Consider the following 144,179-nt stretch of genomic DNA (forward strand, 5'->3'; position numbering starts at 1 on the left):
AAATAAGATGGTGAATAATGGGAGGTAAGTGGAAATTCTATATAATGCTTTATTTAAATGATTTAAATATCAATGCATGACTTTAATAATATTTTATGGCCAGATGAAGATAGAAATTTGTGACTTGGAAGATAGATCAGTAAAAAAATCAGACAATAAAAAATGTGGAAAGTACAAAAAATAAATAAAATATAAATGGAAATGAGAAATAAATGTAATATATACATAATTGAAATTTAAGGAAAGATGGAAAAAGAGTCAGAAATCAAGAACATTTCAAAACTGGCAAAAGATATATCAAGACAAAATGTAAGCAGTGAAATTTAAGTAGGATAAATGTAGAGATAATAACATTTAGGTATATAATAGTAAATCTTCTGAAAACCAAATACAGGAAAGAAAATCATAAAGAAGCCAGAGAGGAAAACTTCCATCAAAAACAGAGCAAAAATTTACAAATGATTTATTTAAAAAAAGGAAAATAAAAAGACAATGGAATAGTATCTTTAATATCTAAAAGAAAATACCTAACAAACTGTAACTGCTTTCTTGATAAATATAGCATTTAAAAAATGAAGGCAATATAAAAGATATTTTTCTGACAAGAAATAATTTATTACCAAAAGAGCGTTCTAAAGGAAATGGCAATGGATTTAATAAATCATTGTGAAAAGGATGGATTAGTCAATAAATGGTCTGATTTTCTATTCATATAAAAATAATGGGAATATCTCTACTACAAACTCTACACCGAAATAAATTTCAGATGTCTAAAGACCTGTAGAAAAAAAGAAAATTATTTTTAGGAGGAATATGTGGTAGAATATCTCTATGACTACATGACAGGGAAAGATATCTTAAGATTCTTTAAAAACTGATAAGTATAATGAGAATAATATTAAAATTTCTCTAAATAGACATCCCTTATGAACAAGTGAGACTATGGTAACCCTTATACTGGAAGAAAATATTTATATGACATACAATTGATTAAAGGTCATTTTTCAGAACATATGAAAATAATATCTAAAAACTAATAAAGAGACAGACTTCCCAAAAGAAAAACCATAATTGAAAACCTAATTAGTTGAAGCAAATAAAAGGAATAGAGTAAAAGATGTCCAACTCTATGAGAAATTAAGAAAATTTACTTAAAACTGATGAGATACCAAAGTCTGCCTGCTTCTAGACAAGATGGAATAATAAGAACTGGATTTATACTTCCCCATAAAACAACCAAAAGAAAAAAAAAGACAAAATACATAAAATCATGGCGTTCAAGACACTGAACATAAGCTAAGACAGAGCTCTGAATCCTGAGACATGAGAGACAAAAGGAATAGTCCTCCATTTATTTTAGTTGCTAGATACTCTATATTTTAAAAATAGAAACAATAACAAAGGATCATCCGTTCATTCATCATACAGCACAAAAGATTAAAAATTTAAAATGGACCATTGTTTTGGCTTGGATGGGAGGTGATCCCTGAAAGCTCATATGTGAGACAATGCAAGAAGGCTTTGAGGTAAAACAATCAGGCCATAAGAGCTTTAATCCAATCAGTAGACCATCCCTCTGATAGAAAGGGATGGGATTAACTGAATGGTAACTGAAGATGGTAGGGTATGGCTGGAAGAGGTGGGTCAATCTAAATCTTTGAGGTTTAGATTTTGTCTCTGGCAAGTGGGGTCTCTCTCTGATTTTTGATCTTCGTGTGAGTTGTTTTCCTCTACCACACTCTTCTGCCATGATGGTCTGCCTCATCTGGAGTCCCCAGATGAGTAAAAGTTAAAAGTTCCTTAAATGAACTTTTCCTCCTTAAATTTTTTCTTGTCAGGTCTTTTGGTTGTAGCAACAACAACAACAAAAAAGCTGACTAAAACAATCACCAAACTAGTTAAGAAACATCAAACCATGAAATTTCTAGAAGAAAATATGTGAGAAAATTTTTGTTAGAATATTTTTAACCATGATACAAAAAGCTGTTCCATAAAAATACAAACTAAGGAATTTGAGTTCATCAAAATTAAAAACTTCTGTTCTCTGCAAATCACTGTTAAATAAGAAAAGCCAAGGCAAAATCTAGGAAAAGATACCTACCACTTGTGTTTTTGATAAAACTTACTTTCAAGTTGTAAAGTGGTGAAAACCTCTTTGGAAAACAAAATTAAATATAATTTACCTCATGATCAAGCCATTTCATTCCTACAAGTTTTCTCAAGAAAAAGTTAACGTGTATGTCCATACAAAAATTTGTATGAATGTATATAGCAATTTTAGTGTTAATAGCCCTATTTCAGACAGCTTTTTCACTACTGCAACCAAAAGACCTGACAAACAATAATAGGAGGAAAAAATTTATTTGGGGGCTCACAGTTTCAGAGGTCTCAGTCCACAGATGGTTGACTCTATTCCTTGGGGCAAGAGGTGAGGCAGAACATCATGGCCAAAGAGTATGGTAGATAAAAGTTGTCCAAGAAATCACATCAGGAAACAGAGAGAGAGCTCCACTCTTCAGGTACAAAATATATAATGCAAAGTCATACCCCCAATGACCCACCTCCTCCAGCTTCACCCTACTTGCCTATAGTCACCATCCAGTTAATCCATTTCAGGGGATTAACACTGAGTAGGTCAAGACTATCATAACCCAGTCATTTCACCTGTAAGCTTTCTTGCTTTGCCTTACACATGAGCTTTTGGAGGACATCTTTATCTAGACCATAACAAGCCCCAGGCTGAAAATAACCCAAATGCCTATCAATAGATGAATAGATTGTGAAATATAGGAAAATTATTATGATTGATTAAAAAATAACTTTTACTGGCTGGGGCTGTGACTCAGGTTCCTCACTTGCCTGGCATATGTGAGGCACTAGGTTTGATTCTCAGCACTGCATATAAATAAATAAAATAAAGGTCTATCAACAACTGAAAAAAAAAACTTTAAAAATTGCATTTCAAAATAGAGTTGAGAGGCTATTAGGGGACCAGAGCCTTTGCACATAAAAGTAAAGTTCCCTTTTTAACTGTACATGAGAAAGTAACAAGGGATGCTAACTTTGACCCTTCAAAACCATTAACACCTTTTATGAATGGTTACAGCTCAGATGTTGTCACAGTGACCAACTTTACCCCTGCAGATACTCCTGGTTATCAATCATGACTAGTCCATTGATGTACAGCTTGGTGTTAGGCTAATTTCTCTGTACCAGTCTCTTTTCTGCTTATGCAGCTTGTAAAATTTCCTTTATCTTCAGTTTCTCCTTCTCTTTAAAATATTATAACCTTGTGAATATGTAACAGATGTGATTCTGCAATCTATATTTGGGGTGAAAATGGGAGTTCAAAACAGAATTTGAGTCTAATGTATGAAAGATGATATATCATGAGCTATGTAATGCTTTAAATAATCAATAAAAAATAAAAATAAAAAAAAAATAAAATATTATAACTTTTCAGAGTCTTCAGAGCACTTATTCAGAAATGTCTCAATCTGTTTTTTCCTAATTTACAATTCTCAGGTCCCAAATAAAGTTGTTGTTTTTTGTTTGTTTACAATTTCTGATTTGACATTGACAGGATAAAGCAACTATCCACTCAACAGTATAACTTTCAATGATAAAAAGTACTGAACTCTTCAAACAGGTTACAACATAGATGAATCTCTAAATAAATAGACTGACCAAAATAAATAAGGGGAAAACAAGAGGATGCATGCAGTATGACATCCACTTATTTCAAATTTTAAGAAGTTCCAACTAATTTATAGTAAAATAAAACATCAGTATTTGGGACAGTGGTAGAGGACAGGGATATAAGGAGGGAAGGCTTACTTAGGAGCCCAAGGAAATGTTTGGAGGTGATGAATGTATTCTTTATCATGATTGTGGTTATTGTTTTACAAATCTGTGTGTGCATTTGTGTTTTATTTGCACACAGAATATCAAAATATCAAGTTGTTCACTTTGAATATGTGCAGTTTATTATAGATGATTAATGTCAATAAATCTGTTAAAAATCTTAAAAACAAAACCACAAATATTGAAGTCTCATATTTTAATCCAAACCAAGTGTTGGTGAGCATGTAGAACAATGAAAGCGCCATGCTTTTTTAGTGGGAGTGTAAATTGTTACAACAAACTGAAGATGAAAGTCATGTGTCTCCCCTCCCTCAACAGTTCTTCTCATGTTATTCCTTCACAAACTCTTGTACGTATTCAAAGGGAGACATGTTGTACAAAATTGCTTACTTCCATATTATAATAATGAAACTTTGTGAAAAATGTAAATACCCATCAAAAAATGTTAAGATAAATAATCCATGACATGAAAAACAAACAATATGTTGTTTATGAATCCATACACATGTAGTAAAATTAAACACATACACAAGAATTATCTGAACAAAGTGTAGTTTAATGTGATTAAGGAGGATTATATATAAATCCCAATTAATAAATGAAAGGGCAAGTGATTGGGGAGGATTATATAGAAGCTTCAAGTTTTGTTTTTGTTCCTCAGAGCATGGTAAGTTAGTATTTATATTATGCTCTGTACGTAGGCATTTTTTGAAACACCTCTAACATATATGGGAGTCATTCTCCATACTTATAGATTTGGTAATTTAGATGAGAAAGGTTCTGAGATTTACCAAGGTCACATAACTAGTGAGTTGAAAATTTAATCTAGAATCTAAACCTTCCTTCTCCTAGTCCAGTGCTCACTCATTCACATCACTGTTTCTATCTTAATATTAACAAGTCAGAAAAGCTAAGAAATTACTTGGTCTGAGATCACAGAATGATGGTAGTTTAAATTTTCTTATCACCATAAGCTATTAAAATAATTACTTAGAAACAAATGTGAAAAAGAAACTCTGGTGCCTCAATATTGTAAGAAAAATGAAACAATTAAATCTGTGGAAATCTGAGCTAACAGGAGCTTGTGGGAGCAGGGAGAGGGAATACCAGGACACATAGGTAATTATAAAGATGTTTGATTTTTTTAATGAGTAAAAAACATGATCAAGCAAAGGAGATTGCTATGTCATTTTATACAGTTTTTAAAGGAATACATAAACAAAAATTCTTGTTAAAAACATTCTGTATTGGTTGGGGATGTGGCTCAAGTGGTAGCGCGCTTGCCTGGCATACATGAGGCACTGGGTTCAATACTCAGCACCACATAAAAATAAAGATATTGTGTCCACCTAAAAAAAAAAACACCAAAAAGTAAATATTATTTAAAAAACCCCATTTATATTGGAAACATAGTCTTATCCCCAAACTCATCAATATGTATACATTAATTATGTTCAACTCTCTACATATTTCTCATACTTAGATAAAGTAGTTTAAAAAAAAGAAAAATAGTCCCTTTGTTATCCTGAAAAATATTATATAATTTCTTAATCACACTTTAAAAGTTTTGGTAAATTTGTTAAAATGTACTTTTGTGTTACCCTTAGAAACTTAACTTTTCCATATGGAAATTGAAACATATTTGTGTATTTGTGCATAGGCATAATTATTTGTATATGTATAACATGAATTAGTACTATATGCCTAACAATATCACATAATGATATGTATAATTTAGTTAAGTATTATTTAAATTGAATGAATTTAGATTTTGACACTTTTTTAACAAAAGAGGTAATATTTGATAACATTTTAACTTTAAATCTTGAACACAAATATATTCATTTCAGGATGAAAGTCATAGAGGAAATGCTCTGTAATGCTGACCTCAACTGTCACTGGTCTGTTTATCCTTCTTTATAGATAAATTATCAGAGAAGATTTATTCAAGACACAGTCCTAGTAAGTAAATATATATTAGCATAGGTAGTCATCAGGTTCTCTCCAAGCATTGGTGTATAGAGAATCCCTGCACTGATGAAAAATATTAAATAAATTATCCAAAATACTCTTATGCACGCTTTAACAGGACTATCTTTAAAATGCTTCTGAGAAAAGAGAGGAAGTTAGCCCACCATAATTGGCAAAGCCTTCACAGATGTCATTATAAATAAATGGGATGATGTCTGGGAAAGTATTTTTCAAACAGTAAATATTTATTGCATTTAAGAAATTATTGTTGTTATTATAAATTCTTCCATCTCCATTTCAGTAAATAGGACATTTCACAGCATGATATAACTTTGCACATGCAAAGCATTCAAAATATTGCATGGACTGCTAAGGCCTATCATCCCATTATCTTTTCAAATATTTCTTCCATCTATTCATAATACCTCAACCATAAGAAAAAGTAATGTACAGTTAATATTTTACTGAGACTATCTTCTGCACAATTCATTGTCCCACCAACATATCTTATTCTTCTTCTTAAAAAAAAATGTATTATCTGGTAGGCAGAAAAATTACCTGCCACAGATATCTCTACTGTAAACCCTGGAACCTGTGCGTATGTGAGATTACATGGCAAAGAAGAATTGAGGTTGCGGGCGGGTTTGAGATTGTTATGTACTTGACTTTGAGGTGGGTAGATTATTTTGTATTACCTGGGTGGGCTCAATGTAATCACAAGACCTCTTAAATGCAGAGGATGCAGGTGGTAGAGTCAGTGTCAGAATGATGCATTTGGGAGAGACTTGCAAAAGTGTTGCTGGTTTTAAAGATGAAAGACGGGGTGAGGGGCCAGTGGCTGCAGGTGGATTCTAGAATCTGAAAAAGGCCAAGAGTAGAGTCTTCCCTGGAATTCACAAAGGAATGAATGTAGCTCTGCCTGATTTAGCTCAGTTAGAGCCATTTTTTGATTTTTGACCTTCTGGACTGTTAATATAAATTCTTACTGTTTTAAGCCTTTAAGCTTTTGATTGTTACAACAAGAAACTATTACAATTAGTCCCTATTCCATTTTCATAAAAACCAGTTCCACAAATGCTGTATTGAAAGTTTTAGCCACTGCTATTGGATTTTTTTTTATTACTGCAATTTACTGCAAATATCTTAGCTCATGACATCTATTTTTATTTTACAGTTCTATAGGTCAGAAGCTCAGGTGTACTCTATTGGGTTCTATGCATGAAATCTCACAGAAATCAAAGTGTTGGCCAGAAATCTCACAGAAATCAAGGTGTTGGCCAGCATGGGCCCTTATCTGAAGGCTCTGTGATCTGCTTCCAGTCCTATCCACTTGTGAGTTCATTCATTTCCTGGAAGCTGCAGGCAAGGTCTCCATTCTTTTATGACTATTAATCAGAGACATTTCTCAGGCCCTATGGCTGCTTGAATTTCTTCTCATGTGGTGCTCATAAAGCCAAAAATACTTCAGCCATTTCTTCTCCCACTTGAAATCTCTGACTTCTCTTTAGTCATCACTTGGAAAAATGCTCTACATGTAGGTCCTTATGTTATTATGTCAGACCCACCTGGATGATATCCCCATGTAAAGCCACATCACATAATTACAGGAGTGACATCTCACCATATTCACTGATTAAGCTGATCAAATAGGACATATTTGGGGGTATTTTAAAAATTATAATAATTCAATTGCCTTTACATTTTTAATATATTCAAATCATTGATAAATTTATTTCTAAAGATTGCTTCTGTACTGCCCTGTCTTCTGATGTACTTCTTTTACAGAGAGAAATTTCCACTAATGGATAAGAAACTCCTCAGCACAGATATAGTATTCACTCATTAACTGGCATTATGTTAGAAGCTAAAGAGACAGAGACAAATAACACTCCGAGGAAAGAGCCTAATGCAACAATATTCAGAAGAACTAGAAGAAGTATGGACAAATTTGAAGAATGTTTAAAAAAATACAAAGAGAAATCTCATGATTTGGATAAGACTTGGATGATTTAAAGACTGTGTGACCATGAATAAGAACTCTTAGCATCAAATCATAGTTAGTCATTTCTGAATGCATTCAAAATTTATTCAGTGAGCCTTTAGTCTTCATTTTAAGAGAGAGAAAAACTATTAGCCTATCTACCAAAAGAGGTTTTGGGGGGTTAAATGAAATAAACTGGATCAAAATTTTTATAAAACCATAAAATGCTATTTAAATATGAATTATTGAAATTATTAGTAGAGGTTCTTGTTTGTTGTCTCCTACATTTACCTTGTCCAGTGGAGAATAATTCATATTATGGATGTTCAATGAAAATACTGAACATCTTCATTATTTGTAAATAAATATATATAACACATTTCATTTCTCTTTTTAAACTATCAACATCTCCTATAAGAGGTCAAATTTATGCCCTGTGTTGCTTCTTTATTCATCTTTCTTGTACCTAGTTTACCCTTAGGCTTCAGAAGGCTTTAATTTTACATTTGCTTAAATTCTTTCTGATGCAGGAAAACTGCCACAGGTAACGTGATTCCAGATGGGACAAGTTGGCAGATGCCAATAGCACTTTTGATAAGAAATGGCTGCGCTTGGGCTGGGGATATAACTCAATGTAGAGTACTTGCGTAGCATGCTGTAGTCTGTGGTGAGTTCAATCCCTATCACTACAAAAAGAACACAAAAGAAAGAAAAGGAGAAGGAGGAGAAGAAACAGTTAATTGCTGATTTTGTCAGAATCAGCTAAGGAAATTCCCCATAACAGCTAAAAATCAATTAAAAATAGATGAAAGTCTAAGTTAAGGTCTAAAAACCTATAAATCCCAGGAGAAAACAGGGGAAAAAGCTACTTGATGTTGATTTTTTTGGATGTGATACAAAAAGCACAAGCAACAAAAACAAAAAATAAAGAAAACAATATCAAACCAAAAGTCTTCTGCTCAGTAAAGAAAATACTTGACAAAATCAAAAGACAAGCGACAGAGTAGGAGAAAATAGTTTTAGACTATATCATTAACTATGGTAAGGGGTTAATATCCAAAATATATAAGTGATTCCTATAACTCCATATCATTGAAAAAAGAAAACCTGATAGAAAATGGGCAGAGAAGTCCAAAAGACACTTTTTCAAAGAAATACAGTCATCCAATAGGCATATGAAAGATGCTCAGCATCACTAATCATATTACTAATCATCAGGGAAATGCAAATCAAAGCCACAATGAGATATCACCGCAAACCTGTTAGATCAGCTAGCACACACACACAAAAAAGAAATTGGGGAGGACATGTGAAAAAAAGGAAACCCTATACACAATTGGTAGGTTATAAACTGGTGTAGTTTATGGATATCAGTATGGATATTTTTTTTTTAATTTAAAAATAGAGCTATTATATGATATAGCAGTCAATTTCTGAGGCTATATCCAAAGGAAGGAACATCACTATATTTGCATTCCAAGTTCATTGCATTATTCATAATTGCAAAGATACACAAACAATGTGCCATCATTGAATGAATGGATGGATATCAAAAGAAATTATGGTGTAGATTAACAATAGAATATTATTCAGTGTTTTTTAAAAAAAGGGCATTATGTCACTTGTGAAAACATGGATGAAAATTCAGGAAATTATTCCTAGTAAAATAAGCCAGAAGCAAAAAGACGAATATTGTGTGAACTTACTTTTGTGTGGAATCTAAAAAACCTCAAATTCATAGAAGCAGAATATAATGGTATTACCAGGGGCATTGATAGAAAATGGGAATTTACTGGTGAAGGGATACAAAGATGTTTCAGTCATATAGAATGGATGATTCCAGATGTCTATTGTGTAGCATGGAAATGATAGCTAATGATACTATATTGCATATATAAAATTTTCTAGGAAAGGATATATTGTTGCCACAATAGGATTGGTAACAATGAAAAAAGCCAATGGAGAATGGCAGATGCCAACACCACTGCTGAAAGATAATTGTGCTTGGCAGAATCAGCTCAGGAAGTTCACTATTGTCATATGTAAATAGGAAAAACTTAAAATGCTGCTCAAAAAAAAAAAAAATGCCTGCCATACTCAAAGGACCAGCATAAAAACTCAGAAGCAATCCCAAATGTATTATTTAATAAACTCATTAATGAAGTGCTGGAAGATGGCATTCACTGAAAGCAATCATCAAAGTGGGTCTCTAATTTACAGCACACATAATTATTTAGGGGTGATCATTATAAATACACACTCCAGAGTTAGAACCAGATTAATTCTAGTTAAGTAGGTCTAGGGTAGGGGAGACATAATGAAACTCAAGAAACTAATAAAATACTCCAGGGAATCTGGAATATGATGATGTACCAAAGTATTTATATTATGCTTCTTAAATCATATGATCAACAATAATTTGCTAAAAAAGAAAAAAGGAACTTGAGGTCATAATCTATGTAAGATTGTCTGAATAGGAATGTCAGCATCTAATTTGCTATGTGACTTCAACTAGGTATTAAAGCTTTCCACATCTCAAAAAAAACCTCATGTGTAAGATCGTAATAACAAATAGGAATAGGATGGAATTTTCATGTTAGCCATTTTCATTATTATTATCATCCTCCCTGAAAACCTCACAATGGGGTCTTTAAATGCTAGGCACCAGGGGCACAGCACACTCTTTTTGAGTATGTCTAAACTCAGTGATTAGAGGACTCTTTCTGGATCCGTATGGTGCACTCATAACAACAATGCCCTTTTTATATTGTAATAACATGCAGAATAGAAGCATAAGGAACAATGCACTGGTACAGGAATAGACCTCAACCGAAGTTATATGGTGGAGCAATAGCATCTGTGGAAGAGTCTCAATCATCACCACTAGCATGATGAGGATCCTGGGAATATGCTGTGAGGGTGGCTTCAGAGAATAAGAAATTTCAATTAAAAAGGCACAATAGGATTCTATGTCATTGTTTTTCAGGTAGGGACACACAGAGAAAAACTTACAAATCTTTCATAGTCACAAACTCTGCTATTTTTTTTTCTCCAAAATATACGTCACAGGGAGAGGTTTTATATTTCTTATGGTATTAAATTCCTTACATACATTAGGCCATTTTTGTTGGGAAGAAAATAAAAAGCCATACATTAATGAATCCTTAAAATATGACACCTGTATCATATCAGAAGAGATGGCACATAGAGTTTGAGTCAGAGGTGGGGCCTTCAGGACAGTCTTGCCCTGTCCCTGCAGGAGCAGATCTCTAAAGGGAATACCCCTGCTGTTGACCTTGATGCTGCCCTTGAGGAAGGGTTTTTTTTTTTTCTATGACCATTATATACTTCTGAAATGATTCTTCTACTGTGACTGAGGGTAATGAGATTTGCTGTCTTTCCCCAAGAGCTTAACACTTTTGTTTTTGGGGTAAGACAGGTCAGGAGTCTCCTGGCATCTTCCTGCCTTGTCCACAGTGACAGCTGCTGCTCCTTCTCAGGCCTTGACTTTGGTTTCTGGCCCTGCCCTCAGTCTTCCTTGTGGACACCTCTTAAAGTCTCTGGAGAAGAGCTTGCATGTGGGTGACAATTTCCTCTTTATCTCCAGCCTACCGTCATTCCATGGTCTCATTCTAGAACATGCTTGGCTTTCAGCAATTTACTGAAAATGTTATCTGATTGTTTTCCAGTCTGCCTGATACTCCAATCTCCACCTCAGGTAAGAAAACACTTACTTACATCCACCTCACCGGGATGGGCTTTCTTTCACCCTCAGATACATAGCCATCTTCCCCACTCAGCCTCTGACTTCCCTTTTCATAGAACATTTATTCCAAAGCACTTGTAATTGTAAATTCTTTTTTGTCTCTTTGAGTGTAAATCTTTTTAAAAGCCTCTTGCCAGTTTTTACAACCTAAGAATATCTTTCTCAAGGACGTTGGAGGTCTCCCTTTAAAATATAGCCATCAAAGAAGACAGTACCCCTGCCTCCCAGTCCTTCGGGAAAGGTAGGGACTAACTTCAGTGGATGCTTTGCTCAACTTGCAAAACTCCCTCCTGTCATAACAATTTGAGAAGTTAATTTTTCCATTAGATCAAGTCAATAGAAAATACAAATAACCTGTGACTCTCTGGGAATGTCCTTCAGTATTTTCCATAGCATTCTCTATTTCAGAGGAGTTGGGTCCAGGCTGAGTTCTGGACTCTCTTCAATTGCAACAGCCTTGAATGCAGTCCTCCCTGCCTGTTTAACTTTTTCTGAGGTAACATTTGCTTTGATACATCTTTCCTTAGAGGGTCTTATCCTTCCATAGATTTTCAGCCTACTTGATTGCCTAGTAATCTCAGCTCTCTGATAAAGTACAATGAATGTCATTATTCAGCAGAATTCCCTGATATTTGTTGTTGTAATGGTGGAAATGATACTTTTTACAGCTCCCAACACACCTTAAGTGGAAATTAGAACTTAATAATTTTATCACATCCTTTGTTCATTTCTAGTTTATGTTCTACAATGCAGACAATACTTCAGCCACTAGAACATATGGCATCTATAAAGAAATATGCTTAAATTGGGGATATGCACTCAGTTACTAAAAATGAAGCATAACCAAAACTGATGGAAAATATATTAGGGAAGCCACACTTTGAGAAATTTATTAGCAAAACTACTTTCATTGTCTTGTGAAGACACTTGCATCAAATATAAATGAAAAAATGGAAGTTAAGTATAAAATAATTTCTTTCAGACATTGTAAAAGAGGAAATCTGAGAGGAACAAAGTAAACAACATGAGCCTCATAATTGCCTTGGGTTTCTTCCCAGATGCATTTACTAAAACTCCATACAGAGAAGAGAAAGTCAGGTTTACTGTGGATCTGAGATGAGAAAAAATATTAAAGTTAAGGGATAATGAAAATAGGCATATCTGACATTTAATTTAGAAAACAAGAAAATATAAATAATGAAAAAAATTAAGATGGTTTTTAAAAGAAGTAGAAATGGAAAACAAAAAGGAAATACTTTGCATATTAATATAGTTCATATATAAATAAAATAATAGACCAGAGAGGATATTTTAAATTCTGATCCAAACCACAAATAAAGACCTAAATAGGAACATAGAAAAGTCTCACAAAGTATCTGGCAAAATTAAGCCAGATTTATTATTCTGAAACAAATTCTAATAAAGATTTTATAGTTCAAATTCAAAGGTAAGATCCTCAAAATATCCAGAAAAATGCATAATAAAGGCAAAAGAATTAACATGAGAATTTTCAAAACCAGCATATAAAGCAAAGCAACCATGGAACAGAATTGCTTAAGATATTTTTAACAGCTTTATTGAGATCTATGTTAGTCAGCTTTTTCCCTGCTGTGAACAAAAGGCCTGATAACAATTAGAGAAGAAAAAGTTTATTTGGAGGCTCACAGTTTCAGAGGTCTCAGTCCATACCTGGCTGGGTCCATTCCTTAGGGCCTGAGGGCAACACAGAACAAAATGGTGGAAGAGTGAGATGGAGGAAAGTGGCTCAGAACGTGGCCACCAGGAATGAGAGAGAGAGAGAGAGAGAGAGAGAGAGAGAGAGAGAGAGATACCCTCACCACATATAAAATATAAACCCCAAAGGCCTGCCCACAACGACTCACCTCCATGAGCCACAACTTACCTGCTTATAGTTACCAACCAAGTGAATCCAGATCAGGGGGGTTAATGTACTGATTAAGTTAAAATTCTCAGAACTCAATCACTTCACCTCTAAACTCTGTTGCATTGTTCCACATATTAGCTTTTGGGGAACATCTTCTATCTAAACCATAACAAGATCTAATTGATGTAAAAAGCATAAATTCAAAGTATACAGTTTGATGATATTTTTTGTTATCCATGTATACATTCATGAAATCATTAACATAATGTAGATAATAAACAAATTGACCACAGCCCAAAACAACATCTTTGCCATAATATTGCATCCTCAAGCCCTTCTCTCAAATTGGCAAGGAATTTTGATGTGCTTCATGTCACTATGTTTGCACTTTATAGAATTTTATACAAATGGAGTCATTTTCTGTATGATTTTATTCATTCTTCTTGGTTGCTGGATTCATTACAGATTGTCACAGTCCGGCTGCAGCAAAATAACCGGTATGTGTGTGTGTGGGGGGGAGGTGACGAGCAACTTGTGTACATTGATACAGCAGGAGTGGGAGCTGTTTATTGTATGACAGGAGGGGTATATATACATTCCACACAGCTTATCTTAATTAACATAAACTAGATACAGCAGTCAACCAATAAGGAATCACCACACTTAATAGCTCGCTGGCGTTTCTTCACAAACCACTCCCTCTGGCAAAATGCCAGGTGCCATCTTGACTTGTTTACAGACCCTAACAACAGATATATCACCAAGGGCCTTCTCTGGATAAACCCTGTAGATGTTTCTCCTTTTTGACAATTACAAATGAAGTTGCTCTGACCATTCCTACAAATCATTATATGAATATGAGCATTATTTCTCAAAAGATACTTAGTTGGAGAATGGCTGAAGTGTACGGTAGTGCATTTTTAATTTTTTGTTATGGTTTTCATGTGAAGTGTTCCTCAAAAGCTCATGTGTGAGACAATGCAAGAAGGATAAGAGGAGAAATGATTGGGTTATAAGAGCCTTAACCCAATCAGTGATATCCCCTGAAGCCATTAAATGAGTGGTAACTAAAGGCAGGTAGGGTGTGGCTGGAAGGGGGGGGGTCATTGGGGGCATGACTTTGGGGTGAACATTCTTTATCTGGTGAGTGGAGGCTCCCTGCTTTCTAATCATCATGTGAGCTGCTTCCCTCCACCATAGTCTTCTGCCATGATGTTCAGCCTCACCTCCAGCCCAGAGGAACAGAGCTGGCTGTCAATGAACTGAGACCTCTGAAACTATTGTTCTTGTCAGGTATTTTTAATTACAGCAAAGTGACAGCTTACCATAATAATTGTTCCACATCCTCTCAACACTTGATGTAGCCAGTATTTTCTTTTTTGCCCGTTTAAAAATCATACTGTATGGGGCTGGGGATATGGCTCAAGCGGTAGCGCACTCGCCTGGCATGTGTGCGGCCCGGGTTCGATCCTCAGCACCACATACAAACAAAGATGTTGTGTCCGCCGAAAACTAAAAAATAAATATTAAAAATCCTCTCTCAAAAAAAAAAATTCAAAACTTTAAAAAAAAAAAAAAAAAAAAAAAAAAAAAAAAATAAAAATCATACTGTACAACTAAGTTTTGTAGGGGTCCAGCTTTATGTCTTTTATGAAATAAAAAGCTATTTTTGTAGCTTACAGTTGTAAGTCATACTACATAGACATCAACTACTAATGGTTACGGAGTTTCTTTTTATGTGATGATAATGTTCTAGAATTGATAGCAGTGATAATTGAACAATTCTGATCATACTAAGAACTACTGGATTGTACAATTTAAGGGGTATATTGTATGATGTGTGCATTAAATTTCAATAAAGCTGTTTTAAAAATAAAACAAAATGGATGGTAAATTAGGGTGTTTAGAACCAGCAACCCAGGAAGAAAAGAAACTTGTCGGATAAAGAATCATTTCCCTTATTATTGGAGAACTGTATTTCCCTTGTAATGTCCCCATTTGAGGGAAGATTAGTCAGTTAATGGAATAGCAGTAGCTCTCAGGTTTTGCAATCTTCATAAACACTGTATTCAAATACAATCCTTCTCTAGCAGCACAGTATGCTTATTTGAAGATGTGGTAATTCTGGGTTATTTTGCTATAGACTTTAAGAAACTTTTTAAGGCAAAACCCATTGAGATTACTTGAACTATACAATAAAAATGAAAAATAAAATGATAAGGGTGTTATGAAACACTGCCCTTTAGGTGGAACTAAATTACTCTTTCATAGCTCAGATGAAGGTGATTGTTTGAGTTTCCAGGACTCTATTTCAATACTAATTTTGAACTGAATGCTTTAGATAATTCCAAATACTGTTTGAGCATCACTAGAAAGATATAATTGCAAATGCTAACATAGAGCATGCTCTTTATTTTATGGTTTTAAAAAAGCTTAGATTGATGATGTCTTTATCATGTTAATTTGTCTGCCAAGTGTGCCTTTTCAGGTGGCTGTTAAAGTTTCCTCTGCATCATAAATGTGCTACTTCCTGGAATATTCTTTATTACCACATCTTTGTCGGAAAGTAGCTTCCTTAAAATTTCTTTTGCATATGTCTGTTTTCCCCTTTGTATTTACAGTTCCTTTTGGTCCAGCCTTTGTTTGATTCATCTCTGTAGTTCAGCAATGTCTAGAACACAGTAGGTACCCAAACATGCTTGCTGTATTCTATCTGCTATCAACACATCTCAATGAAACATAAACTACAATAGGATGACCCTTGAGCCTTTCTAATGAGAGATCCTGAACAAAGTGTTCCTTAACTTTTTCTAAGAGATTCACAGGGCACTCACTGACTCATATAAATTCACATCTATTCTTTCAGGCTCCTTAATCTCATCACTCTCATGGCATACATGTGAACATCTACTCTTATAGATGTTCTTAATGAGATCAGGTGTCTACCACTGGCTGATATGGATATTACTGCTGTAGCCATGGGGAAGAGTTTAATGATCAAAACTCCTTCCCCAAGTACCCAATGAACAATTAAGGAAAGAGTTTTATGGCTCTTAGTCAACTTTATTGTGGTGTAATTTACATAAACCAAATGCCCTGTTAAGTGCATAATTAGATACATTTTGACACATACACACTTACTCTTGCAGCCACAAATGCAATCAACATTTACATCAACTCAGAGAATTTCCTCCTGCTCTTTGTAGATAAATCCTCCAACCTTTGTTTCATGCAAATCCTGGTCCTCTTTTTGTCATTGTGCCTTAGTTTTGCCTGATCTAGAGTTTAAAAAATGGAACCAAGCAATATAGGTTCTTTTTGGTTTGGTTGTTTTCTTCCAATATAAAGAAATAAATTTTACCAATCCTAACCAAAATTGTTGAAAAAGATTGAGTGTAGGGCTGGGGTTGTGGCTCAGTGGTAGTGTTCTCATCTAGCATGCGTGAGGCACTGAGCTCAATCCTTAGCACCACATAAAAATAAAATAAAGATATTGTGTCCACCTACACCAAAAAAATAAATATTAAGAAAAAGATTGGGTATATAGGTAAAAAGATTTTCCCTTACAATTTTTCTTAATTTGACAATTTTTGGAAATATGATGCCTTAATCCAAAAGAACAAATCTTAAATCACTTTGAAAGACCAATGAATACATTTTATTAATACATTTAGCAATACATTTTATTAATACCTTTGAAACCAGGGCAACAACTATACCTAATTCTATAGTTTGTGAGGTATAATGAAATAAAAATACTTAAATTTTTTTATGTTCACTGTTATTCACTTATAGTTATCCTCATGTAGATCATAACATATAACTTTACTAGGCCAAGACATCCAATTCTAAGTTACTTAGTATCTAGTAAAATTGAATTGTAGTTTAAATAAAAAAATAAATTTAAAATAAAATTTTCCATATTAATTTTAAAAATTGTGCTGGATTTTGTTTGGAATTTTAGAGAACTGATTGATAGAGTTTGGAATAATAATAATCATAGTCATAGTCAATCTTCCTCCATCAGTAAACAGAGTATTCTGTCCCCATTAATTTAAGCCTTCTTGATTTCTTCTTGGTAATATTTTTAAATCTAATGTATGTTTCTTGCCCAAACTTGGCTAAGTATATTTCTATGTATTGATACTTTAAAAATTCTTTTAATATTTCACTTTAAACTTATTTTGGATTCATAAAATTTGAAAAAATAAGATATGAAATTTATTTAGGCCTCTCAAGCAACTTTCCTCAATGATATTTGCTCTGTGAAGTAGAGAATTACACAGAAAGAAAACTCTGGAGATTGACAGAGGCTCTCCTTCCCTCTTGCAGATTTAGTAGATGCCTAATGAAGACATCATTAAGTCTCTAAGGACATGGAAAGAATCACCTGAAAGAACCCAAGAAAACATTCCTGGAAGGATGCAAAGAACTAGGAATATTGACTTCCATCCAGAGGAAAAAAATCCTTATTATACACAGGAGATGTGATAGAAAACTCAGAGAAATCTATCCGGAGAAAAGGGATAATGAAACTTAGACCAAATGCTGCTCTGATGTCACTTAACAAAATATAAAAGCAAGACTCTGTAAGATCAAACACTTTTTTTTTAAATTGGGTGCTTTAGAATGCAAGTCATGCACATTTATAAGGATATGAAAATATCTAGCATCAACATATATGATTTACCATATCTAAAAATCCAATAAAATTATTAAGAATGGAAAGAAGCAGGAAAGTGCTACCCATTATAAGGAGAAAGATCAAGGAAAACTGACCCCAAAATGACACAAATGATAGAATTAGGGGCCAAATATACTAAAGAGCTTTTATGACTCTATTTCTTATGCTCAAGAAAAAAAAAACAGAAAATGTTCTAGAGATACATATATTCAAAAAATACCTGGATCAAACTTCTACAGATAATAAGTTCAATGTCTCTAAATTTAAAACTAAGTAAGATTAATGGCTTGTGGGTCAAGGACTGAAGCCCTGCTTGGTTGATTATAAAATACTTAGTTCTCACATAATTCCATTAATTTTTTAAAATTCTACTCAGGACTTCTGCTTCTGGAAAGACTGAGTTGACATGGGTTTTTTTCTATCCTTCTTACTAAGTTCAACCAAAAACCCTGAACAAAAAAGGAAAAAATCACTAGTGAACTTGCAAACCTAGGAATGACAAGGTGTGAGTTTCCTGAGATCACCAACATGTTGGTTTAAACAATATATTATAATAAGGTTAAAATCACTGCATTAATAAATATCAATGAGAAACAAACAAGTAATAGTTAATACACACAAACATATATATAGACACAAAAAATTCACTTAAAGAAACAATCATCAAAAATAACCATAATAAGCACTTCTGTGGCCAAGAAAATAATATATATCAAAGGAATCATTTTTTAAATAATTGCATTTGATTCTAAGGAAAAAAATTAATAATAAAATGAGAATTCATGCAGAGTATATTTTCTAATTAAAATTGAATAAAATTGATAGTAATTGAACTTGAGTAATTAAAAAAATTCCAACTGCTTAGATATTAAAAAGTATTCTCTTACATAAATATTCAGTCAAGGTGGGATTCCAGTACACCATACGTCAATATTTAAGAAGACAGAAAAATAATAATTGAATTTGAACAAAGATAAGTTTACAAAGCTTAATATTTTCCTTCCTTGAAAGTATTGAGAAAATAAATTAGCTAAACTGAATAAACAAAGAGTAGAGAGTAAAAGAAATAAATTAAGCTCAAGAACTGCATATTGAAAAATATAGTTTATGCTTTTTTTCAAGTAACCAATATCAAAAATATCTAGAAAATTCAGTCAAAAATACAGAAGTGAGCTTTCCCATGTAAAGGAAAGGGGCTTATACATTGGGCATTTTAGCAAACATTATACCTTCATAAATAATTTAATCTTAATGATAATTTTTAAAAATTTTAATAACTTTAAAAATATAAATTATTAAACAAAAATAAACATTATCATAGTGAGTTTAGTTTAAAATAATTAAAAATGACAATGAAAACTTTGCCAATCAATGTAGAGAGGATCCCTATTAGTTAATAAAATATGTAAGCTAGGATTTATCGAAAGCAGTGTTACCTTGCTGTGACGCCAGTTTAAAATTGGGGAATAATTTGGGGCCTTCTAAAATGTTTATTGAGACTACATGATGGCATTAAAATGCTTAGGATATAGAGGCAAATTAAAAAAAAATTGAAGAAAACATCTGAAAACTTTACTTACTCTCAATGTAAAATTCAAAATTTTATCATAAAAACTTTAGACCAAAAATAATGTCCAAATGTTCATATTGTGGTTGCATTATAGATATATTGAAAAAATAGATATATTGACTTGGGGGGGTTATACCTTTGAAGTATTTTCTGAAAATTTTTGGTCATATTTCATTACAAGCTTTAGTCTAGGTCAAATGCACACATCATGAAAAACAAACCCTAAAGTGAAATAAAGCCTCACCTTCTGGGGGCATTTGTTTCCATAAGGATGATTAAATGTGTGTGTGTGTGTGTGTGTGTGTGTGTGTGTGTGTCTTGAGGTACTGACTAGTGCTGTGATAAAACATTGGTGGAGATACAGAGTAAAGTAAAGGCACCATGATAGACAAATTTTCTTTGAGTATTTGACATTTAAGTAGATAACTTGAATAAGGAAAGGAATTGAGCTATATGAATATTTGGGTAGGTTCATTCACCTGAGAAGATACAGGAATGTGTTAGGAATGTGTTCAGAGGTTCTTTGAAATATAAGAAGGCTTTGGAGGGTTGAGTGGATTGAGCGAGAGGAATTGATGAATGTGGATTTGAGATGACACAGACCTTCAAAATCATGTAAATTACTTTGGATTTTATTCTGCTTATGGTGCAAATTCTTTGAATGGTTTTGAGAATGATGTTATATGATGTAATTTATGGTTTAAAGTTATTACTTTTTTGGTTGCTAACTGAACACAGTGCAAGTTGTATTAGTGAACAAAGACAAGGAACAATTAAGAGGAAGCTACTAGCTTAACACAAGCAAAAGATAATGGTGGTTTTGGTTGTGTTTAATTGAATATGTACCAACCTAACAACTAAAGCATATAATCCAGCAATAAAAAACTGGGAAAATTACTTGTTGAAAATATAAATGACTAAGGTTATTATATCAGTCATAAAACCTCATACAAATTGATGATATTAATACTAAAACCTCTATAATTAAGTGATTAAAAACTTGTTCACTCAGAGATGAATTAAACAAACTGAAAATAGTGATAAAAAATAATAATAATGTAGCAATCCCAATAATGTACTACTTTAACATACTTTATTTTGGAATAACCATATACAAATTTAATTAAATGCAGGAACAAAGCATTTATATACATTGTTATTTTAGTGCATATGATTAGTTCTAAATTTGTTTATATACTTGATCTAGAAAATGTGCCTCATAAACATATCTATGAAAATGTTTAGTTAAAACTGATTTATAAAAAAAATTCTTCCAGCAGAATTCACAAAAATAAAAAAATCAGGTGGAAAATTAATTTAAATAATAGGGAAAAGTCAAATAAACTAGATGAAATATTATAAATTTTTTAAAAGTGGTTACTTCAAGGGAAAAACCACTTGATATATTTCTAAATGACAAAGGTAAGTGACAGTATTGTACACACTAGGTAGTGATAACCATGTATTCATAAGTGTTGTTGGTTTTGAAACATTCTAGAAGAAAATACAACAAAGTACTAACATTAGTGATATTTGGTTCAGGCAAATATATACTTTTTGGGTTTTTTTTTCTTAATTTTCAAATTATCTTAATGAAAATACATTACTTATTTAAATATAGATTATTTGGGATTTTCTTAAATTCATTGATCTCATTACTTAGTAGTAATTACTAAAGTGTGCCCTTAAACAACACAGAAAACTGTATTATAAACAGGATTGTAACTAGTTGATGTGGCAAATGGAGTATGGCTCATAAGGACAAAGTCTGAATGGATAGATGACTCAGAAGTCAGAATTTGGAGTTGCTAGAATGGCTGTGAAATTGAGAGGGAAATCTTGGGAAACCCCTCTACAAAGTGAGAACATTAAAATATGCATAAAGTATTTAAGTCCTTTGCCAAGTCCTGAAGTACACATTTGTTACCCAAAGTCCCAAGGAAACCCTGAAACAGCCAGGGGGAAATATGAGCAACAGTGTGCTTCTATGGAAACAAGAGATGTAAATTCAAGTTTTGTCCAGTGTGCAGCAGAACAATTTTAGAGGAAATGTTTATTTGGGGGACTCACAGTTTCAGAAGTCCCAGTCCATAGGCAGCGGGTCTCATTCCTCCAGGCTTCTTCTGTAAGGCAGAACATCATGGTGGAAGAGTGTGGTAGAGGAAAGCAGGTTTGGACAAAGCCACCAAGAAGCAAAAAAATAGACTAAGCTCAGATCGCCAATATATATGCCCCAAAGGCATGCCCCCCCCCAGGGACACACCTCCTTTATCCACACCCTACCAGCCTACAGTTACCACTCATTTATTCTGTCAGGGGATTAATTCACTGATTGGATTAAGGCCCAATTATCCCACTGATTGGGTTTAACACCACACATTATTACATTAGTACAAATGTGAACTCATATTTAAAACAGAATGATGTTTAATTTTTAAACATAATTTCCAAGAGAGTTCTTGATTGCTCTATTTTGCATCTTCATGCTTAATATCATTATTAGTTTCTGCTACTCTAGTCCTTGGAAAGTGTTTTGTTCTTAAGAAACTTTAAAAAAAATTTTCTATTATTTGTAAAATTGGTGATTATTCATATAAAATTGTGATGATTAATTCTTCTGACTACCTCTCTAACTCAAACAACTATTCAGAATTAGGTATTTCAACTAAAGTAAAAATTTGGCACTTTAAAGATAGAACATGCATTTTAACTAGTTCTCATTAAGATAGGAAGAAATGAAAAGGCCATTACTGACCCAGCAAATTCTAAAGTAGATCAAATAACTTTCTATCTATCTATTTTGTTACTTGAAAAAGAAAAGACTTATTAAAAGACAAAAATCAGTTTTGAAATCACTCATCTTTAAAAGTGGACTACTAGCCCCCTTATCTATGGGGCATATATTTGAGCTCCTCAGTGGATACCTGAAACTACGGATGGCACTGAGCTTTTTATATGCTGTGTTTTTCTGATACATAACTACACAAATATAGTATATGCCTTTGCCCTCTTAAGTAGGCATTTATCATGCTCTGTGGCTGTACCTTTGACAGATTGAGGTGCAACAGCAAAACTAACACAGTAATTTTTCCTTCTTCACAATTTCACACAGAGATTTTCTCTTACCATAGATTTTTAGCAGCTTCAGCATGCAGTTTTCTTTGAATCAAGAACTTTCATTTTTTCACTTGGAAGGAAACACTTTATAGCTTCTGTTCAAATGAATGGCCAGGATCACTATGCTTGCACTTTGGGGCCATAACTAGGTAAAATTAAGGTTACTTGACCAGAAGCATTGAGATGTTGTGATGGTGGATGTGATAATCAGCTACTATATAACTGGGGGAGGCGTAGCTTAGTATACATAGCACAGCTATGCTGGACATAGGGATGATTCACATTTCAGAAAGAGTGGAACAGGATAGCATGAGATTTCAGCACACTACTCAGAATGGTCTTAACAATTAATATAGCAAGAATTGTTTATGCCTGAAATATGCCACTTAATAGATTCAAACCATGGTTGGCTATACACACATAATTAAATCTGTGGAAAGCGAATTGATGGATAAAGGAGGACACTATGTAAGTAGTCACCACAAACTCCATATGTGACACTATATGACATACCTAGTGCCAGCTCTGAAGTATACATCTATCAAGAATGTTGAACTTAGATTAAACAATCAAATCTCTAACTTCTGATTCATTGGAAACCAGACAGATAGAAAAACAATTTAAAATATACCACAAGGAGGCAAAAAGCTAGATCCTAAACATCTCTAGGAGACAAATGATATTGTGTCTTTAACAAGTCAATGGCAGAATAAAAGGAGGGAACCAATGAACAAGATTAAGACGTGTTTTGAAATTTGATTCAAACCAAATATAAAAATTTACCTGGAGGACAATCAGGAAAAATTTGAAAATAGTTTTGATATTAGAAAATGTTAATGTGCATTAATTTTAATGGTGTGACAATTGTGTCTTGGTTATGTAAAAAAATACTTAAAATTTTTTTGGTGAAATGGAAGTAAGTATTTCAGGTTAACAAGTAGTAAAACTACTGAAGTGCTTATACAGACATTTCACAATAATAAAAAGGTTAAAAAGGATAAAGCATTATAATGAAATGATGATTATTATATCTAGGGGCTCAATACTGAATGTTCATTATTCTGTTCTCTGATCTTAGTATTATGAAGTCTTAGATGCTAACCAATGTACCACTAAAGACAAAAATGAGCCACAGATGAAACTACGACACATCATCAGTTATGAATATATTCCATCCTCAGAGCCATTAACAACTAAGAGATAAAGTGTACCTTAGAATCACTAAAATTTGGTATATTTATAATTTTTATAAAAAGGAGGGTTTTTTAGAAGTAAATGAATATGTAAGATATGGAGATGGGGTGGTGATAGGGATCAGAAAAACTAATGGCCCATTTTTTCCAAAAGAGACCCCATCTGATAAAAGAAATAGCTGTGCCCCTATCTGATGGAGAAGGCAGGTTCATCCATCTAGCATTCTGATTTGTATATTTATCAGGGAAACCAAGATAAAGTTTATTGTGGCTCATGGCAAATTATGATGCTCAGGAGGCACTTAGAAATTACTATCCTGCTATGAAATAGTCCAGAGAACCCTGGCCCCTATACTCCTGAGGAGGAAAATCTCCAAGATAGAAAGTAACTTTTCTCTGAAAGGATAGAAAATTTTAATGGAGGAGGAAATGTAACAAGGTCACTGAAAACATAAATATAGGTTTTCCTCTGTATATTCCCTTCTTTTCTTTCTTTTTCATATCTCTAAGAGGTTTCTCTTTTCTTTTTGTCATTTAAAGCAAAAACAAAGCTTCAAATCTTCAAGGAACCAAATTTCAAATTTCTCTCCCCCACTCCATGTAAACAAGCGCGCGCGCGCGCGCGCACACACACACACACACACACACACACAAATGCACCTGGCCAAGAGGAGAGGGAATCTGAGTATGATTTTTTTTGGTGTGTGTGTGTGTGTGTGTGTGTGTGTGTGTGTGTGTGCACGTGCACATGCCCGCTTTTCTTCCTAAGTATTTCAAATCTTTTCGAAACAAGGTTCTTGGGACCTCTAGATTCAAGTATGCTCCTGGACTTGGTCCACTATTGCAAGAGTCTCAGGGAGCCTTGTATATATATATATATGTTATTCATTTACCAACATTAAGCCTCAGGACAGGAGATGTAACAAAGCAGGACTTCTTTCTCCATGGCATGTGTTGATTTCAGAGGCAGAGGTGGTCAATGTAGAAAACTATGGAATTTTCCTTAGAACTGGGCTCTGATGAGAGAAGCCTGCCATGATCATAACCTACTGTCCCTTTCCCAATCCCTCCTGTCCAGTTTCTTTAGGCTGAAAATAACCTTCTCTGAATTCAGGTACTTGATAACAATTCCACCAAACAAAAACACATGCTTCCAACGCACTGCTTTCTGATATTCTGGGTGGAGTTCAGCGGGCAGATGAGTTGATTGATGCCTTCCCCCTGAGAGCCAGGTAAACCCATCTCCTTGAGGAAGCCCACTCTATTTTTGGTAGCATGATGGGCTACAGAGAGGCGGAAAGGGCAGAAGAATCTAGAGACCTGGATATACTTCCCAAGGAAGGCAACTTCATGAATGAGGTCTTCCTGATGAATGACATCAAACCTTCCCAGGTTCTCCTTAATCTCTGGTGTTGTCTGTCAGGGGGATTGTTTTATTCTTGACCTTTGTTTGTCCACATTTCAAGATGAGTTCCCCAACAGACTTCAGATTTGGAAACCCCAAGTCACATAAGGTTCTACTATTCATAGCGTATTTAAGCTTTGGGGGGTGACTTTTAACAAAGACACCACTAAATATTTTCTTCAGACCAAGTCTTGAATTGATCCTCTGCATCAGTAAACTTACCCCATCAATCTTTTGGATGTTACAAAAGAAAAAAAAAAAGCCAAATAACGTTTATCAGGCATTTCCAAAGCAGTTTCACTTCTAGTCATTTGAGGCATATATGGTCATATTTCTGCCAACAAGAATTATGTACGAATGATTCCAGTTGCTTAAATCTGAACTCTTTTCCTTTTCTTTCCTTCTTTACCAAAGGCGCCTGCTTTGCTTGGGTAGCTTTGAGGGCCTGATAAGCATTCCTCTTTTTCAGGAGATTTTCTGGAACCAAAGAGATCTTTATTGCTCTTCTGCCACCAACTTTCCAATGTTGCAATTACTGCGTGTGTGCTTGTGTGGGAAGATAGAGCCCGCTCTGTGTTTAATCGATCATAGAGACACCTATTCTAGCTCACACTGGAGGGCCCAGGCCTCCAAAGCCCACTTTAGCAGCCAGGAACGGAGGTCTTGCTAACCCTGATTACTGCCAAAAGTTGTAGGAAGCTTTCTGGATCCTCAACATTACCCACTTCTTTCCCAAAAGTGCCTGCTTTGCCTGGGTAACTTTGAGGGCCTGATAAACCTCTTTTTCAGGAATTTTTCTAGAATCAAAGGGATCTTTGTTAGCCTGTTAACATAACTATGAGTTAATTTAGAAAGATGGGTATGGCGGTGAGTGCCTGTAATACCTGAACAGCAGCAACTTGGGAGACAAAGGAGGAGGAGGATCATAAGTTTGAGGCTAGCCTGAGCAATGTAGCAAGATCCTATATCAAAAACAAAACAAAAACCAACAAATAAAACACAGGCAAGGAGGTGGGACTAAGGATCTAGCTTAGTGGTAGCACACTCTGGGGCTCCATCGCCAGTATGGCCAAATAGGAAAGTGGTGGTGGTGGTGGTGGACAGGAACAGGGACACTAGTAGAGGGACTGTTGCATAAGTCTGAAACAAGGCAGAAACAGAAACTGGAGTGAATGGCAATGGAGGGCAGGGAAAGAAAGAGGAAGACACTGAGGTGAAGATATTCAGGATTCAGATTTAGTTACTGGCTGAATTTTGATAGTGAGAGATAAAGGAGAGAAGTCTAGGATGATACACATATTCCCAGTTTGCAAAGTTAGTAGATGGTGATGACACTCAATGAAACACAGACTATTAGAGAGTTATAGATTTTGGTGAAGACAGAAAAAGCTACATTACTGATTTTTTGAATTTGACTTGTCTAAAGTGTTTGTGACACTTGTATTTCTTTGGGTATGGGGAAGATATACTTATGACAGATTTATCTTGGAAGCTCAAATTGGGAATTTTAAATAATTGAAACCATAGCAATAGATAACTCACTTTGAAAGTATAAAGTGATAGGAGAAAGAGAGTCTCAGAATTATTAGGAGACAAATGATTAAGGGAAGGGCAAAGAAATTTTGTTAAAACGAACAAGAGAAATTATCAGAAAGAAATTTTTTTCCTGGTGGCTTGAAAAAGCTTCATTCCAGATTTCTGCCTCCTACAAAATCTAATTCTTGACTTACTCTCTAACTTCAAGAAAGTATGTCTTCAACTCCTCCATAAAGAATGCAAGTCATAAAATCAGCATACTAGAATAATGCGGTCACATCAATGTTTACAGCAGCTCAATTCACAATTGCTAAGCTATGGAACCAACCTAGGTGCCCTTCAACAGAAGAATGGATAAAGAAAAAGTGGTGTATGTACACAATGGAATATTACTTAGACATAAAGAAGAATGAAATTATGGCATTTGCCAGAAAATGAGTGGGACTAGAGAATATCATGCTAAGTTAAATAAGCCAGTCCCCAAACCCCAAAGGCCAACGTCTCTCTGATGTGCAGATGCTAAACACAATAGGCAGGTAGGAGGGAAAAATAGTTAATTTGATTAGACAAAGTGTAATGAAGGGAAGGGAGGGGATGATAAAACTATGGTTATTGGTGAGGAGTCCTGCTTCCTCACGTGTTGAAATTTGAACATTAGAGAAACACGCTGAGGCAAGCATATAAAGCAGGGTTTATTTAAAAAGGGGTAACATAGACTTCTCGCTCAAAGGAGAAGGGGGCCCTAGCTGGCATCCTGGCATCTCCAGAAGCTTGGTGTTCTGCCCTTTTTATATGTCCTAGGATTCTATTGTTCTCCTGCCCTCTTCCCCTTATCTTTCTCCTTCCTGCCTAGGCATTTGAGTAGGCCTAGGAAATGCTCAGTGGGATGGCTAAAAGGTGGGAAACCCATGGGCTAAAGGGGAAAGGGCAAGATAGAGCAGCCAAGGACACATTAATTAACATTTTATAGCTTCCTGTAGGGAGGAGCAGTTCAGGACAGGTTATTTTAGCAACAGGTTAGAGCAGGGAGAGGTTCTTGATAAGGGTGGAGAAAGGGCTCTGAAGGAATTAGCATTTCAATCCCTCAGGGAACATCCTCCAACTTGCCAGACTCATTCTAAATTGGCCTCCTAGATCTGACCTGACTAGATTTACCTATCTATATTGACTGCCTGTCCAATTCTGGCTTCAGGAGGATAGGAATAAGAGAGACAGCAGAATGAATCAGACAGAACTTTTCTGTGTTCATATATGAATACACAGCCAGTATAACTCCACATCACATTCAACAACAAAAATGGGAAGTTATACTCCATACATGTGTAATATGTCAAAATGCATTCCACTGTTATGTATAATTAAAAAGAACAAAAAAGAAAGAAAGAAAAAAGAATGTAGGTCAACCAAAATTGTAACTGCTATGTGTTTTACTTGGTCTTTTCTCTGATTAATTTATTATACACCTCCTCCCACGTCCTCTAGAGAGCAGAGGCTATGTCTTAATCATCATAGCCAGACCTACCGTCTCTTGCGGGTTAGAGTTTATACAGTGAGACAGCATCACTTTCTAACCCACCATTCCCAAACACACGGGAGACAGTCAGGACAGTGACTAAAATTGTGTCAAGCAATATGTTTATTTAAGATTATCTTAGGAAATACTGTCTTAAGGCTACTGTGGATGCAGTCAGCACTTTCCAATCCTAGGATAAAGGATATGAGGATACAATTAACTTCAGTTTATATAGATGAGAAAATTTGTTTTGAAAAAGGAGAAATGATTCATCCAAACTCATATAGCTAGTGAGGGGAGAAACTGCTGATAAGCTGGATTTTGCTAGCCCCATATCATTTTTATTTACACCAAAGTGCAAAGTTCCTCCATCTTTACATTCTCTGAACTCCACCAGCACTTCTGAGCATTTAAAATGTGTTTATTTATTTAAATTTATGCAATTTCCTGAAAGTGAAATAAAACTTAAAGGTATTCTGTAAACTATGAACCTCCCCTTTTCTACTCTCTCTGAGTTAATGATACATAAGCACAGTTTGTAGGAAATTATGCCACATAGATTCTATATTTTTCTATTACTGATAAGGTAATGCATCTACATTTTTTTTAAAAGTACTTGAATTCTGCTGTATTGGAGTAAATGGATAGGACAACACTATTATTAGAAAAAGTATGTATTAGAAAAGATGAGCTAGAACTTAAACCTCACAGGAGCAAAACTTATAGCCGGTGCTAGTGGTCCTTGGATTCATATTCCTAGTCTCAGAATTTATATATTATTAAAAATTTTATTTAGCATATGACAGGATTATTCCATGAGAAATCAAATCTTTGAGGTAAATTTTACTTGAATTACAGATACAAACCCCTCAGAATCTTAGAATTGAAACCAAATTGTTTGTCATTTTATCCAAATTTCCTTGGCATACATGAAGTTGTAAATACCTATAGAATACCAAACAAAGCAATAATCTAGTGGAATAGGAACAAATATATAGCCTTCTATCATTTAGTCCAAATTTATCCCCATATTTGTTTATTCCCCTTTTTTCACATATGTGTTTTTGTAATCATTTTTCTGTCTCTTTCTCAAATATACAAGCAAAATTAAATATTAAGGAGTTCAGGAAATATGATCCAAATTGTTTTCGAATCCTTAAACAACTCTTGAATGAATATAAATGTCTTTATCTTATGGATTGAAAGTATAGTTATAAGAGCCTAAAAATATAACACAATGGAATAGACATAAACGTTTGTACTCCATGAACTCTTGGTGAATTAGGCATTGCCCATGCTAATTTGACCAGATAATACTGTTATTATTTCTTTATTTTTTATTTGTTTGTTTGGCATTTGTTTGCTTTTTGTAAGATGAAAGATAACACATCATTCAAAGTACATTTTCCTTGCTCTATATTCTAAATCTCAGCAGAGTAGCTACAGAAAGGAATAAAGAATATTTCTCAATAGATGACTAAAGCTCAATAAAAAATTATCTGGAAGGCTCATGAGTTCAAATTGTATCTGTGCTTAGGATGTTAAGAAGAAAAAAAAAATCCTGCCAGGGGATGTCCCTCTCATTGTAACAGTAAAAAAAAGCTAATTATCTAAAAATGTATTATTTTCTTGAGCCTGTCAGAAAGCTCAGATCATGGGTTAACCACATGAACAGAATTCCAAAAAAGCCAAAAAACCCTCTGCAAAGAGAAATGATCATGAGCACTTTCACCATGACAGAAATGCTAAGAAAATGTAGACAGAATAAAGAAATTTGTAAGGAAATAATAAAAGGAGACACAGAGACAAGGCACAGAGGCAGGAAGGTGGCCCCTTGTCCAAGTGGCCACATGTATTTATACCAATAGGTTACATTAGGTCATTAGTACCATAACCACATTATTGTTTAGAGTATCAGTAAGGCTGCTTATTCTGCAGTTACATTTCACAGTTACAATATGCAATGTCAGGAGCTTTGTGCAGCTCTCAAGAAAGTCCATTGTCTAAAATTACTCCAGAAGCACTGGAGCTTAGTGAAACATTGTAGTTATCTAGCAAGTTCCTTTATTCCCAGAAGTTATGTGCCTAAGATCAAGGTGGAAACTGATAAAACTCTTAACACAGAGCTTCCTTTTGAAGAATATTGCTACAGCAGCCAGGCATCCTATGTCTTTTACAAGGGAGTTTCCCAGCAGCCAGACATTCTATACCTTTGTACACAAACTTCTAGCCACCAAGCATGCCACAATCACGAAGTTTATCACAGAACCCAGTCCCAAACACAGAACTCCTACAGAAATTGACTACATTTTTAATAACTCACAATGCCTGGATGTGGAAGTCCTGGAAACAAAGCTCTTTTCCATAAGGTCCTATTGGGTGCTTGCAAGAGGCTGTTCAGGACACTGGAGCAAGCTCTGTCCACATCCCAGACAGCAGTGGGCACAGAATAATTTCTTCACATGAAGTAAAAAACAAGCAAACTTAAAACGTAAGGGAGATAATCCAATATTCTGCAGAAAAGTTGGGAATCCTCCCATACACCACCAGGAGCTAGACAAAAATCCGGTGCTTCTTGAGGGATTTGTCAAAATGAAACCTCCTACTCTGGAGAGGAACAGAAAAAACAATTGGTAGCAGGATAATGAAATAATTAAGTAGAGATCTGATGCTACTGATGAAAGAAGAGAAACTCTCCAGCTCAGGTCCTGTGAGATAGAAGGCATAGATTTGCTGTAATAGATAGTAGGAATAGGAGTCCCAAGGGTATCCCCAAGACTCAGACACACGGATTCTGCCTAAGAGTGAGGAGAGGTCCAGAGAAATGACAATTGCCATAGTTCCCTCCATTAGCCCAACACTGAATTATAATCAGCAATAATATACTGTCATTCAGAGTGTGGATATCAGGTGTTTTTTTTAAGCATCTTTTTAATTGTAGTTGGACACAATACCTTTATTTATTTTTATGTAGTACTGAGGATTGAACCCAGTGCCTCATACATGCCAGGTGAGCATTCTACCACTGAGCTACAGCCACAGCTCAGGTGAGTTTTTGGCACCCAAATTTAAAGAATGAAATCCATGGACAAATGGAGGGTAGAGAGATTTATTTAGAGCAATGAGGAGGCTCCCACAGCATAGAAAGGGTCCCAATGCTGACTATCTTCTATACAGTGGTTTTTATGGGCTTAATTTGTCCCAATAGTTGATTAGTTGGATGACATATAAAAATAAGATCCAGAAAAAGGCCAATCAACTCTCCTTTTTTGCTTTCTTCAACAAACCTGGAGAAAAGTGACTTCTAAGCCTTAATCAGCACAAAGGTGGGGGCGAGGGCTTGTAAACAGAAGTGCTTTTTCGGTAAAATTTTTTTGTTGGCCATATCTAGGAACTAATAAGGGACTGTCCTTGTGGTTAGGACCAGCTGGGGCTAGAAGCTTGATTTTCTTCTCTTCTCTTCTCTTCTCCCTTTTCTGAAACCCTTTTCCTGGCTACCTAAGGATGGTTTATCTTTCTGTCTCAGTACCACTAAGGGAAGAAACAAACATGGAAAGAACCCCTTTCTCTGCCTCAGATCAGCAGAGATTTCTGAAAGCTGAGGATAGTATAAGAACAACAACAACAAAATATGCCAGAATCCCAGTTCCCAAACAAACCACAGGTAATGGGAGGCCTCTACTATAGATGTTCAAAGCCTGGAACAATGAAACCTAACCTTACTCTACTACTAGTTAGACAGACTCAATCCCTGACACTACCAGCCAGAAAAAGGAGGTAGGTCCATTTCTGGGCATAAATATTATTTACTCTAATTCCTCTGGCCCTTCTTCATACAATATCTGGCATTTGATCACTAATCATGTGACTTCACAAAAAAGCAAGAGATGAAAAACATATCTACTGTTAAGAGATAAAGCAATTAAGTTCTGACTCAGAGATGAACTAAATATTGGAACTATTAAACAAGAACTTTGATTAATATTTTGTTATTATCATTATTATTTTGATAATTTAAATGTTATACATATTGTCTGTCTAGTGTAACAGACAGACAACATGCGTAAAAGATAGGGAATTTCAGCCAAGTGATAGAAGTTATAAAATATAGCAAAATATAAATACTAGATTTAAAAGCCATGATATCAGAGAGAGAGAGAGAGAGAGAGAGAGACTTCCACAAATGGAAGTAGTGAATGTCAAAAAAAAAATAAATAAATTATCTACAATGAAAGTGAAAGAAAAAAGGACAAGTAGAAGATAAATGGAGTATCCATGAGCTGTTAAACACCACACAGTTTAACACATTTGTAATATAACTTCCAGAAAAAAATAATGAAGACTGAAAACATTCAAACAAATAATGTGAAGAGTTTTCTGGAATTAATTACATGTAATAAAATATAGATTTAAAAAACTCTGAGAACTACAAGCTGGATATATTTAATAGGGAAAAAAATGACATGCACACATCATGCTCAAATTATTAAAAACCAAATAAAAATTTAAAGGCAGTAAGAGGAAAAGAATTTTATAAACAAAAAACATAAAAATTACAATAGACATCTCCTCAGGAGCTATGAAATTCAGAAGGCGATGTTTCAATATCTTCAAAGTTGAAAGAAAAAAATTCAACCCAATTCAATATGTAAGAAAAGTATTTTTCAGAAGTAGCAAAACAGAGAAAACTCAGTCAAACAAAACTGATTATTCATTACCAGAGTCTTTTGAAATAGGAAACATTTGCTTCACTGAGAAGTATGATAGGAATGGACATTTGGATCCATACAAAAGGAGAATAGCAGAAATAGTTAAAATTGTACTTAATTGTTAAGAGATCATAGCCCCTAAGACAAAATTTTCATAATGAGCTCATCAACATTCCTCTTCTGCGTGTAGTATAGGTAGAAATGGAAGAGTATAAGAGTAATCACACAAGTATTGAAGAAATGAGATGCTCATGTTCCTTGAGAAGTTCTTACACTACACAAAAACCCAAAAGATACTGTTTGAATTTCAAGTTTGATAAGTGGAATAAAACTATTATAATCCCTGGAGCACCACTAAAGAAATTTTTTAAAAGTGTAATCAGTTAATAGTGGAGATAAAATGTAATCATTATAAAACTCAGTGAAATAGTCAGGAAGAGATTATTAAAAAGTAGGAAGAACCGATGAGACAAAGAGAAAACAACTAGAATGACAGTAAATTCAAATCTAATGTGTTCAATGATATTCATTCTATCTAAATGATCCAAGCACTTCAGTTAGAAGGAGGTTGTCAGATTGTATAACCCAGCAAGGTGCAATTCTATACTGCATGCCACTTTAAATATGAATGTATTAATTTGAAAAGAGTTGGAAAATGTGACCAATGTAAGCACTTACACCAGGAAGGCTGAAGTGATAATATTAATGTCAGATAAAATGGGATTTCACTACGATAAAAGGGTCAATTCATCAAGAAGACATTGTAATCCTTTTGTATTCATCTAACCACATCCCTTCCAAGAAAGAACATTGTTAGAAAGGAAAAATAGACAAACCCACCAGGATAATTGAGCTCATCAACATTCCTCAGTACTTGATAGAAAAAGTAGACAGAAAATCTGTAAGAATATCAGTGACCTGAAAAACACAACCAAAAAATGCAATTAATTGTCATATACAAGATGAACTCTATCTATGCGAAGTACGCCCAAGATACTCAAGAGAGATGACATTCTGTATCACAAAACCACAGCAAATTTAAAATATTTGAAAAAAATATAAATTGTCTTTTCTCATCACAATGAAATTAAGTTAGACATTAATAATAAAGTCTTTTGAAGTAGGAAACATTTGCTTCACTTAAGGTAAGCATAAGAACATGTAAAAAACAGACATCTTGAAAATATACAAATATTTGAAAACACAGAATAAAACCAACTTTACACAAACTTTTCATGAAACTAGGAGATGAAGGAATATTTCACAATCAATTTTATGCTATCAACATTACCCTAATTCCAAAACTAGTCAGAGACATTAAAAGGTAGGAAACTATAGACCAATATCCCTCAAAAACATGGAAAAATAAGCTTGAATATTAATAAATCAAACAGAGACATATATTAAAAGACTAATCCTTCCTGAACAATTAGAGTTATATAAGTAAAAATTCAGTATAGCTTTAAACAAATGGAATTCACATTAAGTGACAAAAAGTGAAAAAAACTTTTATCTTTTCAATAAACACAGGAGAAAAATGTGTTAATATCCACCCCCTCATTCATGTTAAAAAAAGTTTCACTAAGCTAGCAACAGAATGGAAATTCTTCCACGAGAAGACCACATCCAATATTGTACACAATGGGGAAAGAATTTTTTACTAAGATTGGAGAAAGTATAAGAGGGTATCATCTTGTTACTCCCAATATTTGACTTCAGAGTCCCACCCAGTGCAATCAGGTAAATAAACAAAAGGCACTCCCACACATATATCATATAACATACATATTGATCAGTATGAAAAACAAAACTATCTTTATTCACACATGATATGACTGTCTGTCTAAAAACTCAAAGGAATCTACAGACTACTAAATCCAAAAAGTGAGCTAAGAAGTGAATACAATAAAAATATGCTAAATTGAGTTGTCTTTCTAATTACTAACAATAAAAAATTAGATTAAATTTTAAAATATCATTAAAAATAGTTTTAAAACCACAAATACTTAAGGTAAACCTAAGAACACGTATAAAAAGTGTGTGTACTTAGAACTACAAAGCATTGATGAGAGAAATTTCAATTTCCAAAACATATAAATTATTGCAGAGACATACCATAATCAAAGATTAAAAAGTTCATTATTATTTGATGAGTTCTTCCCAAATTGAACCATTATAATCCCCATGATAATCCTGACTCTTTTACTTTTGATAGAAATTGGAAAGTTTGTCATAAAATTTATTGGGAAAAGCTAATGTTCTTGAATAGCCAAAATAAAATTGAAAGAAAAAACAACAGAAATTCTACTAACTGATGGCCAAATTAGATTTACAGAAAGCTATATTTGAGACTGTGATATTACTCTGAAAATATACATCAATGGTTAAGAACAGAGTATAAAAACAGAATCATACATACATGAAAAAAATGACAAAGATACAAAGTAATTCAATGAAAAAAAGGTAATCTTCCAATAAAAGTTGATAGCAGAACTTGACATATTTAAAAAATAAAATATACTATTGAACAATTTCTCTCACCCTACTAACATACAATTTGAATTAAAGCGATGACAGTAGGCATCTTTATCATGTTCCAGGTCATAGAAATCTTTCATATTTTCCCTATTCAATATTGTTCTAGTTGTGAGCTTATAATTGTCCTTTATTAGTTCCTGATGTGGTTAATTTGTATCAGCACTTTTATCATGAATGGGTGTTGAATTTTATCAAATGCCTTTCTGCATCAATTGAGATAGCAATAATATGGTTTTTGTCCTTCATTCTATTGATGCAGTTTATTGCTTTATTGATTTGTATGTATTGAACCATCCTTGCATCCCTGGCATAAATCTCACTTGAATATGGTGAATAATCTTTTAATGTGCTAGTGGATTCCATTTCTACAATTATATGGAGGATTTTTCATCTAGGTTCATCAAGGATATTAGCCTGTAGTATTCTTTTTGGTTGTGTCCTTATCTGGTTGTGGATAAAATTATCTTAGTTTACTACACTATTCTGAATAGTGCTGGCCTTGTAGAATGTGTTTAGAAGAATTCCTCTCTCTTCTATTTTCTGTAGTAAACTAAGATAATTTTTATTCTTTTAGTGTTTGATAGAATACAACAGTAAAGCAGTCTGGTCCTGGGATTTCTTTGGAAGCTTTTTATTACTGATTCAAGTCAATACTTGTTATTTGTCTGTTAAGGATTCCCATCTCTTCATTGTTTAGTCTGAAAAGCTGTATGTCTAGGAATTTGTTCACTTTTTTTAGATTATAAAATTGGTTGTCATATAAATGTTCATAATAATCCCTAATGATATTTTGTATTTTTGTGGTATCCGTTGTTTTCCCTTTTTAGCTATGATTTTATGTATTAAAATATTTTCTCTCCTTTTCTCAGCTAAAATTTTATATTTTGTTTATTATTTCAAAGAATGAGCTCCTTTTTGTGTTGATCTTTTATATTGATTTTAGACTCATTTAATTTATTTATGATTTGCTTTTTATTGTTTCCTTCCTTCTACTATTTTGTGGTTTGTTATGTTTTGTTTTGTTAATTCCTTGAGATGCATTTTCTTATGAGAAAAATGTGTAATTGGCAGCTGTTGGATGAATGTTCTGTAGGTGTCTGTTAGGTCCATTCAGCCAATGTAAAAGTTAATTCTGCTATTTCTTTGTTGATTTTGTCTGCATGATTTGTCCATTGCTGAAAGTGGGGTGTTAAAGTCCCCAACTATTTTTATACTGGGATAAATCTCTCCCTTTATGTCTATCATACTTGCTTTATATATTTGGGTTCTCTGATATTTGGTACATACATATTTAGAAATGTTATTTTCTCTTGCTAAATTGCTACCTTTTTCATTACATAATGACCTCCCTTGTCTGTCTTTACTGCTCTTGACTTAAAGTATATTTTATCTGATTCTAGTATCCTTCTGCTTTCTTTCGGCAACCATTTGCATAGAGTGCCTTATTTTATTCCTTTCAGTTTATGTGTGATCATTTAGAGACAATGTGAATTTTTTGAAAGCAATATATAGTTAGGTCTTTTAAAAGTCTATTTAGTTAGTCAATGTCTTTTAATTGTCATTTACATTCAAGATAATTATTAATAAGTGCCATATTACTATACCCATTATGTAACTTATTTTCTAATTGGAATTTGTTTTGTTTTGTTTTTACAGTTCCTTTCTTTCTTTCTTCCTCTCTTACAATATTCCTTGATGGTTAAGTAAATTACTCTTGGTATATTTTGATTCCTCCCTTATTATTTCTGGTTTGTCTATATAGACTTTCATTTTGTGGTGACTGAGGCTTTCAAAATTACCTTTTGATTGCAACAAGCTATTTTAATATGATGCAGTAACTTAACATGATCTTATGGATAATAAGATATAAGAAAAAGAAAAAAAGTACTCATTAAATAAAACTCTCCACTTGTATTTCATTCCTCCCACCATTTTGAATTTTGATAGTCAATTTTACATCTTTACACAATTTTACATACTACAACTGGGCATATGCAATGCTAACTGGAATACAAGGCCAATAAATTGGGGCCATGTGTCGTTCTCTGGCTCTGGAGGTGTTCTAGAAGTTCCATTCACATGCATCCCTAGGGATGAGGGTGATTAGGATATATCCAGTATTCGGTTTTATCAGCTCAGTACTAAATTCTAGGGCAAGGTTATATGTACTACCTTGTTTTACTCCCAAGGAATGGGGTCCTGCACCATGCTATACTGCCTGAGGCTGGGGTAGTATTGATGTAAATAGATCCTTGGTTACATGGACAGGTGCTAACTAAGCAGGGACATGACTGAGTCTCACAACTATGGGGGCCTAAACAGTATTGGGGTGGGTGATACCCAGGTCTACTCCAGGACTGGAACTGATGCAAGTGAAACTTGGGTCTGTTCCACAGTCATACAGGTCTCCACCTACACTAGTACAGGTCTAGGGTCTCTGTCTAGGAGCTTTGGCCTATCAAAGGGGACTTCCATTTCTACAAGGTGTTTGGTCTCTCACCATGACTAACGTGGAACTGGTTTTGAGCCTTATGATAGCTTTCATGCTTTGCTCCCCAGTAAGTAAAGTCTTGCTTCCAGCTCTGCCACTTGAGGTGTGAGGCAGTCAGTGGCCTGGCCTAATGCAATTCCAGTGGCTCAGTCCTCAGATGGTAAAGGTCATGGGACTTTACCTAGTATGGCATTTCATCAGAGTGGACCTGATAGTGGATTTCACACATAAAAGGCTGGACTTAATTCTCTCTGTTCTAAGTGGAAGATACCTCTTTCCAAACTAAGCAGCTTGGAACTGAAGGAGAAGGTTTGACACTGGCAAATCTTTATTCCTGCCTTCTTCAATGCATCTTTTCATTTTGTTATGCTAAAATCAGACACTGTGGTCTCTCACTTCCTTTTCTTAGCTCTAGTGCTGATAGTTTCGTATATAAATAGCTGTTTAGTTGTGTCTGTGGGGAGACATATCTGAAGGATATTGCTCCAGTGCTATCTTGCTATAAGCCCAACTAAAATTAGATACTTAATATAAAGACTGAGTTTACAAAGTGCTGAAAAAAATCCAATTCCATTTTTCAGCCCTTTCCAAAGCCCATGGCCCATGGCTGCAGGCACATGTGCAAAACAATTTGGCTATTATTTATAAAGTTAAATTCTAGGGCACAGCATTCCTACTCAGTATGTTTATACCCAGGAGATTTGAAAACATATGTCTGCATAAAGGGCTACACAGAATATTTATAGCAGCTTTATTCAAAATAACCAAAAGCAACTATAAAAAGAAACCAAATAACCAAAAGTAAATAAATAAAAATCAATTGGTGGGTAAATAAATTAACTATAGTGCCTTTTTAAAGTAAAAGTTTAGTCATCATCTAAAAGGACTGAACTACTGATAGGTACAACACATACATTAAAATAAATATAATTGTGCAAATGAAAGAACCCAAACACCATGTAATATATTATTTCACTTCCATGGCTTTCTAGAAAGGTAAACCAGTAGGCAAGGAGATACAATCAGGTTGCCAAGAGGCAAGATGGAATACTGATTAAAAAGCATCCATAATGAAACTCCATAGTGATGTAAACATTGGATATCTTGGTTGAGTGTTAGTTACATGACTGTACATACTTGTCAGAACTCTGAACTAACCACTGACCTAAAAAGAATAAATTTAATGTATTTAAGTTGTATCTCAATACACACAATTTATTAAAAACAATGGAACATGGGTTCAAGTTATTTTCTTTTTCCTAGCCATCAGACTTGAGGAAATACATTACTTTAAAAATGTATCTGAGTCTTAGATTCCTTACAAGTAAAATAAAATGTTTAAGCTATTACATAATCCTAAATGTTCCCTTCAACTAATTGATAATGCCTAATGCATTTACTCTTAGTGAATAAGCCACATTAATTTTATACACCTTGCAGCTTTTTAACTCCTTACTTGAAGGTTTTCATCCAAAATTTCCACAGCTCCCTTATATATTTTAGAGACAATTTGAAACAGAAACATCTTGGGGTTACATTCCCCATTGCTCAATTATTGGGAACAACTAGAATTTGAAAAACTCATATCTCAAGGCCCAGATCCAAAAACAAACTAGCTTTTCTATACAGATGTATTGTTCCAGAGATTGAATCAGCCTTATCATGAATAGAAAGTGCCCAGAGCTTGGCTAAATCTATGCTTTATAGTTTTGGATTGTTCCACAAAAATATAGCATGCGAGTAAGAAATTGTAGATAAAGAAAATACACAAATCAGTCTTACTTTGGTTACTAGTGGCAATGAATTCTATTGACACATGAAATTATATTCAGGTCATGTAAATGATTCAAAAAACTGATTGTCTGAAAATACAAAAGTAATAAAAAAAGTAACTACTGCTCAGTTATCAGTAGGTTACATACTGATAACTGAGTACTGCTCATGTTTAGAGTTTTATACAGAAAGTGCTACTTAATTTTGATTAAGGTTAAATAGTTTCTAAAAATTAAATACCTTCTTAATTGCTTAAACAATTTGACACTCTGCCATGACTTCAAAGTGCTCCTAAGGTAATTGTCTTGATTTCTGGGGGTTACATACTGATAACTGAACAGTAGCAGATTTTTTTCTGAGGATACATTTATATTTTAGTGTTACTGTTGAGTTATGACAGCATATTCTGGGGGGATTATAGTGACCCATAAAGGATATTTTTAATGTAAAAAATATGTCACAATTCTTCTTTAAACTAGAACAACTATTTGTGATCAGGGATTGTATATTTCTCCTCTGCTATTTCAGTTCAGTACAGTGTGTATAATACAAAGTTCACATTCAAATTATATATGAATGTTTTTATAATAATAACACTAGGAAGTATGGAATTTAATAATCATTCATCATTTATTAACTTCATATTCACATATCTTAAATATAAGGCAGAACTTATATTTAAGGGCTTATGACAGCAATAAATAACATTTGTAGAAATATTTTAAAGCATGTTTAGAGTTTTATACAGAATGTGAAGCTTAATTTTGATGAAGATAATAGTTTCTAAAAATTAACTACCTTCTTAATTGCCTAAATGATTTGACACTCTGCCATGATTTCAAAGTACTCCTAAGGTAATTGTCTTGATTTTGGGGGTATTAAATCTCTTTCACCTGGATTTGATACTATTTTCTAAATCTTGTATTAAAATTGGAGTCAGGCAGACAATTTAGCAGTCATTCATTCGTTCTCCCAGGTGTCAATGTAAGACTTATCTGTGTACCCTTCATTTCCTAACAATCATGTAATGGTGATTGTATTATCTAAATATTTTCTCAAATCTGTTCTTGCTCTCAGTTTCTATCATCATTCTCATAATTTTTCACATGACTGCAAAAGTTCTGATGGAATTCCAGTCTTGCTCATTTCAAAACTACTAATTCCATATTCTTTCCATAATTATCTGTCTAGAATTCAAAATCTGCCTCTTGACTCTCTCCCTGAGTACATATCAGTGGCTGGCTCTAAATTGCCTACACACTTAAAGAAAACGTCTTAATAGGCTTTGTAGGCTCTTGCTGATCTGATCCTATCCATTGATAGGCTTATTTCCAGCTGGTCTATACCATGACTAAACTCAATCTCATGTAATCATACACAACTCTGCACAAACTATACTGTTTTGTGCCTCTCTTCCATTGCTCACACTGTTCTTCCTGGAACACTTTGTCCTTTAAACTACAATCTAACTTGGAGTTACTGTTCAACACTTTTCAAGAATTACCTTTTCCAGAATTTCCTTCATATCTGTGATCTCCACGTTTAGCTTCGTTTATTTGACCTCTATATTGCCATGATACACTGAGCTTGTCTGTGTCACTATGCTTTCTATATTTTAGTACAAGTGTCCTTTTATTATTATTTCTTTTATCTTCTTTGTTTGGGTGGAAACTCAAGATCAAAGACTTGTCTGACTTCCCTTATGTCCACAGTGCCTAGAATGTGTTCATACCTTAAGCTACTAAATAAATGCTTGTTAGAGGAAGAAAGGAGGAAACACATACTTAAAGTGTCTGTTGCTTGGGAAATAATTTTTTTTACATCTTGCTTTATGAATTCTTCATACCTAGAATACATTTAAAAAGGAACATTTTGATATCTGAATCAATCCTATTGAATACACTAAACTCTATTTCCTATAGTAGCCTCTTAAGACAAGGATAGGCAGCTATTTTAGTCTGCTTTTTCTCTGCTGCTGACTAAAGGACACAACCAGAGCAACTTTAGAGGAAGAAAAGTCATTAGAGGGCTCACAGTTTCAGAGGCCTTAGTCCACAGAAGGCCAGCTCCATTCCTTGGAACTTAAGGTGAAGCAGGACATCATGGCTGAACAGTGTGGCCAAAGAGAAATAGCACACATGAGGAAAAAAAAAACTCCACTCTCCAGATACAAAATATATACCCCATACTTTTCCTTCCCCATGAAACACTTCCTCCAGCCAAACTCCACCTGCTCACAGCAACCACTCAGTTAATCCCATCAGGAATTAATTCACTGATTAAGTTAAAGCTATAACCCTACCATTTCTCCTCCAAACCTTCTTACATTGTCTCACACATTAACTTTTGGGGGACACCTTCCATCCAAACCATAACAGCAACAATTATATTTAAGTACATGTGACAAACTAGAATGAGAACAATAACCTACATTTGCACATTTTTCCAGTACACTGGAACCTCAATCAGAATTATATTTTTCACTTTAAAAAATTTTCAATTTCTTATATATGACAGCAGTATACATTACAATTCATATTACACACATAGAGCATGATTTTTCATCTCTCTAGTTGTACACAAAATAGAGTCACACCATTAATGTCTTCATACATGTACTTAGGTTAATGATATCCATCTCATTCCACCATCTTTGCTACTTCCATGCTCCCTCCCTTCCCCTAACTCCCCTTTTCCCCTTTGTCCTATCTAAGGTGCATTTAATCACCCCCCCACAGCATATTATGAATCAGCATCCTTAAATCAGAGAAATCATTTGGCCTTTGTTTTTTTGGGATTGGCCAACTTCATTTTGCATTATATTCTCCAACTCGATCCATTTACCTGCAAATGCCATGATTCTCTTTTAATGCTGTGTAATGTTCCATTGTGTATATATACCAAAATTTCCCTATCTATTAATCTACTGAAGGGTATCTGGGTTAGTTCCACAATTTAGCTGTTGTGAATTGTGTTGTTATAAATATTGATATGGCTGTGTTCCTATAATATGCTGTTTTAAAGTCTTTGGGTTATAAGCCAAGGGGTGGGATAGCTGGGTTAAATGGCGGTTCCATTCCCAGTTGTCCAAGGATTCTCCATCTGCTTTCCATATTGGCTGCACCAATTTGCAATCCCACCAGTTATGTATGAGTGTGGCTTTTCTCCCACATCCTCGTCAACACTTATTATTGTTTGTATTCTTAATAGCTGCCATTCTGACTGGAGGGTGATGAAATCTTAGAGTAGTTTTGATTTACATTTCTCTAATTGCTAGAGATTTTGAACATTATTTTAATATATTTGTTGATTGATTGTATATCTTCTTCTGAGAAGTGTCTGTTCAGTTTGTTGACCCATTTGTTGATTGGGTTATTTGTTTTTGTGGTGTTAAGATTTTTGAGTTCTTTATATACCCCATATATTACTGGTTTATCTGACATGCATGTGGTAAAAATTTGTTCCCAAATTGTAGGCTCTCTATTCACCTCACTGATTGTTTCTTTTGCCGAGAAGAAGCTTTTTAGTTTGAATCCATCCCATTTATTGATTCTTGATATTATTCTTGCAGTATAGCAGTCTTTTTTTTAAAGAGAGAGAGAATTTTTTAATATTTATATTTTAGTTTTCAGTGGACACAATATCTTTATTTTATTTTTACATGGTGCTGAGGATCAAACCCAGCGCCCCGCACATGCCAGGTGAGCGCGCTACTGCTTGAGCTACATCCCTAGCCCTATAGCAGTCTTTTTAAGAAAGTTGGGGCCTAATCCCACGTGATGGAGATTTGGGCCTACTTTTTCTTCTAACAGATGCAGTGTTTCTTTTTTAATTCCTAGGTCCTTGATCCACTTTGAGTTGATTTTTGTGCATTGTGAGACATAGGTGTTTAATTTCATTTTGTTGCATATGGATTTCCAATTTTCCCAGTGCCATTTGTTAAAGAGGCTGTCTTTCCTCCAATACATATTTTTGGTGCCTTTGTGTAATACAAAATAACTTTAATTATATGGGTTAGTCTCTGTGTCCTCTATTCTGTACCATTGGTCTACCAGTCTGTTTTGGTGCCAATACCATGTGTTTTTGTTACCAATGCTCTGTAGTATAGCTTAACATCTGGTGATGGCGCCTGCTTTATTCTTCTTGCTAAGGATTGCTTTAGCTATTCTGGGTGTCTTATTTTTCCAGATTAATTTCATGATTGCTTTTTGTATTTCTATGAGGAATGTCATTGGGATTTTGATTGGAATTGCATTAAATATGGATAGTGCTTTTGGTAGTGTGGTCATTTTGACAATATTAATTCTGCCTAGCCAAGAACAAGATAGATCTTTCCATATTCTAAGTTCTTCTTTAATTTCTTTCTTTAGTGTTTTGTAGTTTTCATTGTAGAGGTCTTTCACCTCTTTCCTTAAGTTAGTTCCCAAGTTTTTTGTTTGTTTGTTTGTTTGTTTTTTAGTCTATTGTAAATGGGGTAGTTTTTCCCCATTTCCCTTTTAGAGAATTTATCACTGATATCCAGAAATGCCTTTAATTTATGGGTATTGATTTTACATCCTGCTACTTTGATGAATTTATTTCCTAGTTCTAGAAGTTTTCTGGTGAAATTTTTGGGTCTTCTAGATATAGAATCATATTGTTAGCAAAATGTGCTAGTTTGAGTTCTTCTTTACCTATCTGTATTCTTTTGTTTCATCTGTCTAATTGCTTTGGCCAGTGTTTCAAGAATTATGTTAAATAGAAGCAGTGAAAGAGGGCATTATGTTTGGCAATTTTCTGATACTATCTCATTGAAGAGATTTGTGCATTCCTTTGGTTTGTAACTCTGTGCCTTCTCTATCCAATAACTCTTAATTTTGATCTTTTGATGCTATCTCATAGTTCTTTGATGTTCTGCTCATGGTTCTTTACTATCTTCATTGTGTGATCAACTTTATTTTCCAGATTGTATACTTTGTCTTCAGTATCTGACTTACTGTCTTCCAAGTGATCTAGTCTGTTGTTTATGCTTTCTATTGAGTTTTTTAATTTGGTTTATTGTTTTCTTCATCTCAAGGATTTCTGAGTATTTTTTCAGAATCTTTATCTCTTTCTTGAAGTAATCTTTTGCTACCTGTATTTGCTCCCTTATCTCTTTGTTGATGTGATCAATGGATTCCTATATTTGCTTCTTTATCTGTTTATTGGTGTCATCAATCGTTGCCTGTATTTGCTCTCTTATCTCCGTGTTAGAGTGATTAATTTTTGCCTGTATTTGCTCATTTGGGTCATTCTCTAATTCATAGATCATTTTAATTATGAACATTCTGAACTCCTCTGACATTTCATCAACTGCGCTGTCCATGGGTTCTGTTATTATAGTGTCCTGGTTTGTTTGGGACACTTTCCTTCCCATACCCCCCCCCCCTTTTTCATGTTGTCTATCTGATTTTCTTACTTGCACTGTGGATCTCAGGTATTACAGTTTCTACCCTATACTCTTATAGTATCTGTGCAGATTATCTGGATCTTATCTTGGTGTTGGGCTTCCAGACCCTGGCAGTGTCCCAGGAGGGATGCAACTGCAACTATAGGTGGTGATGGCAATAGCAGGAGGTAACTCCAGATAGCAGTGGAGGTGCCTCAAGATGGATGAAACATCTTTCAGAGATAGATAGGGCTAAAAGGGTGGGCCTTACACTGGCTTTGAGATGCCTGTTCCAAGATGCAGCTGCTTTTAGGCTCTGTGTGTTGTCCCAAGGTAAAGGCTACTGCATGGGGAAGGCTATGGGGATGGTTGCACTGTCTCAAGATAGAAGTGGGTTAGACCTGGGCTCCCAGGTAGTGGTGGTGGTGGTTGGGGGACCCAAGCTTACCCTGGGCCCTGGCTCCTGCACAGGTCAGTGAGGTGGGTCAGGGCCGGGCCTGAGCTCTAGTGGGGCTCTGCCAGTGGCTGGGTGGACCTGGGCCTACCCTGGGCCCTGGCTCCCATACAGGTCAGCAAGGCAGTCCTGGGCCAAGCCTGACTCCAGTGGGTATCTCCCTCAATCAGAATTGTGATGCTTAATTTGGGTAAAAGTTAAGTTAATTGATTTAAACAAACTAACTGCTTAAATATCTAAAAAGATCTGAAACTTTTCCTTGACTCTATATTGTAATTGTCTTGATTTCCGAAAGTAGTTCTTTTGTAGAGCAAAGAAAACAAATACAGAAGAAATTTGTAGAGAAATCTAAGATTAAGTGTGCCAGAAGTTTTTTGCCACCTCCTGAAAATTGTGTTATTCAAGGTCAAATTATTTATAAAGAAGAAAACTACTGCAAGCAATTTTTAAAGGTACAAATTACTTATAACATGTGCTGTGTTAATTACATCTAAAAATATTCCAAACATTTTTCCTTTCGCACTTAAACATCTGTTGGTATATGCAAAGATTCTATTGGATTCCACAATAAATTAAATGATGTTTTCTGTGAAAAAGGGCCTAAAATTTAACAAATGCATATATTAAGATATGTTAAGATCAATCAGTGAAATGCTTTGAAATTGACCAATGTTTCATAACTTTTTTTCCCTCTTGGCATCAAAATGCATTTTTAAAAGATTTATATGTGAAAGATACAGATTACCAATAAAATAGCCATTTAAGATCCAATTTTAATATCTCTAATCCACAAATGGACTGAAATTCCTTTATAAACCAGTGGGCCACATCCTTTCAAAGAGTTATGTAGCATAATGTAACCACAGAAATATCATTGTCTGTTTTTAGTTAATATACACTGAAAAATAATTTACTGAGACTATAATATCAAGCAATAGATTATGTTACACTTAATAATCATAACACATTATTCTTCAAATTGCTCTTCAGCATCCTCTTTCATCAGGCACTATGCTAAGAAATAAAGAACATATATGATTCCAGTGTAGCCTCTGCCTAAAGAAACTCAGGGTCTCTGCAGACCAACTGATAGGAGAAAGAATTCTGGAGGATATTAATTTTAACTCGTTCCAGATAACAATAGTATCTAGAGCAATTGAAATGATATAGATAACCAAATAATGATGGGAGATGAAAAAAATGTCCAAAAATCGATACCACAATTTACTTTTAAAAAGTAAAAAAAAAATTTCTAAAGTTCATCACTAACCAAATATGTAACCAGAATGATAAATGTCACAGTGTATTAGTTTGTTGGGAGGAAACTTTCTGCTTTTGAGAGAGGCACATTAAAATGTCAGTGTAGTAGACATGTCTGTGAGGGGATATTTGAGACACCCCTGAAAAAATTAATGCTCCTGCTAGAACCACCAAGATCTGAATTGCAACCTTAAAGATTTATTTCCCTAGAACAAACATTGCTTCTTTAAGCCACTGTTGTAGATTAAATAGAGATACAAAGAGGAGGACTGGAAGAACATAACAAATTTCCAGTTTGTTGTTGTTATTGTTATGGCTTTGAATTTAAACTTCTTTTCCCCCCACAGCATAGAATGCAGGAGTGGGTCTTAACCAATAAAAGAGTAGTTTATTAATAGAAAAAAGGGAGGGATAATTCCTAGTTTTGTGTGTACTGACTATACACTACCTTATAGAAAAGGTACAGTATCTTTGAACCATTTGCTAGTTTCAATTTGAACAAATCACTGATCTAGACCCTATATTGAGGTTGTGTGGAAATTTCAAGTTCTGACTGCCTAAGCTGGCAGCATACATCTGATTTAGAGAAGTTGTGCTGTTTCTTTCTTGCTCATATCTTTATGAACATTTTTGAGAAAATTTTGGAGAAGCTGAATTGGAGTTTACTATGCAGAAAGTTTTGAACTGGAGATATATGATTTGATTTTGCACACTAAAAAGTTTGTGTTATTCAGATTACATGTGCCCTTATGTTTTCTCAACTGCAATTGATGCAGGGTCTTAAAATTTCCCATTGATTATTGATATTCTTATTTTGGCTACAATTTCTATCCATTTTATGAAGTTTTCTTTTTAAGTACATAAAATTTAAAATTATTGTGCCTTCCTGTTGAATTTACTCTTCTGTCACTACGAAGCATCTCTATTTCTGGTAATATTTTCTTATTAAAGGCTATAGTACATGATATTAGAATAGATAAACTGGTTTCCTTGAAGTTAAAGTTCATGTAGTATATCCTTTTCCTTTTCACTTTTATAATTTTTGTTGCTGTTTATAAGAAATAGTTGATACTTCTAAAATCAGTCTGTCATTTTTTAATCTTTTAATTACAGTAAGCATTTCATTTGTAATTCATGTTTTCACTAATCTATTTTAGTTTATATTTAATATCTTACTCTTTTTATACACACACACTGCGTAAGCTCTGTGTGTGTGTGTGTGTGTGTGTGTATTTTAACTTTAAGGAAAAATCACCACAGACATCATAGAAATCCAGGGGATCATTAGGGAGTATTTTGAAAACCTATATGCTAATAAATTGAAAAACCTAGAAGAAATTAATAATTTTCTAGACATGTAGGATATGCCAAAATTGAATCAAAAGGACATATAAAACATAAACAGACCAATAAGTAGCAATGAGATAGAAGCTATACATATTCTTTCAATAAAGAAATGCCCAGGGCTAGATGGATTCTCAGTTGAATTCTACCAGATCTTTAGAGAATAACTAATGCCAATGTTCCTCAAATTATTCTATGAAATAGAAAAGGATGGAGCCCTTCCAAATTCATCTATAAAGCCATTAGCACTGTGATTAAAATCAGGTAAAGACACATCAAGGGAAGAAAATTACAAAACAATATCCATGATAAACTTAAATGCAAAACTCCTTAATAAAATTTTAGCAAATTTTATATATATTCAACAACATATTAAAAAGATTATACATCGTGACCAAGTTGGTTTTATCTCAGGGTACCAGGATGCAAGAATGATTAAATATATTGAAATCTATAAATATAATTTATCACATAGATGGAATTTAGGATAAAAATCAGTTAGTTATCTTAATAAATGAAAAGAAAGCCTGTAACAAAATTTAGCATCCATTCTTGATTAAAAATAACACCAAAGAAATCAGGGATAGAAGGAATCTACCACACTGTCACAAAGACTACATACCAAAAATCCAAAGCCAATGTCTAAATTAATGGGGAAATATCAAAAGCATTCCCTTTAAAATCTGAAATGAGACAAGTTTGTCCATACTCACTCCCTCCTATTTAATATTTAATATAGTGCTAGAAAAGAATATTTAATATAGTGCTAGAAAATCTAACCAGAGCAATTAGGCAAGAGAGGAAAATAAAAAGGATAAAAATAGGGAAGGGAAAAGTCAAATTATCATTGTTTGCAGATGATATGATCCTATATTTAGGAGATCCAAAAAGCTCCACCAAACAACTGCTAGAACTAATAAACAAATTCAGCAAAGTAGCATGTTATATAATCAACATATAATGATTTACTATGATTAAAACCTATGAAATAATGATTAACAAATAATTCACATTACATAAACATTATAATTGCTAAATTACATTAAATTCGATTAAAATCAAGTGTAAAACATTTTGGTTTTTAGCATTCCTTTGCTTCAACAATGAGTTAACTACAATGCTCATTTCATTTTAAAATATTTATTAAAATAATGCAGGATTTTACATTTTTTATAAATTTTGCTTCTGTGGTTATTCTAAATGTTAAATAAGTACTCCCCATTATGATCAGAATTTATGCCAATGTATCCCTGTCTTGGGCTCTTAAATTGACTTTATTGCTAATCTGGAGTACATTTTCAAGTTTATTGAGGAAGAAAGAGGAGGAAGATTAAGAGAAACAGGAGAAGATGCAGGTGGCATATTTTCTGAGCCAAAACATTTTTAAGAAAGTTTTTGTTTATTTGATTAAAAAGAACTATTTGGCAGTATGTAGAAGTCATGGAAAACAATTATTTTCCTCAAATTTGATATTTCTCCTAGTATTTAATATAGCTAAAAATCAGAAGATACACTAGCACATGTTTCAGTTTTTATCCTTTTAAAATCACCAATGTTGCTATAAATTTTGCCAGATGATGTGCTAGTACAACTATTTTACCCATCTTTAATCTTGAAGATATTAGCTTGCTTTGATCTTCATTGTCTGATCTTATATAAAAGAAATTATTCTTTTGCTTCCTTTTTTGATTCATTTATTTTAGGCTTTCATTCAAAAATGATCAAATCTTTGTTTAAGCAACCCATAATTTTAGTTCAATTAGAGAATGTGTTGAGTAAAAATGCTCAAAATCTATGTTAGGTTTCCAATATAAAATTTCTATAAGTATAACCTCTTTTCTTATCATTTTAATATTCACTTTTCTTTCCAATATATTCTAGAAGGTATCTCAAAATTTTACCATGTCTGGTTCTGGCTTATTTCTGCTAATGCATTTTGCTTTCTTTGCAATCCTTCCCCTATAACACCCATTTTCCTTCTGTGTGACACTCAGTTGCTCTTTAAGCTTAAATCATTCTTTTTTTTTTTCTTTTTCATGACAATCTTTTCCTAACCTATGGAGTTCCATATCCTACTGCTTTATTCTGAGGATTCAAATAATTTTCTAAATATGTAGTCTGACTTGTAAGTAAAATTATTTTCAGATGAATTCTATACCTCTAAAACTTCTTCTCCCTTGTTCTATAGAAAGTTTTAATTAGTCCTTGTAAAAATAACTTTTTCTATGTCCTCAGGCAACATAGAATTACATAAACTTGGTATTTTCTAATAAGTGAGATGCTAGATTAGTTTTATTTCCCACTCTCTCTACTAGCTTGGCCTTAAATGCCACTTGTAATCCTCAAGTGAAGAGCATATGATAGTGTTTACCTACAGTTAGTCTTCTCCTGAGATTTGTCTGTTCTTCAGTAATACAGTCTTCCTCTTCATAGAGTAAATATCTAGCACTCTTGAAAAACTCTACTTATTAGAAGCCAGTCTTCCAGGGCTCTTTATGTTTCTGCCTTTACCTATTGTGCTTATCCAATATTCAATAAATATTTCACAAATAATTAAATGTCTACTATGTGCTAAGTTTTGGTGTGTGTCAACATATAGAGGTGATCAAAATAGATTAGAGGAAACAATCAACCACGCATACAAACACAAACATAGTTACAGACTCTAATGCCAATCGTGAATTTGTTTGACCAGCAAATATCCATTGATTATCTTCTTCAAGCCAAACTCTATTCTAGGTTCTGTGGATAGATCAGTGAAGAAAGATGAGGTTCCTGCTTACATTCATTGTTTTTGTGCTAGTGAACTAGCCCATTGTTAAGGGAAAACATTAGCCTTTAAGTAAAAGTTCTTTGAGGATGTGATATTTGTACTGAGTTATGAAAAAGCAGTAAATCAACACATAATCCTGTAACAAGTGAGCAGGGTAAGAGGAAGAATATTCCAGGTAGAAGGAATTGCAGTTGCAAAGGTCTGATACGTTGGAGCAGAAAGCTATGTAGCAAATATTTTTTAATCCTAGGAAAAACATCTCTTAATTATTTTCTCCCAGATTCAGTAATTTGTTTTCTGTCAATCTGTTTTCAAAATTGTGAAAAATAGCTCTTTATGAATTTTTTTTCTGTGAAAAGTTGAGCAAAATCTATTATATTCTCCTAGCCAGATGACATTTTTAACCATGGATACCAAGGCCCTTTGTAATAACAATTGCAGTTTCTTCACACTAGTTCTTACCTCATGTGGTTCTCCTTTCATTTCCACCTCTCAGTCAGCTGCCATCTCTTGTCAGTCTGTTGTCTCAGATTTGTTGTTGTATCTTATCTTTGAACTTTTTTCATAGATTCTATATTTTACTGATTTTAGTGAGAGCAAAACCCAGAAGCTGTGTTAAATTGTTTCCTAATGTAAAGTCACAAACAAATGTTCTTATTTGATCTTTCCTTAGTATTATTTGAATTCTTTTCTCTTAGATTATAATTTTTTAAAAATAAATCCCATATCATTTGTACTCATTCAATCTGTAACCATTTAGGGTCAGAGATCACGTTCGCCTGGAAGCTGGATTTTAGTCTGGATCCAGATGCCATATAATGAGGTTGGTATAGTCAACAAGGAAACAAGGTGAATTGCATGTCTCCACTGATAAGCTTGATTGATACATCACAATTTTGTTTATTTGAACCTGTTGAGTGAGTATAATAAATGAATACTCTAGAAATAGACACTTAAGATTCAATACATTTTTAAACCATATCAATCACTTTAAAAAAATAAGAAACAATATAGAGAAATAAATATAATAAAATGTATGTCTGTAAAGAAAGCAATTATAATGGGCCAATATTGATAGTTCTTAATCTATTGAAACTAGTAGGACTATTTTCGAGTCATCCAAAAACTCTGATCACCTCTCAAAAAGCTGAAGTGATGATAAATAATTTTATTTCCCAGATACCTTGAACACCAAATCTTGAAAACACACACACACACACACACACACACACACACACAAGAATCCACTAGGCCACTGGGAAGTTAATTTCACCACCTATATTTAGATTCCTTTAATTTCAAATAATTGTGATTGATGTAAATAGACTATAAATGTTAAAACTTTTGAGTAAGTCTCTGCATTTGCAAAGTCAAAGATAAAACTCTATGCTACAATGACCTTACAAAAGTATTGTCCCTAAGAAGACAGCAGACTTTTGAGACTTCTAATCAGAGCCCTCTTAAGCATCAGGTGATGTTGGCATCTCCAATTCAGTGACAATCCTGTAACCCACAAATATCTCTACCTGTAAAGTCACCAAATGCTCAAAATGCACCTGTGTTAAATTAGTTGATTGTGCTCCCAAGAATCCTCTATTTAAAAACTAAAGAGGTCTGGGAACTACGTGTACACTTTAAATCAAGCTCAGTTAATAACTGGAGCATATGTACTCAGTAATCCCAACGGATAAAGAAGTGCTTAACTGAAAATAGTTCTTGCTCATCTTAAAATTTGAGGAATGGCAGAGTAATATTTTAATAAATATGTCAAAATGTTTATTGTATGGTTGGGGAGGAGCCATATTTGGTTTTAGACCAAAAAAATTTAGGCAGAGGAAACAGAATATAGATTCATTTTCGCAAATCATTTAATTAATAGAAGTCTAGATTTAAAACTGTATATTTTGCATTTTGATGACCAAAATATGAAAACCGAAAAATAAAAAAGAAGAGAGAGAAAGCAAGAGAGAGTTCTTTTAATCTATTTCACAAAGTTTTCTGGAAAAAGGAAAAATATAATTTAATGTAGCATCCTAGTTTGTTTTACTGAAACATAATAAGTTAAATGAACTATACTGATATTCTAAATCACAAGTCCGGGAGTGAGCAACTGAAAGAATGACAAGATTTTATCAGAGGAAGCAATCTCTCTTCATCACAGCTGTCAAACTCAGTGATCCTTTGAGTTCCATTTAAGCAATTCCCTTCTGGAACACCATCACTCCAAATCACTTCAGTAATATTTCTCACCAAGCTGATTTTCCTTGATGAGAAAATCCTGCAGTGTGAAGGCATCTTGCTGCTACACCACCTGGGGCAGCTACTTCATTGTCAGACTTCAAAGCTGCAGTGAGAGAGCCTTGCTTGGATGGCTGCCCAGGAAACCAAATAGGATTTGTGCTTGTTTCCCTCTCAAGCACATTACTGCGTGGTCCTTTCCATTGGGGTGAGGTGTGGGTAGATGTAACATTGAGTGTAAATTTCTAATTACTTGTACAACTAGACAGAAGATATGCTTCTCTAATATATCTACCCTACGATGTAAAAAGTGGCTTTCGTATTAGATTTCATAGGCAATGACTGTGAGATAATTGCTCAGTTTCCTAAAACTTAATAAAGGATCAACATAGTGACTGTTTTGACCACTGCTCATTTAGCACGAAAGATTACAAGACAATAATACTGATTTCTTCTCAATAGATGGATACAGATATGGGAATGGAAATCTAGCACATTGAGACTATGATGTTAGGACAGAATATCTATGGTTGAAATATATGAGTCATGCACTGAAATGTAAGAAAAACACATATCACTGTTATTGCCTTTTCTCCAAAGGAATGAGAACAGCCATCCCTGGTCATGAGAATGCATGCTCACATGTGTATTTGCTCCCTAGCACTCAAATCTGTTTGCATTTAGTATTGGGGTATATTACCCTCATGAACAGAGGAAAACATGGATTCTAGAAATTTTCATAAAGGTCATTATCATTTTTAAATCATAATGACAAAACCTGATGAAGCAAACTAGGACTATATTATCTTCTTGTTGGTAGCAGTTGTAGTAGTAGTCACGTGTAAGAAATGCAGGGACGTCTGCATAAGTTATCAATCCACAAGGCACACCAATGGTGAACCTTTGATGGCAAAAAGAAATATTGTATTCCCTTGCCCATAAGCACTTTGATAGAAAATCTTTTAGCCTAAGGATCTGCTAAACATTGACAGCTCGAGTTCTAGAAACCATCTCTATCGTGGGACCTAGAATATTACCTTCAGAAGAGGGAGCAGTGTCCACTGCCTCAGTGGGGGACTTATCTGAGTAGCCGGCTTTGTTCTGCCTTGTTGGCTTTGTTCTGCCTTGTTAGGAATCCCTAGTCTCTGTCAAAAATAAAATGTCTGTCTGGTCTCAGCAGTGAACACTCTAATCCCAGGGACTCGGAAGGCCCAGGCAGGATGATTGCAAGTTCAAAGCCAATTTTACCAGCTTACAGAAACCCTGTCTCAAAATAACAAATAAAGACATCTTGGGTTGTCCCTCCGTGGAAATGTGCCCCTGGGCTCAACCCCCAATACCAAAAGTAAACTTAAAAATATCTGTGAAAATTGACTTAGCATTCTAAGTGGAAGAGCTACCAGAAATCTTCCGATGAATGGCACTCCTTAAAAAAAATCAATAAGCCCTAGGGTTTGGTGATTTTCCCTAGTTAAAGTTGAACTGGAACTGAGATCTCTTCATCTGACACCATTTCACTGGTACCTTGCTGTTTTATCCAGGAAAGCCCTCTGTGTTGGGAATAGAGGCACTCTAATGGACTGAAGTTCAAAACCTTAAATTCTACAGGACTTCAATAGAGGAATGATACACTATGCTGTAAGGATCAGGAAAATTAAAAAAAATCTCAGCTTATCCACTTATTTATGGAAACTCCTTCTATCATCCTCTGATTTAATTGCTCATGTTTATGATGAAGATAATATTTGATTTACTCCCTCATAGGTTTGTTGAAAGAATCAAATAAAGTAATTACAATGAAAGAATTCTATATGCTTATGAATCACTATTAATTGTGATAAACTATTTTCTGGTAGGAAATAATGCAAACTATTAGTGGTTGTTCTATTATCACATTTTTTTCTCTCCTGTCAATAAGTTATTTCCATTAAGAAAAAAAAAAGAATTGAAAAAGAAAAGCACAGGTAAACAGAACCTGATTCATGACCTTCTGATATAATTCATGATGCCCAAAGTAATTGTGAAATGATAATTCCCTTTTTATTTGCATTCAGGCTCTTTTCATCCTACTGTTCTAAGGTAACTGTTAATATGGTTAATATGTCAATTAATTTTTAGCCCAAAGCTTACTTATTAGAATATATTTTCTTAAAAAAAATCCCTTTTCAAGCTTAAGCACAAAGAGATGTGTAATGATTCAGTACAGTCATAACAAAGCAAGGGTGGCCGTATGTAGATCTGAACTTGTGATAGCACAGAGGATGGCTCAGAGGGCCTACAGTACATCTCTCTAAGCAGAAAATATTTCTAAGTGGGGGGTCATTTGTCACTTATTCTCCTTACTAGTGTTCATGGAGAGACCTTGATGTTCTTAATATTCCATAAGATTAAAATTTATTGTCTACAAAATAATGAATATTTTTGTTTTTAGTAGTAATCATTTATATGGAAGATTTCTAATGATCTTTTCCTATACTTATTATATTTCTGAAGAAAACAGAGACAAAGGAAAAAAAGAATCGAGAAAAATGAGCTTGATGAACAACACTCAAGCTGACTCATATCCAGGCAAACCACCAGCTTCCTATGTGACCTTGAGAAGTCACTGTCATTTCGGGATTAGTTGCCTCATTTGTAAAATGGGAAGCCTGGAATTAATAATTCTAAGTTAAGTGGGGTCTAGAGTGAGTTCAAGTTCTAAATTTTACTTCTCTTATAATTCAGATGTATTTAGGAAAAGTATACAAAACATTAAAATATTCTGTATAAATTGTGTCAGAAAGTGCAGAGGAAAGGCTCCCCATCTCCCCCTCCCCTCCTTTTTTTCCAGAAACTACCCTTATGTTTTTCAGTCATTTTTTTTTAACCTGTCAGTACTTAAGCATGAAGATTAATGGTCACATTATTTTTGTGTGCAAGAGCTAATAGCCTCTTAATTGTTTTTAATGGGACACTTTAGAAGAGTCCCATATTTTCCATGCAGCATATCTCATATGGGCTTCTGATTTAACACAGCCCACAATCCAGTTCCTAAAATTGATTACTTTAAACATAATGAATCATTTTAGTTGGGTAAGTGTCTAATCATTTTCATAATATGTTTGCCTCAACTATGGGCAACATTCAGATTACAGTTGATAGATTTGTATCCTTCCCAAAGGAAGAGTTTCATACAAGAACTGAGATCAGTTTCTTGTGGATAGCCAAAATCTTACTATATTTTGAAATATAAATATTGAACATCTTCTAACATGGAAAGAAAAGAAATGATACTCTAGTGAAACCTACAAAAAATTTAAGATGGGCAGAGACCTGATTGACAACTAGATCATTTATTTTCCATATTTCTAAACAGAAGTATCTTCCTCATTAAAAAAAAAAAAAAAAACAACACACACACACAGTAATGAATAAAGGCCAGCAATCACAATGGTTAGATCTGGGGAAACTATGACCATATCTAGATTACCCATAATTAGGATTGTGCTGGGAAAGGAATAGAACTGAAAGTCAGGAAGCCTCATTTTCATCATTGATATATGAAAAAAAAATATGTTACTAAAAACTTCTTTTTTTTTTTTTAATTAAAGCTCTCTTCCCTAATCTGTTAAGGGAAATATTGATTCCTGACACTTCAGCTCAAACCACCAGAATTACTTTCCAGCAAGCACTTGCCATCTCAGTGAACAACATGACCACAGCCCTTTGCTAGGTACCACAGGACCCTACACCATCTGGCCCTCCCTCACATCCTTTTCTACTCTATTCCAGCCTCAATGTCCTTATTTCTCTCTGGCACGTGAGCTCTTCTCAGCTCTGAGGTTTTATGCTTATTAGTTATGTTTGCAACACGCTTCCTTAGTCAGAAACATGGGTGCTGTCTTTTCATTATTTTGGTTTTAATTCAAATGATATAAAAATGATATTATATTTCTTATTAGAGAAGCTTTTTTACCCTGCTTCAATTATTTAAGATTAAAGGTTGCATGCATGTCTCTCTCCAATCAAAAAAGAATAAGTGCTATAAGACCTATAATTCTCCCTCTCTTATTTCCTAAATATTTCAGTACCAAAGAACAGTACCAAATACATAGAAGGAAATTAACGTTTTTGACCCACTCATGGAATTTAACTGAGGAAATTCTGAGGTTTTCTTTGTCTCTGATATTTTGTAAATGCTTTAAATTTATACAGAAGAAATTATATAAATGACAATGCCTTTTCTATATCCATTCACTTTCTAAGATAACTTTTTATGGTGGCATCCAGATCTGAAATTCTATAATTTTTAAATGCTGGTTATTATCTGTTTCCTTTTTATTACCATCATATTTATTCTATTCTTTTCCCTTTTTTACAATAAATCCAATAGATATTGTGGACAGCAGAAAGAGACAGGGCATGGAGACCAAGAGAAGAAGGGCCACAAGAAGATAAAATAGAGAGAAATATTTCTGGCCAAGGGCAGAGAATCAGACAAAAAAAAAAAAAAAAAAAGTAAAATTCAAGACTACATCAAGATGGTAGTCACTGGTACAAAGATTTAAGATGCTCACTTAGATAATGTACAAGCAGAGTCAATAATGTTCTCTCCAACCTTTGGTTGGATTGCTTTGGAGGAACAGGAGGAGCTGGATATTTACTGATGGTTCCTGGCTTTCATAAGGTGGAAACTGAATCAAAAACAATCCAACAAAACAAAAATGAAGGAGAATTGGTTATTTGATTGAAACAGAGCTGAAAGATACATCCTGCTTCTTTATAAGTCATGGTGCACAGTGTAGAATCCTAAAGAAAATACATTAAATCCTAAACTCCAAAAATAATGCATCTCAAAGATCCATGTGCCACAGAAGACAAAAAAGCAAAACGACAATATTACAGATTTAGTCAGCCTTTTCACCACTGTGACCAAAAAAACCTGACAAGAACAAAGAGAGGGGCTCACAGTTTCAGAGGTCTCAGTCCACAGGGCCCTATTCCTCAGGGCCCAAGGTGAGGCAGAACATTATGGTAGAACTGTGTGGGGGAGAAAAGCAGCTGGGGATATGATGATCAGGAAGCAGATAAAAAGCTTAGCACAGCCAAGGCAAAATACATACCCCAAAAGCATGCCCCAGGGCTCCACCTCCTCCAGTGGCACTCTGCCTGCCTAGAGTTACCACCCAGTTCATTCTTATCAGGAGATTAATGTACTAATTAGGTTAAACCTTTATAACCCAACCATTTCATCTCAAAACTTGCATTGTCTCACACATGAGCTTTGGGGGACACCTCATATCTAAACCATAACGTACGGTTTCTGTGAAGAGATTCACAGTCAAGGTTTGCCCCGAGACATTACTCTTGATATGCAACCTACATAATTACAGTTGATTTGGGGGTCTACTCGGTTCATCAAATTTATTATATCATTAAGTGACTTTATTTAGAAGTTCTGGATAAAGGGCTGTGACTGACAATATCCCAGGGATCAATTTCCTGGAAGGAATTATGAAATATGGCAGGGGTTAGCAAGCTACCTTGTTGAAGAACTCTAAAAAATGCAAGTCACAGAGCTGCAGACAGATCTACAGAGCATCAAACACTAATCATAGAGGGCTTTCCTGAGTGAAGAACAAAAATAACAGCTTCTGAGGAGTGAAAAGAAATATGGGTCACATTTTATTCTTTAGGCTTAAGGCTCCATTTTAAAAAGCCTGGGAGTGTTCATGTTCCCACTGTCAAAATGCACCGTGCTTGTATAAAAACATCTTTGTCATCCAGAGGCTTACTTACATCTTTATAACCCAATGGAGATTCTGAAACAATTATAATTCTGAATGCTTGTAAGTGTATTCAATAAGAAACTAGCAGTTATGGAGAGCCTACTATCTATGGATCTCTTTTAACTATCATAGACACATTAACCCATTGAATCCTAAAAGCAATCCTGTATGTTGGAATAATATATTCTCCATATTGTGGCTGAGAATACACAAGCTTAAAAGTTGAATTCTCTACTCAAGCTTGCACAGCTTTCCAAGGCCCACCTCTTAACTCTTTGACACCTGCCAAAGTTTCTACATGATATTATTATCCCATAATCTCCATATCCCTATAAAAGACTTGAAGTGAGTTTATTCCCATTTTATAGCTAGAAAGCAAATACGCTACAAAGCAGTGTTCTCCCTTTCTCCCTCAAGTGGTTATTGGCAAAACCAGAAATCAGAAGTTATAACTTAATAATTTTAATTTTCTTTTTCCACAATGTTAAGCTATAATATCAAGATATATGGTTTTCCTATTAAGAAAGCCAGCTAGGTCAATGTCATGGGATTTAGTGAGGAAAAACTAATAAAGTGTGATTGTAAAATCCCAGAGAACTGCTGAACTATGCAGTCTGCAGTGCTTTCCATTGCTGGCAAGCATTCTAGAAATAAATAAATCAGAGAGGCATCCTGTGTTTGTTTGTGGAGGGAGACAGAGGGAGGGACTCAGAAGCAGTGATCCATTATGCATTGTTTCCCAGAGTGGGACACAGATCAGCCAGCAATGCCACTGCCAGCTTTGCATTATTCATGAGGCTGTGGGTGGCTACCCAGAATAGGATGCACTCCAGGGAAAGGCATCCCATGCCTTCTTGTCACAAGGTGGCCTGGCCAGTCACAGGGACTACAACACCCCAAAGGGGGAACCCCTGGATCCCCTTATAGCAGTCTTTGGAAGCTTCTGCTAAGAAAGAGTAGCAAAGTCTGGGAGAAATGGTCTAATGGAATCTGCAAAGAAATTTCCCTTGCAGGGAGCTGGGGAAATGATGGAATTAGTGTTTCACACTGGGCTTTTTGCCTATGATGCTCATCATGTACTTAGCTTATATATATGATGTATCTCTTTCAAAACAGCCTCAGTAATGAAGCCAATGCTCAAGACAGTTTCTCAAACACTGCGATAAAGAATGCATTATCTGCTTTTTGTGATTTGTTATTTCTCTTAAATGAAAGTGCATCTCTAAAAAAAAAATCCACTTGAGTCCAAATAACAATATTTATAAGGTCATGAAAAAAAATGTGTAAGGATTTTACAAGACAGAGAACTTTAATTTACTAAATAGAGTAGATAATGCTGATATTAACACTTATATTTTAAGACTATGTAAATGAGGACGATTACAAAAGGATCATGTGATATATTAACTGCTCAAAAACTGAATAGATATTTTAAATGTATTTTTAAATTTGTTGAATATGACATGTACTTAAAAAAGATTTAATTCTGGACAACAACGGTGGTGGGTGGGGAGGCACAAAGAGAGGTGGAAAGGGGAAATATTTTTTTCCCACAAAACAATGCTACCATTATCATATGAAATGCATACTGATTTTTAATTTTAATTTAATTTGATTTTAATTTTAATTTTCTATTCTCTTCAATTTTTATTCTACTTATGCCTATTATTTAAAGTATTGTCTATGACCCCTTAAATTGACAGCATGATACGCCATTGTGTTCACTATGCAATCTGATAAAGAAATGAAAAGAACCTCTTCAACTACAAAATGCTAAATCTCATATTAAACATAAGTATTTATTTCTAAACTCGAAATAGCCCTGGCAATCTTGATCAAAAAGAACAAAGCAGAAGGCATTGTACTAACTTAATTCAAAAAAATACTACAAAGATATAGTAATCAAAACAGCATGGTATTGGCATAAAGACACATAGACCAATGGAAGAGAATGGAGAGTCCAGAAGTAAACCCACACATATAATGCCTTTCAACAAAGTCACACATATAGTGACTTTCAACAAAGATGCCAAGGACACATGTTACAGAAAGGACTGTCATTTCAATAATGGGGGTTGGAAAAATTAGATATCCATGTAGAGAAGAATGAAAATTAGACCTTTATCTCACACCCAGTTGCAAAGATCAACTCAAAAAGGATTAAAGACTCAAATATAAGACCAGAAATTCTGAAACACTAAAAGAACACATCAGCAAGAATCACAAAGCATAAACAAGCCACTATGAGTGAAAAACCAAAAGAAAAATAATCACAAACAATAGACAGTAGAAATAAAGCAAAAAGATCTTCAGATACTAGATTTCCTTTTTTTTATCACAAACTACAGGAAAAAAATATTTTTAAAATGAAGAATAAGGACATTAAAGGTAGATTAAAATTAGCAGGCAAAGGTTTGAAATATAATCATTTAGAATTTCCAAAGTACATGAAAAATACTAGATAGATTATAATATCAGATATTAATGAAAACAGAATTGGTGAACTAAAAGATGGAACTAAAGACAGGATCCAGAATGCAACCTCCAAGTTAAAAAATCCAATGTAACATATGAGAGACTAGGCAGTATAGATAAGAGTGAAAAAAAACTGACACACATAACCAGGATATCAGAAGCAGATCAATAAAGGAATGAGGGAGAGGCCACAATTGAAAAATTAATGGCTGATAATTTTTCAATGATTGAAAAATATCCATTCATTGATTCACAAGCCCCAAATACGATATATAAACTGAACTTCAAGCCTACACAGAGCAAGTTAACATTGGGGAAAAATATAAATGTAATGGTAATTAAGTGGTTATATCTTTTAAAAAAAATGACTACCTCAAGCAATAGCTATATTGTTTAACTTTGAGGAAAATGAGATTTTTAAATTAATAGTCACATAACACCACAGACACAAAATATAACTTATAGTCTATAGTGAGAAATTTTTAAATTAGCATTGTAATACAAGATTTTAAAACAGCTATTTCAGTAATTTATATACCGAGTAGAAAGCAATTCAGCAAAGCAACAGATTTAAAAAGTAAAATTAAAACTTTAAACTTTAATTCACAAGGAGAAGGAGAAGAAGAGAATATTATATCAACAAATTGGAAATTATGCATTTCTTCCAAGCCTGTTTTTAGTATAATAAAGATTGGGCATTTAGTTAGGCAATAAATTCAAAAACTTGGTAAACTTCAGGTAACTTTTTTTTTTTTTTACCATAATGCAGCTAAGACAGAAAACAATTGTGTAAAGGTAATTAGGAAAAACCTCATCATCTGAGCCATCTTATCTATCAATAAAGAAGTAAAATCCTTCTTTAAAAGCTTATAAAATGAATCAAAGAATATACCAAAAAATAAATACTTTAAGGTGACACTGAATTTACCACAAAAATGCAAAATAGTTTTCACGTACAATCTTCCTCCATTGGGTTAATGCAAACATTATATCAGCTTATGAAAATGACTTATGATAATCTGGGTTCTCATTTGTGAAACGATAGTAACGGTCTCTGTTCTCTATCACACATGATGGAGATGATCAAATAAAGGGGCTCAATGACTGTAAATGTGGTTCGTAAATGGAAAAGCACTTTAGTAATCAGATGTTATTTTATTATGCACAAAAGTTTTTATCAACAAAATTTCTTTGTTCTAAATCCATGTAAATTATTTAGTTATAAAAAAAATATGATCAACAAAACTTTAGTGTTTTCCTAAAAAAAAAAAAAAAAAAAAAAAAAAAGCACAATAACCACGTAAAAGTGTTAAGGGACAGATAGGTGACGGTGGTGGGAACATGAGGTTAAGAGAATAATTCTCTAAAATGTGCCCACGGTGCTGACTCTCCTACACATTTTCTTTGCCCGAAGCAGCCCTGCCTGGCCTAAGCAAACAGGATATATCACATTCCTCCACAAACTGAGGCAGGGGCAAAGGCCAGGCAGTCAGTGTAGTTAATGAATGATGGGGGTCTAGAAAGTGATGACTAGTTATTCAAGAGAGAACAACGGGTGGCTAAGGGTTAACCTTCTCAGTTGTGCTCCTCAGCCCTCTGGGTTGCTAACAACTGCCTCCTGCTCCTAGTTCCATATATAGGGAAGAAAAAGAACACAATGATTAAAGATGAGGGTTCTAGGGTCCACAAGAAAGCGATTCTCACCCCCTCCCATGTGATTTCGGCTCCAAGACCCCCTCCTCTTTGGGGAAGTCTGTCCTCTATCACTTTGTTAAAAAAAAAAAAAAAATTTGCTCATTACACTTGCCTCTGCATTTGTCAGGTGTTTATTCGTCAACCCTGGGCAACAAGAACCCATTCCTGATCTCCAATGGTCTTGTATCAAAATGATCTATACATTTAGATTCAGAGACTAAAAATTATAAAAGTAAACATCCTTTTATAAATCATCTAAGTTATGAAATTATGGTTTCCTATGACTCAGATGCCCGCTAAGCATCCCTTGATCACATTCCCTTGTCTACCTACCAACATCAACCACAATTCTCAGATTTGCATTACCTCGTTTCTTAATCTCCTTTCTAGTTTTACGTCTATGTCTCTAACTATAAATGTACACATGCTTTTGTAATGTATTACCTGTTTCTGAAATTTTAGTTTGTAGAATCATACTAGATGTTTACCTGCATGACTGTCTTTTATAAACAATGTACTAATAGTCTCCAACTGTTATACCTATAGATATACCTCATTAGTAATTTATTGTCATTTAGCATTCCATTGTAATAAATTATAGTTGATATCCATTTTAATGGAGGTGAACGTTTGGGTGATTTAAACTATACTGTGGAAGTATTTCTAACAATGTTACTATGAACAATGCTGTCCATGTTTTTTTTTTTTTTTTTGTCTCTGGGTATGAATGTACAAGATGTTACCTAGATTTTATACCAGGATTTAAATCTTGTATCAAAAGTTGATGAATATTAAATATACAAAGAATATACTAAGAACTATGTACTTAGTATAATATAACTAACTATGTTAAAAAATTTCCAACTATTTTTTTCCAAATTTCGATTCTCATCAGCAGTGGGCAACTGTTGCTGTTATATTACCTCCTCAAAATTGAAGACATGACCCAATTCCTCAATGTTATGGTATACAATGGGTTCTTCAAGGTTTTACTTGGCATTTCTCTACTTATTAAAGAGTCAAGAACATTTTTTTTTATTGGCCATTAAGTGTCAACAAGGTTTAATATATATTTTATTGTTCATTTGTTTTTTCTTCAGTGAAATGTCTTCTCATGTTTTATGCCCATTTTATTTGTAATGATTTGTGTGTGTGTGTGTGTGTGTGTGTGTGTGTGTGTGTGTGTGTTGGGGTCGGGTACTAGGGATTGAACTGAGAGGCTCTCAACCACTGAGCCACATCCCTAGTCTCCCTGAGTTCCTTAGCGCCTCACTTTTGCTGAGGCTGCTTTTGAACTTCCGATCCTCCTATCTCAGCCTCCCATGCTGCTGGGATTACAGGCGTGCACCACTGAGCCTGGCTTATAATGATTTATTTTTAAATATTGGGAGATACAAAATAAAATTTTAAAATATACCTAAAACATGAAGAATGATAGTACTATGAACATGACTAAGCTTAAAAAATAAGTACCTTGAATTTCCTCTGTGGCCAGTATATGCTTTCTGAGTCCATTCTACTCTCTGACCCATGAATGTAAACACAATCCTACATTGTGTGCTTGTTATGTTTTTGGTTTTTGCTTTACATTCTCCTGTACATTTTTAAAAATTGTTTATTACATATATGACAGTTGTAAATATATCTCCTCACCCTCAAACTCAATTTATTTTTTCCTGATAGAATTAGCTGGACTAGTCAGCACTACTCAGGATAGCAATTAAACAGCATTAAGTACAATGCTGCTGCTCCTCACCCTTCAGTGGATTACACAGATCTGCCCCTGTCAGCAGCTGCTTAATTGCAATCATTGGCTACAATTCAAGGCTCCAGTTCTTTGACTTTCAATTTGGAGGATAGAACTGACCAGGTGTTTTATTTGCTTTCCCCTTTGTGTTCTAAATTTTCATAGAATATAATTTATTGATTATTGAACATTATTTATTTATATGCATACATAGAGATGAACATGATGTATTTAATTTGTAATCTCCTATTATGGGTTTGCTCTCAAAACATGTGTGTTCTCTTAGTTGATATAAGAAAAGTTCAGCTATACATGTGAAAAAAGCAAAACAAGACCTTTAAAGGTATATAAGTCAATACATCAGGCCTTGTACTTTTCATCATTACTGAAATATTTTCTGAATCATGATATCAAATATTGCCCTCCACCATACTCTTGTCAATTTGGTTGATATTTTATGGACAAAATATTTGATATATTCTTGTGTGTAACCTGTTAGAAATCATAAAAATCATATTGTGTGTCTCTCTCTTTTACAAATATATTAAATATGTATATATTTTATCAAACATTTGCAATAAATATGGTACAATCAGAAAAAAAGTTTTGGTAGTTTTGGTTTTTTCCCCTTTTTCTTTCTCTTTTTCATTCATCAAGTCTGCAAGACAGAGGCTAAAACACCACATCCTTTGTTTTCTTATGACCATTCTGTGATGGTTGTTTCATTACTCTTGTGATAATTCTGACTACACTAAAAAATAAAAATCTTCATCCTTAGGTTCACAAAACAGGTTCAATCCAAATATTCAAATAGCCATTCTTAAAAGTTCTAGCACTACTAGAACAGAATAAGCTTCCTACACCCATTCCTCCTGCAAAATGCAGATTAAAAACTCCAGAAAAAAAATACAAAATTAACTAATTGAGAATGTGAAAGAAGAATGAAAAATCGGCTGACTGTAGAAGACAACTTGAAGGAGTGGCCCGCAGGGGGCGCATTTCCTGTTTTGTTATTTTATTATTCACTCAGGGCTTTTCCTGCAGCCCTGTGGGGGCACTAGAGGCAAATGCTCAGGTTGATACCCCAAAACTGGCCAGAGAACCAGTAAAGGGAGTTCTCTTAAACCAGAGGGTGAAAGGAGAATGCTAGAGGGAAGAGAGAATGAGGGTGAGCACCTAACCTAGGTATCAGTCCACATGGTACTTCTCATCCCTGAATATACGTATTGGACTCTTCCAATCAGTGGAGACACATAAAGAACTGAGATTTTTTCACCACCACAACAGAAAAAAAGGCAGATATTATGCTTGAAATAACTGGCTAAAATGAAAATATTCTCCAGGGATTAGAACTAAGAAGCTAACAATCACACAAGGCCCAGAATAAATTCAAGATTATTCAATAAAGATCTGAAAAAAATGCACCATTCTCAAGATAAAAATAATCAATAAATGCCAACTGAGAGATAACTCTGAAGTGGAATTATCAGATGAACACCCTAAAGCAGTTTCTGTAACTATAAGAGGTAAAGATAAACATGAAATCAATGGAAAGATAAAATATTAGTGATGAAATGTGCATAATATTTAAAGCCACCTCTAGATTCAATCAATCACTGTCAAAATATCAATGATATTCTTCAAAAAACTAGAAAAAAGAATCCTTTGTATAGAATCCCTAAAAATCCAGAATAGCCAAAGCAATCTTAAGCACAAAGAACAAACAAGAAGACTGTAGTCTACCCAACTTCAAAACATACTACAAAGTAATAGCAATCAAAATAGCATGGCACAGACATAAAAACAGATGTAGACCAATTGAATAAAACAGAGAGACTGGAAGTAAGTCTACAGATACACAACCTTTTGTTTTTTTCAACAAAATTGCAAAAAACACATTGCAGAAGTGAGACTACAATAAATGGTAGTGTAAAAACTGGACATAAAGATGTAGAAAAATGAAATTACACTCCTACTTCTTGCCAGTTACAAAACTGAACTCAAAATGGATGAAAGATTCAAATTTAAGACCTGTAACTATCAAATTACTAGAAGAAACAGGGGAAATGCTTCAGGACATCAGAGTGTGCAGCAATTTGGGGGCAATCGCACAAAAACACTGGAAACAAAGGAAAAAACAGGAGATGAGATAATATCAAGCTAACAAGCTGCTGCACAGCAAGGGGAACTATAAACACAGTAAAGAGACAACCTACAGAATGAGAGGAAATGTTTTCAGACTACACATCTAACAAGGGGCTACTATTCCAAACATATAAAGACCTCAAACAACTTCAAAGCAAGCATATTAAAACCCTAATTTTAAAAAGACCCATACAGGTGAACAAACATTCCTCAAAAGAGGAAATATAAACGGCCAACAGATAAATGAAAAAAGTGCAAAACATTGCTAAATTGTCAAGGGAATACAAATCAAACCCACAATACAAATCAAGATATCTTCTCACTCCAGTAAAAAGAGCCAATGAAAAAAAGACAATTGATAACTGCTGGTGAGGATGGGATAAAAGGCATCAAATGTGTATTGTTGGAAAAATGTAAGTTAGTACAGCCATTATGGAAAACAATATGGAGTTCTTCAAGAAATTAAAAATAGAACTACTAGATGATGTAGTAATCCCACTACTGGGTCTATCTCCAAAGGAAATGAAATCAACATGTCAAAGAGACTTCTGGACTCATATATTTACTTTAGCACTATTCACAATGACAAGAAGTGGAAGCGACCTAAATGTTCATCAAATGATGAATGAGTACAGAAAATGTGATGTGTGTACACAATAGAATACTATTCAGACATGAAAAGAGGATGAACTCATTTCATTTGTGGGGACATGCATAGAACTGAAAATTATCATCATTATATTAAGTGAAATAAGCCAGGCACAGTAAGATAAGTATCACATGAAGTTACTCACATACAGAATCTAATTAAATTCATCTCCTAAAATTTGAGAGTAGATCACAGCGGCTGAGGAGGGTAGAAAGGAAGAAGGGATGGGAACAGGTTAATCAATGGGCACTATGGTGTAGTTAGACAGCAACAAGAAACTTTGATGTGTTATTACACTGCAAGATGAACATAGATGATAATAATGTCCTTTATATTTCAAAAAACTATAAGAGGATTTTGGATGCTTTGCCCAGAGAGAAATGATAAATATTTGAAGAGATACATGTGTTTATTCTAATTTGTACATACAACATACACATATTTTAAGACATCACATTTTAAACTGCCAATAGTTTCACTTTTATGTATTATGTATAGTTAAAAATTTTAAACGAAAAATTAACTCTAGGAATTCATTCAAAGGATATCACAGGCCAAGAACAAAGATGTATGTTCAGTACCTAGCACAAATTAGAAACAACTTGGTGTCCAACTAATAGAGTTAGTTATGATGATGCACAAATGTAATGAAATATATTCATTAAAAAATGGTTTTGGGGGCTGGGGCTGGGGCTCAGCAGTAGATTGTTTGCCTAGCAAGTGCAATGTGCTGAGTTCGATCCTCAGCACCACATAAAATGAATAAATAAAATAAATGTTAAAAAAAACTTATAAAAAAAGAAAAGAACATTTTTTTTAAAAAAGAGGTTTGTGGAAGAATATATAGCAATTGTGGAAAAGATAACAAAACATTGTGAAGTAAATTTTTTTTAATACAAAAACAATGTTGGTCCACAGTTTTCTTATTTACATGGCTTCCACTATGAAATAAATTTTAATACTTTCTCACTGGGGCAAGGTGGGGAAATTTTAGGGCCCACCCCTTTGATTCTCATCTCTTCGTTGCCCATAATCTGTATCTTAAAACAAATGTTTTCTGTCTTCATTTATCTGTGTTTTTAAAAACCATGTAGGGGTAATTTTCATCCCTGTTCCTACATGTTCACCAGAAGTCCTCATATTCTCTATTTACATTTTAAATGTACTTATTTAGAGCTGTCTTTAAATTATACTATCTCAGTTTCTTATAGTTTCTTCTTCTTCTTCTTCTTCTTCTTCTTCTTCTTCTTCTTCTTCTTCTTATTATTATTATTATTATTATTACAGGGGATTGAACTCAGGGGCACTCAACCACTGAGCTACATCTTCAGCCCTATTTTGTGTTTTATTTAGAGACAGGGTCTCACTGAGTTGCTCAGTATCTCAATAAATTGCTGAGGCTGGCTTTGAACTTGCAATCCTATTATCTCAGCCTCCCAAGTCATTGGAACTATAGGTATGTGCCACCACGCCTGGCTTAGTCTGTTAATATTCAATAATTCTTAATATTCAATAATTCTTCCCATCAGAATTCGTTTTGACAGAAAGTTGATGTTTCCTACCACAATTTCATTTTTAATTGAGTTGTTTTAAATAGAAATTCCAGAAGCCTCCATGTGTAGAACTGTAGAAGTATGAGACTCAAGTAACATACCTACTTTGATGTTTCACACGCAGTTCAGCTTGGCCTCTATTCCCTTCATTTGGGTAATACTTAAGTTCATTTCAGTTCTGGATTTCTTTACTATGAACATAGCATAAATTTAGATTGCACTCTCATATACATTGGGGGTCTGTGTTTCAGATTTGCTACTGGTGATTCTTTATCCATTGATGACTTTCTTCTCTCTCTCTCTCTCTCCTTTTCCCTCCCTCTTTTTCTGATTTCTCTTTCTTCTCTCTCTTTCCTGATTGCAAACTTTACTTATGTGATAATTTACTAATTTCTTCTTCCATGCATGTGTTATCCCTCCTGTTGAAAATTAAATGATCTGTTTATTTTTTAATTGTTGATTTGCAATGTCTCTTTATATATTCTAGATACAAGAGGACTGGATTAGGAAACGGATTTGCAAATATCTAGTCATGTTCTGTAGACTATCTTTTCTCTTTCTTGATGGTACCATCTAAAACGCAAAAGTTTTCAATTTAACATAGCTCAGTTTATTTCTACATTTTTGTTCATTGTGCTTTTGAAGTCCTAAGAAAGTATTGCCTAATCCCAAGATCACAAAGATTTACTCCTGTTTCCTTCTAAGAATTTTAGCTTTTATATTTAAATCTATGCTACATTTTAAGTTAATTTTTGAATATGATGTGAGTTGGGGTTCCAACTTTCTTTCTTTTGCAAGGAGATATCTAGTTGTTATAGCAGTATTTGTTGAAAAAACCTTTTCCTCCATTGGATTGATTTGATACCCAAGTCAAAAACCCATTCAGTATAGATGTATGGCTTTAATTCTGTCTAAGGTAAGTATAGCTAATGTAGCTTTGTAATTTTGAAGCCAGAAAACGTGTGTATCCAGCTTTCTTATTTATTTTCAAAATTGTTTTGACTCTTCTGAGTTTCTCGCATTTCCATGGGGCAAGAGGTGAATGCCTTCTTAGGCCTTTCCTGAGCAGATGAACATACCCACCCAGGCCTTTCCTGAGCAGATGAACATACCTTCTCAGGCATGTGGCCTTGTAGATTCCCAACAATATGGCAGAGATTCTCAAATGATCTATGGATAGCTGAAGCTCCAAGAAGCTGTTAAGTTTTATAGTCAGCCTAGTGTAGGCCCTGAATGACAGCTCCATCTCAGACAGCTGCAGTGTTACAAACCATCCTATTGATTGTTTCTGAGAAATGCCCTGGAAAAAGGGTTATTCACACAGAGTGAATTCTAAGCCAGTCAAATCAGGGCCAATGCTGAAAATGAAGCTCTTTGTGAGCTGCCAGGGAGGTCAAACCCTGACCCTTCTCTGGAGACAGGGCTTGAGGGAATGTTCAGTCCTGTTCCTCTGCCAGGAGCTGTGAGGGACTGGTTTCACAGCTGCTTCAGCTGTAATGCTGTTGATTTCAAGGCTGCTATAGAGCTGGGTAGAGGTGGATAGAATTAGCCAAGGTAAAAATGTCACAGAGCTTAGTGTAATTACTGAGACCCAGCTGTTTTCCTTGAATAACATTCTTGGGATTGTTTCAAGCCTTTGGTTGATTTCCAGTGTTCTGAAAAAGTTGATTTTGAGAGTTTCTGCCAGTGTGTTCTCATTGCTTTTAATAGAGAAGTAGGTTTTTTGAGGATTCCAGAAGGGTTTCCATGCCTAGTAAAATTTAATATCCCACGTCCCAGGTAGTCAGGTCTCCTACCTCTATCCTTGATTCTTCAGAGGTTGTTTTCCTTCAGGTTGCCATTGCTAATGTACTGCTGCTTTCTTACTTTCAGATTTTCTTTTGTTTGTTTCAGGGTAGAGACTAATTTTTTGAATAATGTACTCAATTTCTTTTAACGTGTACATGCCTTATTTGAGATGAGAGAAGAGCACTTTTCTGCATTAACTCTATCCACAAACATTGATATTCACAATATTGAAGAAAAGTGTAAAAACGGCTTTTTCAATGATGGTGAGAATTCAGTAAGGTGACTTGAAGGTCAAGAGCCAAAAAGTAATGTTTACTTTACTTAGCAGAAGTAATAAAGTCCAGAAGTGGATTCCATTACAAAGGTGATAACATAATTCCCGGTTCAATAAAATAAATCAACTCTTCCAGGAGACAGAAATAAGTAAAAATGTAAATGGTAGAATACCAGGAATTCAAGGGTTGTATTGGAGTGAATTAAAGTTAAATTCTTGTCCTATAATATATTTTCTTTTGGAGAAGATAATGCTAATGAAGTTAGCCAATCCCCCCCCCCCAAAAAAAAAAAAAACAAAAAACAAATGCTGAATGTTTTCTCTGATATAAGGAGACTGATTTATAGTGGGGTAGGGAGGGAGAGCTTGGGAGAAATAGACCAACTCTAGATAGGGCAGAGTGGTGGGAATGGAAGGGAGAGACAGGGGATTAGCAAGGACAGTGGAATGGACATCATTATCCAAAGTTATGAAGACTCAGATTGGGTGTCAACATACTTTAGATATAAACAGATATGAAAAACTGTGGTATATATGTGTAGTAATAATTGAAATGAAAAAACAAAGTACATGTATAAAGGCATGAATTGGTGTGAACATACTATAGACACAAAGATAAATTGTACTCTATATGTGTAATAAGAACCGTAATGCATTCTGCTGTTGTGTATTTAAAAAAAAAAAAAGACAGGTATGTCCACCCCCTAACCCTGACTCCGGAAAAAGTTAAAAATGGTAGAGTAAGTTTTTGAAAAATATGGAGACACATTGAAAGAGAGAACCAAACATTCAGAAAATGATGTTTTTCAGCTTTGGGAACATAATAAGAGTAGAAAATTTGGGCTGGTTATGTGGCTCAAGCGGTAGTGCGCTTGCCTTGCATGCATGCGGCCGGGGTTCGATCCTCAGCACCACATACAAACAAAGATGTTGTGTCTGCTGAAAATTAAAAAATAAATATTAAAAAAATTCTCTCTCTTAAAAATTTTTAAAAAATATATAAAAAAGTAGAAAATTATAAATCAGTAGTGGCAATAATCAACAGCATTTTGTGATTTAATGTAACACTGGGGCTCCAGCCACATGGTATCACTGTCATTTCCATAAATATTTCATGTTCTTTCATTTCTTCATGCCTTGCTCAATGACAGTCCACTGTTCCTTATAACATCAATTATCTTGTCTTCTTTCATCTCTCACTCACTTCTCTTCAAGGGAGAAGTGTGGCTGATATGATTGATAAGTTACAAAAAGAGGCATAGCCCATGCCTGGCATGATTTCATCCTAAATGTGACTCAGATGATTCTGTTGGCAATAACCGATCCTGATGGAGCATATTCATAGAGTTGAATATTCTTAGATGTTTTTTGATAAATCAATCCATGTAGTAGATCAGTAGTTAAAAAGTCAGCTTTCATATCTGATTCAGCCTCCATTCTCTAATAAATCTACCAATTCTAAAAACACAGGTTGGTCTTCATCTGTTGATTTCATAATATCTGTTATCTTCCAATCTTAATAGACTTCTTTAATATGAGTTATAACACATTGGTTTTCTCCAAATATATCTTGGGCTTTCGACTTTAAATCACTCAAGGGCAGCAAATATGGTGTATTCTCAGTACCTTATAAAGTGGCCAAAACACAGAAGGCACACTGCAGTTGCTGAAGGAGGAGGAAAAAATTTCCTCATGATACAGGTTTGGGAAGAATGAAAGGATTTCAACAGGAGACCTCTCATTTCTTTTATGAGTTCTCTGTTTGAAAGCGCCAAACAGTACAGTTGTTATGGTTTGGATGTGAGGTGTTCCCCAAAAACTCACCTGTGAGACAATGCAAGAAGGTTCAGAGGAGAAATGACTGGGTTGTAAAAGTCTTAATCCAATCAGTGATTTAATCCTCTGATAGGGATTAACTGAAGTGGTAGGGTGTGGCTGGAGGAGGTGGGAATTTGGGCGTGGCTTTGGAGTATATATTTGAATCTGCAGAGTGGAGTCTCTCTGCTTCCTGATCACCATGTTGTAAACTGCTTCCCTCTGCCACCCTCTCCTGCCTTGATGTTCAGCCTCACCTCTAGCCCTGAAGCTGGCCTTCTATGGACTAAGACTTCTGAAATAAATTCTACCTCCTCTATAATTGTGCTGGTCAGGTCCTTTGGTCACAGTAGAAAAAAAAAAAGCTGACTAAAACAGCAGTACACTGTGAAAACACACTTACAGGAAAAAGATAATTAAAGTACAAACAATAGAAAGATACAGTTTCTTTCAATGACTCTAAATGAATCATAAAATGTCAGACTTTGAAGAGCCCTTAAAAAATCATATATTCCAGTTATAAAAAGAAATGAAGAATATCTTTATGTACTTCTCTGACATAATGCCTAGGATATATTGAGAGTGAATAACAAATGCTGTAAAATGTGTTATTCTTTATAAAATAATTAAGAAATATGGACATATATCACCACATATTTTTATTAGCAATGCATAATAAATACTAAGCAAGTAAATGTGATAATTAGCCTTCAATTAACTGATAAAGTTTAGATTTTTCTTTCATACATGACACATTTTTCTTTGGGGCATTTTCTTCATCAAATGTACATTTTCCTTTAAAAAAATATTTGAAAAAAGTGGCCTTTTCTGTTCACATTATTATTTGCTATCAATGTGTGATTTTTCTCTTCAAAGAGTGCAAGTATTTGTGTGTGAGATTTGGCACCACTTGGGTTGCTAAGGTGATAGTCTCCTCTTTGGTAATGGAAAAGAAATGAGTAATAGAGACTAAAAAGATGTGCAAATTGACCAGCTACAAAGTCTATTTGAAAAATATGATTTGTTCCAACACTGAATGAAACACAGGTAAATCAGGAAATGGAAACACACAGACATATCTTTCAGGTAATCTCTGCACTTGGGGGCTCTTCCCCTGACTTCCTTGCCTCAGGTTCCCAGTGTCCTTCAGCTTTCTCCCTCACCCCTCAGAGTAAGCTCCCACCCTTATTTGCATAAGGTGTGAACAGATGTATGTAGCTTGTAAAGTGTAACATTTCCCCCAAATAATTCACTTCTGCACTAAATAGGTAATAGAGAACGTCTATGCACCCATCCTTCTACCAAGACAGTACTTTCCAAGAGGCACTAGAATGACATCAGTTAGGCACTCTTTACCCAAGCCAGATATTTTGTTTTTTTACCCCATGATAATATATAATTATATAATTATCATGTACGTAAACATTTAAGATCTACTCTTTTAGAAAATACCAAGAATACACTAGAGTGTAATTTAATACTATTGCCATCATGTATGTTAGATCTCCAGAGTTTACCCCATCCTACCTAACTGAAACTTTGTGCCATTAGACCAACCTCTCCACATCTTGCCCTTCTCTCCATTTCTAGCCAGGACAAATGCCATTCTGCTCTCTACTTCAATGAGTTTGACTATTTTAGAGTCCATTAGAAGTAAGACCATACAGTAGTTATTTGTCTGTGCCTTGCTTATTGCACTTAACATAATGTTCTCCAAGTACAGTCATATTATCACAAATGACTTTACTATTATGTGTTGTATGTATTATATTATGTGTGCACACTTGTGTTTTGTGTTATATGTTTGAATGTACGTATGTCCATATATCATATATGATGAGCGCTCATGAAAAAATGGATCCAAATATTTTTTTTATTCACGTGATTTAAATGGTTTAATTTAAATTGGGTAAATAACTATTAAGAATTGTTTTAATATGTAAACAAAAAAGAAGGTTAACAGATCTGTTTGTTTACTTTCACCTTTCCTTTTCATTATATTTAATAATTCTCTTCAAGATAATGTAAATTGTTAAGAAAATTGTTTTCTTTTAGTGCCTTCTGGAATGTTACATAATTTTTTCTTTAGCCATTATTGCCAGAATTCCTATCTTCATCCCAGTGCCAGTGAAGACAATGTAAATTGTTAAGAAAATTGTTTTCTTTTAGTGCCTTCTGGAATGTTACATAATTTTTTCTTTAGCCATTATTGCCAGAATTCCTATCTTCATCCCAGTGTACATAAGTACATTCAAACATATAACACAAAACACAAGTGTGCACACATAACATAATACATACAACACATAATAGTAAAGGCCTTATAACTTTTTACAGGTGAAACCTCCATTGCAATGTTTAAAAACTCTATAGTCAAAAAAAAAAAAAATAGAACTGATCAGCAAAACATTAACCTAGGTCTGTATGAGCTCAAAAAACAAAATAGAACTTCATGATATGGGAAAGGGCAATAATAAAATAGATATTGAAAAAAGCATCCTGGTTCTGTTGCAGATATAAGAATAGCCAAACTGGAGTTTTGGATATCAGCTGTTATGGATTTGAGCCAAATCATCTTCTTTTTGGTCTGTAGAAATTGCTTTAGTTAATCTCTCTCGAATCCAAATCGGCTGCTGTTCTTCCTGTGGAAACACACAAACAGGCCCCCGACTCCAGACAATCACTGGGTCAGGACCTTGGTTAATCTCTCTGGAATCCAAATCGGCAGCTGTTCTTCCTGTGGAAACACACAAACAGACCCCCAACTCCAGACAATTACTGGGTCAGGACCTTTCCATTGTCCTGTTAGAATATCTTTCCAAAGTACCTTGGGCTTATATACATTTTTTGGACACATATGCCTTTCTGCAGCACTAAGTCCTGATGAATCCAAATTTAAAAAGTTTAGAGTAAAAAGGGTTATTTTAAGTTTATCTTTGGGGAATATATACCCCTTCCCAATTCCGTCTTTTTGCTTTAATAAGTACATTTTAATAGTTTGATGAGCTCTTTCAACTATGCCTTGTCCCTGTGGATTGTATGGGATTCCTGTTATATGAGTAATGCCAAATGATGAGCAAAATTGTTTAAAAGAGGTAGAAGTATAACCAGGGGCATTATCTGTTTTGGAATGCCCACAGTGGCAAAATTTTGTAAGCAATGAGCTATAACATCTTTAGTTTTTTCTCCGGCATGAAGGGAGCCCATCAAAAATCCAGAAGAAGTATCAACTGTAACATGCAAATATTTTAATTTTCCAAATTCTGGCAAGTGTGTGACATCCATCTGCCAAATATGGTTAGGTATCAATCCTCTAGGATTGACTCCAAGATTAACTTGTGGTAAAAAGGTCACACAATTTTGACATTGTTTTATTATTTGTCTAGCTTGTACCTTAGTTATTTTAAAACGCTTTTGTAAAGTATTAGCATTGACATGGAACCTTTTATGAAAATTTATAGCTTCTTCTAGTGTAGAGAAAATATGTATGTCATGTGTAGTTTTATCTGCTAAATCATTGCCCATACTAAGGGCTCCAGGCAATCCTGTATGTGCCCTGATATGTCCTATAAAGAATGGATCTTTTCTGTCCCAGATTAAACTTTGTATAGTGGAAAACAAAGAGAAAACAGTAGAAGAAGGGGAAATCCTACCAGCATCTTCAAAGGATACTATAGCATTAACTATATACTAACTATCAGAAAATAAATTAAATACCGAATCTTTAAATATCACAAAAGCTTGTAATACTGCATTAAGCTCTACCTTTTGAGCTGATTGTTTGGGTACTAAAAATGTAAAAGTTTGATCAGGTGTAACTATTGCTGCTGTACCATTATTTGACCCATCAGTGAATATATTTGGAGCATTCATGATAGGTGTTTTTCTTGTCATTTTTGGAAAAATTACAGGATGCAATGACCAAAAAGACAATAAAGGATTCGATGGTAAGTGGTTATCAAATGAAACATTAGATTTGCACATGATTATTGCCCAAGTATTTAACTCATTAGCTAATTCATCAATTTGATTCATAGTATATGGAGTAATAATTTTATTGGGAGAAATTCCAAATACTCCCTTTGCTGTTTTTATTCCTTTGAGTATTAATTGTCCTACAGCCTCAGGATACCTAGTAAGAATAGTGTTAGGAGAATAAGATAAATGTATCCATAATAATGGACCTTCTTGCCAAAATACTCCTGTAGGAATATTTTTTTGTTGGTAGTACAATAAATAATAAAGGCAAACTTATATCAATTCTATCCAAATGCATATTTTACATATATGTTTCAATGAATTTTAATGCCTTTCTTGCTTCAGGCGTTAACATTCGGGGTGAATTTGGATCTGATGGACCTTTTAGGATATCAAATAAAGGTCCCAATTCTCCTGTTGGAATACCTAGATAAGGCCTTATCCAATTTATGTCTCCTAATAACTTTTGAAAGTCATTAAGTGATTTGAGTTGATCTACTTGTATTTGAATTTTTGGTGGATGGACCATGGTTGAGGATAATAGAACTCCTAAATAATTAATTGGAAAATTTAATTGTACTTTATCTATTGCTATCTCTAGATTATAATTTTTTAATAAGTTTGTAAGTGTGGCATAACATTCTAGCAATGTGTTTTTAGTTTTGTGTGCTAATAATACATCATCCATATAGTGAAATATTTGTAGTTCAGGATTTTGATTTCTAAGTGGCTGGATTACTTTGTTAACATAAATTTGACACATAGTTGGGCTGTTAGCCATCCCTTGAGGGAGTACTTTCCATTCATATCTCTGATCAGGACCTTCATGATTTAGTGCAGGGATAGTAAATGCAAAACGTGGACTATCCTCAGGATGAATTGGAATTGAAAAAAAACAATCTTTAATATCTATAACTAAAACATACCAAGTTTTTGGCAAAGCAGACAATTGAGGAATCCCCAATTGAGCAGGTCCCATAATGACCATTTCATTATTAATGGCTCTTAAATCTTGCAATAATCTCCATTTACCAGATTTCTTTTTGATGACAAAAATGGGAGTATTATGGGGAGATACAGAAGGTTGTATATGTCCTTCCGCTAATTGTTGTTTGACCAGATCATGGGCTACTTGTATCTTTTCTTTAGTCAAGGGCCACTGAGGAACCCATACTGGTCTTTCTGATTTCCATGTAATTTTTATTGTCTCAGTGGCCCTTTGTGAAAATCCAACCCATGTCTGTCTGTTCCTTGATCTATTTGTATTGGTGCTGCTATACCTTGTACTTGTTTTTCTAATCTTTTTCCTTTCCTAAAACCTTGTATAGCCATAATAGTGGGTGCATTTTGATTGATATTATTTGTTAATGTCAAACCTAATTGATTTAAGACATCTCGTCCCCATAAATTTACGGGAAGATGATCCAATACATATGGTTGTATAGTTCCTTCACATCCTTCAGGATCCTTCCAATCTAATACCATTGCACTTCTATCGGGATTAGTTGCCACTCCTAGGCCTCAAAGCGTTTGAGTGGCTTGTTGTAATGGCCAATGTTTTGGCCATTCTTGACGAGAGATGATGCTAAGGTCTGCACCTGTATCCAGTAGCCCATTAAATTCATGTCCTTGAATATTTAGTTTTAGCATGGGGCGAGAATCTAAATTTAAAGAAAGCATAGCCCAATCTACACCTGTGGAGCCTAATCCCTTGGAACCTCTTTCTACAGCATGACTGGAAAATTTATCATGTAGGCTTGGTATTATTAGTAACTGTGCTATTCTATCTCCTGGTGAAATTACTGATATACCCTTTGGAGAACTGGCTATAATTTTTATTTCACCTTCACAATCGGGATCAATTACCCCAGGACTTATCAAAAGTCCTTTTAGAGTAGAAGAGCTGCGTCCCAATAATAAGCCTACTGTTCCTTTGGGAAGAGGTCCTTTTACCCCTGTGGGAATGATTTGAACTCCCATCTCTGGAGTTAGTACTGATCTGGCGGAGGCGCAGATGTCCAACCCTGCGCTCCCTCTGGTTTGTCTGATGAGGGATCTGATGGACAATGTGTCCTGGTCACTACTCTGATGGGGTTGCTGGGTTCCTCCAGTGCTCCGTATATTTGTGGTTTGGGGCCCCGGAGCATTGGGGCCCCCGTCCATTTTTTGGCAACGGAGCCCGATGCCTTTGTCCACGATATTGTGGATAAACACCTTGTCCTTGTTCATTTTTTGATAATGGAGTACCCTCTATGGTGGTTTGAGAACGGCATTCATTAGCCCAATGTAATGGAGTACCCTCTATGGTGGTTTGAGAACGGCATTCATTAGCCCAATGTCTATCTCTACGGCATCGTGGGCAAATATCCGGTATTCTACTCCTTTGATACCTAGTTTTGTTAAACCCTCCTCCTATGGGGCAATTCCTTTTAAAATGTCCTGTTTGTTGACAATTATAGCATGTTCTTGGCCTGGCATATAAAGCCTGTTTTACTGCAGCTGCCACAATTTGCCCTTGTTCATTAATGTCTCTGGCATCTAAAGCCTGTTTTACTGCAGCTGCCATGACTTGCTCTTGTTCATTAATGTCTCTACATAATTTAATATATGTGTTTAAATCTTCCTGTTTCCATGGTCTAATGATATCTCTGCACCAACGATTCGCTTGGTCATAAGCCAGTTGTTTTATTAATGGCATTGCTTGTTCTGTATTCCCCAAAACTCTGGTAGCTGTTTGAATAAGCCTATCTACAAATTCAGCGTAAGGTTCATTAGCTCCTTGTATTATCTTAGATAATTGACCTTGTAAACCTCCATGTCCTTGTAAAGTCTTCCATGCCTTAACTGCATCTACAGCAATTTGTAAATATACACCAGGATCATATGCAATTTGTTGCTGCCGATCCTCATAAGGTCCCTTTCCTAACAACATATCTAGATTTCTCTGAGAATAACCAGCTGCTGCATTTCGCCTAGCCGTCTCCTTGCAAAATTCCTCATTGGCAACCTTCCATAACAGGTATTGTCTTCCATTTAGCACAGCTTTACAAATATTAGCCCAATCTGCTGGCGTCATGTTTAAGTTGGTAATGGATTCGACCAAGCTTACAGTGAAGGGTGCTTGAGGACCATAGGTTGTTACAGCCTCTTTTAGCTCCTTCACTGTTTTGAAATTTAAACCCTGGTAAATTCGCTGCCCTCCTACCTCAAATACAGGGCATACTTGAGATCCTGTCTCAGGATCCCAACTATCAACTGCGGGGGTTGGGAGTCTCCTAGCATATGGAGGTGGTGCTGTTGATTGGACACTTATGCCCTCTGGTGATAGAATGCTGTTAGTAGCCGTCTCCTGTAGAGGTGGTGCTGTTGGTTGGACACTTACGCTCTCTGATAGAAAGGTGTTATTAGCAGTCTCCTGTTGTAACTTTTCCCCTGATGGCTTTTTCTGCTCTAAACTTCCTTCCTCTGTCTCACTAGCTCGAAAGACCTTCTCTTTTACTTGAATCTTTTCCTCTTTCTGACTAACTTGAGAGACCTTCTCTTTTACTTGAATCAATATGTCTTCTCCTTCCTCTACCTTTGTCTGAACTGAAGGCTTTGGACTAAGCAAACCAGATACGAACGTCCACAATGGCAATGTGCCAACTGGCAGAGTCCCTGGGTTGTTCTTTTCTATTCTTTTTAAATCTTCACCATGATGGTTTCATTGTGATATATCTAACAACTCCTCCTTAAAAAGCCATGGGCTACATTGTTGTATTGTATCAACGTATGCCCTGACTGCTCTTGATTTTACTGGGATGCCTCCTTCCTCTAACAATTTACTTAACAGTCTTTCGGTTTGTTTTTTACTAATTTCTGTTCCCGTATTTCTACTATAATACAACCCAACAAGATAACACCAAACAAAACCGAGACAGAATGAAATAAAAAGGGAAAAATAAAAATTCATTATAGCCTTTCTATCCTCCTGACATGTGCATCCGTCCTTTCTCCCTATCTGTTCCTCAGACGCAAATAGTTTTTTCTCAGATGTGAGCGGTTTTTCTTCCGTCTCACTCATCTCCAGGGACAGGCAACTTAAAACAAAAATGAAGCAAAACAAAAGAGGAAACTTAGAATGGCTACCCATCCTCTCGCCCTGCCCTCAGGGGAGAGCAGTTTACTTACCCTCAGTCGCTCCCCGTGCGAGCCACCAAATGCCGCAGTCTGGCTGGGCACAATTCAGGAGCCACTTGTCAAAAGAAACTAACTTTATTTTTAGAACTACAAACGCCAAATAAAACAGCTCCTCAGGAAAAAACCCTCAGAGCCCAACTGCCACCATCAGCTTCCCACAAGCCTCTCACCCCCACACAAGCCTCACCACCTCCCACAATCCTCCTGCTCTTGAGGCTGATTGGCTGGGTCGTGTGGGCGGAGCCAAAGAAGTCCCCCAATGAGCAGCTCCGTGGAGGAGCCAATCAGCTAGATGTTGCTGGGGCCGCTGTGAACCAATCATCAGCTGGCAGTCTGAAGGGCGGGGAAACAGCCCAATGAACATCACTGCAGAGGAGCCAATCAGCTAGATGTTGCTGGGGCCGCTGTGAGCCAATCATCAGCCGGCAGCTGGAAGTTTGCTGGCAGCTGGAAGTTTGCTGGGGCCCCTTTGGCTGTGGCTCTCAACACCAAGAATACACTAGAGTGTAATTTAATACTATTGCCATCATGTATGTTAGATCTCCAGAGTTTATCCCATCCTACCTAACTGAAACTTTGTGCCTTTAGACCAACCTCTCCACATCTTTCCCTTCTCTCCATAGTCTAGCCAGGACAAATACCATTCTGCTCTCTACTTCAATGAGTTTGACTATTTTAGAGTCCATTAGAAGTAAGACCATACAGTAGTTATTTGTCTGTGCCTTGCTGATTGCACTTAACATAATGTTCTCCAAGTACAGTCATATTATCACAAATGACTGAATTTTCCTCTTTTATATGGCTGAACAGCATCCTATACTCACAGTGCAATACTACGCACTACACATACACACACACACACACACACACACACACACACACACTTGCTTTTGTTACATACTTTTTAGAACATAGCCAAAATATTATTGCCCCAATATGGCTTTTTTCATATATATAAAATTAAAATATATGGCTATGTATGTTCATATTTCCCAACTGTTTTATAAAAATAATTTTTATAAGGCTTACTTATTATTTACTCTCAATATATCTAATAATATATATGTAATAAACTATATAATGTATTATCATTAAAATATAATATATAATAATTTTCTTTATCCATTTATTCATCAATGGACTCTTCGTTTGATTCCATACCTGGGCTAAGGTGAACAATGCCTCAGTGACTATGAGAGTAAAGTTATTTCTTTGTGATGTCTCTTTTATTTTCTTTGGACATGTTTCAAGAATTGGGATTGCTAAATCACAAAATAAGTCTACTTTCTGATTTTTGGGCCTCTATGGTTTTACATAATATGGTTTTACATAATAGCTATGCCAATATACATTCCCACTGACGGTACACAAGGATTCCCTTTTCTCTACATTCTCACCAATACTTATATTTTATCTCTTTTTTATCCGAACAGGTGTGAAGTGATATCTCATTGGGATTTTGATTTACATTTCCTTGAGATGAGTGATTTTCATATACTTGATGGCCAATTGTAAATGTCTTCTTTTGAAAATAATGTATTCCAATGCATTGTTTCTTTTCAATGAGCTTATTTGCTTTCTTGCCTGAAGTTGTTTGATATTCTTGCTTTGGATATTAAACCCCTAATCATATGTACATTTTTCAAATATTTCCCCCCATCCATAGGCTGTTTCTTCACTTTCTTTGCTGTGTAGAAGCCTTTTAGTTTGATGCAGTTTACTTTATTTTTGCTTTTGTTACACATACTTTTTAACTTTTTAGAACATAACCAGAATATCACTGCCCAAACAATTGTCAAGAAAAATTCTATGCCTTTTTCTATAAGTTTTAACTTTTTAAAGTATGATCCCATTTTGAGTTGATTTTTGTCTGTAGTGTGAAATAAGGGTCCAATTTCATTCTTCTGCAAATAGACAGTTTTCCCAACATCATTTATTGAAGAATCTGTTTTTTCTCATTGATATTCTTCAAAGCTTTGCCATATTTCAGTAGACTGTAAATGCATGAATTTATTTCTGTGCTCTCCATTCAGTGCCATTGTTCTATATGTCTGTTTTTAGGCAATCACTCTGCTGTTTCGATTATTATTTCTTTGTTGAACATTTGGACATGCTTCTTGTTTTGTTCTTTAAGCTTGAGTTTGTTTTAGTTCTTTGGGACTACTAGGGGATGTACATAGATTTTAATTTCTGTAAAAAGTTCCCTTGAAATTTAATGGGGAATTCTTTGAAAGTATGAGCACTTTAACAAGAAGTATGGAAGTATGAGCACTTTAACAACAATAATTCTTCTAATCCATCCATGAAAATGAAATATATCTCTATGTTCAATCAGGGATAATGGACTGTAAATTTCTTTTCTTGGACTATCCTTATTTAGCTTTGGTATTGCAGTTATGCTGACCTTGTGTTTGTGTGATATCAGTTGTAATATCCCTTTTTCTATTATAATTTTGAGTCTTTTTTCATTTCTGAGTTTACCTAAAGGTTTGTCCCATTCATTTATATTTTCAAAAAGAAAAACTCTTAGTTTACTTTCAAGTATAATACTTTTAATAAAGTTTTTGTAACTCTTAAAAGGCAATATCCTCAGGCTTAGGGGTGGGGTATCTCAGTGATTGAGTACCTGCTTAACATGTGCAAAGCCCTGGATTTGATCATCAGTACTACCTCAAAAAACAAAAACAAACAAACAAAAAACAGAACATTTTTAGTATTTCTGTATTCTGTAATAATGCCATATATACATGGCACCTTTTTAAAAATCCTAATTCTTGCTAACTATCACAATATTGTACTTTTTTAGCCTCCTTCTTTCATTTCTCTTCCTACTGTAATCATAATCCACACTGCAGAAAAACACATAAAAGATGTCATTACCAGGGCTGGGGTTGTGGCTCAGTGGTACGGCATTTGCCCTGGGTTTGATCCTCAGCACCACATAAAAATAAATAAACAAAATATGGGAGGGAAAGAGAGAGAAAATGGAAATTGCATGGAAATGAAGGGAGACCCTCATTGCTATACAAAATTACATATAAGAGGTTGTGAGGGGAATGGGAAAATAAACAAGAAGAGAAATGAATTACAGTAGATGGGGTAGAGAGAGAAGATGGGAGGGGAGGGGAGGGGGGATAGTGGGGGATAGGAAAGGTAGCAGAATACAACAATTACTAATAGGACATTATGTAAAATTGTGGATGTGTAACCTACGTGATTCTGCAATCTGCATTTGGGGTAAAATTGGGGGTTCATAACCCACTTCAATCTAATGTATGAAATATGATATGTCAAGAGCTTTGTAATGTTGTGAACAACCAATAAAAAAAATTAAAAAACAAAAACAAAAAAACCCAAAAAAACCAAAAAAAAATAAACAAAATAAAGGTATTGTGTACAACTAAAAAATAAATATTTTTTAAAAAATATGCCATTACCATGATAAATCATGCTCAAATTCTCTGAGTTAAAGCCCTGATTCTTTAGCATAAACTAAGAAGTCCTACCTAATATGACCCCACTTAGCTCTCAGCCTCATCTTTAGCCATGTAATTTTTCTTCCTCCATTTTCGTGCAGTTTCACTTTTAAATCATGCTTGTCATGCCCTTGGGCCTTTGCACAAATCATTTTTTTTTAAACCTGATCTTAATTGCAGAACAGACTACAATCCAAATGATTTTCCTCACCTAAGGACCCTGCAAGATCCAGCATCTGCTCAATTGCCCTGTCAAATCTCAACCTACTCTTCTTTTATGTGTGTTTTACACTTCTTGTTTCATAGCTACAGCCACATCTATCCTTCACTCTGCAGGGGACACCTAGTTCTTTACCTCCTCTAGGTTTTCACACAGGTTATTCTTTTTGTTTAGAATTATGTCTCTTTACTTCACTCTTTACTTACTTAAATCCCATGTATCCTTCAGGTTTCACTTGACATATCTTTTCTCAGAAAAAAAACTTTCTCTATTTCAGTAGAGAAATAGTATAGCAGCGACTCTGTTATATGGTTTTCAAAGCACTTTAGACTTTTAATTTATAGTATTTTAAATCACATTTTCTGATTGTGTATATTTACCTGATTTAAAAAATAAATGTCCATCATCTACACAGACTTTGAAAATCCATGGAGGCATGATGATTTTTCCTTGACAAGAAATTAATTTTTTTCATCTAACTATCCTGGCTGGCTATCCAAACACCTGACATACCAGTCACTGGATAAACACTTGAATTTACTAATAATTGTAGTTATGGAAATTATTATCTAATGAGAAAAAATTGCCACACTTTCTATCTTCTCATCACAAAATTTTACATAATGTCAACACAACCACAAAATTTATACAATTGCTTTATACAGAAGCTCAAAGACAGAATGAATGAACAACACATGTAAACACTTTGATTAGTTCAGTATTTAGCACATAATTTCAATTCAGTTCACTTCTTTTGAGTTATAGCGTCAAAAAATTTAATGTGATAATGATTTAAGTAAAATAGTTCTTCTTTTCATTGTAATTGCATATAAAAAGCTGTGGGTTAGGAACTGAAAAAGGAATAATTTAGAACACGTTAATTTCTTTCAATGTTTTTCTTCTGAAAAAGTAAAGGTCATATTCAGAACATGATAAAAAAATCAGAATTTTGGTCCCTAGAATCACTGAATATAATTTTAGCAAAAAATCTTTACATGAATGTCAATTTCTACTACATTTTAAAGGTGATCCAACCCACAGGTCCAGATATAATTATTCTCCAGTTAAGATGTGTACTAAGGTACATACATGATTTCTTTTATGTGTGTTTTACTTTTTGGTTTTCTTGTGAAAAATTTATAGATTTGCATGTATGCACAAAAAACACATTCCTTATTTTAAATTCAAAGTATTGTTTCATTTTCAAGAATAAAAATGGATTTCTTTGTATCAGTGTTGTTGAAGATTAAGTCTTTCCATTTTCATGTGAGAAAATTAGTATATTAATGTAAATCTTATAAAATATTTTACTTCATTTATTTTTGAGGCTTCAAATGTATTCAAGAATTGTTGGGCAGAATATATTTATATATGATAGATGAGGAATCTGAAGCCCAGAGACTGATTTGCATAAGGTTCTTCGTGCAGCATTAAATACAAATTTGAGATATTGTCCTATTTTCTCCTCCTCTAACATGTTATGTACCCTAGGTTGTATTACAGGTTATAAATGCCCATGTTATAAATGTAATATATATATAATAAATATATATTACAAATAGCACAAGGTCCCTTTCTTTAAAGAGGATGGGTCTTGGAAAAAAAAGTTCTCCTTTGAAATTAAAGAGAGAGATGATGGTATTGTGGTGGGAATATTTTCTCTTTTTTGTACTTGTAAGAAGTGTTTGTTTTTCATTTATATGTGGTTAATCTGTGGCTTTATTCTGTACATTTTATTTTTGCCATTTGAGTTTTCTTATTGGGGATCCAGATGGATGATGATCCCAAGTAGGCATCTACATTCTCTTGACACAGCAGTGAAGGGCAAGAGGCAGACAGTAATTGGAGATATTGCTATGATCTTTGATTATCTGTGGAGTGTATCATGTTTGCTAATAACCATTGACCAAAGAAGCAAGATATAGGGCTAAACTCCTATCGATGCATTGGGGATACAAACACCTCCCATAGTAAGCACTGGCAAGTAACAATGTATTTGGTGAGCAAGTACAGTCCTCCCAGAGAAGTAGAACTTATTTAGTGATTGTGAAAAAATAATGTGATGTACCAAAGATTTCTTTCTTGATCACAAATATTTACTTGTCTTCTTCCTGCATACCAAGTATTCTATTCCTTTACCTAAGAAAGATATTGCAAACTTTACACAATCAAACTCTCAACCAGGATTTAACCAAAGTCTTTACATTTTAGGGAGTTATAACTTCTCTTGACCCAAGGATCTGTAAACTAAATTTTTCAGTCTACCCCAGCCATGCACACACTTGTATATAAACCAATTTTAAAAGGGTAAATGGAAAGTACTCAGGAACAACTGGACTATACAAATTCTTAAGTTGTTTTGGGAAAATGTTATAAAACTCTTTATTTAAAAGTAGGTAATGGGCCTTGATTGTGCACAAATTCTACTTCCTATAATAGGTTCCATGGCTCCTTATTGGCCATAGGTACTTAGTTTGTCTCTCATTTTTTTTATTCTCCTTGTTCAAATCCAAACAGAGCAGATCATGACCTATTTGATAATTTAGTGTTTTTTTCAGCCTACATTACTCCTGTGGACATATTATAAAACAATAAACTGTTTTGCACCCAGTTCTTTCGATTACGTGTATAGTCAACTGTACTCTATTATTCACAAGTTCAATATTTTTAAAAATTTTCACCTCTCATTGAAAGATTCTTTAAGAGAGCAATTTTATACTCCTATTCTTAAGCTACTAGGTCCAACTAAAAACATACATCAAATCCATATTAATCCATAGTGATTTCTTAACAGAGCTACAACTTTAATTTTAGATTATGTCTGGAGATTGAATCTGATTCTTTGAATAACTGCTCACTTATTTTTTACACATTGAACATGAGAAGAAATTGTAAATCTCATCCCGGGAAGTTTGAGGATTACTGGGTTTTTTATTTTCCCTTACATCTTTCCTTGCAAATTGGCCAATTCTTTTCTGAGCCCATATAGTGGTACTTGCCTTGTGGTACTTGCTCAATGCAGTTAATAAAAAGTCTAAGAATTTTTTTAAAAAAACTATTTTACTAAATCATATAAATGTATTACGCTGATTATTCGCATCTCCAAGTTCTTAAAACTTTCAGCATACCAGATGTTTACTACCATGAGACCTATTGCCTTTATTTTACACCCTCCAATAAAAATTTAATTGCCAACATATTATACATTTCTAATGACATAGCTTAGGGTATTTTGTTGGGAGAGCACCCCTTTCTGGTACTACTTTTTGGGTAGCAATCAGTTTTATTGCATAACAAACACCACCCAAATTTTTGTGGCTTATAGTAATAAACTTCCTTATTCGTGTTATATGCAGTCTGACTCTGGTTGCTACCACTTTGCTTGACTCTGCTCCATGTGCGTTTCCATACTAGAAAACAGGTTGTAGGAGCAACCTCTACATAAACATACCCAATCTCACATCAGAAGGGAAGATCAAGGGGTGTGGTAACATTTTTAAGCAGAAATCAGTATCTTAATTTTCAGGATCAAGTGCCAAAGCTTTTCTTGTTTGTTTTGTAAACAATCTTCTTGTGGGGCTGGGGATGTGGCTCAAGCGGTAGCGCGCTCGCCTGGCATGCATGCCGCCGGGGTTCGATCCTCAGCACCACATACCAACAAAGATGTTGTGTCCGCCGAGAACTAAAAAATAAATATTTAAAATTCTCTCTCTCTCTCTCTCTCTCCTCTCTTACTCTCTCTTTAAAAAAAAAAATCTTCTTGTATAGTAATTGAGGTCCCTGTGGTATTATTCCGATTATTCCACTGCAGAGAAACTCCACACTGATGACTGTGAGTTATGCTTTACTAGTATTTGTGGAATCTTAGGTTGGTTGTGGCACATCTTCAGAGTTTCTATAGTTAGACTCATTACCATAAAAATGGGAAACCTAAGGGTAAAGAGGTAAGTGGCTTTCAAAAGGTCATACTATAAGTTAGTACCTAGACAAGGGAAAGAATGGTACATCTCCTTAATAGTGTAGACTTTGGCCCACTCCATGTTGCTTCCTTCATAATAAATGTGAACTTGTTTTGCAAGACCAGTGTTTTTCTTTTTTAAATTATAGCTGTTCATATCATTGTTACTAGGCACAGTGATGGACTCCACCGTCATCTTACGTTCATACATAATTATCTGTCAGCTTAGGCTAAGTTATGTAGCATGTCTGTGCAGGTAATTTAGGCTAACTTACATTTTAATAACAAACAACCCCACAATTTTAGATTTAAAGCATCAAAGATTTATTTCTCACTCATGTTCATGTACATTGTAGGGTGGCTTGACTCTGCTCTATGCCTTTGTTTTTACAGACTAAGAATAAAAAGAAAATGTTATTAAGGAAATAATTGTTTCATGGCAATAAAAAAGTAAGATAGTAGGGCTATGGATTAGTTTTAATTTCTTTTCATTCAAAATCACACACACACACACACACACACACACACAAAACAAAACACCTCTTACCCACAGAGAAGCATGGTGATGTTGGGGTGAATTCAATAATCCTTCTGCAGTTAAGGGTTGAGAGCAGAATGGAGAGCAGCAAATATTTTCTCTATAGTTTATATATATATATATATATATATATATATATATATATATATATATATATATATTATACACACACACACACACACACACACACACAAGCTCAAAGAAAACTAATGGATAGTCTTCAGGACTTTGCTTCATTGGGGCAATTGATTTAAAAGGATGTTTTAGCCAGAAATAGAACAAAAATATGTAGAAAAGGGAGCCCTTGTTAGCTTTGTGGTGCTATGTATACTGGGATGCTGTTTCCAGAATAGAGGAGTAAGCTTCTCATAAATGGATCTTCCCACAAATAAGAGTTATTGCATCTCAAACAAACAAACAAAAAAACCAACAAAACCTACCTGAGGGTGCTGGAGATGGAAGCTGAGCATGCATCCTTTGAAAGCAAATTAAAGGTTGGAGCACGTGACCAGCAGAGAATCAGTGTGTCCTTCCTTAGCAGCTTTCCGAGGAAGTTAATCACAGAGTGGTACTGGTCATGTGTGTCTGTATTTTTGAGAGGAAAAATAAACTCACCCTCCTTTTCGCAAAAGAATCAGAGAATGGAGCGCAGAGAAACCAGTGCTTCTGGAAAGGGGACCAGAAAAGAGGAAACACTAAAACATGAATTACTGACACCTGAAGCATTCATGCTCTGAGAAGTTCAAAACAATCAGGAGCGAAGCTTTCAAGAAGCCAAACTACAATTTAGGCTGCCACCACCACAGAAGAGTAGTGTAGTGGCACTCCCTCCTCCACAAAAAAATCTTAACTGGGCTTCTCTAGAAATTTTCACCATGGCTGATTTTAGGACTGTCAGCAAAAGAGTGTCTACGAAAGAGTTCAATGTAGAAAAACTTCTTATTTTCGTGTTGCCCTATTTTACTTGGCCACTAGCCTGGAAGAAATCAGCAATCTGGGTGCTGGACACCCCCTTACTAGTTTGTAAAAATGTGTAAACAAGGCCTCTGACCTTGAGCTCCAGCTTCACAGAGATGTCTACATTTCTAAGATAAGAAAGTTACCAATTAGGCTCTATGGAAACAGCTGGCAGGGGGAGGAAAGAAAGGGGAGAAGAAGCTCTCCCCTTCTCAGGTGTTGTGCTTGAAAGGTTAGCTTGCCCAGAACAATGAGAGAAAAAGCTGCTTTTATGTGAACTTCTGCAGACAGTGAACTTCTGAAGCCCTCCCCTTACATGCTGGGTATAAAATTCTGAAATGACCTGAACTCAGGGTTCAGGGGATTAATTGGTTACAGCAAAAGCTGTGCCCTCTGAGTCTGGCTGCAGCCAAATAAAAGTGTTTCCTGCTGTCTTTTGGGTCTTGCCTCGTCTGTCCCTAGAATAGTAGTTTTTAAGTTAAATTCTAGGAAAGAAAAAAATCAACCCGTTTTAAAACAATATGAAAAAAATATCTCTAGCCTAGATTTTCATTGATAATGTCCACAATTAAAATACAAAATCACTGTTGTTACAATCAGCTAGGAAATCATTATTCTTTTTGAAGGCAAAGGAAAATCAGTAGATGTCAACTCTTAGATGACCACATGTTACAATTATCAACAAGGACCTTACAGTGATAATTATGCTCAGTGAGGTAATGAAAAATGTTTGCAAGAAATAAAAATATTGGCAATATCAGCATAGAAATGTAAAATAGAAAAATAATAGAAATCTAGAATTGATAAAATATAAGGCATGAATTATAAACTTCCTGGGTCATTTTGATCATTAAAAAATAGGTGGCAAACATTCTAAGTGAAACTGAATATAGAGCAATATAACCTTCTAATTTGAAGATGAGAGAGGAAAATCTGGAAATATAGACAAAATGGTCCTCAGAAATCTTCAGTCAATTTCAAAAGATCTATCACATTGGTAATTGTAATCCCAGGAAACAAAGAGAAAATTTGGAGAAAAAACTTATTTGTAGAAATCATGAACAAAAATTTAAATCTGGTGAAAAACCTATATTTATAGATTCTCAACAGATCATCAAACTCCAAATGGTATCTTTTAAAAGAACCATGCCCATAGACATAGGCACATTGTAGTTAAAGAACCAAAAGCCGAAAGTGAGGAGAGATTCTTAAAAGCAACCTGAAAATAACATTTTGCATACCAGGGAGCAATGATTGAAATGATAGTGGATATGACCTCAAAAACCATGAAAGACAGTCAACAGTGAAATAGCATAGTTAAAGTGTTGAAAGGAAAAAGTGTTAACCTGGAATTCTGTATTAAGTAAAAATAGAATGGAGTAAAGTAAGATATTTTTAGATAAAGCAAACTATGAAAAATGCAAATGAGATTCTTTAGTCTTGAAGAAGGAAATGATACAAGAGGAAAACTTAGATTTTTAAGAATGACTAAGCTTAAATGAATAAAGTTCAAAGATAGCAAACATGGTTATGTATAAAAGTAACAATTTTATAATCCCCTCAATATATAAAGTTTATTATAGAAAATCAACAGTATTTTGTATGCCTATAGTGAACACATAGGAAATGAAATTTAAAAAAAAAAATTCAATAGGAACTCCCCCAAACCATAAAATGCTAAACAAAAACTTCAAAAAACAGGTGCAATTTTTATATGTAAACAATAGAGATGGAAAAAAAATTAACAAAAGTCAAAATAAATGGAGAAAAATTATACATTCATGTATTGGAAGACTCTATATTATTAAGATGAAAATTCACTTCAAAGTGATCTATAAATTCAATGCAATTCAATACAGTGTCTACAAGTTCTTTTAGAGAAATTGACATGGATTTTAAAATGTATGTGAAAACGTAAGAAATGAAATAAAATAGTGAGAATAATGTTAAACAGAAGACAACCTGTAAGACTTAAACTACCAAACTTCAGTAATTATAGTAACACTGTAGTAATCAAAACAATGTACTATTGGCTTAAGGACAGACAGATGGATGGAGCAAAATAGAGAATCCAGAAGTAGACCCCACATATGTGGTGAATTGATTTTTCAAAACAAATGCTGAGGTCATTCAATGGTGAAAAAAAATTTATTTCAAAAAATGGAACTCATCAGAATTAAAAAAATAAGATAACAATAATCTCACCTTTAACTTACACAAAATTACTCTAAATTGTAGACCTCAATAATAAAAGGTAAAACCATAAAATTCTTATTTCAAAACAAAACATAATCTTGAGGATACACACACACACACACACACACACACACACACACATATATATATAATTATATATATACACACATACATATATATACATATATATGTATTTATTAAATAGAACATGTAAGGCAAAATTTTATAAATTAGACTTCATAAAATTTTAACACCTTTGTTCTAAAATATACTAGTAAAATAAAAAGCACAAAATTATAAAACTACTAATTAAGTTGGATTGAGACTGAAAAAGTAAATAAAAGGCAACTCAAATAAACATAGACAATGTTTATAGTAAATACATTTTACAAAGAATTTGTTCTATAATATATAAAAATTTATACAATTCAATAATAAGAAGTCAGTCCACATTTTAATGTTCAAAACATTTTAACAAGCATTTACAAAAGAAGATATATGAGTAGGCAATAGATAGTAATTACAGGAAAAGACACTTATCATCATTAGTTATCAGTGAAAAACAAACTAAAACACAATGACCTAATAACAACCCCCAAAATATCTAAACTTAAAAAGAACAGGCAATATCAAGAACAGCCTAGAATGTTGAGCAACTGAAACTCTCATAAATATTAGCAGGAATATAAAACAGTACAATCACCATCAAAATGTTTATCATTTTCTTGTAAAATTAACATATTTACCATATGACTTAGCTATTTCACTTCTAGGTATTTACATGAAGCAATATAACCAGATGCCAATGCAAATACATATACATGAATGCTAATATCATTTTAATTTTAATAGTCCAAATAGTCACCATTAAGTAAATCATTAAAGTAAAAAGAATATGTTAGTATTCAAGGGAATACTATTGAATCATAGAAAGGAATAAATGGTTGATACATATAATAATATAGATGAATCTCAAAATCATTTTTGCTGAAAGAAAGATGCTGAAAGTATGATATGATTTCCTTTATTAAAAATGCAAACACAGGAGGCTTGGGTTGTGGTTCAGAGCACTTGCCTCTAACATGTGAGGCATTGGGTTCAATAATCAGCACCACATAAAATAAATAAACAAAATAAAAATATTGTGTTCTTCTATAACTAAATTTTTTTTAGAAAAATGCAAACAGAAAGACATAAACACAGAAAAATATTGCATGATCTCTCACATGGAAGTAAAATATAAAAGAGCTCATATATACAAGTGATTGAGAATGAAATAGTAGTCACCATAGCTGGGGGAGGAAATGAGGAGAAGCAGGTCAAAGGGTACAAAATAACAGATGTGAAGGATGAAATTTAGAGATCTAATGTACAAAATTGGGACTAAAGTTGAAAAAATTGTGTTTGGGATTTTTGTTTAATAAGTAGCTTTTAGCAGCTCTTATTACCAATAAAAGTAACGATGAGATGACAGATGCTAATTTGCCTCACTAAAGTAATCATGTTACTGTCTACATGCATCCCCTAACATATTGTAAACCTCAAATATACACACACAAAACTGATTTTAAAAAACCCTAAGTATCCACCAGTGAAATAAATGAGAATATATTGAAGTGGAAAAAAAATCTATTGTGACAAAAAATAGTGGTTGCTTGCAATTAAGGGCTAAGTGTGGGGGCAGGCTGTAAAGGTATAGGTAGGATGTTTTAGAAATGATGGAAATGTTAGATATCTTGATTATGATGGGGATTTCATAAGCATTTATGGTTGCCAAAGTTATTGATTACAAATTTTAAATTAATGCAGCATCTTTTTAAAAATTTGTTTTAATTAGGTATATATGACAGCAGAATACATTTTGATTAATTGTACACAATTGCAGCATGACTTTTCATTTCTCTGATTGTACATGATGTAGCGTTGCACTCATATGTGCCTAGGGTAATAATGTCCATCACATTCTACCATCTTTCCTGCCCCCACACATCCTCCCTTGCCCTCCTTCCCCTTTGCCCAATCAGAGTTCCTCCGTATTTCCCATGCCCTCCTCCATTATGGATCAGCATCCACTTATCAGAGAGAACATTTGGCCTTTGGTTTTGGGGGATTGGCTTACTTCACTTAGCATGATATTTTTCAACTCCATCCATTTACCTGCAAATGCCATACTTTTTTTTCCTCTTATGCTAAGTAATATTCCATTGTGTATATATACCACAGTTTCTTTATCCATTCATCTATTGAAGAATATCTAGGTTGGTTCCACAGTTAAGCTATTGTGAATTGAACTGCTATAAACATTGCTATGGCTGTATTACTATAGTATGCTGATTTTAAGTCCTTTGGGTATAGACTGTGGAGTGGGATAGCTGGGTGAAATGGTGGTTCCATTCCAAGTTTTCTAAGAAATCTCCATACTGCTTTCCAGAGTGGTGGCACTAATTTGCAGTCCCTCCAGCAATGTATGAGTGTGACTTTTCCCCCACATCCTCACTAATACTTGCTTGTATTTTTGATAACTGCCATTCTGACTGGCATGATATGAAATGTTAGAGTAGAGTAGTTTTGATAAGTAATACAACATCTTTCATGGACTTTTTTCTCAAGAAAGTTTATATGAATAAACTTCTGTATGAATCACTGATTGTAGCTTTGTTTTGCTACCATAAAGCATATCAGTAATAATTTCTGATAAGAGAAGAAAGACTTTGCTTGTTACAGAAAAAACATTATTCTGAGAGAGAAAACATGAAAATGATATTGAAGAGAATTTAATTGAGTAGATTCCATAATTTGTAAGGTCACCAGACTGAAGAACACAGAGAAGTCCAGAAAGATAAGTACAGCCCTCAGCTCACTTATTTTTTTCTTCCTTGAAAAATTGGTTGATTTGCAAGCTACATCTGAGAGGCTGAGAAGCCAAACAGAATTTCTGACAATCTAATATGAGAAAGAAAAAATAGAATATAGAACACCAAAGGAAGAAATAGAAGAAGACCTTGAAAGATGGAAAGACCTCCCATGTTCTTAGATAGAAAGAATTAATATAATTAAAATGGCCATACTAATGAAAGTGCTATACAGATTCAATGAAAATCCCTAGGCAAAATTCCAATGATGTTCTTCATGTAAATAGAAAAAAAGGACTTATGAAATTCATCTGGAAAAACAAGACTCCCAGAATAGCCAAAGTAATCCTTAGTGAAAAAAAAGTATAGCAGGAAGCATCACAATACCAGACCTAAAATTATACTATAGAGCTATAGTAACAAAAACAGAATGGTAATGGCACCAAAACAGGCAAGAAAACCAACGCAACAGAATAGAAGATAAAGAGACAAACCCACAAAAATACAATTACCTCATATTAGACAAAGTTGCCCATAGCATACATTGGCAAAAAGATAGCCTCTCAACAAATAGCGCTGGGAAAATTGGAAATCCATATGAAATTTAACCCACATCTCTCAATCTGCAAAAGCTCAACTCAAAGTGGATCAAGAACCTAGGTATTAGATGAGAAACCCTGCACATACTAGAAGAAAAGGTAGGCCCAACACTTCAACATATCAGGTCAAGAACTGACTTCCTTCATAAGACCCCTAAAGCACAAGATGTAAAATTGAGAATCAATAAATGGGATGGCATCAAACTAAAAGCATCTTCACAACAAAGGAAACAATCAAGAACATGAAGAGAGAATCTACAGAAAGGGAGAGAATTTTTGCCACCTGCATCTCAGATAGAGCATTCATTTCTAGAATACAAGAACTCAAAACACTGAATACACACACACACACACACACAAAATAAATAAATAAATAAATAAATAAATAAATAAATAAATAAATAATCTGTCAGTAAATAGGCAAAGGAACTGAACAGGCACTTTACAGAAGAAGAAATATTAATGGTAAACAAATACATGAAAAAATGTTCAATATCTCTAGCAATTAGAGAAATTCAAATTAAAACTACACTAATATTTCATATCATTACAGTTAGAATGTCAATTATCAAGAGTATAATTAACAATAAATTTTGTTGAGGATGTGGAGGAATGTACACTTACTTGTACATTGGTAGTGGGACTGAAAATTGGAGCAAATAATCTGGAATAGAGTATGGAGATTCCTCAAAAAACTTGGAATGAAATCACCATTTGGCCCAGTTATCCGACTTCTTGGTCTAGCCCAAAGGACTTAATATCAGCATACTACAGTGACACATCCACATCAATGTTTATAGTTGCTCAATTCACAATAGCTAAGCTATGGAACCAACCTACATACCCTTAAATAGATGAATGGATAAAGAAAATTTTGTATATATACACAATGAACTGTTACTCAGCCATAAAGAAGAATGACTTTTTGATATTTGCCAGCAAATGGATGGATCTGGTGTAATGCTAAGTGAAGAAAGCTAGTCCCAAAAATCCAAAGGTCAAAATTTTCTCTGATATGTGGAAGCTATCAGAAAGGGGCAGGTGAGGGGAAGAATAGAAGTGAAGTAGATTAGACAACAGGCAATGGAGAAAAGCAAGTGGGGATAAGCAAAGGAAAGACAGTGGAATGAGTCTGACATAATTTTTCCATGTACATATAAATTTTCGAAACAACACAGTGAATCCCACCACCATGTATAATGCTTATATAATTATATCCAAATTACAATTCTGTCATCTATAACTAAAAAGTACCAATAAATTTTTTAAAAAAGATAAAAAATAGTAACACAGAAATCACCAAGTAATTGAGTTCTTGGTAGATGCCTTTGGTTTGTCTGTTTTCTGGGAGAATTCCCATATACACGAACAACAAATGAGAAAGTATTGAGTAAGAAAAAAAAAATTGTTCTTGGAGGCAGGAACACAGCTCATGGCTGATATTGACACTAAGCGTGGAAGATAAGTTGTTTTTTTTCCTACTGAAGGAGTGAAATGGGTATTTCTAAGCAGAAGCCATGATCATCAACCCGTTCTTTAAAAGGTTTCTGAGAGAGTTTCCCTCTTTCAGCTCACCACAGGGGAAGAGACAACAGGGAGGCTCAGGGAGGCACTGAGGGAGGGGCTATCCTCTTTTCAGAAGAGGTAAATCATGTCTTTGCTCTCTTAGTTTCTTTATCATACCTAATCTATACTCTTCCAGAAGCAAAGTCCTATGAATTATCATTCTCAGTATATAGTAAATGCCAGGAAAATGAGTACTCATCTTTAAAGAATCCCTTTGCCCCCAGTATATTCTCTTTTGTTTGAGACAGGGTATTACTATGTTGCCCAAGTGATCCTCAAGCCTCAGTCTATCAAGTAGCTGGGACTATAGGCATGTGCCATTGTGCCTGGTTTTCCTGTATCAGGCTTCAAAATATCATTCTTGAAGGCTTTCAAGTAAAATAATGAGGAGATAAAAAAAAGTCATTAATTGGCATTCACTAACCTTAGGATGTTTTGAACTTGAAGTAAAAAATGGCATTGCGGTCTTATTCTACTAATGTACAATTTTGACCAATTATTTCACTTCTGTGAGCTTTTGATCCTGACAAAGCAGTCAGACTCTCCCTTGCCATAGAATAGCATTCCCCAAATACCAGAATAAATATTAAATATCAATCAATTTGTTTTCTATATCCCATGCTGCCTGCAATACAAACTACTATATATATATATATATATATATATATATAGAGAGAGAGAGAGAGAGAGAGAGAGAGAGAGAGAGCAAGCTTACTGTATAATATGTATATATATTATTTTATATTTTAGTGTATATATATATATATATATATATATATATATATATATATATATTCTACCAAGTAAAAATTTCATGTTCAACCTGTTTCAATGATGAGTTACCTTGTAATGATTTCTGCATTATAGTTCTCTGAATGATCAAAAACTTCTGGAGTTTTCCTGTATCAAATGTTAAGAACAAAACCAAAGGGAACTGCTTCTTAGTACTTTTCTTTGAAAGTTTCATTTCATCTTAAACTTCCTCATTAACTTAAACAATTCCCTTCTCTGGACATAAAAGTAGCTAAAGCAGAACGATCGCATTTATGGTATCATCATGAGTCTTACAGAATTAAATTTTTAATTTTTAAAATTACTAATTTGGGGAAGGTAGGTAAGGCATGCAATTAAAACAAATTACAAATGATAATGAGATCTCTAGAAAAACAACACTCCTGGTTTTTCCAGTATTGCACATTCCTTACACAAGTAATCCCAGTTCCTTCAAATGTATTTTTACCAACATTTAAAAAAAAAACATTCTCCTTTAAGAAGGAAGTTGAATTCCTGGAAAAGATTATCTGTGCTATATGAATCCTGAGCTGTGGGTTATGGTTTATTCTAATTGCATACTTCTAGAATTATGTGAAATTTCATTATAAGTAATTTCTAAGGGATAATCACAAACACATGCTAACATGCATAGCCACAGATACACACCCACCAACCACAAAAGCATCCTGAAAATTATGGTGTTTATAATTTTTTAAAATAATTCCAACTTTGTTAGTGTTTTAACCTAATGCATAATTTCCCTCTTAGTTGCTTCTTATAGTCCCTCAGCTGCAAATCCCTTGATTAAAAGCAGTCCATGGAAGGAATGTGAAAAAAGGCAATTTCTTTTATTAACTCCTTAAGGGAATGAGACATAAGAAATTAAAGAAGACTTTCTTCTCTGATAGAAATCTTCTTTGTAATAGAGTTGACCCCATTAATTTTGCCTTGAATGCAAATTTGCAAGACCTGATTTTTTTTAAAAAAAACTGATGCAGCCATCAGATAATAAGGAGAAATTTAAAAGTCAACATGTTTATCATGACAGGATAGAAAACTAGTAAAATCTGGGAACTTGATATCATGGCAGGTATTAATCTAACCTGGATCCAAGTACTTAAAGATACATTGTTACATGGAGTTATTAGATAGCCTCTTTGCTTAGGCTATTACTTCTTGGTTATTCTGACACCAGCAGTTGAATACATTCTAGACACACACTAAGTATAGCAGCATTAGTAACCCATTAAATGAGTCAATACATGTAGAGCATTTAAATTTATGCCTGGTATATATAAGGGATACCTGAGTTTTGCTTGTTGTTATTAGCAGAACACAAAATACTTACATCCTTATGACTACCCAACCTCCACCCTTGGATTTCTAAGCATCTCAGACTTAATGCACATAAGCCCCAATTCCTAATTTTCCACCTCCAAACTAACTTCTCCTCCAGTGTTAGCACCAAAATCTTGAACTATTCTTAGTGCATTTTTTTCCTCTAAAAACTTATATTCAATCAACATAATTGTTGACATGACACCCCAAATCTATCCAAGTCTCATTTTCCCAACTACTGTCATCCCAGTCTAAGCCACTGAAGTAAGAACAAAGGACAGGCAGCTAGTGTAATAGATGATTGAGTTGGATTGGGAAGATGGGGGCAGGTTCTAAAGGAAAGGAAATAAAATGCTAATACCTTCAGGACACTTCCCCTCCTCCTCACCTGTTGCCAAGGTTACCTGCCTCCAGGGAACTATTCCTCCCAACAAAGAGTTGTTAATGAAGTACCTTCTGGGTCATCCCATTCCTGCCCTTTTAGGCAGACTCAGAGAGGCACCCCTGGAAGGTCAGGTAAACAAGATAAGGGAAGGAGGGACACTAGAAGAAAGGACAAAAGGGGCAGGATACCTCCCACTCTCTTGGGCACTATCCTTTAAATAAAACTTTTTGCTCTTACCTCCACATTTTTCTGTTGTTCCATCTTCAATACCTGGGGACAAACTGGAACCTGCTTCTCAACGCAAGTATTACTACTAGTATGTTTCTCCTACTAGATCTCTGCAGTACTAACAATGATCCCTGCTTTTCCTTTTATGCTACCCCATGGCAGGATTTGGAGCAATCCATTCAAAACATATAGCAGATCATGTTGCTTCCCTCTTCCACTTCAAGGACATTTCATTACACTTGAAATTAAATAAAAACACCCTGATTCATAAGAGACTACATAGACAGCTGCTCTGTCTTTGCCCTTCTCTCTTTACGCTCGCTTCTCCTTCCACAATTTTTCTATCATTTGACTTCAGTAGCCCTGAACTTATCCATACTCTTTGAAGACAATAATTCTTTCCTGACCCAAGCCTATGTACTTGCTGTTTCTCATCCCAAGAGTCCTTGGCTCACACTTTGGTCCATGTGGCTGCTTCACGTCATGCAGGGATCTGACAAAGTATCATCTCAACAAAGTGTCCCTTAATGATCCTATCTAAAACAGCATGATAGAAATGAAAAAGATTAGATTTAAACAACTGTAGACTGTGGAGACTTTGTTGGTAGTATTAGAAAAATCAATGAAGCTTTTTCAGTCTGCTTTCATCAAATGGGAAGAGAACAATTCATCAACACAGGATGTGTAGAAATCTGATGAAATATCTACATGAAAGTGGCTCATTAATTGTAGAACACACTAAAGGTACAAAATTCTATTATATGTGTGGTTGTAAATAGTTGAGAATAATATTTCTCTGATGGTATATGGCACAGCCATGAATATGCTTGTATTTGCATGTTGCTTTGCATTTTACATTTCACAAAATTTATACAATGATCCTCAGAATGATCTTGTGACAACAAAAAATGGCACTTAAATTTGAGAAAAATGGTATCTCCAAGCTGTAAAATAATGTGTATTCATAGCCTATGACTTTTAAAGACTCTGACAGCTTTCAAGGATACAAATTTAGTATTTCTTGCAAAACACTGTACAACAGAACATCTAAATGCCAAAGGGAAATAAATAAATAAATAAATAAACACAAATATTCTACCTAGTTAAGATCTATGTGGATAAATTATCCATTAATTTCTAATGTATCAATACAAATTCTGAATGATTCCTACTTATATAAAGAAAAAGACTTCTTTTATTACTACAGACAGAAAAGGAAAAAAAAAAGGAAGGAAAGGAAGAAATACAATTTGGTTAGGAGAGAGTTAACATAGGCTTTTTACTCCTGAGTTTGTCACCACAAATGAGAGGTTTTCATAGACCATAAAATTAGCTTCCTCCATTGCCAATTGCCCAGCTGCACAACAAGACAACCTACATATCTTTGCTAATTGGATGGAACAAGCTTGCTATGTTTTTCTTTCTTCCTCACTAGCCACACATGCTGTGTGAAGTTCTCCAAAGGGAATACCCTCCTTGATAAGATATACTCCTGACAAGCTGTCAAAGTAGTATAAGGCCAAGGTACCACGGAGTGAATATAAATGAAAATTGCTGCCCTAAATATATTATGCAACCAGGAGACTTCTGGTCATAGATATTTGAGCAGTGTGTTTCATTGATTTTTTAAAAAACTCATTAGTATTCTATGTATGAAAAGTATTATGGGGATAATCAATCTTTATTCTACAATTGTCCAGGGAGCATCATACATTAAGTATAATGGTTCTAGAATATTCTCTTCATGGTCACTGCTTCAGACTTTGATGTATTATCATCAGAGAAAACAGCACATTACACTAAGTTTTCAGTTTGAAAATGTATGTCTTTGCCCATTGTTGAAACTTTTATTAATCCCTACTATTTTAAATATTCTATGTTAGATACCAAGGAAAAGACAGATAATTCTGAGTTTCTTCCCCTCGTGGTTATGGTCTAATAGGAACAATGAGACCTTATACATATAACCACAGGATAAAGAAAAAAGTAATAATTCCTGTAAAAGCTGAAAAATGTTGAGTTTGGCTATTTGGGAAGAATGGGTTTTAGAGCTAGAAGGAAGTTAAAGATTATGTCATCCATTTTCTTCATTTTAGATAAGTGGAAATCATAGCCCTGGTAGAAAAATAATTTGCCTACTTTATATAGCTAATTAGCAACAGACCTACGAGCAAAAGAATTTCTTTGAGTTCCCCATCTTTTGACACCTTTTGTAATGGATGCTCACAATGGTTGAGAATAACAGTCAGCCTTGGGGCTCAAGAGAAGTGAACACCTGCATGTAGTTAATAGCAGGCAGCAGACCGATTGCTACATTCACCATTTAGAATCTTGGCCAAGTTCATACTGCATCTGATTTCATTCCAGAGGGAGCTCTTCAGGGAAATAGGCCAGGGTATGTAGAACAGAAACAAAAACCAACTCTCAACAATCTAGCTCTTAAATTGCATTGTAGCTCAGGATTCTGCCTTTTCACCACTCCATCTGCAAACTTTAATACCAGTGCCTTGAATCACTGCCATTGTAACACGTCAATCTCAACATTCCTGATCAGTTGTTATCCAGTACCCAGGTGCATGCTGCCTATTGGATGGCTATTCCTGGATGTTATCTAAATGAAAATATAAATAAAATGGAAAATAGCTAAAGCTGTCATTATTATCACAATTGCTTTGACATATTTCTGCTGTGCTATGACCTCTCTCAGGGCAATTAGGCTGTAAAACTTTAAAATAATTTGTCATTTGTAGTTCCTTATTACTGATTCTTTTTCTATCCCTGTATTTTACTTTCCGAGAACTTTCCTGTCTCTTCTTTCCTCTATGCTGTATCACTTACTAGAGTTAATAAGTTCCTCAAAGACCCTAGGTATTAGCATCTGAAACTGTAAAATGAGGATACTAATTTCACTTACTCTAATAAAACTATTATGGTGGAATCATGGGAATTATTGGATGACTTTTTTTTTCTTATTTATTTTTTGCCTTTCAACATTTTCTAAAAAGAACATATATTTTCTTTAATAATAAAAATTCACAATTTGAAGCCAAAAAGTCCACATTATAAGCAGATTCTCATGGTGTTTTGTGACTATTTTTACTTAAAAGTGATACATACACATGGCTTTACATTCAAACAGTAATAACTGGCTACACAATGAAAAGTATGTTCCTCCATTATGACAAAAACTTTTAACCATAAAAAAATTCATGACCTCTTCTTCTAGATCACACAACTTATCAAATTATTGGACTCACTGGCACCTAACTATGACTATGTGACCATTTCTTACTCTGTATGTAAAAGTGGTAAGTATCACCTCCAGGCTTTGGCACAATTCCCCATGTGGAATTCACCATGTTCTTTCTCCTTCCTTCAGCTAAATTTTTAAAACCATAAAAACCATGGACCCACTGGAGAATATTTCTACAAACTTGAGAACTCTAGGTCCCTGGGTGACCTTATGAGATGAGGATTCTATTATTACAATTAATCCAGAATTTCCATAGAGCAGTATGTGAATGAAAAATACACTTCTATTGTGTTTGAGCCATCATGAAATTTGGAATACATTTTCTGTGTTAGATTTTTGTTACTATGATTTAGAGGAAGAAAGGGTTAGTTTAGCTCAGTTTTTGAGGTTTAGTCTTCAGTAGGCTGATTCTATTGCTCTTGGTCAAGGTAAGGCAGATTATCATGACAGAAAGACATAGTGAAAGAAAGCTGGTAAACTCAAGGCAACCAGAAAGCAGAAGGGGGGGCTGGGTAAGGGCCACAGGAAAGCTAAATTCTTCCTCTTGTGACCAAAGTCTTCCAGTTATCCCACCTAACTATAGCTGCCACACACTAAGTCCGTTCAAAATAGGATGGGCTAAGTAGGTTACATCTCTCACAATCTCTGAACATTACTGCATGAACATAGGAACTTTTGGGAAACACCTCATAGCCAAACCATAATATTCTGCCCCTGGTCACCAAAGGTTCATGTTCATCTCAAAATGCAAAATGCATTTATATCTTCTGCAAAAGTCTCCATAGTCTTAAAATTTCCAACCTTTCCCCAAAGTACAAATTCAAGCTCATCTGAGATTCAGGGGAAATTCTTGGCTGTTATCCCCCTATAAAAGTTAAAAGCAAGTCATATAAATCCAATATACAGTGGCACAGAAAATAAAATTCCATTCCAAAAGAGGAATAGGGACTTAGAAAGAATGAATGGTACCAAAACCCCTCTGGGCAAAGAGGTCCAATACCTAGGATACATGGTAGCATATTGTGCTCTCCAAAGGGCTTGGGAAGTCTGCACCTTTGGCCTTGCCAGTAGCATTGCACATGGTTCTTTCCACAACCAGCAGCTTTTCCCCCAACATTACTAGCATCTCTTAATTCCTGTGGTCTCCATTCCAGCTTTAACTTCACCTTCAAAGCTTTATGCATTGCTCTCTCAGGGGTACCCTGCAGGAATTCTGACCCTGCTACACTTTGTCTATATGTCCAGGCCTCTCTTTGAAATCAGAGTGGAAGCCTCCATGATCCATTAGCTCTAGTTTGCTGCATTTCTGCAGAATCAGCACCATATGAATGACCCCAACGTCTGCTATCAGGTTGCACAGTAGATGAGCCCCTCTGAAATCATGGCTACAGTGACTTCTGAGTTCCTGAGTGGCTGAGCATGGTGAAAAAACTTCCTAGGTGCCCCTTTCTAAGAAGAGTACCCTCACAATCTCTTCTCAAAAATATTTTCTTTTCTACTTCTGTGAGCCTATAATGTGTGTGATTTTGCAAATTCTTGAGATGCCTTCAAGTCATCATTTCTATTGTCTGTGCAAAGCATTTTGCACCTCTTTAGTGGCTGGAATCTCCTCAACAAAAACACCTTTCTTGGCCCCAACTTTGCATGCCCTTTTCTAGCCAAACTGAAAAAAATAAATAAATCCTTTAGCTCTGCTTTCTGGTCATAGTTCCCATAGTAAACCTACCTAAAAGCTCTCAGCAATATTCATGACACAGCCTGAATACTGTGCTGCTCTGAAATTTCTTCCACTAGACTAATTAGCTCCTCAACGTAGAATTCAACCTCACACAAAATCTCGGGACATGAACAAAATGTACATAAGTTCTTTGCCAGAATGTAACACGAATTGACTCTAGTTTAATTTCCATTTGAATCCTTATTCCCCTTTGAAATGTCATGAGCACAATTTTTATTGTCTACATTCTCATTGGCATTTTGGATTTCTGAATTCCCACCAGAATTTCCTACTAACCTCTGCTTACAATATTTTAAGGATTCTCCAGCCTACATCTCCAAAATTTTCCAAATTTCCCCCAACAAACCACCTCCCAAGGCTCCTGAACCACATGGTCAGGTTGGTCACAGCAATGACTCCACTTCTTAGTACCAATTTCTATGTTCATGATCTTTATGTTACTAGAACCAAAATACCCAACAAGAACAACTTAGAGGGGAAAATATTTATTTTGGCTCATAGTTCCAAAGCTGTAGTCCAAGGTCCACTAAATCTACTGCTCTTGGCTCAGGGTGATGCAAGACATCATGGTAGAATGGCATGGCAAAGGAAAGCTGGTCACCTCATGGAAATCAATAAGTGCAGGGAACTCTTTAATGTATAGCTCTAGTGACCCAACTCCACCAGACATACCCTACATGCCAATGGTTACCATCGAGTCAGTCCATTCAAACTAGGATAAATCAATTACTTATAGCCCTCATAAATCCTGTCATTTCACCTCTAAACATTTCTGCACTAGCACAGTGGCTTTTGGGAGTTAACTCATATCCAAACCGTAGCAATACTACAGCAGTAAGCCAGTTTGAAATACTTCTGGCTTCTCATATTAGCCATTTATAGTAATCAGAAGAGACCAAATTTATTCTGTGGTAACAAAACACTAAATCCATAACAAATTGGCACAATAAGTTTACTACTTGGTCCTGCAAACCTCTTATGAGTCCTGATGATCCTTAGACTTAGTAGATAACTGTCCTTGTAACTGAATCAACCATCCAAGCTGCTTTTATATTGTAGTTCTACACTTTCAACCCAAGATCTTTCAATGAATACTGTAGGAGAGGTGAGATGGCCAGAATTTAAATAGGGCTTTTTATTTCTTTCATCTCAGAAGTTAGTCACACTCACATTTTATTTGCTAGAAATAGTTTTATGGCTCCAGGTCACCATAAGAAGTTGGGAAGTACATCTTTTATATATCCAGTAAGGAAGAACTGGATATTAGTGGACAGTAGTCATGTCTACTATGTACACATATTTCTTATATATCTTGGAAGGAAAATTCTATCAATATGCAAGCATATTTATATATTTGTAGATAAATGAGAATCTCCTATAGATAGTGTTTGAAGATCACTTTTTACCTAATATATTTTACAGATAATACAAATTGTTCCTTTTTAACTGTTGCATTTATTTAATAGGTCCATTATTGGTGTGCGTTTTGCTTATTTCCAGATACTTTCTATTATAAACAATTTTGATATGAACATTACATGGGTAAACACAATAATATCTACATGATAAACACCTAGAAATTCAATTGCTAGGTCATATTTGCTTTTTAATTTGATATATATTTTATTGATACATTATGAATAATTCTCTTCTAATGAGTTTGCATAGATTTATATTATTACCAACAGTTTATTAAATCAGTTTTTCCCTTCAACATTTCAAACACTACCAAAATTACATGAGATTATCTGTTCACATATTTATATTTAACTAAATCAAATTTGCTCAACACTTTATTTCTAATATTCTAATTACACAAAATGTTGCACATAAATATGTATCTACATTTTTATGGCTTTATTAGAATTTGCTTTTAGAAGAAGACTCATTGGCTCTAATAACGTGAAATATTTTAAGGCCGACACATTATTAAATTGCTTTACACAGTCTCTACCAGGTTACATTTCTACCAGCACTGTATGAGGACACATTTCATTTTGTCTCTAACAAGGTTAAGTTTTATAATATTTAAATCTCAGTAAGTTTGTAAATTTATATAAAGTCCATAGTGGAAAATGATATGCCATCTCTGTAAAAACTAAAGCAAAAAATATTAGCATAGCAGATTCTATTATCCAAAATACTCTAGGGAACATACAATCATCCTTTCATCCTTTGATATCCAGAGAGAATTGGTTGCAGGAAACTTCCCAACCCCCACAATACCTAAGTCAGTAAATGTTCAAGTCCCTCACATGAAATGCCATAGTATTTGCATGTAACCTGCATACACACTTTCATTGTCCTATATACTTTAAATTACCTTTAGATTATTTGTAATGCTTAGTACAATGCAGATGTTGTACAAATAGTTGTCATGCTGTATTATTAACAGTAAAACAATAAGAAGTCTATACACGTTCAGTGCAGACATAAAATCTTTTAAATATTTTCTATCCAATATTGGTAGAATCCACACTGTGAAACACAGAGATGTGGAGGTCCAACAGTATATTTTTTAAAATATGTATCCTTTTAGAATTTGGAATCATTTTCAGGAGGTAATCGATCTTTTTCAGTTACCTATGGTTCTGTGAACATTTCAATCAATCATTCTGGTGCAAAAATCCCCTCTTCCTCATTGTGGCCAAGTACCTGAAGTTGTGCCAATTCAAGATCTTCCTTAATATTGATCTACGGAACCTGGAATAAAAATGATCTCACGTTTTTTAGGGGTTGCTAAACTGAGAGGAAATAATGCTGGAGCTTCCAGGGCCCATATCTTATTTAAAGCATGAAGAAAAACTCTGTAGAATGCTAAGCATGAGAGGCAAAGAGAGAATTTTAGCAGTTCTGTACATAATTCCAATTCTAGGTGTGTTGTTTTTCTTTCTTTTGCTTTAAGCTACCTTATTTTTCACAGCCAATGAGCTTCTTTTGTGTAATCTAATTTGAGTAGAGATCTTGCCATTTGCAATTGACTAAAGCATCTGCACACACTAAAGCAGTTCACGTACATTCTCTGCCACTTTACGTTCAGATAATCAGAATGTGTTTATCACATACATCACAATTTTCATAAATAAAAACAATATTAGATTCACAAATGCCTTCCACTATTCAGAGATACATTTTTAAAGGATTGATGATTTTTTAATGTTATTGATTTGATCACAGTATATTATTATAAATTGACAATCCTTTTTTTGACAGAAATAGGAATTTAAAATGTGATCACCTGAAACCCACCAGCCTCCATTCTCATTGAGTACTTGTTTCAGAATTTTGCTATTTGGTGCTCTTTGAGATAAAATAGAAGCTGGTAGACACAATTTTGGAATAAGCATTAAATTAGAAACAGATGCTTACATTTGGACTTCTATCCAAACTTCAGGCTTTATTTAGAGTAGCTAACTGTACAACATTGAGTAAATTGGTATACTTAAGTTTTCTTCTCTATAAATAGCTCATTTGAATGAATTCTAGAGTCCTTCCTGGTCCATACATTTTATCTAATATTAATTTTCTAGTAAATTTAATTTTAAAGTAGCAAGTCTGTTGCTCATTCAGCCCAAGTAATTTTGTAGGAACAATACATTGCTTTAATTTATTCTTGGATTTATGAAAAAAAATGAAGTAGTCCTTTCAAAAATATTCTACTTTTATCTACATAATATATGCCACAAAGCTATTTTTCTGAACAGATAAATCACATAAAGCAATAAATAACATTTGGAACTCTCAAGTCAGTAGTAGGAAAGTAATATTACTAGTGGGGTGACTATTCTGTGTTTCGGCCAGGTCTATGAAGAAAATCCCTCAGTTATATTCACAAATTTTCACTCTATGTAGAGTTAGCAAAAACACTAGGTTTAGATATCTTTTATTTAAATAATCGCACCGTTTTCTAGATAGCAATTGAATAGATACAGGCAATTTTTTAGAAAAAAAATTAAATCAAGTTTTCTATTGGGAATGCAGTTCCTTTGCCTTCATATGGATTTTTTAAAAAGTTAGCAGCTAATATTATGGGATTCCTTTTCTTTACTTTTCATCTAACCAAGAGCTCATGAAATGAAATCATATTATAATAGAAATGACATTTTGCAAATAGTGTGAGAGTAGCAGCTCCAATTTTCTACTGATTTTCTTTTAAAACACAAGAACACAATTATATTAAAAAATATATACTGAGCTTTTCTGGTGTGCAAGACCATATGACAGATATTGCAGAAGATAAAAAGTGAAACAAAGAAAAACCTATCTTCAGGTTCATGTGCTATCTTAAAAATGGATAAAAGGCTTGCATATGAAAATTCGTCAGTCATTATGTATTTATTGAACATCTGTTGTGTCCAGGCACCTTTCTAAAGTGCTATGAATACACTAGTGAGCAATCTATGTTAGGTGTCAGCAAAGAACTTTCCCTTTAATAAGGCAGACATACAAAAACGTAATTTTAAGTTCTAGAGGGATAGTAATCACCAAAAACTCCAATAAGAAATGGTTTGGGGGTTTGAAGTTTTTTTCACAGGGGTTACTCTGTAGAACAGTGGAAAGACTGATGGGACAAGAAGCTGGAGGGAAACAGCCCAGATAAGAAGGTATTGTAATAATTCAAACAAATGATACTGAGCGCTAGAATTAGGGCATCAGAGTAGGAATGAATACTAAATTAGCAACTTTAAGAGCTGTCGATGAGGTAAAATACATAGAACTTTAGTGACCAAAAACAAAGATACAGAAGTCAATTTCAAGTTACACCATCAATTAATTTACCTTTGACCGCTCCAGTTGAAGTCAGGAGTTCTTTTTGCTCCTGCCCATCCTGCATCCCCTCATAAGGGAAACCATGTTTATGGATATTTATCATTTTCTGTAACCCTATCTCTTGTAAACTATTTGAGAGAAGAGACAATCTAATAAATTTTTGTAACCTGAAAAGAAAAAGGTAAATCATGACAACAGAATGACCAAGGACTAGGAAATTACTTTACATTTACAGTCAAAGATCTCTTTTGACTGTAAAATGTATAGAAGGCTGACAAGGAAGAGCCAAGAAATATCTCGAGAAAGTATTTCAGGATGAGTGAACAATGAGTGCAAGGCCTTAAGAATTTTGTACACACACACTCACACACACACACACACATACACACACACACACACACACACATGAAGGAGGAGTTCATGCTAATGTACCTAAGATAAGGAACTAGAAGAATTCAGAGGCAAGACCATAAGTCAAAGTGTATATAGAACATTTTTGAAAAAATTTAAATAAACATCAAGTTTGAGTTTGTTTCCTTCAAATGGATATATGTCAAGGACAAGAAATAAAACTGAATATACAAGAAAAAGCAGAAACTAAGAATGTTTAATGCACCGTTACAATTTTATATTAATTTATGTAATGAGGTTAATATTAACCAAACAAAATTAAAGAGTCCCATCAGAATATCTTTAGTGGATTTCCTCAAAAATATCCTAAAAGAACACATAGTCACTTTTTCAGAATCTCTGAACAAGTATTTCTCTTTAATATCCAAGATATTAATGCCTTAGGAAAGAAATCTCATTTTAATTCTTCTGGTTTGCAATTATATCTTTTTCCCCTTGTCCTGCATGACTGATTATTAATATTCATTTAGAAAATCCTTCTCTCTCTCAGAGTGTTCTAGGGAATAACTGTGATTACTTGAGAATTACTCATGAAAGGATTTGTGTAATTAAGATCTAAAAGAAACATTAAAGCTTGCCTAGTTCAAAACTCTCATTTTACAGATGAAGAAGAGATCCACAGAAGTAGATCTTGTGCAATATCATAAAATACAGAGAAATAACCAAGACTTCACCCAATTCTTCATCAACTCCCAATGCAATGCATTATTTTATTATTTACTTATTTTTAAATTTGTTTTAGTCAGCCTTTTCTCTGCTGTGACTAAAAAACTAGACCAGCACAACTATAGAGGAGGAAATGTTTATTTGAGGGCTCATGGTTTCAGAAGTCTTAGTCCATAGAAGGCAGGTTCCATTCCTCAGGGCTTAAGGTGAGGAGGACATCATGACGGAAGAGTGTGGCAGGGGTAAGCAGCTTACATGGTGATCAGAAAGCAGAGAGAGAATCCACTCTCCAGATACAAAACATATACCCCATAGCCACACCCCCAATTCACCACTTCCTCTAGCCACACCGCACCTGCCTCTAGTTACCACTCAGTTAATCCCACCAGGGATTAATTCACTGATTAAGTTAAGATTCTCATAACCCATTTCCCCTCTGAAACTTCTTGCGTTGTCTCAGATGTAAGATTTTGGAAGAAACTTCATATCTAAACCATAACAAATTTGGAAGTAAAATATTTATACATACATATATGAATATATAGTAGAATGTCTATGTCAAGCTATTTAATACTTGTATTACCTCACATACTAAGGATTTTTGTGGTGAGACAATTGTGTTGGTCAAAATAATCACAATTTCATCTAGACAGGAGGAATAAATATATGACAATTATTGTTGACAAAAATCTTTGAATAATACCTTTAAATAGAATCTTTGAACAATATCACTTGCACTCATATATGATTTGTAAAGGGATCATTTAAAAGGTGGAATCTGTGGAACTTGATGCCACACAGATGACAATCTATCTGAAATATCATACTCTCCTATAATTCACTTAGTATTTTTTTTTAAATTTAGCCTTATTTTTCCCTAAATACACAATATAAAAATGTGCAAGTACAATATTTTGAGCATTTTTTGTACAAAATGTGAAGATTCATAGAAGTTAAAGGAGAAACTGAGACTCTTTTTCAATTCTTTTCAGCTTGACTAAGAATGATTAAGAAAACACATGATTTTTAATGAATTTTTTAAAAGGTAAAGATATTTACATAAAAAGCGCAGCAGGTGTGTTCTTGAAAATAATGTTGGTTGACTTTAAAACTGCATATCTCCTTTAATGCTATTTACATTGTGAAATTTGTACACACCTACTTAATTTTCATCCTTTTTTCCCGATTATTCATCTTATTAGATTTTAATGAGTCTTATAAAATTCTACAAAAATGTAAGACAAAGTGGCCAAGTGCACGCACATATGTATTTCATTTATTCAGCTCATAAATTGCCTTACAAACTGAAGGTTGTGTGTGAATCATCTCATGCATCACTTAACGATCAATTACTGTTAGGTAGAATGCCTAAGCCCAATACGGGCAATGACATCAGAATTTAATTTAATGAGAATGCTTTTGCTGGGTGAAGGAGATGAAGGAAAAAATAACGATAACCTCACCAAGGCCTAAGAATGTATACCGTCTCCTCTCAATGCTTGCTAATTGCCAGTCACACATGTTATTCCATTAATTTGATTTTCCATTTCTCTCTCCTTTGTCAGATTCATTTTTTTTTATTGTCAGTACCATCATGACGTCATGACAGCACTCAAAATGAGAAGTACTTCCTAGGCACTTGCGCTCAGTTGATGTTGGCACTGTTTGTTCAAAACTATAAGAACTCAGGAAATGAATAGAGATGGATTAGCTAAATGGAATAATGCCAGATGGGAAAAGGACAGGCTCAATGGACAGAAGAACACATTTAAATTCTTGAACGTTCTACCATCACAAATGTAAAATTAGAATGTTGGATTTTTTCCTTTAGCTCCATCGTTGTTTGGAACTTCTGATGTTATACTCTTGTTGTTATTTGTTTTTCATGGTACTGGGGGTTCGATTCAGGAACACATAGTGATGTTCTACCACTGAGCTACATCACAGTTCTTTTTTCTAAAATTTGAGACATGGTCTCACTCTTGTCCAGGCTGGCCTTGCACTTGGAATCTTCCTTCTTAAGCCTCCAGTGTCACTGAGATTACAGGAGTCTGACATCACTCCAGACTGGACTATATATACACTTTGAAATTCAACTATTATGTTAACTTAGAGATCATCTGGGAATCCATGAACCCCAAAGTGGTCCATATGTCACCTGAAATGAATAAAAACCACTGTGCATTTATTTCTTCTAAGTGGATCCTTGGAAGTTTATACCAAATACTTAACAACAACAACAACGAAAATCACTCCTAGTCTTTCAGTGGCTAGGAAATGATGTTCCATATAAGGAAAAAGCCTCTTCCAATTCAACCGCAATTGGAAACTTCTGAATCATAGGCTAATGTTCTTTGTATGACCTCAGAAGATAATATCTAGTTTTTCAGTTAAAATAGTTAGTCAGTGATATTCAGACTCCTTAATATCAATCCAATGTGGTTTAGGACCTCTGGCAGACTTGGGATTTTAAAACAAAAGCAAACAACAACAACAACTACAAACCTACAGGGGTTTTCTTTCAGCACAGGCCAGTTACTGGAGCTTAGAAATATGGTATCCTGAAACTGTTGTCATAAGCTATAGCTCAATGCTTATGCTTCATTAATAACAGCTCTTCTATACCTGTCCCCAGATCTGTGCCTACCTATTTTATTTAATCACCAACAAATCAAATGCCAACAGTCAGGGTGGCCGTTGAGTGGTCTTGCTATTCTGAACTCAGTCAGTGAGGTCCTTTGCATGATGGAAGCCAGTACCTAGCATAATTTCTGAGAAAATGTAGCATATTAAATGTTTTCCTGTGTCCCTCCTTTACCACTAATTTCCTGTGCTGATTAGATCCAGTCACAAGATCTCCCTCCCAATTGATAAATATCTGAATTATCTGGCTTTAGAACTAATGGGGAAGGAGAATCGAAGAGAATGAAATTAGGAAACAACCTTATATTTTATTTCTAAAAAAAGGAATTATTGGGAGATTAATATTATTATTCCTTCCAAACAGAAAACTCTTCATTGAGAAGGAAAAACATCATTTAGTTAATACCCACTCTTGACTAAGCTAAATGAAACCTTAGGAAATCAAAATAAGGATGATGTTGTCCTAACAGTTTTTTCTTAAGGACAAAGAACAGTATGCCTGGATCTTTCGGTTCACGTGGTGACACTCACATGCTGTCCTTACTGAGTTCAATAAGCCTGACACCTGTCCGGCTGAGCTGATATAATCACACCTCTCTTCAATTTGTCTGAATTCTTTTGATCACAATTGTCATACATTCTGATGCTTTTATTCATAACTAAGAAAAACATTTTGTTTTTTGTTTTTTTTTTGTTTTTTTTTATTGGTTGTTCACAACATTACAAAGCTCTTGACATATCATATTTCATACATTAGATTGAAGTGGGTTATGAACCCCCAATTTTACCCCAAATGCAGATTGCAGAATCACGTCAGTTACACATCCACAATTTTACATAATGCCCTATTAGTAATTGTTGTATTCTGCTACCTTTCCTATCCCCTACTATCCCCCCTCCCCTCCCCTCCCATCTTCTCTCTCTACCCCATCTAATGTAATTCATTTCTCTCCTTGTTTATTTTCCCATTCCCCTCACAACCTCTTATATGTAATTTTGTATAGCAATGAGGGTCTCCCTTCATTTCCATGCAATTTCCCTTTTCTCTCCCTTTCCCTCCCATCTCATGTCTCTGTTTAATGTTAATCATTTCTTCCTACTCTTCCTCCCTGCTCTGTTCATAGTTGCTCTCATTATATCAAAGAAGACATTTGGTATTTGTTTTTTAGGGATTGACTAGCTTCACTAAGCATAATCTGCCCTAGTGCCATCCATTTCTCTGCAAATTCTATGATTTTGTCATTTTTATTGCTGCATAGTACACCATTGTGTATAGATGCCACATTTTTTTTTATCCATTCATCTATTGAAGGGCATCTGGGTTGGTTCCACAGTCTAGCTATTGTGAATTGTGCTGCTATGAACATCGATGTGACAGTGTCCCTGTAGCATGCTCTTTTAAGGTCTTCAAGGAATAGTACGAGAAGGGCAATAGCAGGGTCAACTGGTGGTTCCATTCCAAGCTTTCCCAGGAATCTCCAAACTGCTTTCCAAATTGGCCGCACCAATTTGCAGTCCCACCAGGAATGTACAAGTGTACCCTTTTCTCCACATCCTCGCCAGCACTTGTTGTTGTTTGACTTCATAATGGCTGCCAATCTTACTGGAGTGAGATGGTATCTTAGGGTGGTTTTGATTTGCATTTCTCTGACTGCTAGCGATGGTGAGCATTTTTTCATGTACTTGTTGATTGATTGTATATCCTCCTCTGAGAAGTGTCTGTTCAGGTCCTTGGCCCATTTGTTGATTGGGTTATTTATTATCTTATTGCCTAATTTTTTGAGTTCTTTGTATACTCTGGATATTAGGGCTCTATCTGAAGTGTAAGGAGTAAAAATTTGTTCCCAGGATGTAGGCTCCCTATTTACCTCTCTTATTGTTTCTCTTGCTGAGAAAAAACTTTTTAGTTTAATTAAGTCCCATTTGTTGATTCTTGTTATTAACTCTTGTGCTATGGGTGTCCTATTAAGGAATTTGGAGCCCGACCCCACAATATGTAGGTCGGAGCCAACATTTTCTTCTATCAGATGCAGAGTCTCTGATTTGATATCAAGCTCCTTGATCCATTTTGAGTTAACTTTTGTGCATGGCGAGAGAAAGGGATTCAGTTTCATTTTGTTGCATATGGATTTCCAGTTTTCCCAACACCATTTGTTGAAGATGCTATCCTTCCTCCATTGAATGCTTTTAGCCCCTTTATCAAATATAAGATAGTTGTAACTTTGTGGATTAGTCTCTGTGTCCTCTATTCTATACCATTGGTCCACCCGCCTGTTTTGGTACCAGTACCATGCTGTTTTTGTCACTATTGCTCTGTAATATAGTTTGAAATCCGGTATCGCTATACCGCCTGATTCACACTTCCTGCTTAGAATTGCTTTTGCTATTCTGGGTCTTTTATTTTTGCATATGAATTTTATGATTGCTTTATCTATTTCTACAAGAAATGCCGTTGGGATTTTGATTGGCATTGCATTAAACCTATAGAGAACTTTTGCTAATATCGCCATTTTGATGATGTTAGTTCTGCCTATCCATGAACATGGTATATTTTTCCATCTTCTAAGATCTTCTTCTACTTCTCTCTTTAGGGTTCTGTAGTTTTCATTGTATAAATCTTTCACCTCTTTTCTTAGGTTGATTCCCAAGTATTTTTTCTTTTTTTGAGGATATTGTGAATGGAGTGTTTTTCCTCATTTCCATTTCAGAAGTTTTGTCGCTGATATACAGAAATGCCTTTGATTTTTGCGTGTTGATTTTATATCCTGCCACTTTGCTGAATTCATTTATTAGTTCTAATAGTTTCTTTGTAGACCCTTTTGGGTCTTCTAGGTATAGAATCATGTCATCTGCAAATAGTGATAATTTAAGTTCTTCTTTTCCAATTTTTATGCCTTTAATTCCTTTCATCTGTCTAATTGCTCTGGCCAGTGTTTCGAGAACTATATTGAATTGAAGTGGTGATAGAGGACATCCCTGTCTTGTTCCGGATTTTAGAGGGAATGCCTTCAACTTTTGTCCATTCAGAATGATGCTAGCCTGAGGCTTAGCATAGATAGCTTTTACAATGTCAAGGTAAGTTCCTGTTATCCCTATTTTTTCGAGAGTTTTGAACATAAAGGGATGCTTTACTTTGTTGAATGCTTTCTCTGCATCTATCGAGATGATCATATGGTTCTTATCTTTAAGTCTATTGATGTGGTGAATAACATTCATTGATTTCCGTATGTTGAACCATCCTTGCATCCCAGGGATGAATCCTACTTGATTATGGTGCACAATTTTTTTGATGTGTTTTTGTATTCGATTCACCAGAATTTAATTGAGGATTTTTGCATCTAGGTTCATTAGAGATATTGGTCTGTAGTTTTCTTTCTTTGAGGTGTCTTTGTCTGGTTTCAGAATCAGGGTGATGTTGGCCTCATAGAATGAATTTGGAAGAGCTCCCTCTTTTTCTATTTCCTGAAATAACTTGAAAAGTATTGGTATTAATTCTTCTTTAAAGGTTTTGTAAAACTCCGCTGTATACCCATCCGGTCCTGGGCTTTTCTTGGTTGGTAGTCTTTTGATGGCTTCTTCAATTTCATCCATTGAAATTGGTCTGTTCAAATTGTGTGTATCCTCCTGACTCAGTCTGGGCAAATCATATGACTTAAGAGATTTATCGATGTCTTCACTATCTTCTATTTTATTGGAATATAGGTTTTCAAAATAATTTCTAATTGTCTTCTGTATTTCTGTAGCATCTGTTGTGATATTGCCTTTTTCATCCCGTATGTTAGTAATTTGAGTTATCTCTCTTCTTCTCTTCGTTAGCATGGCTAAAGTTCTGTCGATCTTATTTATTTTTTCGAAGAACCAACTTTTAGTTTTGTTAAGTTTTTCAATAGTTTCTCTTGTTTCAATTTCATTAATTTCCGCTCTGATTTTAATTATTTCTTGCCTTCTGCTACATTTGCTGTTGGTTTGCTCTTCCTTTTCTAGGGCTTTGAGATGAAGTGTGAGCTCATTTATTTGTTGGTTTTTTCTTTTTTTTGAGGAATGAACACCAGGCGATGAATTTCCCTCTTAAAACTGCTTTCATTGTGTCCCATAGATTCCGATATGTTGTGTCTGTATTTTCATTTATCTCTAAGAATTTTTTGATTTTCTCCTTTATGTCTTCTGTAACCCATTGATCATTCAGTAACATATTGTTCATTTTCCATGTGATGTAGGATTTTTCCTTCCTTGTTTTATCATTGATTTCCAGTTTCATTCCATTATGATCAGATAAAATGCATGGTATTATCTCCACCCCTTTATATTTACTGAGGGTTGCCCTGTGGCATAATATATGGTCTATTTTTGAGAAGGATCCATGTGCTGCTGAGAAAAAAAGTATATCCACTTGATGATGGTTGATATATTCTATATATGTCAGTTAAGTCTAGGTTATTGATTGTGATATTGAGTTCTATAGTTTCTTTATTCAACTTTTGTTTGGAGGATCTGTCCAATGGTGAGAGAGGTGTGTTGAAGTCACCCATAATTATTGTGTTGTGGTCTATTTGATCCTTGAACTTGAGGAGAATTTGTTTTATGAATGTCGCAGCACCATTATTTGGTGCGTAAATATTGATAATTGTTATGTCTTGTTGGTGAATGGCTCCTTTTAACAGTTAATAATGACCTTCTTTATCCCTTTTGATTGACTTAGTCTTGAAGTCGATTTTATTCGATATGAGGATGGCCACCCCTGCTTGCTTACGAGGACCGTGCGCGTGGTATATTTTTTCCCATCCTTTCACCTTCAGCCTGTGTATGTCTTTTCCAATCAGATGTGTCTCCTGGAGGCAGCATATTGTTGGGTTTGTTTTTTTAATCCATGATACCAGCCTATGTCGCTTTATTGGAGAGTTTAAGCCATTAACATTCAGAGTTACTATTGATATATGGTTTGTACTTCCATCCATGTTTGATTGTTTATCCTTTTTTAAAAAAAATTTAGTTTGTTTCTCCATGATTATCTTTCCCCTCGCCCTCTGTCTTTATTGAGGCACTTCCCACTGATGGTTTTGGTTATTGTTTTTCATTTCTTCCTCGTGTAGTGTTTTGCTCAAAATGCTTTGCAATGCTGGTTTTCTGGCTGCAAATTCTTTTAACTTTTGTTTATCATAAAAGATTTTTATTTCGTTGTCATATCTGAAGCTTAATTTTGCTGGATACAGAATTCTTGGTTGGCATCCATTGTCTTTCAGTGTTTGAAATACATTGTTCCATGACCTTCTTGCTTTCAGTGTCTGTGATTTAAAATCCGTTGTTAACCTTATTGGTTTACCCCTGAATGTAATCTGTCTCCTTTCTCTTGTAGCTTTTAATATTTTCTCTTTGTTCTGTATATTGGATATCTTCATAACAATGTGTCTTGGCGTTGGTCTACTGTGATTTTGTGTGCTCGGTGTCCTGTATGCATCTTCAATTTGTATATCTGTTTCCTTTTTTATTTCTGGAAAGTTTTCTGTAATTATTTCATTCAGCAGTTTACTCATTCCTTTGGTTTGAATCTCTGTACCTTCTTCTATCCCGATGACTCGTAAGTTTGGTTTTTTTATGTTATCCCATAACTCTTTGATGTTTTTCTCGTGATTTTTTACCAGCCTTTCTGAGTTGGCTAGACTGTTTTCAAGATGATATATTTTGTCTTCATTATCTGACGTTCTGGCTTCTACTTGCTCCACTCTGTTAGTGATACTCTCAATTGAGTTTTTAATTTGGTTTATCGTTTCCTTCATTTCTAGAATTATTGTTTGATTATTTTTTATAATCTCTATCTCCTGATAAAGATGCTTAACTTCTTCTTTTATCTGTTTATGTAATTCATTCTCAATGTGTTCTTTTGCTGCTTGAATTTGCTGTCTTGTATCCTCTTTAAGGTTCCATTCCATCTGTCTAAGGTGTTCCTTGAATTCTTTATATGACCATTTTTCCGATGACTCTAGGTCCTCCTGAATATTTAGGCTGTCCTTCATTGTTTGTAGTCCTTTTCTTCCTTTCTTTTTTATGCTGCTCATGTTACTTCTTGTTCTGTTTGACTGCTGAGTTACTGTTTACTCCTATAAATTTATTTGCTGCTTGGGAGGAAAGGTATTAGAAGGGAAGAGAAGAAGTCACTAAAGAGAATGAGAGTAAGCAGGTAGAATTCAAGGAAGGGGGGATAAGAAAAATGAAAAGACAAAAGAAGAAAAAAATAGGAAATAAAAAAAGAAAAAAATTAAAAAATAATAATAATAATAAAAAAATTAAAATTAAAATGAGAAGAAAAAAAAGTTTTAAAAAAATTGTAAAAAAAATTAGAAAAACAACAAGAAAGAAAAATGAAAATGAAAGAAAAACCCAAATCAAAAAAAAAATAGAGAGAAAAGAAAAAAAAAAAACTAATAAATGCAGTCTTAGAGTTTGATTAACTTCTCTTCCAGTAGGTGGCGCTGTGCCCACCAGGCCAAGTTTCTCCTGTCAATACGTGGGAACCAATCCGTGTGCAGCAGCTCCTCCCAGACTGGGCGAGTCTCCAATCCTGAGTGTCTAGGGCCTCCTCTTGTGTCTACTCACTTCCCACTTTTCCTCTAGCCAGGCCCCTCTCACGGGTGACGCTCATCACAATACTGGCTACATGCCAGGTCTGCTGCTCCCGGGAGCCCTGTTTTCATGTACAACTGGGCACACTCTTCCAGTTTTCCATTCCCTCAGACCCTAAGTTTGTAGAGCTTGGGGCTGAGAATCCTCAGCGAATTTTACTTTCCTCCGGTAGCCACTCCCCCGGTAGCTGGTGCAAGAGACCTCAGCAGTCAGCCCTGGTGGGAGTGGTAGTTCCGAGCCGCATGTCCCGCGCCACCTCTGATTCCCTCGGGCTGGCTTTCGCACTCAAGGGAGAGCTGGGAGGGGCCCTTACGGGAGAGCTGGGAGGGGCCCTTAAGGTTTCCCCGATGTGTGGAGAGGGAAGGCTAGGGGATTACACACATGTAGCTGCAGGTTTCAATGAAGTTATCTCCTCCGCCGCAGTCTGATGACGTCAGTTCTCTGCCATAGTGGTGTCTCTTGCAAATGGCGACAGTTTGTTTCCCTTTGCCAGGCGACCAATGCAACGGGTGGGTCCTTACTGTCTCTCCTAAGCCCTGTTTCAAACCTGTGGCCACTACTTATGAAGGCCTGGTAGGCATTTACCTTTGTAGGATGAGAAGGGCTGACCAGTTGTTTCAGCCGGATGGATTAATGCTGAGTCACAGCTGTTTGTCTGAGGGAAGCAGGCGAAAGGGAGCTTGAATTCAGCCGATCCGGGCTCAGTGTGTGTTCTGAGAGGCCCAGACTGTTCGCCCCAGATCCACGTCAGCTCAGCATTGCCTAGTGATCCTGAGCAAACAGATTTAGGTTGTTTACGACTCCCTATGCCCGCACAGCTGAAGAGGTCAGAGACTTAATCTCTCCACGCCCGCTGCCATGTTGGAATCTAAGAAAAACATTTTGGATGCTGCCTTTGGCATTCTTCAAAAAGCACAAGATGACACATTTTAATCCAACAGCCAACCCCTTGGTAGCTTAACCATTTCAAGTACATTTTGATATTTGGTTTTGAATATTTTAAGTTGTTAATAATTATCTACCTTTAAAAGAAAGTCACCATTTTTCTTCTTCAATTTGCCTTTTTTTTTTAAAACTATGCTTGAAAGTGTCATCCATTCTCTTATTAAGCAAGCAAATCAAAGCCAGGAAAACCAGGGTAGAACTTCGATTACACACATTGATATTTGAGATGCATTACCCTGAAATATAACTTTAAAGACCATATACCTCAGGTGAAGCCTTGAGTGAAATGGTCTACTCCTACTATTCTGTTAAGCAACACATTTTCCTTTTTGTCCTTAATCATATAGATACTGTAGGAATTTAACCTTCTGACGTTTTTCTGTTCTTGTTATTGGAGGAAGATATCTTCACAAGTCTGTTCCAAAAAAGTATGGAAGTTTAAATGGCTAGAACTAGAAATTGTATGATCTAAGTGAAGAAATACCAGTGTGACCAAGTGATTCCTTATTTAACCTCAGGTAAATTACTTCAGTTATTTTGTCCTCATCCATTTTAGTTTTCTGTCTTTGTTTTAATTTTAATTTTTTCCTCTGGATCAAATGGCGATTACACTTACCTCTTCTGTTCTTTCATAGAATAAACTAATAGATTGATATGAGAGAAACAGCTTTGTGGGTTATTGCATGCCTCAGTCCTATAAGGGACCATTGAACAAGGAGAATTCAATAGAGAAAACATTACATGAAAAACCTAAATGGTCTCCAACATATGTGCTAAAAATGTGACTGTGTAGGTTTCAGCTGAGTGTAATGTCTGTGATTATTAGCTGTGAAATGAGACAGTTCTAGTACTTGATTGATGTCCCTGCATCATGTTGAGCAAAATATTAGGTTATAAAAGTTTTTATTAACATGCATAATTATTGTTTCTGCTTCAGAAACCAGATCATGTTTCAGAAAAATAAATAAACCAGACCTAGATACATCCTAAGAAATTTTCATAATAAATAGCTAGCATCCTTAATTTTGACATGCTGATATCATTAGTGTTATACCATATTTAGTTAGTAAATAAAGTCATATATGGAGGTTTTTCTGTCCTAGCTTCTGTAGTAGTATTGGTTATGTTGATTGTCAGGACAAGATACTATATCAGGAACACTGACGAAAACAATTTTAATTCACTTTGAAAGTAAAATTGAGTGGAACACATAATGGCCATTTTCATTGTGAAGAACTTGAGAATGGTTTTCTCCAACTTTAAAACACAGTTACCTGAGTAATATTGTAGCAATTTCTTTAGTAATCATTTTAAAAATCATTACTTTCATATGATGGCAAAGTTCCATGTAATATGCCATAATATAAATGTTTTTACCTACTGTTATTGTTTGCTAGCTCTCCCTAAATAGCACTATATATACATTAACTTAAAAATATTTTTAAAAAAACATAGAAAAATATAGAAACTTCTATGTTTAGCAATATGGAAGGGTAACTTTAATTGAATCACTCCCCACAACTAAACTTATTTATCAACTAAAGTGAAAAATAAAATACAGAAAAAAATCTTATTCACAGAATTGGATAGGACTCTATGAGCACAGAGCTTGTATTAACCTGGGACCAAGGGTATGACCTAATGCCTCCATTAGATTGTCTCAGTGTGCCTGAGGGAGAAGAGAAGGGGAAAAGGCCTAAGAGAACACCCATTCATTTAAGAGAAATTCAGAGAAAAATAGAGCCTCTGAACAATCATCTTTTCAAAGTCAGCTAAAACCTAGCTGGATAGAGTTTACCTAGAGATGTTTACCTGTCTTTATTTGATTCCAAGTAAAACCAAAAAATAAAATAATAGAAACCTCCTTTGAGAATTCTTAACAGTGGGCCTGTGCTTATGTGAATCTGGAGACAGATTTCCCACCGCCTCTGGCACTAATTTTCCCAAGATGAAAATTTCCTTTGAAGTGTCTTCAGGTTACTATTACCACAGACTCCTGGAAAAAGTTAGAAAAAAGGAAAGTCTAGATTTCATTTTAAAACCAAAACTCAAAGAATTCATATAAAATTCTAAGTATATGATGAATCTAAAATTTAAAAATCTGCATATATGGATGAATAAAGTGAAAATATTTAAATATTTTCCTCCATGAGAAAGAATTGATAGGAATAAAATTAAGTATCAAAGCATTAGTGGCTACTGTTATTATAAATGTCACACAAGAATATAATACTGGTATGTTTAATGTTTTGTAAAAATGTTTCGAAAAGTATGGCCAAGATTTTTTTTCCTATGGGGATGTAAAATCCTGGAGTATTCAAGATGTTAGCCTAGAGGAAGGCTGCATTTCCAATTGTTCCATGGCTCAAGATTCAAGGAGCAGTAGTACTGCTTTTCAACAAGGTAGGTGACAGAGGGGAGTCACTGAAATTCAGTATCAGGCAAAGTATCTTATAGACTCAGAAATTCAGGTGCATTTTACAAAGTACTAGAGTACATTGGAGCCAAACTGTTGCAACAACAGCAACAGTGCCAATTCACTGAAGACAGAGGAGAGGGATAGCACAAGCAGAAAGAAACACAATGGACACACATGGCATATGAAAAATATGTACAGTAGGAAAGCATCCTGAACTTATCTGATCCAGAGGCTGCACAGTGAGCTGGTGTCTGAAAAATGCTCTGTGTTTCTCTACCTCTCAGTAGAAAGCCAGACAGGAGCCATCTTGAGGTGCTTGCAGCTGGAGATGATAGCAAATTTTGCCACACTGTCCTGGCAAGTGCCTAGCACGTGGCCCGGGGTGTACCTAGCAGAGTATGATTGAAACAGGCACAAAAAACATTGTGCCTATGGGGGGATTCAAGTTAGAGCCATGGGGTGGTGCAACTCACTTTGAGTTGGTGGCTCAGGTGACCACTGAAGAGGATTGGGAAATTAAACCGTAGGTGTAAATACACTTGGGACTAATCCTGGGAAGGTTGTATTTGTGGATAGCAGAGTGTGACAGATCTGTGGAGGGTTGTCTCTCCTGCCCTCTGAGTAGAATTCTCTGAAGGCTCCTGAGATCCAGGGGCACACGGAAATCTGCATCTGCCCAACCCTACAGGTGTGTTGATCTAATCTCTCAAGAGAAGATATCATCCAATGTAATTCATAAAGTTTGTGTGCAGCTAAACCTCAGCCATGGAATTCCTCATCTGGTGCTCTGCAGCAGCTTCAACCTGGGAGTGAAGCAACCTTGTCTGTCTGGACAAATTCCAATCAATAGTACTTCCCATTCCATCCTACCTTATGCTGTTGAGAAGGGAAGCTGAAAGCTCTTCCACCAGTTTCAGTTTTAAGCTACTTGAACTGACAGCTCAGTGAGTAACACAAAAAGGGGAAGAAGTTAACAACCCCTGGTCTGAGAGGTACAAAGCCCAAGAAGAGATGGAAAGAAGGACAGTTGGGTATAGGCATTGATCATTCTCATCAACAGTTTCGACTACCTCAGTGGAAATAAAATGTGAAAAATCATTTTTTATTTAGAATACTCTTTTCCTTTTTTGATTTTCTGGCTGTGCTGGTTGATTTATAGATATACATGTTGTTTTCTTTAGCTTGATTTTTTTTTTTTTGGTACAAGGGATTGAACCAGGGGTACTTAGCTACTGAGCCACATCTCCAGCTCTCTTCTATACATTTTTTTTTTTATTTTGAGACAAGGTCTCTCTAAGTTGCTTAGGGACTTGCTAAAACTGTTGATACTGGCTTTGAACTTGCAATCTTCCTCCCTCAATTTGGGATTACAGGCATGCATCATTGTACCCAGCTAGAATTTTTTAATAATAGTTATTTCTCCTTGTCTTGTCTTGTGAGGGATAAGGTTTATTGATTGTTTGTTTTGCTTTTTGCTTGTGTGTTTGTTTTTATTTTGCTTTCTCTCTCTTCTCCCACCAACAGTCAAATTCAATCATTCTCTCATTTTCTCTCCCTTTACTTTTATTTTTCTATTTTTTCTCCTTCTTTCTTATACTCATCACTTGCTAAATTTCTTCTGCATTTTCTCTGTTCATATTTTGAAAATTCTAAAATTTCTTTTACCTTCCTATCACATTTTCTTTTCTCTTAAAAGATTGCATTCTTACCATCATTTAGAAATATTTGTGGGGTTTTTGACATTTACATTTTTTATTTATATATGACAGCAGAATGCATTACAATTCTTATTACACATATAGGAACAGGTTTTCATATCTCTGGTTGTATACAAAGTATATTCACACCAAGTTGTATCTTCATACATGTACTTTGTATAATAATGATCATCACATTCCACCATCATTTATAACCCATGCCTCCTTCCCCCAACTTTCATGTTGTTGCAGTTATTAGTACTATGGATGGCATAGTTGATATCTGCTATTTACTTTGATACCAGATCTAATTCACAGCTATTTATTGTTTTTACTGATGGCGAATATGGACCCACTATTACCATTTTTGTGTTAATTAGTGTTGTAAATATTGGAATAAGCACAGGATATTCATTTTAATAATGGCTATTGCTTTCTTTGGTTGTTGCTATTATTTGTTTCCTCCTTTCTAGTGAGGTTCTGGGAATCTACAAGGATACTAGGGGTTTATAGAGTAGAGACTACTGCTGAACTAAAGCCAACCAATAGACAGAACAACTTGACAACTTGCTCCACACACAAATTAAAGAAAAATTTCAGTGACACTTTAATGCAAATAGAAGAAATAAAGCACTGGAAAAATGACCAGGCCCTAAGAAGGTAAATCAGGGGGTGGGGAGTTCATAGGTCCCATTCACATATATTTACCATAAAGAGAAAGAGAGACAGAGAGAGAAAAGGAGAATGTTAAAACAAAGATGGTGGATGCCATGCCTCTGAGGTTTCTCAAATAGACCATTCTAGGATACTTTGTCAAAAGAAAATCATGGACTAAAAATGCCCATTTGTAAGAGTGGGACAGAAAGCTTCTCAACAAATGCATTAAACAAACACAGGAATGTGAGAAATATGAAAAAAAAAAGAAGAAGCAAAGTGACCCAGTGTCTCCTAAAGTTCATAATTATCAAAAGAATGATTATAAAAAGGATTAATGGATTATAGCACAGAAATCAACTAAATGAATTAAGGAAATCAGCACTGAATATGAATAAGAAATTCAATAAGTAGAGGAAGATATTGAAAAAAGAACTAAACAGAAATCTTTGGAATGAAATAGAAAATAAATCAAATAAATATTTAATTGAAATTCTAATAGAGTAGTACATGATGAAGAAGGAATCTCAGAGATGGAAGACAAAAGTGACCAGTCTTGAACAGTCAGGTAGTATTAAAGAAAAGAAAACAAGTAAAGATGACTAGATGTACAAGAATTCCGGGAAAACATTAAAAGAGCAATTTTAAGAATCATTGAAATTGAAGAAGATTGTGAGATACAGTCTCCTTGCATGAATAAACTCTTCAGGGAAATAACAAAACAATATTTTTCCAATTCTTAGAATGAGATGGACATCTATTACAGAAGGCATTCATAAACCCAAACAGAGAAGATCAAAAAGAACCTCTCTACAACACATTATGTTTAAAATGCCTAAGGAATGGAACAAGGGTAGAATTTTAAAAGCCTCAAGAGAAAAATGTCGGGTCACATTTAGAGACAAGTCAGTCAGAATGACTTCTGATTTCTCAACACAAACTCTAAAACCCAGGAGGGCTTAAAATAATTTGTTCCAAACCCTGAAAGAAAATAACTGTGACCCAAGATTGCTATATTCAACAAAGCTATCCTTCAGAACTAAATAAGAAATAAAAATATTCCAAGATAAGGGGAAGCTAAAAGACTTCATGAGTATAAGCTGGTACTACAGAAAATATTTAAAGAATTACTTCACACAAAAGAAAAGAGAGAAGACCCAAATTAATAAAATTAAACAAGAAAAAAAAGAAAAAAAAACAAGAAAAGAAGAAATCACCACAGATATCACAAGAGGATCATTAAGGACTATATTAAAAACACTATATCAATACATTGGAAAGCTTAGAAGAAATGAATACATTTCTAGACACATATGACCTGCCAAAATTGAATGAAGGAGAGACAGAAAACCTAAACAGACCAATAACTATCAAGGGGATAGAAGGAGTAATAAAAACCCTAAAAAAAAATCAAACAAACAAGGATCAGATAGATTCTCAGCTTAATTCTATCAGCCCTTAAATGACAAACTAATCTCAATACTCCTCAAAATAGTCCATGAAACAGAAAGGGATGGAACACTTCCAAATTCATCTTATAAAGCCAATATCACACTCCTACCAAATCCAGATAAGTACACATCAAGGAAAGAAAACTACAGAAAAATATACCTTATGAACTTAGATGTAAAATTCCTTAATAAATTATTAACAGATCATATTCAAAAATATATTAAGAAAATTGTACTCCATGGCCAATTCAGTTTTATTCCATGGTTGCAAGAATGGCTTAACATATACAAATTGAAAAATGCAATTCACCACATAAGAGAATTCAGGACAAAAATCACATTCATCTCAATAGTTTCAGAGAAAGCCTTTGAGGAAATTCAGCACCCATTCATGATAAAATCACAGAAGAAACTAGGCATAGAATGAACTTTCCTCCATATCATAAAAGCTGTATATGCAAAACCAAAACCAACACCATCATGAATGGAGAAAAACTGAAAGCCTGTTCTTTAAAATTTAGAACAAGACAAAGATTTTCACACTCATCACTCCTATTCACTGTAGTACTAGACATTCTAGGCAGAGTAATTAGGCAAAATATGGAAATAAAAGAGATCAATTGAGCATGAGAAGGAAGTAACAGGGATAAAAATAGGAAAGGAAGAAAACAAATTATTGTTGTTTGTAGATGATATAATTCTATACTCCAAAGATCCAAAAAGCTCCAGAAGAAGAGTGCTAAGGCAAATAAGTTCAGTTAAGTAGCAGATTACAAAATCAACATTAAAAAACCAGTTGATTTTCTATACAATAATAATTAACCTGAAGAGAAAGAAATCAGTAAAATGGTTCCATTCACAATAACTACAAGAGAAAACAAACAACAAAAATACTTAGGAATAAATCTAACCAATGATGAGAAAGACCTATGCAATAAAAATTATAGAACACTGAAGAAAGAAATTAAAGAGGACACAAGAAGATGGAAATACCACTCATGCTCATAGATAGGCAGAATGAATATTACTAACTTGTCCATATTACCAAAGTAATTAATATTTCAATGGAAATCACATGAAATATACAATTCCATGCATTCCCCATCAAAATATTAATAATATTCTACATGGAACTAGAAAAGTATAGTCCTAAAATTTATATGGAAGAATAAAAGACCCAGAATACCCCAAACAATTCTAAGACAAAAAAGAAATCCTAGAGGCATCATAATACCCAACTTCAAAATATACCACAGAGCTATAGTAACTAAAACTGCCTGATACTAACATAAAAACAGATAGACCAACCAATGGTACAGGATAGAAGACACAGAGACAAAGTCACACATCTACAGTCATCTGATCCTTGACAAAGGTGCTAAAAACAAAGAGAAAAGACAACCCTTTTAAAAACAAATGGTGCTGAAAAAAGTGTTTATCCATATGTTAAAGAATGAAACTAGACCCTTATCTCTCACCCTGCACAAAAATCACCTCCATGTGATTGGACCAAAGACCCAAGAATTAGACCAGATACTGTTCAACTCTTAGAAGAAAATGTAGGGTAAGCACTCCAGCATGTAGGTACAGGCAATGACTCTCAATAGGACCTCTAGAGTTAAGGAAATAATGCCAAGATTAATAAATGGGATGTTAAAAATTTTCTGCACAATTATGAATGTGAAGGGATAACCTACCAAATGTGAGAAAATCTTTTTCTAGCTCCTCTTCTGAGGACTAATAACCAAAAAATAAAGAATTCAAGAAACTTAATGTCAAAAAGTAAAACCAATCCACCCCTTCACCCACTGACAAATAGGCCAATTAATGAATGGGCAAATAAACTAAATAGACACTTCTAAAAAAAGAAATAAATACAACAAATACATAAAAAATATTCAACATTGTTAATAATCAGGTAAATACAAACTGAAACTATATTAAGATTTCATCATTCCAGTGATAATGATATTAAGAATATAAGAATATTCTCAATAAATGGGCTAGGGAACTGAACAAACACTTCACAGAAGAAGAAATATAATTGATCAACAAATATATGAAAAAATGTTTAACATCTCTAGCAATTAGAGAAATGCAAATCAAAACTAAGATTTCATCTCACTTCAATCAGAATGTGAATTATCAAAAATACAAGCAACAATGAATGTTGACAAGGATGTGGGGGGAAAGGTACACTCGTACATTGCTGGTAGAACTGCAAATTGGTGCAACCATTATGAAAAGCAGTATGGAGATTCTTCAGAAAATTTGGAATGGAAACACCATTTAATTCAGCTATCCCACTTCTTGGTGTATATCCAAAGGATTTAAAATCAGCATACTGCAGTGAAACAGCCACATCAATGTTTATAGCAGTGCACTCACAATAGCTAAACTATGGAACCAACCTAGGTGCCTTTCAACATATGAATGGGTAAAGCAAATGTGATACACACACACACACACACACACACACACACACACACACACAAACAATGGAGTATTATTCAACTTTAAAAATGAAGTTATGATATTTGTAGGTAAATGGATGGAGCTAGGAAATACTACGTTAAGCAAAATAAGCCAATCCCCAAAAAACCAAAGGCCAAATGTTTTCTGATATGTGGATGCTAATTCACAATAATAGCTAGGGAAGGAAACTAGTAGGAGGAGAAGATGGCCGCTACGTACGGGGGTTGCTGAAGTGCTGAGCGTGGTGCTCAGAGCAGCGGCTTTAATCGAGATTTCGCACAGCTTGTTAGAGCTCCTTTCACTATTAATCTGTAGTGGACCACTTTGCCAAGCAGCAGAAAAAACAAAGAGATTGAAAAAGAGATGCTTGGCTCCCTGACGCTTTGCTGCTCAGAGCCGCGGGCGCTTTGCTCCCATCTGCTTCCTCTTTCACTTCGCTCCGCTCCGGGAAGAGAAGCTGAATGTGTAATCAGCAGTGGATTGTAAGTACCCGAGGCAAAGAAAGCTCAGTGCACCCCACCTTTTTTTTTTTTGAATATTTTTTATACAGGGAGAGTTTGTGGTTTGGGATTGTTGGCTAGGCTGTGGTTTCGATGCCGAAAATCCACTCCATGGGAGCCGCCATTTGCTTTCTGCTTGCTGTCTTGATGGCTCTGTCTACATTGTCCAGCAGCCGCATCTAGAGGTTGGAACTGGGCTGCGTGCCGAGCCCTGTCCTCCGAAGGCTGGACCGCGGCCTCGAGCGCCTCGGTCGCCTGTTCGCCGCTGCACCTTCGGGCAGAGCCTGCTCTGGGGTCGTTCTGCATCCCCCTGTGAGGGGACCCGTGCTCTGGAGGAGGGGGCTGGAGAGCCAGCGGCAGCAGTGCCTGGGGGCCGGGCACCAGGCCGAGGAGCGGCGGAGACCGCGGTGGCGCCGCTAAGGTCTCGGACGAGCGAGGCGCCCGTGAGCATGAGCGAGGCCCAGAGGCGGAGGCGACAGTGGCAGGGTTTCATTTCTAGAAATCTGGACTGGAAACAGAAGCAGCATTTTGTATAATGCCAAGAACTTGCTTATGCCAGGAAGCTGTAAGGGTAACATGAATATCATTGAGGAGAGCTAACATGGCGGCGGGCGCCGAGAGATCAAGTCTCTGACCTCTTCAACTGCGCGGGCATAAGCAGTTGTAAATTGTCTAAATGCTGTTTGCTCAGGATCACTAGGCAATGCTGGGCTGACGTGGATCTGGGTCGTACAGTCTGGGTGCCTTAGAACACACACACCAAGCCCGGATAGGCTGCATTCAAGCTCCTGTTTGCCGGCTTCTCGTGACTCAGCACTAATGATCCCACTGAAATAACTGGTCGGCCCTTATGAACTTACAGAGGTAAAAGCCAACCGAGCCTTCATAGGCAGGGGCCACAGGATTAAAACGGGGATTGGATGAGACAAGTCAGGACCCACCCATTTCATTGGTCACCCAGCAAAGGAAACGAACGGTCACCATTTGCATGGGATACCACATTGGCAGAGAACTGACGTCACGGGCGGAGGAGATAACTGCATTGAATCCAGCAAGACAGGTGTGTAATCCCCTAGCCATCTCTCTCCACACAGCAGGGGAAACCTTAAGGGCCCCTCCCAGCTCTCCCATAAGGGCCCCTCCCAGCTCTCCTGTGAGCACGATAGCCAGACCGAGGGAATCAGGAATGGTGCAGGACTCGCGGAACTCCCAGCTACCGCTCCAACCAGTGCTGACAACTGAGGTCTCTTGCACCAGCTACTGGGGGCGTGGCTACTGGAGGGCAAGCAAATTCGCTGGGGGTTCGCAGCCCCAAGCTCTACAAACTTAGGGTCTGAGGGAGGCAAATAGGGAGAGTGAGCCCAGGCGTTCATGAAAACAGGGCTCCCAGGAACAGCAGACCTGGCGTGTAGCCAGTATTGTGGTGAGCATCACAGGTGAGCACGGCCTGGCTTGAGGAAACACAAGAGAAGGCCCTAGCAACTCAGGATTGGAGACCCGCACAGTCTGGGAGGAAGAGCTGCTGCACAGTGACTGGTTCCCACCTATTGAGAGGAGAAGCTTGGCCCAATGGGCACAGCTCCACCTACTGGAAGAGAAGTTAATCAAACTCTAGGACAGCATTTATTAATATTATTATTATCATTTTTTTCTTTTTCTTTCATTTTCAATTTTTTGTTGTTATTGTTCTTTAACTTTTTTAATGTTTTCAATTTTTTTAAATATTCAAATTTTATTATTATTATTATTTTTAATTTTCATTTTCATTTTTTATTATCATTATTATTTTTGTAAAAAATTTTTTTTTCTTTTCTTTATTTTCTAATTTTTTTTGTTTGTTTGTTTTTGTTGCTTTTGTCTTTTCATTTCTTTTCAATTTTCTTATTCCCCCTTCCTTGAATTCTACCTGCCTACTCTCATTCTCTTTAGTGACTTCTTCCCTTCCCTTCTAATATCTTTCCTCCCAAGCATCAAATAAATTTATAAGAGTAAACAATAACTCAGCAGTCAAACAGAACAAGAAGTAACATGAGCAGCATAAAAAAGAAAGGAAGAAAAGGACTACAAACAACGAAGGACAGCCTAAATATTCAGGAGGACTTAGAGTCAGCAGAAAAATGGTCATATTAAGAACTCAAGGAATACCTTAGGCAGATGGAATGGAACCTTAAAGAGGATATGAGACAGCAAATCCAAACAGTGAAAGAACACATTGAAAATGAATTACATAAACAGATAAAAGAAGAAGTTAAGAATCTTTATCAGGAGATAGAGGTTTTTAAAAAAAAATAAAACAATAATTCTAGAAATGAAAGAAACGATAAACCAAATTAAAAACTCAATTGAGAGTATCAATAACAGAGTGGAGCAAGTAGAATCCAGAACATCAGATAATGAAGACAAAATATATCATCTTGAAAAGAGCCTAGCCAACTCAGAAAGGCTGGTTAAAAATCACGAGAAAACATCCAAGAGATATGGGATAACATAAAAAAACCAAACTTACGAGTCACCGGGATAGAGGAAGGTACAGAGATTCAAACCAAGGGAATGAGTAACCTACTAAATGAAATAATTATAGAAAACTTTCCAGAAATAAAAAAGGAAACAGATATACAAATTGTAGATGCATACAGGACACCAAGCACACAAAATCACAGTAGACCAACGCCAAGACACATTGTTATGAAGATATCCAATATACAGAACAAAGAGAAAATATTAAAAGCTACAAGAGAAAGGAGGCAGATCACACTCAGGGGTAAACCAACAAGGTTAACAACGGATTTTTCATCACAGACGCTGAAAGCGAGAAGATCCTGGAACAACGTACTTCAAACACTGAAAGACAATGGATGCCAACCAAGAATTCTGTATCCAGCAAAACTAAGCTTCAGGTATGACAACGAAATAAAAATATTTTATGATAAACAAAAGCTAAAAGAATTTGCAGCCAGAAAACCAGCATTGCAAAGCATCTTGAGCAAAACACTATACGAGGAAGAAATGAAAAACAATAACCAAAACCATCAGTGGGAAGTGCTTCTATAAAGACAGAGGGTGGGGGGAAAGCTAACCATGGAGAAACAAACTAAAAGAAGATAAATAATCAAACATGGCTGGAAGTACAAACCATATATCAATAGTAACTCTAAACGTTAATGGCTTAAACTCTCCAATAAAGAGACATAGGCTGGTAACATGGATTGGAAAAGACATACACAGGCTGAAGGTGAAAAGTTGGGAAAAATATACCACGCACACAGTCCTCGTAAGCAAGCAGGGGTGGCCATCCTCATATCGAATAAAATCGACTTCAAGACTAAGGTAATCGAAAGGGAAAAGGAAGGACATTATATACTGTTAAAAGGAACCATTCACCAACAAGACATAACAACAAGACATAACAATATTTATGCACCAAATAATGGTGCTGTGATGTTCATAAAACAAATTCTCCTCAAGTTCAAGGATCAAATAGACCACAACACAATAATTATGGGTGACTTCAACACACCTCTCTCACCATTGGACAGATCCTCCAAACAAAAGTTGAATAAAGAAAACTATAGAACTCAATATCACAATCAACAACCTAGACTTAACTGACATATATAGAATATATCAACCATCATCAAGTGGATATACTTTTTTCTCTACAGCACATGGATCCTTCTCAAAAATAGACCATATATTATGCCACAGGGCAACACTCAGTAAATATACAGGGGTGGAGATAATACCATGCATTTTATCTGATCATAATGGAATGAAACTGGAAATCAATGATAAAAGAAGGAAGGAAAAATCCTACATCACATGGAAAATGAACAATATGTTACTGAATGATCAATGGGTTACAGAAGACATAAAGGAGGAAATCAAAAAATTCTTAGAGATAAGTGAAAATACAGACACAACATATCGGAATCTATGGGACACAATGAAAGCAGTTTTAAGAGGGAAATTCATCGCCTGGAGGTCATTCCTCAAAAAAAGGAAAAACCAACAAATAAATGAGCTCACACTGCATCTCAAAGCCCTAGAAATGGAAGAGAAAAACAACAGAAAATGTAGCAGAAGGCAAGAAATAATTAAAATCAGAGTGGAAATCAACGACATTGAAACAAAAGAAACTATTGAAAAAATTAACAAAACTAAAAGTTGGTTCTTTGAAAAAATAAATAAGATCGACAGACCCTTAGCCATGCTAACGAAGAGAAGAAGAGGGAGAACTCAAATTACTAACATACAGGATGAAAAAGGCAATATCACAACAGATGCTACAGAAATACAGAAGACAATTAGAAATTATTTTGAAAACCTATATTCCAATAAAATAGAAGATATTGAAGATATCGATAAATTCCTTAAGTCATATGATTTGCCCAGACTGAGTCAGGAGCATACACACAATTTGAACAGACCAATTTCAATGGATGAAATAGAAGAAGCAATCAAAAGACTTCCAACCACGAAAAGCCCAGGACCGGATGGGTATACAGCGGACTTTTACAAAACCTCTAAAGATGAATTAATACCAATGCTTTTCAAGTTATTTCAGGAAATAGAAAAAGAGGGTGCTCTGCCAAATTCATTCTATGAGGCCAACATCACCCTGATTCTGAAACCAGACAAAGACACCTCAAAGAAACAAAACTACAGACCAATATCTCTGATGAACCCAGATGCAAAAATGCTCAATAAAATTATGGCAAATCGGATACAAAGGCACATCAAAAAAATTGTGCACCATGATCAAGTAGGATTCATCCCTGGGATGCAAGGATGGTTCAATATACGGAAATCAATAAATGTTATTCACCACATCAATAGACTTAAAGATAAGAACCATATGATCATCTCAATAGACACAGAAAAAGCATTCGACAAAGTACAGCATCCCTTTATGTTCAAAACACTAGAAAAACTAGGGATAACAGGAACTTACCTCGACATTGTAAAAGTTATCTATGCTATGCCTCAGGCTAGCATCATTCTCAATGGAGAAAAATTGAAGGCATTCCCTCTAAAATCTGGAACAAGACAGGGATGCCCTCTATCACCACTTCTATTCAATATAGTTTTCGAAACACTGGCCAGAGCAATTAGACAGACGAAAGAAATTAAATGCATAAAAGTAGGAAAAGAAGAACTTAAATTATCACTATTTGCGGATGACATGATTCTATACCTAGAAGACCCAAAAGGGTCTACAAAAAAACTACTAGAACTAATAAATGAATTCAGCAAAGTGGCAGGATATAAAATCAACACGCATAAATCAAAGGCATTTCTGTATATCAGCGACAAAACTTCTGAAACGGAAATGAGGAAAAACACTGCATTCAAAATATCCTCAAAAAAAAAAAAAATAAAATACTTGGGAATCAACCTGACAAAAGAGGTGAAAGATCTATACAATGAAAACTACAAAACCCTAAAAAGAGAAGTAGAAGAAGATTTTAGAAGATGGGATAATGTACCCTGTTCATGGATAGGCAGAACTAACATCATCAAAATGGCGATATTAGCAAAAGTTCTCTATAGGTTTAATGCAATGCCTATCAAAATCCCAACGGCATTTCTTGTAGAAATAGATAAAGCAATCATGAAATTCATATGCAAAAATAAAAGACCCAGAATAGCAAAAGCAATTCTAAGCAGGAAGTGTGAATCAGGCAGTATAGTGATACCAGATTTCAAACTATATTACAGAGCAATAATAACAAAAACAGCATGGTACTGGTACCAAAACAGGCGGGTGGACCAATGGTACAGAATAGAGGACACAGAGACTAATCCACAAAGCTAAAACTATCTTATATTTGATAAAGGAGCTAAAAGCATGCAATGGAGGAAGGATAGCATCTTCAACAAATGGTATTGGGAAAACTGGAAATCCATTTGTATCAAAATGAAACTGAATCCCTTTCTCTCGCCATGCACAAAAGTTAACTCAAAGTGGATCAAGGAGCTAGATATCAAATCAGAGACTCTGTGTGTGATAAAAGAAAAAGTTGGCTCCGATCTACATATTGTGGGGTCGGGCTCCAAATTCCTTAATAGGACACCTATAGCACAAAAGTTAATAACAAGAATCAGCAAATGGGACTTACTTAAACTGAAAAGTTTTTTCTCAGCAAGAGAAACAATAAGAGAGTTAAATAGGGAGCCTACATCATGGGAACAAATTTTTACTCCTCACACTTCAGATAGAGTCCTAATATCCAGAGTATACAAAGAACTCAAAAAATTAGGCAATAAGATAATAAATAACCCAATCAACAAGTGGGCCAAAGACCTGAACAGGCACTTCTCAGAGGAGGACATACAATCAATCAACAAGTACATGAAAAAATGCTCACCATCTCTAGCAGTCAGAGAAATGCAAATCAAAACCACCCTAAGATACCATCTCACTCCAGTAAGATTGGCAGCCATTATGAAGTCAAACAACAACAAGTGCTGGCGAGGATGTGGGGAAAAGGGTACTCTTGTACACTGCTGGTGGGACTGCAAACGGGTGCGGCCAATTTGGAAAGCAGTATGGATATTCCTGGGAAAGCTGGGAATGGAACCACCATTTGACCCAGCTATTGCCCTTCTCGGACTATTCCCTGAAGACCTTAAAAGAGCGTACTACAGGGATACTGCTACATCAATGCTCATAGCAGCACAATTCACAATAGCTAGACTGTGGAACCAACCCAGATGCCCTTCAATAGATGAATGGATAAAAAAATGTGGCATTTATACACCATGGAGTATTACGCAGCACTAAAAAATGACAAAATCATGGAATTTGCAGGGAAATGGATGGCACTAGAGCAGATCATGCTTAGTGAAGCTAGCCAATCCCTAAAAAACAAATACCAAATGTCTTCTTTGATATAATGAGAGCAACTAAGAACAGAGCAGGGAGGAAGAGCAGGAAGAAAAGATCAACATTAAACAGAGACATGAGGTGGGAGGGAAAGGGAGAGAAAAGGAAAATTGCATGGTAATGGAGGGAGATCCTCATTGTTATACAAAATTACATATAAGAGGTTGTGAGGGGAATGGGAAAATAAACAAGGAGAGAAATGAATTATAGTAGATGGGGTAGAGAGAGAAGATGGGAGGGTATGGGAGGGGGGATAGTGGAGGATAGGAAAGGTAGCAGAATACAACAGTTACTAATAGGGCATTATGTAAAAATGTGGATGTGTAACTGATGTGATTCTGCAATGTGTATTTGGGGTAAAATTGGGAGTTCATAACCAACTTGAATCTAATATATGAAATATGATGTGTCAAGAGCTTTGTAATGTTTAGAACAACCAATAAAAAAATAGCTAGGGAGGAATAGAGGTACTTTGGACTAGGCAGAGGGGGGTGAAGAACGAGGATGGGGTATAGCAGGAGGAAGGATAGTATAATGAGTCATATATTATTACCCTATATGCATACATGATTACATGACTGGTGTGATTCTACATATGTACAACGAAAAGAATGAGAAGTTATGCTCCATTTATATATGATGTGTCAAAATGCATTCTACCATGTCTAATTCATTAGAACAAATTTAAACAAATCAAAATGTCAAAAAAAAAAAGAAATACAAACAATAATTAAGGTTGGGAAGGATATAGAGAAATTATACAACCACTATGGAAATCAATAGGGAGGCTCCTTAAAATACTAGGAATGAAACCATCATATGACCCAGTTATAGCATTCCTCAGTATTTATCCTAAAGAACTAGTCTTAGTATAGCAATACAGACATACCCCTGTTTATAACAGTCCAATTCACACAGCCAAACCAGCCTAGGTGACCATCAGTAAATGAATGGATTAAAAAATGTGGTATATATGCACAATAGAGTTTTATTCAACCATAAAGAAGAATGAAATTATGCCATTTGTAGGAAAATGGATTGACTTTAAGAACATTATTTTAAGTGAAATAAGCCAAATCCAGAATGTCAAAGGTTATATGCTTTCTCTTACATATGGAAACTAAGAGGATAAAGGACTAGTAAGGGAGATTAGTAGAAGAAAGGGACCAGGGATTGAGAGAAGGGTAGTGAAATGGGAAATAATGGGGGATGACATTGGCCAAATTGTTATAAAATGTGCATGTTTAAATATGTGACAACTAATTCCACCATTATGAATAACTGTAATGCACTAATAAAAAAGTATTTGTCAGTAAAGGTAAAAGCCACATTAAACTATCAAATAGGACCCAGTTTACAAAAATCATCAAATACAATAGAAATAAATTCTGGCCCCAAAATGTGGAAAAATAATATATGCACTGTACTCATAATCACAGATTTGCATATGTTAGCAGGACTAGCAAAAAATCAAAGGACAGCTTTAAATCTTACACATTTAGGAAACTGTTAATTGATCAGAAATAGATGTAGTCAAAACAGATATAATGGCAGCTTGGCCCTTTTATGTCAGATAATGAGGCATACTTCCACAGACTGTGTAAGATACAAATGAGTTGGAGACCATCTTTCTGCCCTTTTTATTTTTATTTTGTTAGCCCTTCTGCTAGCAATATTGGCATGACAGTAGTGTGCAGGAGTGTGCAGAGACAGTTACAATGAGGAGAGCAGTGGGCTTCATGATAGGGAACCTTCCTCAATCCAGACTCTTTTTCCTTGTATCTCTGCTAAAGAAACACATGCTTCTTTTCCTGTGTGTCTTAGGTAGTGGGAGAGTAGCATCACAAACAGTGGCATCTTCTTGATGAATTGTGGCTTAGAAACAACCTGAGTGTCCCTCCTAAGGCAAAGCCTACAATGTAGTCTTTCTGCTCCTCTTTGGACTTGGTGATCTGCTGTATCCTTTCATCAAATATTATCCTTTTTACAAGGCATGGTGAATTTTCTGTTCCTTAAAATTATTCATTATTGATAAAGGTATCCACTGTTGCTGCTTCTAATCAACTTCTTTTTTCTGAATATATTAACCAATACACTAAAGTAAATAAAAAAGAGGAGAGAGGGGGGGAGAGAGGGAGGAAACAGAAATAAACTAGACTGACTAGATGTGTAAATGATATGATTGTTTATAAATATGTCCATTAAATTAAGTATATTAATTGGGTGTACAAACATTATCATTATTACTGAGCTTTGCCACTAGGATCAATTACTATGAAAGACATATTTTCTTTTCTAAAAATTTAGTTGCATATTTGTCTATCTGTCCTTGAAGTTAAGACATTTTTGCTTTATACATTCCTAAGCTTGCCTAGTAGACACATATAAGTTTGAAATTGTTACATATTTCTAGCATCTTAAACTGTCCTTTGTCTTGAGGCATATTTTAACTGATACTAATATTGTTATATAGCTCTCTTTCACTTATAATTTTTTCGGTTTCATATGTATGTATGTATGTGTATATATATATATATATATATATATATATATATATATATATATATATATATATATATATCAATCACAGACTGCAAAGTAGCAGGATTTTTTTCTTCTTTCCTCTTGTTTTCTTTTGTATTCTTCAAGTTTTTAAATTTCCATAGCCACCTCACAACTATATAGTTTGTTACATATTCTGTTTTTATTCTTCAATTGTTATTCTAGGCACTTTAACATTAATGGGAATAATAATAGATAATTCACAAAGCATCCCTATGGCTCAGACATTATTCTGGGTACTTTACATATATTACCATATATAAGTCTCCCAGAAACTCTATAAGGTAGGTATTATTCTTCTTCCCTCTTTAAAAGGAAAGTGAGTCACAAAAGACAGAGCAAAATGTTCAAGTTAATAATAAATTGCAGGGCAAGGATTGCACAGGCAGTCTGCCTATTATTGTCTCCCTTGTCCTTTCTCAAACCAGCACCAGAACTTGGACTTCCTGCTCCCAAATTATTTGCTGTTCTTTACATTTTTACTAAGCCACTTTACTACCATGTTCTTTATCAGGATTTTCTTGGAATTATTCACACTTTCATTTCCTATTTATGTCTTTTTCTACCTCAAATCTTCTCTTTCAGATCAGTGCAATTTCCTAAAAATAGTCTTTGTTTGATAAAAGACACTGTTTCTTCCTGTTTATCTGAATGGAAGATTAGCTTTATCATGCCATTGTAGACTGATTTTTCCCCTTAATATTTTGAAAATATTACTCTGTTTGCCATTCTATTGTTGCTGTTGAGAAGTCCTCTATTGATGTAATTACTATTTGTTAGTGACAAGCTTTTTTTTTCCATCTTATAAAGGTTTTAAGAGCTTTGTCTTTGGAGTTTTGTAGTTTCACTATAAAGCAAACATACAGGGATTACATTTTACGTATCCTTTTCAAATTCATTTGGCTTCATGAATCTGGTGATTATGTTTAACAAAGATACACAGCAAATTTTTAGTCATTATTTGTTCAAATGTGACTCCTTTCTTTTTTGCTTTTTGTTCAGGTCTTCAAATTACAGTATATGTTCTCATTCTTCTTTGTATTTCCTAATGTTTGTTATTTTGTTTTCTTATTTTTCCAGGCTTTATACTCTCATTAAGTTCTTCAGTATATTTTCTAGTGTATTAATTCTCTCCTAAACTGGGAATAATCTACTGAAAATTCTATCTATTGAATAATTTCAATTATTCATTTTCGTTCTTAGAAATTTTATTTAGTCCTTTAAAAATACATTTTGTTTGTTTTATACTCTCTGTCATGTTTTTAACTCCTTTGAACTAATTTGATTCCATGTCTATAAATTATTTAAAGAGACTTTTTTTTTCCCATCTAATATCAAGTAGAGAAAAAACTTCCCTTGCAGGTTTCTACTGAACTCTCTGCCTCTTACAGACATAAGATCTGTCCCTTGTCCTCTGATATTTTTTGAGGTCATGAAAATCAAAGCTCAGCTTTTCTTAGTTTAACAAATGTCCTCAGGTAAAAACCTGTTTCAGATCTGCTTACAAGTCTGTTATTCTCAAGTATGTTTTTGGTCCTTGAGAATTCCTAACTTTCTTGCAAGATTATCTATGCTATTATAAGGATGGATTTTTAAGAATATTTAGCAATTGCTATTGATTTCAGTAAAAACGAGTTTCGTTACTAAATATATGATATTATCAAAAATAAAGTTTGATTTTTCTTGTTTATTAGTTCTCAAATGGAATAATGCAGAAGAGGAGCCTGCGTACTTCAACTGTCTTAATGAGTATTATATTCTGTGCATATAGAATAATTCCTTGCACAAAATTAATGTTTATAGGAGGAATAAAGAAATTATAAGTATTTTAATATTTACTTGTGTTATATGACTACAATGAAGTACAGATAAAATATTAGCACTGATTAAAACCTGAGTGTATTTGAAACACTTTTATTTGTTTTCTCATTTTTCTTCAGTGAGTATGCACTCTTTTCTAGTAAAAATATATTTTACTAAATTAAGAACTTGAATATGCCATACATACATTAAAATTGTAAACTATCTAAAAATTAAGCTAATAAAAAATAGAATAAGTGAACAATGTCTATCTATGTGTGGTAAGGTATTCTTATCTGTTTTTAAATTTTAATCCACCTTAAACTTTTCTACAATTACATATAATTTCAATGAACAAAATACTTATTTTAATTCAATAGACAGTCTATATGACATAGAAATAATTATATTCTTAGAAATTCTATATAAATTTAAACGTCTATTTTTAAACTGAAGTGTACAGTTTAATATATGTCTTCTTGATTCTAAGTCCCTATATACATAGTGTCTCAGTTATTTTTTGCAAGCCAATGAACTATTTTATTATATGAAGAAACTGAGTAAAATTAAAGAACTGCCTTTGACATACACATATGTAAAAATTATTGAAGCTGATACAGCAACCAGAGAGGTGTAGCTCTTTAAAGGCTATACTAAACTGCCTTGCTTCCTGACCAAGAAGACCTTCTTGTCCATAGAACCTCAGTGGGACCTAAGAAACAGTACTCTGCCTACCAGTTTTCTAGGGCGGCCATAACTTTATATAACAGACTGGCTGATGAATAATAGAATCCTGTTTTCTTACAGTTGTGGAGGCCAGAGAACTGAGATTTGGTTGAGGGAAGATTTGGTGTCTTCTGAGGCCTCTCTGCTTCATTTGTAGATTGCACCTTTTCCTGTATCCTCACATGGTCTTTCCTCTCTGTTAGCCCTTTTTCCTAGTCTCATCTTCTTATAAGAACATCAGTCACACTGGATTAAAGTCCACCGTAAAAATCCAACTTTAACTTAATTACATCTGTAAAGATACTGTCTTGAAATACAGAGTCCTGTCTTGAAATATTCTGAGGTACCAGGACAAGGACTTCAATACATGGATTGTTAGAGTAAAACCATTCAGACCGTAACACTGCTACACTGAAACAAATGAATAGACTGTAGTTCCATATTAATAATTGTTCTCTGGAGCACCTTGAGGCTGAACAAGACAAAATTCTTGCAATTTTATAGGATCCAGTGTTTGATTAATAAATATGGATGTTTCTGTCTAAATATGTTGACATTTTTACAATCTATAGATATGGGCTGTTATAAAAATTTGCTAGTATAGTTAAACTCAACATGCAGAATTATTTTCTAGATACCAAGGGGCATTTAAAATAAGAATCCTTGATGTAACACTTGAGAGGCTATATTATAATATAACCAGAATGGGAAGGAGAGCAAGAAAACAATTACATTCAATAATCCAATAGTAGAATAGGTACTCAATAAATAACAGCTGTCAAGTAAATAGGAAAGATACACAGTGTGTTGAATAGTAAAAGACTAAACTTATTGCATTTATTACAGGGAACATAGTACTAGTATGCTTACCATTTCAATTGTGTGGTGGTTTGTATTGGACATCATTGTTCCCAGTGACTTAAAAACCAAAATAGCTTTCAAGGAGAACATGATTTTGTTTAAACATTATTAAAATCCATTTGAAAACATTTCGTGTTTGACCATTGGACAAGTAAGAATACACTTCACAAACTAATATTATAGATTAGGATGACTAGGATTTCTCTTAGCATATCTTGGAAAATATGTACAAAAGAATAATTTCAGCTAATATATCAATCAATGCAAAAATTCACAGGTAAGATCACATGCTTTTTAGAGGGGGAAGAAGCAAGGAAAGCTACAAGATGAAAGTAAATGTGAGAAATGATACAAGAGTAGCAAGGAAGAATTACTAATTCATATTTTAATTAAATATTGTCTCTCATCTCAGATGGTAGGATTGGTAATGTCTTTATCCTATGAATATTATTCTATTACAATGCTAAAGCAATTGAAGA

The 144,179-nt window shown here is 34.8% G+C and overlaps 1 pseudogene across 1 annotated transcript; it reads right to left on the reverse strand.

The window, feature by feature from the left end:
• Positions 1–25,141: 25,141 nt before the first annotated feature.
• On the reverse strand, positions 25,142–89,388 carry LOC308653385 (large ribosomal subunit protein uL30-like 1; annotated as a pseudogene). Its single transcript has 2 exons — positions 89,240–89,388; positions 25,142–25,942 (listed from the first exon to the last, which is right to left on the reverse strand). The product of its transcript is annotated as a large ribosomal subunit protein uL30-like 1 (transcript).
• Positions 89,389–144,179: the final 54,791 nt, after the last annotated feature.

This window comes from Spermophilus citellus, assembly GCF_964194105.1.
Source record: "Spermophilus citellus genome assembly, chromosome: 7".
Lineage (NCBI taxonomy): Eukaryota > Metazoa > Chordata > Mammalia > Rodentia > Sciuridae > Spermophilus > Spermophilus citellus.